Below are 144,179 nucleotides of genomic sequence, written 5' to 3' on the forward strand. Positions count from 1 at the left end.
AATGGTATTCAGTATTATGATTTACCTGTGCTGTTTGGAAATAAGCAACAATGTAACCTGCAGCTGTGATTACCTCTTCAAGCATTAACAGAAGGCTGGTGAACAGCTATAGAATAGATTTACAGATGTAAATACAACATATTCAGGGGCAACCAGCATTATAACTTATTTTTTTATTTTACTTACCTCTTGTGCATGGCATGATGGGTAGCACTGTTGCCTCATAGCTCTTAAGATCTAGGTTCAAATCCCCATTTGGTTACTGTGTGTGTCACATCTACACATTCTTCCCATACCTGTCTAAGCTTTCTTATACATTTCACACAAGATATTTTATTTAGTGATGTCATAACCCTCAAAGTGATTCAGTGTTATTTTTCTTGGTGTTTTTGATTACTTACTATTTTATAATATTTTATTAACCACTGCAACTCCAAATTGTTCAAAGCTGACATGGTGGTTGCCAATTATGTGTCTCACAGGGAGTGATGTTCAATGTCTCTAGTATTGCAGCATGTTGCAATTACCATCCACATTTTTGGATTTCTAAACAATCCTAGGTCAACTTATGTTTTATTTACCTTTATGCTTTTTAATTTCTGACTTCCATGCAGGAAAACATTATGTTGACTGTAATTATTGTCTTGGTTGTGGTGTATGATACAGTATTTCTACCTACCATTAAAGATCTCATCCAGACTTTTGATGATTCTTTTTGCTCAATCCTTTTGTGCCCTGGCTAACTGACACTTGACCATTACAGAGCATCGATCTAGCTTTTCATTAAAGAACCTGTTTATATCAAATCATAAATGCACATATCAATTAAAGATACAATCATTCAAACTCTATTCATATTTATTTGCACAGGGTAGGTAGGGTACTGTGCTGTAATCTGTACTGAAATATTAATTTATAACAGTGGACACTCTGACAGGTAAAGGAGTTTTCTGAGAGTCATATTAAAGCAGCTGAAAGAATTGAAAGCCTCAACTCTGATTTGCCATTTGTTGACAAGAGTATGAAAACCTCCAATTTATAAAGGGTGTTATTTAAAAGCTTTAAAGTCTGACACACCTTCAAACACCCATGCCCAGAATGAGTCACTTAACACTCTATAAGCAGTAGGAACTAAAACAGGAGCTGTTTGAACTCTGTCAATTGTGCTTCCATGGGTAGTATAAAGTGGCTCTGATGTTCCATTCTCTAGCATAGATAATGTCTTGTTGTTTCCCTAGATTAAGTTCATCAACTCTTCTTAATATTTAAGGTAGCCATTAAAGCACCTTTCTAAAGTGGCTTTTTCGCACCAAAGAGTCAGTCCCAATTTCAGTGTCTTCTTTTTCTACAAGTTTCTAAAAATGTTATATGTGCTTTTGCAATATTGGAATTACACTAATATAATGAAGTATTCTTGCAAATTGTTCCATATGGAACCCTCTTTCCTCATCCATTTTCTGTTTATGGTATCCAGGTCAGGATCACAGAAGGATGGTGCTTGTCCCCGGTAACCACATAACGCATGACCCTGAATTTGATTGGGTAACTTTCAGAATTAATGGATGAATGCAAATATGGATTTATATAATTTTATATATTCACCCTCAATTGTGGGGCTGCACAGTGGTGCTGCTGCCACACAGTAAGGAAACTAGGGTTTGCATCCTGGGTCCTCCATGTGAGGAGTTTGTATTTTTGGTTCACCGACAAAAGCGCGATAGACATATGAGCCCCGACAAAACCGCGACGGACAAATGAGCGCCGACAAACCCGCTAACTGGTTTTCGACAAAATCGCGCCGACAAAATCGCGAGAGAGGCCAAGAGAGTGGGACGCGTACGTGCGCATTATGTACACATTATGTAGGTTATAACTGTTATAACTGCTGATGGCATGCCGCGAACAAATAACTCAGTCGAGGGTTGGCATAACGCGTCGTATACAAAGCGGAATTACCAGCAGTCAGGCAGCCAGCAAGTCTAAATACGCTCAACTATCAAGACGTCTTGCTGCAATTCTTCCTACAAATGCAGGGCGTGATCTTAAGGACTATCTCCGTGCCGTGCTGATGGCATGCCGCGTCTCATAATATTGACTTCTAAAATAAACTTTATTATATATGCTTTAAACTAGTAATTCGGCGCGATTTTGACGCCGCGTTTTGATCGGCGCTATCATATTATCATATGTCTATCGCGCAAATGTCGGGTCACAGTATTTTCTCCCAATGTCTGCACTGGCTTCCTCTTGGTGCTCCTGTTTTCTCTCACCGTCCAAAGACATGCAGGTTAGGTAAATTGGTGATGCTAAATTGACCTGTGTGTGTGTGTGTGTGTGTGTGTTCACCCTGTGGTAGGGTTTGTCCTTGCTTGCGAGCTGGGCTAGGCGCCAGCAACTCCTGAAAACCTGATCTGGATTAAGTGGGTTAGAAATTACATGACATGACCCTCAGCTGTGCAATTTCATATTATTAGAATTCATGCTTATTAGAATATATTAAGCATATCATCAAGAGAGTGTACAAAAGGAATCATGAAGGCTAATAGGATATTAGGTTCCATATCACCATGTGTGAAGAACAAGTCAAGAAAGGTTACACTTAAGTTATATTATACACTAATAATGCCTCATTTGGAATACTATATACAGTTTTATTGTCCATGTTACAAAATTGACAAAGTAGTACAGGAGGTCTAGTGTAGAGTGACTAGATGGACAAACTTGTTGAGCCATGATTCACCCAGCTTGTGCCAGTGCTGGGTGAATCAAAGCTCTCAAATGAAAACGTCATTAACAAATATTTGGACATGAACTCAGTATATGCAGGCTTTAAAAGAAAAATATCCAAATAATAAAAAAGACTTTATAACCAACACTCCATACTCCAGGTTATTGATCCACCCCTTGCACCTCCACCACATAATTTGCTATATATTGCCTCTGATTCCTGTATGTCTTAAACTTTTCCTCTAATGATAACACACGGTGGGTTGTCTAAAGCACAGGAATAAAAATCGATTTTAAAATATATGATTAATTTTCTCTCCTTGTGGATTACTAGCTACAAATATGCAAACTATATCATAGACCTTTTTACATCCATATATATGTATATATATGTGTGTGTGTGTGTGTGCGTGTGTATGTGTGTTTTGGAATATGTATTGATCAATTAGGAATATATTAAGTTAAATGGCACAATCTAAATTCAATGTATTCTGAATTTACCTATCCTTTGCTTTCACTTACATTACTCAAAAGTGACTGCACAAACAATATATGTAAAATATATATCCCATTGACTTAATATTTATAATGAACTCCACGTATATTACTTTTGACTTAAGCACAGCGTTGACTTGATATATATCGCATTTAGATTTATGCATTCAGAATTGACTCTTGAAACATTACAGTGGCTATGTATATTTAAAACGAAATCCATATGTTTAAAATTTGATTTAATATTTTCATATATTTATTCCATATATTGTATACAGTTTTGACTCCATACGTTACATTATATGTGAAACAAAATATACATGTTGTACAGTAATACATACAGTATCCCAGGCATATCTCAGTTGCACCCTTAATAAACAGTAAAAGACTTTTGGCTCATCAGCTGTGGTGTATGAACAGAAGGCGCATTAAAGCAGATTCGTGTTTATTCTAGCAGAGGAGTTCACGGAGCAATGGGATTTATTAAAGCTGTTGCTGTAATTATTTGTTTTGTCTATGAAAAAAAAAAACAACTATCATAAAATTAAAATTTAAGAGCTCCGTAGTAGACCTTGATGCAGTAATGTAAAGGCAAACCAGTTGGCAACCTAAACTGTTCTTTCTCATCAAGTATTTAAGAAAGTAAACTTTCTAGTTTATTTCCCTTACTAGTAATGCATATAACACCCTTCGTCACGTCATTCTCTTTTCATTTTAAAGCGCCTTGACCAGAAATGTCGGCAGGTGCTGATGTCAGTGAAACAGATTCCTTCGAGATACGTAACGCAGATTGCTCTCCCAGTCCTTGTGATGTGTGGTTTAAGCGCCTGCAGTCTCGTTGCTAGGAGACAGGGCCAGGCGCGGGTGCGGTCTCGCGACCAGGTGAGCTCGCCGGGCGTACCCGAGTGCAGGTGGGCGGGACTGTTTACCTCACCTGTGCTGGGCGCGGAAGGAGGAGGAAACCGCAATGCTCGCCTAGCACTTTTCCTTCAGTAGTGCACCTGCTTCGACTTTGACACCTGCTCTTTATTGTACCTAGCAATGTGCCATGGGATCTGCAGGCATCTTTTATTAGCGTGACAGATCTGTGTGTGTGTTTTAATTATTTTTGTTATCTTGGCGATATGATTGAGTAAATACAGCGTATTTTGACGGGATTGCTTTGCTTGTCAGAAGGAAGCAGTGAAAAATGAAAAAAGGAACATTGAGTCGGATTCTGGGTCGAAAAGAAAACAATCCATCCTTATATAAAACGAAGCCTGTTGGATCCAAACTCGAGATCAGCGGTCCGACTAGAATCGATGTCCCCGATCTGGGTGAGTGAAGTCTGTCGGTCGCGGCCACGTCAAAGGGAATGGGTATGGGAAAGGGGACTTTTTAAATGAGGTTTGGGCTGTGTCTACATTTAAGTAAAGAACAATACAAGCGAAATAAAAACAAATACATAAATAAATAGATAATAAACACAGAAGATATTCGGTACCTAATAAGGGAAGAAATCTGGCCCCTGTCACTTCGTTGCCCGTGCTGTTAAAACAGTTCCAAGTGAGAGATCAGACAGCTTTCATGTAAAATGAAAACTTCAGACATATCACTGCATAACAAAATCGCTAAAGTTACGTAATGCCTCTTCTCCCTGTAAACGAGACTGCACAGATTAAGTGTAAATAAATGTCCGATCCTCTAACCTATTACTATCAGAATTGTATTGGTTTATCAGCAAATCTAACTTAAATATTTAAAAATCACGTCTGTAAACGCCGTGCTAACTCTGCCTCATAGCAGCAGAAATCCTGAGGATCTTGCGCGGCTTCCAAATGTATGAGTGGAGTTTCCTTCCACATCCTAAAGACCTGTTTTTTGGTGGTGAATTTAAATTGGCCAAGTATCTGTTTGACAGTCCCAGAACTGGTTCCTGCATTGCTCCAATTTGTGTCTAGATACGCTTGGGCCCACCAAGTGGGTATGAAATTTCAAAGATCATCTTATACACTAGAACGTAAATAGAGTATAACACTCAAATTATCATGGTCTTATGGTAAAATAAATATGTGAGGGAAATTAAATAAAATCGGTGTTCTCGGATAATAGAATTGCTTAACATATGATATTTAGAATTATTATTTGTCAGTTTTGTCAATATAGTATCATAAAATTCAATATAATTACGTATGAATATTAAAACCTGACATATATCGCTAATAAACGATACATACATTAACCGAGTATCTGTTTTATGTAAAAAGTAAATTCGACATCCTAAATAAGGAAAACCAGCAATCCGTCACTCGTTGTATAAGAATTAAAATCTGCTCTCATAAACTCTTATGTCATCAGTCATCTCTGTATTTATTAAATTAAGACTTAACAATGTGATACCTCTCAACCTAATGGCACAGTTTTGCCAGATATTGGAGACAAAAAAGGAAAACTGACACACCAACAGACTGAACCCACTAGATTTCCATCATTAAAGACTGAAATTCCTCTCAATCACAGCCGCAAAACACGATAAATAAAACTGGGTGCGACTCTCTCAACAGACTAGATTTAAATAAATACACACAAAAAAAAAAAAAAACTGGACCGAGCTCTTTCTGTTACACAAAGACCCGAGATCTTTTAGCTCTTCCGCCTATTTTAACTTTAACAGCCACCTTTAACCATCAGCCTTGCCGACATTCCTCAGTTTAGTGCGCTGTTTGTCTGGTGTGTCTGTAAATTGAACGCTGATCAGTATCAACTTACTGGACATTAAATCCAGCAGAGACTGGCTGTAATGCAGGCGAGCAGCAGTATTGTAAAGTACCGATATAACAAAGCATGTTAAAGCCTTACCATTAAATCTTGCCTTACGTGTGTGCCGTGTTATTTTCGATCTTCGAGATTATGCGTTATCAACGGCAAAAAAATTATCCACGTTGATTATATTGCAAAAGTGAAAAATGATCTACCTAGCCAACGTGTTATATCAAAGAAGGTTATCAAAATACTTCAGAACTGGCTTGTTTCAAATGCTATTTTCCCTTCATGTCTATTCTATGTGTCACGTGGAAAAGATGAGTGGTAGCATCATTTCATGAGAGACAACTATATGTATCATATGGGGAGTTATCAGTTTGCATTGCTCAGAGCTACGCTTGTCCTTGGCAGGTGAAGCATGTAAGAATGAAAAGACGGGTTGCTGAATAACATCAGCAATCTCACTGGATTTGAAAAAAGCCACCCCATCATAAAACATTATTATTCGCTTTGATATTTCATAGGCCTACTGTATTTAAGGTGTGATATAATATTATAATAATAGTCTCATGCACCCATTATCAGTGGCAAAGCTAATGGCAAATATATGCCAGATATTGGAGATAAAAGTGAAAGGAAATTTATAGTAATTTCTTTTGAGTTGTTACAATAATAAGCAAAAAGATGTCCAGGTTTAAGAATGTAAAATAAAAGAGGGTATGGACTTCAGGCAGAAAGTAGCTCTGGGATAAGTGCCAAACTACAGCAGGGGGTGCTAAATCAGCCACACTCATGCAGAGCCGGACCAACCTAACTATCTTTGGGGATGTGCAAGAAGACCTAGGATGATGGATCCTTGAAGCAGCAGGACTAATCACTGCACCACTGTGCTTTCAGCTATCAGTATAACTTACAACACTATTACTACTATTCACATTCTCACTCTATTCATGTAGATTTACGAAGGGAACCCCAGTTTTCTTTTAATATCCTAGGCAGTGGCATTTCTGGCAAACAAAATTTTCGAGTGGTCATAACAGAATTTCTTTTTATATACTGTACGCTCACATGTCAAACATTAACATTATCTCACTTAAAAATATCTGACCATTTTTGGCTTTAGCAAGATGCACAAGTTCACACATCATTCTTGTTTCAGAAAATCAATCAAAAAATGGGATGCTTTGGAGCCTGGTCTGTCTCAGTTTGATGGAGATCATTGTGATACCTTCTGTTATCGCAATCATTTAAAAATACAGCAGGATAGATTTAAATGTTATGTACACTGAGAGCCTCACAACTAAATAATGGTTCTTTAATGGCACTTTATTGGCTTCCTCATAGATTCACAAAGAAACATTTAATTCTGGTAAATATTCTTTACATATAAAACTTGATCTTTGAGCCCTGAAAAGGTTCTGAATATGTCCAATTAACAGAAAACTTTAATGTATGGTAGGCAACTTAGCAGGATGCAACAGATCAAGAAAACCTCAACTTCCCCTGTGTGATTGAATATACAACAAAAGTCCTTTTACAATGATTTCACAAATCTGTTATTATCTATTCATGGTTATTTATGGAAACTGTTACAGATCTAAATAAATAAAGACTGTTTCTGAAATCCATGTGTATGGTTCTTATGGGACCCAAAAATGGTTCTGCTGTGGCATTGCTCTGAAAATCCACTCTGTTGCCTTTATTTTTAAGAGTGCCCCCACTGCTTAGGAAAATATATTGGCTATGAACTGCCTAAGTTGAAACTGCAACAGTTCAGGTTAGAATAGAATGGCTTGAAGGTGAAAAGGGATAAGCTACAATAACTGGGACAGTATAGGCATACTACAAACACTGAACAACTCAGACTCAAGACGCTGAGGATCGGCAGTGCTAACCACCAACCTGAGAGGTGTTTGCTGGACAATGTGTGACCAGCAAGCAAATGAAGAAACAATTTTCTACATTCCTGTTTTTGTAAAGCTTTCTTGAATGGCTGTTTTGAAATTTATTGCCTTTAGGCTGCTGTCCTCAGTGGTGGATGAAGAACAAAATTCAACTTAGCCCCATTTTGTTCAATATAATATGTACTTGATGCAATGGTCATATTGATCTGATTCCTTTCCTTTTCTTTTATTCTCTAATTGCCAAGGCTACCTTTAAGTAAATAAGCAAATGGTACTGGACTTTTCATAACTCTTTGTTGACTTGTGCTGCAAAGCCTTGACTGAGATATCTGCAACCAGAAGTGCAATTGAAAAACACAACAACTGAAGGCAATCATTTTAATGTTCCAAGCTCGATTGTTAAACTGAAAAGTTCAAGTTGGACATGTGCACATACACACTCAAGAGTATACAGAACACCGCAGGGCCAATTCTTCCAGCTCCCCACCCAGAAACAGGCATGCGGCCTGCAGCATGAATGCAATTTCACTTACTGCAATAAGCAATATTTTTCTAGATAACATCTTATATCGAGCATATAAAATAAAAAATCTAAAACAAATCACAAAACATCCTTTCAGTATGGAGAATAAGAGGTTGTAGCCCAATAAGCTCCATTGCTGTCTTGGGAAATTCAGTTGCCCAAATGCAGACACACCCAAGGGTGATCCTAATGCAGAAATGCCACAGATTCTATTGCTTTTGATGCTGATGTCATGTGTAAATTTTTCTTAGAGTTAACATATGTATGCAACTGTGCAACAAACTGCACTGGTGTGCCATTCAAGTCAGGGTTCTACTAAATGCTTCCTATTGCAGTGATTGGTTTTGTTTCCACCATACCTTGTTTTAAAGTAAGCAGTTTTAAATATTCTTATTCTCACTATTATTACTTGTTTCATACATGTGTCAACAAACATGGACTAGAACCAGGGCACACTCACACAAATAGCACATTTCTTTGCACAGTGACAAGATAGGGGACAACAAGCAGTCTACAGGCTGTGGATCAACTGGTAGGAATCGAATTGCAATGGAAGTCCTAAAAGGCGGAAATAACGCTGACTGTATTCCTTTACCTCATCATCATTACCAATGTTATTTTTATTTGAATTATTATGAATATTACATATCCATCCATCCATTTTCCAACCTGTGAATCCGAACACAGGGTCACAGGGGTCTGCTGGAGCCAATCCCAGCCAACACAGGGCGCAAGGCAGGAACCAATCCTGGGCAGGGTGCCAACCCACCCCAGGAATATTACATATGTATTTACTAAAGTGGTAATATTTTTATTATTAATTTTATTGTAATCATTCCATACAAATCGATCGATATTTACAAAAAATAGGATTGAGAACAAGTCGACCCCCACCCCTGAGAGAGAGCATGGCCAACGGGGTAAAACTTAAGGCTTGTAAACATACCTAAATTGATGAGTTTGATAGGCCAATAGAGATGAATGGAGATGAAAAAGAAATGCGGAAATAATTGCTTCCTCGGTGCTTTAAGACCTAACTTATTCTAAGATATTATTGATTAGATCCAGCCATGTTTTGAAAAAAATCTGTACAGATCCTCTAATTGAGTATTTGATTTTTTCCAGTTTTCAAATAGTATAACACATCGGTTTCCCACTGACTTTTATTTGGTGTGTATTTCTCCTGTAGTGTTCGCCTCAGCCAAAGACTCTTCGTTCTATCCCGACGAACACATTTTGATAGACACCCGTAGCAGCAGAATTTTTCCACCTGAATGCATCGCCACAGCAGCAGACCTGATTGTTTTTATGAACAGTTAAATGAAACTTGACAATCCAGTAGCTCAATCGCGGCCTTGTTTACTCCGTGAGCTCGCGGAGAATGGAGGCCTGTTCTTTCAGGTTTGTCATGGCTTGCCATTTGCATTGTGTGACAAATACCTTTGTTTGCACACTCTGCGCTCAATTGTTCAGCGATCTTATCAGCTTAGGTGTTTGCATTCTTAAAAGTGTGCTCAAATATTGTTTCGCAACAACTCTTTTTGTAGGTCGACCCCTTCTATCCGTTCCCTGTTTCGCAGCACGACCCACCCCACCTATTTTTATTAAGATTGATTTTTTTTTCTAAATTAACCTGTCAGTTGCTGGTGAGCTTCATTTGCCTTTCTGGTTTTGGCAGCTTGATGCTTGGTTTGTTTAACATAAAGAAGAACAGAGCAGTCCATCGTTCGAACGGGTCAAGCGGATTTGTGGAACTGAGTGCCATTTCCTTCCATGGCACCGATCTGACACCCATATTGTCTCCCTTCATTTCGATCACTTTGACAGCTTATCAGCACAGATATGAGGCTTAGTATTATCTCGCCTTAATTAAATCAAGCGGCCATGTTTATCTTCAAAGCTCAAAGGAAGGTTTATTATACAGTCATTCACCTCCACGTGTGCTATATAAATATTTAAACAGGATCTACAACGTGGCTGGCTGCAATACCGAAGACAGAAGTCCACTACGATAAACATGACTTCAAACCTCGACAGTACACGGCGTTATACTATATACACGGTCGCGTTGTGTGTGCAATATGCCTGCACAGTTGATATACACAAGGGCAGACGAACATGCTTATTAATCATGCTTGCTGTGAAAGGCGCTACATGAAGATGGTTTGTGTTCTAAGTATGTTAAAGTAGTGTAATTCAGATCATCGTTATATTGAGACTGCCCTGTGAATAATATGCCTGCTTTGAAAGACACACTATAAATGGTAGCCCTGGTAGCATCTTATAATAGTAAAATGAACACAGTAAATAAAACTGAATTGCCTTATATACTGTTTTGTCATAATGCATGTGATGAAAAGGCATTCTTATGCATGAATATATTGCTGTATTAAACCTTTATAATAGTGCTTACAATAAAAGGCACTATATAAAATACATTACAATGTGAAATACTTTACAGTAGTGCTTAACATGAAATTAGACATTAGAATTTAGCAAATGAATGTCAACCCATTTCTAGGTAAGGCACTCTTTAAAGATGGACTGTCTCATAAAATGGTTTAGCATATTTCTAGTTGTGATAGGTGTGGACGTCGAATGACTGGAGGGGTCCAAATAAAGAGTTGAGGTGCCAACTGGATAACCCCATTTAATGTAGGCAATCCAAATAAACAAAAAATACTTTGAAAGGAAATAAGCATGCAATGGTGCAACTTAAAACTGTCAGAAACAATTAGACTTTCTGTGGTAGCTCTGAAGAGTAGATCTGTTTAGGGGATCTTTCCTGCGTTAGGCTTGGGTCCAAAACTGACACCATCCTTCTGGAGATGACTGATTTTATACATCTCCAGCTAGAAGGGGCGGGTCTTCTCTGGGTGGAATCAGTTGCCCTCATTGGGCTTCTTCTTACAGCTTTGGAGGGAGGAGACAATACTGTTAGTGACAGTGCCCCCTCTCATTCCGGGATGGTATTGTCTACCTGAGTAGAGACTGTAAGGTGATCCTCAGACTCCCATGCATGACAAAAGCAACATATAAAGACAGACTGCCTTAAAAAATGATTTAGGATAATGCTTCCTATTAAAGGTATTATATAAAATAACTTACTATATAGTTGGGTTCAGTGTGTGGTGGTTGCAGCAAGGCGTTATCAGCGCATGTTTCCAACCTCTCTCCTCTCTTTCTCTCTTAGTCTCAAAGGTGCTGTATTATATGAACTGCCTTATGAAATTAAAAGGAGTGTCTTATGAAATGATCTGAGGAATTTCTTTCTATGAATAACACTATATTAGCAGGCATTGCCTTATAAAATAATTAATTATATTGTTTGCTATGGAAGGAGCTAAAAAGGATGGACTAACCTATAAAATTATCTCCAGAATTGCTTGTCATGAAAGCCTGATTATTAAGAGAAGTGAATTGTGATGGTGCATTGTAATTAAGGCACTATAAGAAGATGGGCTGACTTATAAAAATGATTTGTGATTTGGGAATGCTGTCAAATTAGGTGCACTGCCTTATGAAATGGTTTGACATATTTCTTGCTATAAAAGGCACTAAATAAGGAGGAATGGCTTTATAAAATAACTTATATAGTATTGTTTGCTATAAAAGAGACTAAGTAAGATGGACTACCCTATAAAATGATCTTAGATATTGCTTAGAAAAGATCTGTTAATGATAACTGTCTACTGAAAAATAATGTTTTGGGTGATGCTTACTAGGGAAGGCAACACATAAAGTCTTTGACTAATCTGTAAAATGATTTGATACCACATGATACAATAGACTATTCAATTCAATTTGATCTTACATAATATTTATCTTAGAGCACAGGCTCGGAGAGCACATACAGGTTTATAATGAACAACAAAAACAGAAAAAATATAGTAAGATAATTTCTATATAAAATTAAAATGAACACCTCTCTGTGCAGTGGAGCTTTGGTGCAGTGGATAGAGGATAATGTTGCCCTCTCACAAATGATTGTCATTGCTTTAATTTTCGAGTGGTCTACAAGTTTTCCCTTTTCTCATAAGGGTTTTTTTTTTTTCCCCAAAGACACACTCTTAGGTTAAAAGGGCAAATCAGAACTGCCACAAGGTGTGTCGTCAATAGACTGGCATCATATGGGACTTCCAAGCCATGTTCTAAAAGTTGTCAGATGAAGAAACAATCCAAATGTTTATAAACTGTTTACAATGGATTTATGTTCTCTATGAAGGAAGCTATATAAAATAAAACTGACCAATCGAAGGATATCAATATCATATTGATATCTCTATCAATAGAGATCATTATTTAGAGCTTGCAGAAGGATACCCAAACTTAAATAATGGCATCTGTTGCTTCACCAGCTCTAAAGACACAAACAACAGGCCTACCACCTGAATTTTTCATGCTCATGGGATAAGAAGTTTGATGAGTGTAGACTGTTAGCTTCTTAACTGCATAGGGTATTCATGTCAGAAATGGTCTGCTACATTATTAGTTTTGTGTCTGTGGAATACTTCCTGAAAGTCTATTTTTTTTTACTTTCCCAGGCCTTCATGACCTAGACATTGATTTTTTTATGAAAGTGTAGTAACAGGGAACAGCTAGAAAGGAATACTAATGCTGTCATAATATACATCATCACTGTGCTAGATTCACTGCACTGGTGACCAGCTGATTTCAGAATCTTTTCCTCAACAAACTCTTGGAGTTGACATTTTATATGCTCTTAGTCCCACGTTAGGCCGTCAAAGACAGATGGCAGAATAACTGTGTCGTAATTGACCAGAGGATGGGTAGGTGCTAGGGTATAAACTCCAAGGAAGCAGATTTCATTGCCGAACTGACTTGCATTATTACCCGGACCATATCTAATAATAATAATAATAATACATTTCATTTATAGAGAATGTTTCCCATTCTCAAAGCTTTTCACCGAAATTCATGATAAACAACAAGAAAAAAGCAGAAAAATTTCAAATACACACAATTAGATACAAAATAATATCAGCAGAAACATTAAATAAAAATAAATACAGGAAACAAAAATAAGATACAATAAACTGGAATATTATACAAAAATTCAGATACTGCAATAAAAAAAATGCAAATCATACTGAGCAACTGGTCAGAGAGGTAAACTGAAAGAAGGGACCGAATGTCAGGGTAAGTTAAATGCCTCCCTGAACAAGAGAGTTTTAAGCTGATTTTTAAAAAGAATGATTCAGTTTTGGGAGTCTGTTTTCCACGATGAGCTGAAGGTTCATTCGCCCATAGAGCACAAGATAGTTTGGGGCACAATGAGATTGCCAGAATCGGTGGACCTTAGAGGGCACAGGACCACTGTGATGGAGGAGGTTACTGATATTGTCTGGTGCAAGGCCATTTTAATTTTTATTGATTAGTAATTGAATGTTATACTCAATTCTGTAAGACACAGGGAGCCCGTGAAGGAAGGAAGTACAGGATGGGTGTTATTTGCTCTCTGCTATGGGTCTGTGTGTGAAATCTTGCACCAGAGTTCTGAACCAATAAGAGCTGTGATAACAGATTAGAAGGGACACCTACCGTTAGAAAGTTACAGTAATTGATGTGGGATGCAAAAGAGCATTGAAAAGTTTCTTAGGATCAGAAAAGGAAAGGAATGAGTGAATGCAGGATATATTATGGAATTCGAAATAAGAAAGCTTCTTAATGTGGTTTATATAGGTAGAATGAAAACGTGGGGAATTAAAAATGGCACCAAGTTTCCTTGCAGAAGAACAAGAGAAAGAGAGATTGGGAACATGCACTGATAGAGCGCATTGCTGCACTCACCATGCAACAAACCACCTCAGGATCCCAAATTAGGACCCCAGCACAGCAGTGTAACAGGTGACACTTGAGCACCACACTAGCTTGAATGGAAAGGAGCAGTGTGAGGTTTTTTCTTTTTGTTTTAGTGGCTGGAGTGCCAATCCTGCCACCAACCCCTGAGTTTTCCATGCAAGTTATTGGATCTGCTTGCAGGTTAACATCAAATCCAGAACAGAGCAATAGCAGGTTAAAGGCCTTGATCAAGGGCCCAACAGAGTGGAATCACTACTGGTGGTCTGATGGTATTTAAATATCATGATATTTACTGAAAAGGAACTCATTTTCCTAAGATGAGCTTTAGTACCAATTAGCAGGAATGTGGTTTTGTTACAATTTAATTGTAAGAGTTCCATATTTCATCCTGGTTTTAATTTCATTGAGGCAAATTGTGTGCTCAGCAAACACAAATGAACTTTTGCTTTTAACACTGAAATAGATATTTGTATCGTCCGCATATGAATGATAGCCTTGTCTAAAGCTCCAAAGCTATGAATAATATGGCCAAGGAGAATCATATAGATATAGATCAGCTGATGATGGAGAACAGAGCCTTGAGGAACTCCTTGTGTGACCGTCACTGAGCTGGACCTGCTGTTACAAGACTGACAAACTCTTGCCTAAAATTCAGGTATGACTTAAAAAAACTGTCAGGCAGTGACAGAAATGCCCAAAATGATCTCCATTATGGACAGTAGGATATCGTGGCTGACAGTATCAAATGCAGCACTAATGTCTAACAGAATTAATATACTGATCTACAAAGAGTTTGCTGTGATAAGCAAATCATCAACTGTGCTATTCTGTGTTCTGAAACTAGACCGAGACCTGTCAGTGAATTGCAGGCAGTAAACATTCTATGTTAAGGTGTAAAATGCATTGGGAATGTCTCTAGATCTATCTCTTTGATCAATGCAAAAAGTGTGAATATATATATATATATATATATATATATATATATATACAGTACAGGCCAAAAGTTTGGACACACCTCCTCATTCAATGTGTTTTCTTTATTTTCATGACCATTTACATTTGTAGATTCTCACTGAAGGCATCAAAACTATGAATGAACACATGTGGAGTTATGTACTTAACAAAAAAAGGTGAAATAACTGAAAACATGTTTTATATTCTACTTTCTTCAAAATAACCACTCTTTGCTCTGATTACTGCTTTGCACACTCTTGGCATTCTCTCGATGAGCTTCAACAGGTAGTCACCTGAAATGGTTTAATGAAAATAAAGAAAACACATTGAATGAGGAGGTGTGTCCAAACTTTTGGCCTGTACTGTATATATATATATATATATACAAACATTATAAATAACAGTGGGTGGCATGGTGGCGCAGTGGTAGTGCTGCTGCCTCGCAGTTAGGAGATCTGGGTTCGCTCCCCAGGTCCTCCCTGCGTGGAGTTTGCATGTTCTCCCCGTGTCTGCATGGGTTTCCTCCGGGTGCTCTGGTTTCCTTCCACAGTCTAAACACATACAGTTTAGGTGCACTGGCCATCCTAAATTGTTCCTAGTGGGTGCTTGGTGTGTGTGTGTGTGTGCCCTGCAGTGGGCTGGAGCCCTGCCGGGGGTTTGTTCCTGCCTTGTGCCCTGTGTTGGCTGGGATTGGCTTTAGCAGACCCCCGTGACCCCTGTGTTAGGATACAGTGGGTTGGAAAATGACTGACTGATGACTGAAATAACAGCGATCACAACATGATAAATTTGAGATCTTATCTGAAAACACACAAATGTTTCCCAAAACAAAGACTTATAATTTGACGAAAGCTTACATGGGGCTGAGGAAGTACCTAGAAAACACAGAATGGGAAAGAAAAACTCAGTAACTATAAATGAAAGATGGTGTCACTTCAGAGACGATCTGATCTAGGCTCAAATTAGGTATATTTAAGGAACCTCAGGAACACAAAAGGAGAAATCATTGAAAGTGAGAAGTAAATAGCAAATTAACTAAACAACTACTTGTCAAGGAAGAAACAAATTCAATTCACCATGCAGCAATAAAAACAAACTCCGAGTTCATATGTTTTAAAATGGAAGAGTTGGATGTGCTTCAAGCCCTCATAGCAATGAAGACTAATAAAACCCCTTGACCAGATGAGATTTTACCAATTGTATTGAAAAAAATGAAAGACGTTCTCTATGGACCCTTATTAGGAATATTTGAGCAGTCACTTGAGAAAGGAGAAGTATCCAAGGATAGGAAAGTTTCAAAAATGATTCCAATCTTCAAGAAGGGAGACCAAATGGATCTTGGTAATTGCAGACAAATAAGTCTTACTTCTGTGCCATGTAAAATTATGGAAACTGTTATAAGAAATAAAGTAGAAAATTGCCTGAATGAAAATGATATACTAAATTGAAACCAGCAAGGGTTTATGAGAGGAAGATCTTGCCAAACCAATCTTTCAGAATTTTTGAACAGGCAACTGCAACAATTGACAAAAGTAAAGCATACTACATAATTTACTCAGATTTTCAAAAAGCCTTTGATACAGCTTAAGGATGAGTCATATACTCCTGGATACCAGTGGAAATTAAAGGGAAGCACATTGAAGACTGAAGGACTTCTTTACACAAAAAGTTGAGGGACTCTGGTACAAACTGCCAAGACATGTAGTCAGACAAGAAGAATTTGGATGAGATATTGGGACAGCTTAGCTATTAGCTAAACAAACAGGCTTAATGGACTGAATAGTCTCCTTTTGTTTGACAAATTTCTTATGTTCTCATGTTGTCAATGCAAAAAAGCTATAAAATAAAACCAAAAGTTTTTTGTTTGTTTTTTCGAATCTCAAAATCCGACAACGTCAAATTACAATGTTATTTGTACATAAGCTATGGCACACTTGGCTTGCAGAGACTGTTTATTATCTTTGAAACTCAGCGTCTGTCTGCTAAAGTTCCCACCTCTCCTCTGGGGCATTCCAAAAAGCAGTTCAAATTAATCATTTTTTGTTTGGTCTACCAGCCCTCCTTTCATTCTTAAATAAAAAAGTCAAATGGTTTGGACCACTTAGATTTACTTATGTTGTTATTTTATGAATAGTGTTTCATTGAGTCCTTTAATGACCTCTTGGGCTCAGCCATCAGCAGTGTGCCTGTTTGCGGAGGGAGTGTCAACGTTATTGAGAGATTCACTTACCTTGGCAGTGGCATTCATGTTTTTTGTGACTCTTCCTATGAAGTCAGTAGACGGATTGGGAGAATATAGGAGGTCATGAGGTCGCTGGAAAGGGGTGTGTGATGCTCCCGATATCTATGCAAAAGGACGAAGGTCCAAGTCTTTAGATTCCTGGTGCTTCCTGTCTTGCTAAATGGTTGTGAAACATGGACGCTATCCAGTGACCTGAGGCAAAGACTGGACTCCTTTGGCATTGTGTCTCTCCGGAAAATCCTTGGGAACCATTGGTTTGACTTTGTGTCGAATGAGCGGTTGCTCATGGAGTCCCGAATGAGGCACATTATCTGCATTGTGAAGGAGCGTCAGACAAGGAGCCATGTGGCGCGTTTCCCCGAGGGTGATCCGGCTCATAAGATCCTCATTGTTGGGAACCTGAGTGGCAGGACCAGACCAAGGGGTTGACCACGTAATACCTGGCTGCGGCAGATAGAGGGTCATTTCTGGAGAGTGGGACTGGACCGCGTGTCTGCCTGGGGGGTTGCCAACCGGGATCCCGAGTTGTTTTGTCGTATAGTGGGTGCAGCAACACACTGTACCAGTGCATGCTCTCCAACTTGACTTGTTTCATTGAGTATATTTAATTTAAGGTAGATAGTAAAAAGAATACATTTAGAGGTGTTGAATTCAACTAGCCTTTAATTATATAGCATCTTTCTATAGCAAAGACCTTTACAAGGTGCTTTACATGTATATAGTTATTAAATAACTGGAGCACAAGCAGGTTAAATGGCTTTCTCAGGCTCACACAGGGAGTACAAGGCTAGTCTGCCTGGGGTTTAAAGTCAAGTGCTTTGCCCACTAGGCCAGACTCCATGCATAAGTCAGCAGTGGCTATAGCAAAATCTGGTCAAAAGGACCCGTTAGTTATCTGGGTGTATGTGTTGCAATCATTTTTATCATTTCTGGGTCAGGGATGTAAAACTGATGCCATCCTAAAGTTAAGTGACAGTTGGACACATTGGATTGGTTTCTAGACATGCAGTATCTTCATGGACATAGTGAAGAGTAGACACCATTCCAAACAAGTCAGTCCATGTGTGTCAGTTTGAGGCTGAAGAATGGGTCACCAGAAGGCTGGGCATCTTCTTTTATTCTCTGTGAAGGGTACATTTTTTATGATCTGCATTGGACAATTTCTGAAGAAAAAGGAAAGACTTAACTGAACACTGGCTGCCCCTCAATATCCTCATTTTCTGCAGTGACACACCCAGTGACAAATGAATGCTGCTGGTTTGTCTTGCTTGACCAGACGACACTTGTGCGTATTGCCTGGGCCTCCTCCCCACAAGCACCATCAGACTTATTTGTGCTCTAGGCGTTCGGTCAGATTTACTTGTGCTTCAGGAAAAAACAAGGGCAGCAGCTAATTACGCATTGGCAGCTTTGATGTTTTTTGCAGTGAGGTGCTGCAGTAGGTAGTGGTGTCCTCATTTTAAGTCCTAACTGTTATGTTTCAGCCAGGGTTTGTGTATGGTCCTTTGTTCTCATTTCTCTTGTTTTTCAATTATTATTTTTATGGTATTATCTTGGATAATGGATGGATGGATGGATGGATGGATGGTATTATCTACTTTACATGGAAATGGAAACCCTCAGCACCATTTTGGGCCTGTGCAGGCTTTGAATCCTGTCTTTTGAGTTGAATCCAGTCTTTCTGGAGTGTTTCTGAGGCAGACAAATGATGTCCTAATTAGAGTTTTTGTTAAGATTTTTGACACCTGTTCACTCTTTTCGTCATTTTGTGTTGCTGAATATCACAACACTAACCTAGTCGTTGTCCTAATGGAATTTGAATGTTCTTCTCATGTCTATCTGGGTTTTTGCTGGGTGCTCCTGTTCTGCACCCACATCCCACAGAAATACACTTGTTTAAATGACAGCTATAAATTAGACACCCGTGGTGGACTGGTGTCCAGTCCAGGGTGGGTTTTCCAATTTTATACCTAACATTGTGGGATTAAGAAGGTAGGATAAACTGGTGGATGCACTCAGAAAATTAATTGACCATTTGCAGTGTGTACAACAAATTCGTTCACAAAAATAATCTGTGACAGGTTACCTTGCTACCAAGGGTATTTGCCAAAGACAGAAGGCATAGGAATGAAACATGACAGGAGCAGGGTCACTAGAGTCTGTATTTTAAATGAAAAACCCACACAGTTGTATGGAGAACACCTGCAAATTCATTTACCCCTGCCAGTGGGCATTGAGCTGACAGGGCATCAAAGGATGTGGATTCTTGTCGTTAATTAAACCCGTTCTTTAATTCCATGGCTTGTTGCTGCTCTCATTATGCAATGGCATATATTTCTGAAATTGTTGATTTTCTTTTTTCTAAGAGCACTGTTAAAATGTTTTGGGGACCTGAGCAGATCAACATCCTTGAGACCTTCGTTTTTCTTTATTTTCAGATATTGTATGATGGACACACTTTGTTGGTCATGTTTTGGCTCATTTTGTATCTCATTATTGTTTGGCAACTAATTAAGGAAAAAGAAACAATTAAGGGGTCTAATTCTTCGAGAGCAAGTTGATTAAAATGAATTCAAAAGAAGTTAATTAGGAGCAAAAACAGGTCACTAATTAAGAAAAAGGGTTAGAATGAAAACCTGCAGCCACTGGGGCCCTTCAGGACTGGAGTTGGGGACCCCTGCGTTAGACCCTTTAAGTCCATTTTACAGACACGGAAGGACTGAGTCAATGGGAGCAGCACTGGGTGCAACACAAGAACCAGTCCTTGACAGATCCTACTTATGCACACACCCACACTTGACATTAGTGAAATTGGCACTTAACCTACAATGCTTGTTTTTGGGAATGTGGGAGTAAACAGAAGTGCCCAATGAAAAACAATGCAAACACTGGTTGAACGTGCAAAACTCTCTGCATGGATTCAAGAGTGAAAGTATGCGTTTGCCAAAAAAAAGCAAAAACAGACTTATAAAATCTGGTGTATGCACATTCTATACAATTTAACCTTTATAAATCACAATCATCTTGAAAATGTGTGTGTGTGAACACACCTCGAATCACACCCACTTCCCTGAAACATCATATATTAATATGGACTATGCTAATCAACCTCATACATATGCAATCACCTACATTTGAGGAGTCCTATGGTGTGCTCCATAAATGAGCATGGCAAGAACATATGTGACCTTGTAACGCCTCTCCACTGTGCTCTGGGGTCTGAGAAAGGCATAAGACACCAGTGTCTGAGACGATAGCCACTATTGCCTGGCACTTATAATAACAACAACAACAACAACATTTGTTTATATAGCACATTTTCATACAAACAGTAGCTCAAAGTGCTTTACATAATGAAGAATAGAAAAATAAAAGACACAGTAAGTAAATAAAATAAGTCAACATTAATTAACAGAGAATAAGAGTAAGGTCCAATGGCCAGGGTGGACAGAAAAAACAAAAAACAAAAAAACTTCAGACAGCTGGAGAAAAAAATAAAATCTGTAGGGATTCCAGACCATTAGACTGCCCAGTCCCCTCTGGGCAATCGTGACATGATTGCTGTTACAATGAATAGTACACGACATAAAAACCTGAGGGTTCAGCCAGTTACCTTACCAACATGCTAGCGTTCATGTACAGCACCATCAGCAAGTTCCTGTCAACACTAATTTTCCTCAAAATAAATGAATCATGGGTCATCCCAAGTCACAAAGCCATGACTTTGTCAGTCTCATCTTGGTATTACAGATGACTTGTGCATTTATTTAATGTCACTTATTGCAGCTAACAAAAGCAGCTTCATTCCTGCTATGTTACTTTATTGCAGTGTGAGTGCAGTAAATTACCTTTATTTTTTTATCAAAACTGGACACTGCTTCAAATTACCTTGTTATGTCAGTCTATACACCCACACCATACACAACTGAATGTAGCACCTCATCAGTTGGTCAATGGCCTCCAGCATGGCAGTCATGATTGATTGAAGCTTGGCTGAGATATTGCTGATCTGTCAGCCAGTTCCCTGAGAAGTGACAACAGGTTTGCTGATGTAAACTAATGTAAAACCAAAAATGTTCTTCAATGCAAATACACACCAACTACAATAGAGTCTGTACATCCTACTCATCACTTTTGAGGTTTCAGATGTTTGTCATGTCAATGCACATTATAATAACTGCTTGGTGATATGAATTATGCATACAAGTTGCTGTCACAAGTTGGTGTGCTTGCATTTCCCTACTTGATCAAGGATGGCATCATTTCCTGTTTTCGCCAAAACGTTACATGCATATGGGTCCGAGTGGGTGTAAATATACATAAGTTCTCCTGTTGAGCTTTCCATTACTGACAGTGTGTGACTATGAGCAAGTCGCTTCACCTGCCTGTACTCCAATTAGAAAAACAACAGAATTGTAACCAATATTAAGTCACCTTGGATAAAATAAGTAAATAAATAACTAAATAAGCTTTTGTTTCTGAATCAGGGCTTCTGAGTGGAAAGTTGCATACACATGTTTTGGGTCTCTTTTTTTGCATATGCAAATTTTATAAATCTGACTGCAGGCCTGGGATTTAAACAAGACTAGTACTGGCACACAGTGCCATCCAATGGCAACAGCAGCAGCAATTTAATAAGAGTAGGTGGAATACGGTATGTGATATTTTGTTACAAGTATGTGTGTGGTCTACAGTGTCGAGTACCCAGGATGCATTTACCATGCTAACTTTTTTAACATGACTCTTATGATCTGAAAAGTATTGTCTCTTTCTGAGACTGGGCAAGCACAGCACTAGGCACCTTTTAAGTAATTGCATTAATAGTATAGCAGTGCTAAGGAGCATTCCTGTTGGATTTGGAAATTATGGTGGAATCATCTCCTGCACTGAAGAAGGGCAACTGGAGTTTACTGGACAATAGTGACATTAGCTTAAGTCAGTAGGTAGAATCCCTTGTTTTCTTTCTTTGCGTGAGAGCTTATCAGCACATTAACTGTAGGCAAAGGTCCCAATGGGGACTCTCCTGTAGTGGAAACATCAGGTTAGGTGGCCCTTGGCTGCTGTCCCTAAGAAACGTATCAACAGCAAGCTGGGTACTAGTCTGCAATAATGGTAGCTTTTCAACTTTATTGACTTTCAGTTATACTACTGCTTCTTCCTCATCTAATCAGTGGATTTATTCTTCAGGGGTCAGATGCTTGGACAGCTTCCAAACTTCCACAGTCTGCTAGGATCAGGAGGCCGGTACAGTCTGGATCCTGAGTAGCACATTGCCAGTCAGCGCACAGAGCTGCGTGCTCCAATAGTTTAAGTGAACTCACCAGTGATTCATGGAATTATGGGTAAAAAAAATGCAAACCTCTGCCATACTTACTGATTCAACCACAAGATTGGAGAACAGTCCATAACTGTCTCATATAGGAATGGTTGTCCAGCAATGGGGCTACACTCAGAGGTGTTGGCCAACATCAACCAGAAGTGGGACAACATGAGAAATTATGAACCTCTTCTGTGCATCTCAGCTACAGCTATTTGACACAACTGGCAATCCAGATTTTATGAAATTGGCATTGTGTCATGTTATTACATTATAAGTAATGGACAGAAAATGTGGTTTAAGAATTCTGCTGAACACCAGCCTTTCCCATTATTCCTTCTAGCACTTAACTCTGTCTTAATTTTAATACTAAAGACTTTTCTTTTTCACTTTCAGATAAAGTGTTGGGCTATGGGTCAGTCCCCGATACTGGAACTGCCAAGGTGCGAGCCAGGCCGACTGTCAAACTGTCACCTAATTTTCCTCCTACGGTGAGTGACGCTATTTTTCTCAACCTTTTTGCTGAAAATTTGTAATAGAAATGGACATTAACGCTTCACACTAAAGAGAACAACAATGAAAACACCAAGGGAAGTGATGCTCTGATACTGGACGCTCAGTGTGTCTTTTTTTTTCTTCCTGAGGACTATGTGGTCATTTGTTATTACAAATATTACAAAACTTCCACATGTGAATGGTACCCTAGATATAAAGTGATGGTAGGGTGGCCAAATTGCTAAGAGGCTGGCTGGGAGGACAGGAGGCAGAATTAGCCCCTTAAAATGTGAAAGAGAAAAAGGAGACAGACACACAATAGGGATAGCCACTCTTTGAACTGGGGACACTTTATGGTGGTAGAATTGAGAACATCTTGGAATTGGGAAAGATGGTTAATCACATGATGTTCACCATTTCCAACTAGTGGGGTCACAGCTACTGTAATTCTGCTGTCATGACTCATATCACTGACCCAACTAAATCACACAACATTCTTCTTTATGAAACTGTGTGAATGCCAGTGTTGCTTAAAGTCAGAAGTACGACATATACAAGTCAGTGTTTTGTCTGGCTTTCAATAAGCAGCCCACTGATCTCGCATGGGCTATGGGGTATGGGGTTCTTTCAACCATTCATTATCTTAACCCACTTATTCCAGTTTCAGAGTTGGGTGAACCTGGAGCATAACCAAAAACTGTTGGGCACAAGGGATCATAGGGTACATTTTCTCTTACTTGGCCAATGTCACAAGAAAAGTGAAAATGTATTTCTTTGGGATACAAGAAACAAAATCTGGGAAAATGATCCCAGATGGACATAGGCACAACCAGCAAACTCCACACCGAGAATTATGAGGCACATAATTCAAACTATGTGTTACCTATTTCTACCAATATACTTGATGTCACAGGCAGTGGAAGAGACTTAAAAGATCTAGTAAAAGATGAACACATATTGGAGACTATAGAACTCCTATAAGTGTCTGCATAGGTAGAAGAAGATGAATGGAGAGAAGCAGGCCTTACTTGCATAGTGACAGCTAAAGATGTCATGAGGGGATTCTTGGGAAAGCTTTCTGAGGAAGGCCTTAGATCTTTCTAAGTTTGCTTGTGATGCCAGAAATACTTTCAGGTTATGTTTAAAGCCCACCACTTGCTTGTGATTCTTTTAGAATGTCATTTGAGGAAAGGGGTCAGCGAGCATAAAGGCAGCAGGAGAAGAAAATAAGATGAAAAGTGGCACAGTGAATAAGCTGGAGGGGGTGGTACTTAGATGAAGCACATACAGTGGGGGCAAATGGACAAAGAAGACCAGCAAGGACCTGACCATTAACGTTTTGGGGATTTTGACTTGGGCTAGGTCTAGGGCATTTACTATTAGGTGTTTCTGTTGGGCAGATCTTTCTAGAAGGTGTCTGAGGAGAAGCAAGAACCCACCAGAAGTATCCAAATGCCTAAATGACTTGCTTTTCTGCAAGTTCACGGATGTCTGGAAAGATAAGGACACATGCCATCAGAAGACACATTCATTCATACAGCCACACTCCCTCACACAGAGGCAATTTAGAGTTGCCATCAATCAATCAATCAATCAATCAGTGGGTCTTTTATATAAGGGCATTGATAGAGCATATCTTCAGAAGGCATTATACTATTTAAGCAGAAGTACGGTTCAGAGGAACCACATAAGTGATGATATTAATGAGAAAATAATTAAATTACAAGTAAATAAATTTAGGCGGTACATATAAGTGAAAATAAACTATGTGGGAGTTGGCAAGACAGTAGAATAAAATATATACAGATTTCAATTACAGAATAAAGTTACAGGTAAAGGTTCTTAAAATACAGTATAAGAAAGAAAAGGTGAGAAAATGCTATTTGATCAAAACCACTAGAGGATCTTCAACTTGAACTTGAGCAGATGTGTGGCTAAAAAAGTACGGTGCCAACAGCTGTATAAGAAGTCTTTAAACTAGTGAGAAGGCTGGCATCAGTAGTGCTGAGGTGTCTGGCAGGGTAGATTGAAAAAAAACAATGATGATTGTCCTTCACAAGGCCACATTGAAGTTCTGTAAGGCAATCAATATGACAAGGGAAGAAGGTCCAACATTTGGATCAAAGCAGCAGTGCTCTTATTTTGTCTTTATATTAAATTAGCAGGGGTACCTGGTGCTGCCCGAAGTGATAGGGAGAAAAATTTTGGCCCTAAACCAAAATATCACTAAGTAAACCCACCTTGGAAATCAACTTTACATACCCGTGTCATGTCCCAAAAATATCTTCTAGGGGCACTTCAACATCACTGTGTGTTCCAACCTGGTTTAAAGCTCAGAGATCTGAGCAGCTCCATCTGTGGCTAGGTGTTTGACTTGCTGACAAACAGGCCCAAGTCAGTCAGGACTGGCAACATGAGCTCCTCCACACTGTTCACTAAACTGGTGTTCTGTATGGCTGCTGTCTCAGCCCACTGCTATACTGTCTATTCTCCATTGACTATGTAGGTAAGCATGAGGGCAACAGCATCATCAAGTTTACAGATGACACCACTGGGATTGGCCTTATCAGCAATGATAACGGAGCTGCCTACAGGAGTGAGGTAAAAGACCTGACAGTATGGTGCCATGACAACAGCCTCCTCCTGAAAGTCAACAAAACAAAGCAGGTCATTGTTGACTTCAGGAAGAACAAACACAGTCATGCTCCACTCCATATCAGCAGTTCCCCTGTCCAGACAGTTAGCACCTTCTGGTTCCTGGGTGTATAGATCACCAATTGCCTTTCATGGTCTATCAATACCTCCTGCATCTTCAAAAAGGCTTAGCAAAGGCATTTTGTCCTGAAGAGGTTAAAGAGCTTTGGGTTAGGGACCAAAATACTGGTGAATTTCTATCGCTGCACTATTGAAAGTATCCTGACATGATGATTCATGGAGTGGTTAGGTAACCTGACTTCCAATGATTCATCCTTCTCCAAAGGACTGTACAGTATGTACTGCTGGTGCAATCTTTATCTCTGTATAGTTCTGTTCTGTACTATATATTGTACATTAGGCCATTCTTCTGCTCTTTATTTATTTAATTTTCGAATTTATACATCATCATACTGTCTGTATATGCTTCCCTGTCAGCAAATGTGGCACAAGATTTTCACCATACTCTGACAGTGTATTTGGCAATAAAGATCTAATCCAATCTAATCTAATAAAGTGCAAGTGTGGTCAGATTTTGGAACAAAGTATAATGGTGTTCCATAGGGAATCTGCGAAAAATTTGGAGGAGGTGCAGTAGGTTTAAGGTATGGATTTGTACACCAAACAAGTACACACACATTCTGCTTTATTTATAAATTAGCGGAAGTACCCAGCATTGCCTGGGAATGTATAACCGGTGAATTTCCCAAATGAAAGAAACAGAACATAGAAATAGAACAAACAGTTTTCTGATTCACATTTTATTGTAAGTTCTTCCACTCTGGATTCTGTCTGCTGTGGCGTTTGAGACAACTTTGAAATAGACTTTGTTCTGGTATCTGAAGTGGATGTTCCAATTCTACGTCTTTTTTTCAGTGGCATGGGTATATTAGCGAAAAACAGGACAATTATAATGTGTTACATGGTATTACGTGCGGAATAAGCACCACAGTCAGATGAATTTACTTTATTTACAAGATATCGGAAAGCATTTGTAAGGAGTGTCTGTGTTGAACCGTGCTGCCATCTAACGAAAGTTAGCAACGGTAACTACAGAGAGAAGAGACATAAAACCAGCGAGTCTCTGTTCAAATGTGCTTGCATATAATGGACGTTGGCGAATGAAATACAGCACTATCAGTGCGTGTGGGAGTGTGAGCCACGGAAACGCAGGTGTTTCAGCCGGTCACACGCACTGGGTCGTTCACATTTTACATCCATACGGCAGTTCCCCTTCACCGGATCAAAGGAGTCGGCCTTCTCATACTTGGACACTTCCGCCATCTCTTGGCAATTTAAAGAAACATGGGTAAAGAGCAACGCACAGAGACCAAAGCTGCTGCTAGATGTCGCTGCGGTGAACGTCTGTTGCAACGTGCGGCCATCTTGTTGATAATAAGTACAGGGACGTGTGCCGAACGTTGTGTTGATGAAAAGGTGCCCTGTGGTTCACCACAAACATTTTTCCCAACCAAACATACCCCATGACCTTCTCCTGGTCACAAAGGAGCCCCATTCCCAGTTTGGTGCCGATCGGACGCCCGGTGCAGATTTGTGTGGCGGACAAACAAACATACATACACACATACATATATCGATCGACTCTGCTTTATATATTAGATATGGCATCATGGGACAGTGCTGAGCACTGCTCTTTCAAGCATCGTGGGTTCAAATCCCATGAAATATTTTCCATGTTCTCCCTGTGTCTGTGTGTGGGTGTTTCCTCCGACAAACCCAAAGACATGAAAGCACTTCTAATTTAGCCATGTAAATGTGTGTGCATATATGTGTGTGTGTGTGTATGTGTGTGTGTGTGGACTGGCACCATCTACAGTTTTGTTTCCTGCCTTGCACTCAGTGCCACTGTTATAGGTTTTGTCACACTTTTTGACCCTCAATTAAATTACAGTACCCAGGTTTGAGAATATTATATATGCATATTTACATTTTTATTTATACTCTGTATATATTTTTCTAATGTTAGTCCTCTGATGATACAGTTTTCTTTGAGTCCTTGTTTTGAGCAACTGGCTATCTAATCTGTCAGTGTGCAGCCCTGATTGCCATGAAAATCCTCTGGTTGCCAATCTACACTTGTTACCATGGCAGATCATTGTTATGTGGCATTAGAAAAAGGATGTATTGTTTATCAGGGCACCAGAGAATGATGACATGTTGAGTTCTGGTTAAACATGCAAATAAGACCTTCACTGTACTGTAATCTCCACATGTAACAATACTTATTACTAACAACGTCTCTGTGCTTCTGGCAACCAACCCTGTATCAAGTGGAGTTAAAGGCTGTACATCCATTAAACTTGTTGACAATAAAACAGGGTTGTAAATGAATGGTGGCACAATGCTTACTGTTGCTGCCACACAGATGCAGGAAATCAAAGCCTCATTTGCTTAAAATCAGCAAATTTCTCCAGATACTGTATATCATTTTCCTTCACACATCCCAAGGATGTGCAGTGTAGTTTACCTCACTAAATGACTTCAAATTGTAGGGTGTGTTCAACTTAACAAGTGATGTTACTGGATCATGAAGCCTTGATGATGTCAGAATGCACAATTAATATCGCAAATGACCCTCTAATGACTTTTCAGCACATATCATGAGCATGCTGCATTCTGAAAACCCATTAACATGATGTCTAATGGCACTGGTGCCCGAACAAAGGCTTTCCAGGTAAAGCAAGTTCTCCTTGGCCCTTTTATTTTTGTTGTTCACTTCTGCTGTGGTATGACAAAAGTGAGACATCAGACAGACAAACTTTCTTTCTGTTTGTGTGATCCAAAACACACACTTTCCTGCATTCCTCCTGGCTGCAATGTGTGCATTGTACTTCCGAGTGACTACACTTTGGTAGTCAACTTCTAGCAGCACTACTCAGATTAACTCCAAATCCCAGCAGCCGCAGTAGTACTGCTTGGGTTGCTGAGGACACTGCAGGGCACACACACACACACACACACACACGGGACAATTTAGAATTGCCAATGCACCTAACCTGCATGTCTTTGGACTGTGGGAGGAAACCCACGTAGACACGGGGAGAACATGCAAACTCCACGCAGGGAACCCCGGTCTCCTAACTGTGAGGCGACTGTGCTACCCATTGCGCCACCTTGCCGCCCTTTGTTTAATATGCTCTTTATTATCAATTCATTTGGGCAGTTGTTTTACGTGCCTCTGTATATGAGACAAGTCAAGGCTGGATGTGTTTCCAAAGTCACTATAATAAAATAAACACATCGCTGCTTCCAGATGGTGTGAATGTGAGTATCTTTGCTACCACTAAAAGCTCTTGTATACACATGAGCCCATCCTTATAACTTGACTTTGTCAGAGTAAGTCGGAGGCCAGTCTGACTGAGTCGCTGAATCTAACTAAGATTGTGTACTGTGAAAGGGGCTTAAGATGATGATGTATGGGTGTATGCCACAAAGAATTGGCATTCCAAACTGGTGTGACTTGTTTGGGGCAAACACCCAGATACAACCAATCCACACAGTCACAGGTTCAAAGAAAGAAGTTTTTATTCAAGCAAAAAAACTTCTACAGGTTTTTATCACCTGATAGATCAGTCATAATTCCATTTTGTTTCTTTCCTTTCCTTTTCCAATTCCACTCTTCTCCGAGCAAAACTTGTCCACCTCTGTGGATGAGACGGAGTGGCTGCTTTTCAAGCCAAACCCTGGAGGGCTTCTAGTGCAGCAGCATTGCCATCTGGAAGCAATTCCGGGTCTGGTGGAACTTCTCCATAAGTGGGGAGCCTTCTCCCAGCAGCATCCCCTAGTTGCACCTGAGAACCCCAACAGGGCTGCCATTCAATACTACAACACCCATGCAGCCCTGTGGGTGTCCAAACAGGAGCCATAACAGGGGGACACTACCACCCAGTGTAATGGGGGAAGAGAAAGCCTTGGGAGGCAGTCGCCCTATGTCATTCCCTCGTAATGGTCTACTGATTAAGAAAGATTTCACTAATCAACTTGGTCAGGACGCCCATCCATCCATATCCTTCCTTTATCATTGCTTCCTGGCCAGGTAATGAAGCAGCCACCATGGCCGGGGGTAATAATAATAATAATAATAATTCATTACATTTATATAGTACCAGTCAACCTGTGTCTTCTATGACACTGACTGGTTCCTTCCTTGAGTGCAATGCTACCAAGACAGGCCAAAGCATCTGACACCCTTAAATTGGATTAATTGAAATTAGAAAATGGAAGAAAGGATTTTGCACACAATCATCTAAGTTATAGGTCTGGGGTTCACAACACCCAATGCACCCAAAGCATTCAGTAATATTCTATAGACAATTAAAAAAAGAGTTAATAATGGCATTAAATTACTGACAAATGGCAAAACTGTGAATAAACAAAGCTTTAGTTAAACTTTTGTCATAAAGCAGCAAGTAACTAATAGAAAATGAAAGATTTCAAAACCTGATTTTTTTAAAAACTGCATATTTATTGTGGTGGTATTGAGCTTTTTAGTTAATGCTCTCTATCTAGTTTAAAAATAAATTTAAATGCACATTATTTCATGTAGACAATCGCCAGGGGAATTTCTACAACACATATTCACTATTTATAAGACATAATGACAATAGAATTCTGCTTTACGACAGCAGCCTATCTTAAAATGTATTTCTGCCGTTCTGCTCAAGTCAGAATATATACAGCGTCTTTCCATAGTGAACATCATTCAAAGATTATTTATCCATATGGGAAAGTCTCATGTTGGTGTAGCACAGACAGATGAAGTGAATTGTTTAAAGTCACACTGTGAATCAACAGGGGGGATCAACCCCCCCTTTATAGTCCTATATGTTCGTCATTGGCTCACACTGCCTGCTCAACATCAGACAGCAGACATACCCACTCAATATCTTTTAATAGTGATGGGCTTAAAGTGCTAGCATGCAAGGTGTCTCCACAATTACCAACTATCCCTACATTGCATCTGAACACACTGACAGTCTCTAAAGCAGCACAGTCCCTTGTGAAGAGGTTCAGATCATTTCTCTTATTGCTGCTTACCTCTCCTATTACCACAGACAAGTGACACAAGTAGTAATATTTGCCTTGCATAGCAGCTTGTCAGCAGTTTTAAAGGGCCTCCAAACAAAAGATGATAAGTGTTTTGAGTCAAATTAGAAAAGAAACAAAGGCCAGCACTCAATAAAATTACATCATCTACATAGATAACTAGGCAAGATGGAGAATGGAGAGAAGCAGCTGAAACTGATTAACAACCCCCTCTGCTACTTAATTGACCAGATCGATATCCCGGAAGTTTCATTGACTTGATGCTGTACTCTAATTAAAAAGTCTTTATAATACAGTATATATATATATATATATATATATATATATATATATATATATATATATAAATCCTGCAATAAGAGGAGACATTTTGGAAAATTTTTTCAAGTCCCGCGAGATGAGACTTTGGCAATGAGAGTTTTTCAAGTCACGCCCTCCTCTCAACCATTCAACCACGCAAACAGTAATCATACCTCGCATTCGTGCGAATGCTTTTGACAGACAGTTTCTGCTCTCTCAGCTCTTATAAATTTTAAGTTCCCAATTAAAGAAGAAGTATTATGCCCAAATTTTATTGAAGAATTTCATCACAAAGGGTTATCAACTGAAGATATGAGTACACGGACAATCCTACCACTGAGAAACAATGAAATAAAACGATTTAACATGAAAATGTTCGATCGGTTACATGGTAAATTGGTTAAATGCATATCGATAGACTATGCTGAAACAGTTGGTGGTGATTGGGCGGAATATCAATATCCCAAAGAATATCTAAATATGTTAACATCATACAGTCTTCCACCACCCAAATTATTGTTGAAAGAAGGATGTACCCAAGAAAGGTAATGTAGTACATCTCCCATGCATAACATTAGAAATGCCATTCATATTAAAACATTAACAGTTTTCCTTTAGACAATTAACAAATCACAGAGACAAACGTTCAAAAAAGTCGGTTTATTTATTACAGAGAAAGAAATGAAATTCACTCATGGACTGTTATACGTTGAGTTGTCACGATGTAAGTCCAAACAAAGAATCAAAATTCAATGCAATATTGACGAAAATTTAATTCCAAATATTGTTTTTACTGAAATTTTACAGTATAAGTGTAAGTTTAAAAAGTATTTGCATGTTAATTTCAAAGACAAACAGAACAAAATCGTATTATGGAACGAATAACTCTAACGCAACATGAAACATAATTTATTTTAAAATTATTGCGTTTTACTCTTTTTAAATATAGTTAATTACTTGCTGTAATGTAAAATAGTTATATAATGCATATGTAAAAATTCCCATGAAAATAAAAATCTGTTTAAATTTTACATCCACATCCCCATATGTGAGCGACAGAACTGCAAAGAGGCTAGCGTGTGTGTGTGTGTGTGTGTGTGTGTATATATATATACTGTATATATATATATATATATATATATACAGTATATATATATAGTCAAATGTGATATTTATGGAGTCCAATGCAATATATGTCAAGTTTGAAATAAATTGGTTACAAATTGAGTATATGGTTAATTGATGAACCCAACAATTCACTGGCATCCCACTTAGGGTTGATTTCTGCTTTGCTCCCAGTGATGAATGTGGCCCCCACAACCCTGTATGGGTAAAAGTGAGATGAAAAGTGGAATGCCCAGCACTGAAACCTCTTGAAGCTTCTCCAGGGAGATGTGACCTCTAAAGGGTAAACCAGGAATTTCTTGTTACCACACACACAATGGGGTGAGGTGCTAAAATTATATTTGAAACATCCCACCTCCATGCTGCATAAAGTCCGGATGAGAATAAAAAATAATGTATCTCTGGATTTTTAGATGTTTATGTTACATGAAATAATTGAAGTGATTTTCCTCTGCCCTTCTCTTACCATTCAGTTCTTCAAATGTAAAAACTGAGAAGTGGTTTGTTCATAAAATCAATTCAAGCAGATTAGAAAAATATATGCCCTAAAACCAGCTTTTAAACTGTGTCATCTATTAAGACAGGAACAGGTCATTTAGCTCAGCATACCTTACTAATCGCTTTTTATCTAGTGTTTAATGAGTGCCAAGTCAAGGTCCAAAGGGTGACACCTCATTCTGCACTACTTGGTAAAAGGTTTGTTAAATTTATCTCTATTCACACTTGTGTCACAACTATACTTCTGAATTATTTACGGACAACACATTTAAGAGTCACAGATTTATCCATCCAATTTCTGTACCCATATAATCCAATGAAATTGTTGGGGGTGGGATGGAGTTTAGGATCAAGCCAAGTGTGCTGTATCATGGGACCAGAACAAGCATATAAAGGGTGACACATGAACCTCTTATGTATCCAAAATTTGGACAGAAGCAGTTGGCATGCAAATCTATTTATGGCTAAAAGACTTCCCTGTATATGGATTTGCTTTTTGATTTTTCCCTGCATTTAGAATTTGATGATACATAAGTTTGAATTCTTTGGCCACAGCAGAAAATCCCGAATCCCTTTTGATCTCCTGATTACGTTCCTAAAACATTTCATTATCTCATTCAGAGTCAATACAGACACATATTGAAAATGTGGTCATTGCTTTGCTTATTTACTTTTGTCTTTGTTATCAATAATTAATAATGTGTGAAACCTCCCTTACTTTACTGTGAAAATGAAGAGAGGAAGCATTAATTTTTATTAGAGTTTGCACAGTCTGTTCCTATGACAATGCGTGTTAGTAAACTTGCAAAGTCTCTGCTTCAGGGTGCCCTATGATTGACTGGAACCATGTCCAGGGTCCTTATGTGCCTTGCACCCATGGCTTCCAGGATAGTCTATGACTCTCCCCCATGACCCTGAAACTATACTAAAGAGTTTGGAATATGGGTGGGTGGGTCTCAACCTTTTTTCTGATTCTTGACTACACACAGTTTCTGTTGAATTTCTGTCTGCATATGGAACCCTGACTGTCTGAATAGATATTACCATTCACTTTGCTAACAGAAAATATTCTGTTTTCTCCTAGGATTCAGATGTACCTCTTGGTCATGCAGTCCCTTTGCCAACTGTTCCTGGGTTTCAGATGGGACCTGGCACTGGAGTAGCGGGTAAGACCAACTATGAATAAATTACCTGCCAGAAACATTTGTAGATCCCAGGCCTGTCATTGTTTTATGTGTGTAAGCCCCAAATCAGCACTTCGGGAACAGCATAGGGATAATCCTTATGTGTCTTAGTGATGAGTGTCCTCTGTGTCTTTGCTTCAGCAGTCCAGCAGGCCCAACACCATGCCAGCCATATGAACAATCAGGCTCTGCATAAACTTGTAAACCGATCAGGCCTATTGTTTAAGTAACAAGGGAATAAGTTGGCGACCTGCTCTCCAACGTTCACAGAGAGGTGCTGAAAACATTTCCTCTGTAGACAGTCACTTAACTTGTCTGGCAACATCAAGGAACAAAACATAAGGAAGTTTTTCAGGCTATTGCTTACAGCATTTTCTGGGCATTGCATACATTAAGCATAGATGAAGAACTCTTTCTTTTGTCCAGTACACTTTATTATAATTCTTCATTTTAAATCAAAAAGTGGCTGTCTGTAGCTAAGACATAAAAAACCAAAGCTCATCTTGAAGAACGTGTTTAAAAAATTATAATTGCAATGTGCCCTAGTTCACCTTCTGAATTTGGACACACTACCTTCCTGGCAAAGGCATCATGAAAATAATTATGTAGTAAGTGGTAGCGCCTTCCCTTAAAAGGCAGCCAGAAGCCATTGCCATAGGTTGATTTCTTTGAATGGAACTCTAAATTGTTCAATACAGTGAGATGAAAAGTGCAACTTGACGACCCCTCAATAGCCAAGTAGTAAGTGTTATGAATTTCTCCTCTGCATTTCTGTCTTCTTCTTCTTCTATTTCAGTTCAGCACGTGATTAATTGTAGACTAAGAAGGAATGATCAAAAATAGGGGACAGCGTCAGCAGCAATAAACCAGGTCAAGTAACAATTCAGGAAACATGGAACAAGCCTGACTGGTTTAGTGCGTGCCTAACGTACCATAGTTGGTTGTCATGGTGAACTTTCAAGATTCATGCATTTTTTTCCAATCATTACATACAGTTTTGATTATAAAGGTGTGAACAGGTGGCTAGCAGCATTTAGAAATACATCCTGACAGCAGAGGTGACCTAGAAACGGAAATGAAAAAAGTCCAGTAATTATACGCCTAAAGTCTAAAATGCAAACTGCACTGATGGGTAGAAAATCTGAAGTGTAACAAACAGCAGTTTTAATGGTCTGACTGTACCAATATACATAAGTATAAACGGCAGACATTGCTCATGGCAAAAAGACTGAAGGTCAAACAAAGAAACAGCTTTTATTTTATGTGTCACCTTTCGGTAGGGAAGCAAATCCCACGGCAGTATACCTTACAGATCCACAGTACATTTACTTTTTTTTACAATTTGCACACATGCTGGTTTAAGTGACTTGCTCAGGCTCACATAGTGGATTGGAGGAACCGACCTAGCAGACAATGTGGGGCAAAAGAATTAAAGGCAGACAGAATGGATGAGAGTGAATTTGAAAGAAATTGATTAAGTCAGAGTGGTCTAAAACATTTTTAAATTCCAAAATTCTGTTGTCACAAATAATCACACCAGACATCATAAAGGTTTGGGGCAGCCACCCGTGTAATGTATCCTGGCTGCAAATATAGTACATTTTCAAAGAGTTGTTCACAAGACTGAGTCCATAGCAGAACTTATTACAGGAGACAAAGGTGGAGGCTTTAAAGGCCCGTATAGGAAGTGACGTCACCAAAGGGGCCGGAACCTTGCACGATTTCCCAGGAAAGGTCTGTAGGGAACTGAGAAAGACAGTAAGTGCACTCCTTCGTCCCCTGGTTGGATGTTTTAATACAATTACTCACGCCCTTTAGCTGCCTCCTACTTGCACGTGTGTGACACTGTATGGGCTCATGAGCCAACAATAAAAATGACAAACAATACTGATTGGATATAATATTGACAGATAGGCAGTGATGTTGGATGGAAGAAATAAGGCTTATCCAAAAAACTAGGACAAATAGGAATAATGTAACTGTGAGATTTAATCAACGGGAGCTGATACAAAAACAATTCAAAAATTATGTGCTGTATGGGTCATTGTGAAAAACAGAGATTGTGAAATCAGCAATCAAAACTTTCTTCTTCTTCCTTTTCATCTTTTCCAACTTCTGTGTAGAGCTGATGTGCCTGATCAGCCTTCTGCAGAAAGTCGGTCCTAAACCTCTTCGCCAGTCAACCTTTTCCTTCAGATTTTCTTTTACTTTTTCCATCCACCTCCTCTTCCTTCCTCTTCCCCTGTACTTCCACTCCCATCACTCTTTTGCCCACGTATTCATTGCCTCTCCTCATCACAAGTCTGTGCCACTTCAACCTACTTTCCTGTACTTTCTTAAATATCTCTTCTATTTTTGTTGCACCTCTCATGGTCTCATTTCCTATTCTGCCTTTTTTGAAACTCTACACATCCATCTCCACATTCTAATTTCTGCCACATCTATTTCTTCTCCTGCACTCCCCTTACTGTCCATGTTTCAGCTCCATACAACATTGCTGGTCTTACAACTGTCTGAAAAGCCTTACCTTTAACCTTTGTCTTAATTCTTTAATCTCACATTACTCCTAATAATTTTTTTCCAATTTATCTATCCACATTGCACTCATCTCTGCATCTAACTTTCCATCTTGGGCTACATATTTAAATGTATCCACTCTTTTCAACAGCTCTCTCTGCCTGCTAGCTTCTGAACCCTGATCATCACTAAACCTCATAAATATTCTGTCTTCTTCCTATTTATCTTCAACCCTTTATCTTCCAAAGCCCTTCTCCATTCTTCCAACATCCTCTCCACCTCCTCTTTTCTGGTGCTACGCAACACAATTTCATCTGCAAAAAGCAGTCTTTTATTCCACAGCTCAACTCATCCATAACCAGATCAAAGAAGTAAGGACTTAAAGAAGATCCCTAGTGCAGACCTACTCTAACTGATATCTTGTCTGTTACCACGACACCACTTTTTAGTCCAAGTCCTCACTCCCCCATACATATCCTGGACATTCCTGACAAACTTCTCTGGTACGCCTTTCTCTCTCATATTCCTCCAAACCTCCTGATGTGGTGTCATAAGCCTTCTCCAAATCAATAAATACCATATGCAAATCTTTCTGTTTTACTTGATGCTTCTCTATGAGCTGTCTCAATGCAAAGACTTCATGAGTTGCTCCTCTTCTTGGCAAAAAACAAAACTGCTCCTTTCCTATGGTGATCTCTTCCCTAAGACTTCTCTTTATAACGCTTTCTTAAATTTTGATTGTGTGTGACATCAGTTTTATCCTTCTGTAGTTTCCACAATACTGAATATCTCTCTTCTTCTTTACAATCACGCTGTTTCTCCACTCCTCTGGTATTCATAGATCTTCTGCAATAGATCCCATAACACATCTACTTCTCCTTCTCCTAAACTCTTTTACACTTCTGCTGGTATTTCATCTGGTCCTGTTGCCTTTCCATTTTTCAATCTTTTCAGTGCCTCCTTTTACTTCCTTCTTCCTTATTCTTGGTACTAGGCAATCAAAAATCAAACACCAAAAAATGTACATCAAAAACAGAGAGCAAGAGGTCTTGCCCATAACAACAGTGTCTTTAAAATATTCACAATTTTTATACAAGTAATACTAACTTGAATGGGGTGAATACTTATTATTTATTTGGTGCTTTATTTTTGTAATTAGTTTATACCACTTTGTAGAGATCTATTTTCACTTTGATATTAAAGAGTTCTTTTCCATTGATCGTTGTTGAAAAAACTGAATTAAAGTGACAGTGGTAAAATGCTGTGTGATAATAAAATTTGAACCTTTACAAGGGGTGTATACTTTTCAGTGTTTTGCAAGTTCACACCTCACAAGAACTGGCTCAAAGTTCAGTTCCCTCAGATTAAAATGAATAAATTCACGTTCATAGTTCACCATTTCAATTTTGAACTAGTTCATGTTCAGTTCATTTTGTATTTTTTAAGGAGTGAGAATAAATGGCCAAGAGTTTACTTTTTTCAATTTTGCTTGCCTTATATTAGGGTATTACAGTGTTCTGGAATAAAATGCAATAATTATGAAGAATTTTTAATTTAAATACACTTTATTGAGTTATACCCAACAACAAACATGTATAACCATATACTGTATGCTAATATCCTCCCGGTCAAAAAGAAATTAAATAGATGCAAGTATACATATAAATTACTGCTCTATTTCCAACTGTATGACACAAATGGTGAGTGTGGAACCAGCATGTAGGTGAATTAACCTATTACGCTGCCGGTCAAAATTTGCATCACATATTGCATGTCCAGTGGGGAAACATATAAAGTAGCCTTGCGAAGTGCAACATTTTCCTTAAAGCAAAAGCAGAGCTTCACCGCATGCTCATTTCAGCGAGGGTGCAGCTTAAGCACAAGCAGGCAGACACAGACAGTGCCTATTTGATTTTACGTTATTTTTTCTGAATTCAAATAAATGGCAAAAAATTCGTACAAAATAAATATTTGTAAAAATCCACTATTTGTGCTTATCCGAATACCGCATTCAGATTCGGCTCCAACCCTACATTACAGGATAAGGCAAATCATTTAAACTGGACCTAAACCAGATCCAGAATGTCACATTAAACTGAACTCACTCACGTTCAAGTTCTTCATTTGCAAATACGTTATGTTAAGTTCATCGTTCTTAATAAACGTGCTGTTTTGAACTGGTTCATGCACGACACTGACACTTTTTATAGTCAATATAAATATTTTTTTTTTCCCTAGCTACACTTAATAAAACCTCTCTGAGGAAAAAAGCAAAAAGTGTGGAGGTGGAGAGAGAGAGAAATTCCAATTAGGTCAAACTTAATTAAACCAATGGCACCCATAGGCAGACTTGGTGCAAATATTGAAGAGCAGACAGTACCTATGAGGCAAAAACACAAGTGGTAGGCAATACAGACTGAATAATAGGTAAAAGGGCAAAGGATACAAAAAGACAAATGTACAAACATAAAAAAGTCAGTATAGACATACGGGACTCATTGAACGAAAAACTGAAAGGTGAACTGTGCAGATGACCTAAAAATCTACAGTGGTGTGAAAAACTATTTGCCCCCTTCCTGATTTCTTATTCTTTTACATGTTTGTCACACAAAATGTTTCTGATCATCAAACACATTTAACCATTAGTCAAATATAACACAAGTAAACACAAAATGCAGTTTTTAAATGATGGTTTTATTATTTAGGGAGAAAAAAAAATCCAAACCTACATGGCCCTGTGTGAAAAAGTAATTGCCCCCTGAACCTAATAACTGGTTGGGCCACCCTTAGCAGCAATAACTGCAATCAAGCATTTGCGATAACTTGCAATGAGTCTTTTACAGCGCTCTGGAGGAATTTTGGCCCACTCATCTTTGCAGAATTGTTGTAATTCAGCTTTATTTGAGGGTTTTCTAGCATGAACCGCCTTTTTAAGGTCATGCCATAGCATCTCAATTGGATTCAGGTCAGGACTTTGACTAGGCCACTCCAAAGTCTTCATTTTGTTTTTCTTCAGCCATTCAGAGGTGGATTTGCTGGTGTGTTTTAGGTCATTGTCCTGTTGCAGCACCCAAGATCGCTTCAGCTTGAGTTGATGAACAGATGGCCGGACATTCTCCTTTAGGATTTTTTGGTAGACAGTAGAATTCATGGTTCCATCTATCACAGCAAGCCTTCCAGGTCCTGAAGCAGCAAAACAACCCCAGACCATCACACTACCACCACCATATTTTACTGTTGGTATGATGTTCTTTTTCTGAAATGCTGTGTTCCTTTTACACCTGATGTAACGGGACATTTGCCTTCCAAAAAGTTCAACTTTTGTCTCATCAGTCCACAGGGTATTTTCCCAAAAGTCTTTGCAATCATTGAGATGTTTCTTAGCAAAATTGAGACGAGCCCTAATGTTCTTTTTGCTTAACAGTGGTTTGCGTCTTGGAAATCTGCCATGCAGGCCGTTTTGCCCAGTCTCTTTCTTATGGTGGAGTCGTGAACACTGACCTTAATTGAGGCAAGTGAGGCCTGCAGTTCTTAAGACGTTGTCCTGGGGTCTTTTGTGACCTCTCGGATGAGTCGTCTCTGTGCTTTTGGGGTAATTTTGGTCGGCCGGCCACTCCTGGGAAGGTTCACCACTGTTCCATGTTTTTGCCATTTGTGGATAATGGCTCTCACTGTGGTTCGCTGGAGTCCCAAAGCTTTAGAAATGGCTTTATAACCTTTACCAGACTGATAGATCTCAATTACTTCTGTTCTCATTTGTTCCTGAATTTCTTTGGATCTTGGCATGATGTCTAGCTTTTGAGGTGCTTTTGGTCTACTTCTCTGTGTCAGGCAGCTCCTATTTAAGTGATTTCTTGATTGAAACAGGTGTGGCAGTAATCAGGCCTGGGGGTGGCTACGGAAATTGAACTCAGGTGTGATACACCACAGTTAGGTTATCTTTTAACAAGGGGGCAATTACTTTTTCACACAGGGCCATGTAGGTTTGGATTTTTTCTCCCTAAATAATAAAAACCATCATTTAAAAACTGCATTTTGTGTTTACTTGTGTTATATTTGACTAATGGTTAAATGTGTTTGATGATCAGAAACATTTTGTGTGACAAACATGCAAAAGAATAAGAAATCAGGAAGGGGGCAAATAGTTTTTCACACCACTGTAAGTAGACCTCAAGAGTAGACAGGACAGCATAGCAATATGCCAGAGTTTTCAAAGGCACACAGAACTCATTGAACAAAAAACTAAAATTCAGACAGCCCAGAATTCGGCTTGCTTTAATAGAGCAAAGAGTGAAGAACACAAATGGAGAGTGTCAATTCCTCATTGACTGAAAACCTCACAATCAGACTGTAATGTTCTGCACATCACTAAATACTGTGTGACCATGAGCAAGTCAAAAGAAATGTAATCAATTATATCATAAATGCTGTAAGTCGCCTTGGAAAAAGGCATTAGCCAAATAAATAAATGTAAACATGCATGCAAACATTAAAGGAGAGACCGCACTCTTGAGGCTAAAACTGTAAAAGACATACAGTAATGAGTGAGCAAAATCCAACAAGACAGACAGTAAATATGAACCAAAATTTAAATTGAATCAGTATAATCACAATCTACAGGGATGACAGAACTAGCAGGCTTATGGTCTAATGGGTAGATTGTATTTATGTAAAAGGAAAAAGGGTTAAAGGTAATTTCCATGATGAAAAGGAATAAAGTTAAAAGGTGTAGCACTTCAGCTGTATAGACTTCATCTATGTGTGAAAATGAAAAGGAAAGAGCAGGTTGCATACTGTATGTGAGAAGGGAAGGAGAAAACAAAGTTAGGGCAGAAGTAGAAATTATGAGAGTAAGTAAAAAGAAGCTACCATTCGAGAAGATGAAGGCAGAGATTAAAAAGTTAGTCAGTCATTAAAACCTGGAGAAATACTTGATCCCAGGTGGGAACAAGCTTAGAGTCTTCTGATTTTTTTTTTTAAAAAGTGTCTTTGTGGCCCTGGGAGAGAACATAAACAGGAAGGTCACTGTAGCTATGATCAAGGGATGTGAACTATTTATTCCACAGTTGGCTTTTTAAGGTGTTTGATTTCAATGGACTGAATGTGTTCTCTGAAATGGTCTGTTAAACCTGCTCTGCCCACAAGGTTTCTTACAAGAAATGCAGCAAATAAGACTTTCAGATTGGCCCATTGTTTAATATTCAATTTACCAGAGGGAGCAGATACAAGGGTATTGTTAGCGATTCATTTGCAAGTGACATAACGGCTCCTGTTACAGCTAAAAGTGCCTGGTAGGAAATGTGGCTGTACTCTGTGAAGTTTGCATAGGTTAGGTAATTGAAGAAAGGAGATCAAAGGAGGGTTAATAAAGAAAGGCTCCCATGGAAGATCAGTCTGAACAATGTGGAAATTTTGTTTAATAAACTGTGGGAGAGATAGAGTGTCAGACTGGAAAGGAGGACCAACAGGATGCAGGTCTGATTATTGGGGATCCTCTTAAAGTCGATGTTATGAAGTCTACTCCTGGCTAGATTGTGGGCTCTGTCCACAATATGAGAAGGTTATCCTTTATCATTGAAGAAGCTCCTTAATTGTACTCATGTATTCACATCTGAGGAGCAAACAAAGTTCATGGCCCAAAAGTCCAATGTGCAAACAGTACTCATGGGCAAAGTGTAGATACTGCTGATGAAAATAAAGACTAAAGAGAGACCTGGCAGTATCAATCCGAAAAAGGGTGCATTGGCAGACACAATACCAATGGGTGAAGGGTATACACCTGTATTCCCATGGTAGTCCTAGGGGTATCAGTTTAATTCTTCATGGCACAGAATGGCAGGAGGGAACAGGTGGCTAAGAATAAAACACAGGATTAAAATAATTTGACCCTTTATAAAATACACACACATATATATATATGTGTGTATATATATATTTTAATTTATTGTATATGTGGAGAATATTGTTTTAAGTTAAGTTACCCCTTAGTGTTGTAAGTGCTGTGTCCCAAAAGCAGCTAATGAGGATGCAAACAGTGAAGCAGGATCGTATCCCGCTTATGGTTTTCCCAGGATTCTGCTCCTGTTCTCTGCTTTACATTGCTATGCTGACATGCTTCATTATTCTTTGTTGATTATTTTTGGTAATTTTGCAATAGTAATAGTTTTTCTCTGTTACTGATTAATTTCTTAATGGTTTTCAGACATGTGATTGAAGTATATGTCAGCTCTGCAAATGTTCTTTGTTCTGTGTCCAGCCATAGCATTGCAAGTAATGGCTGCCTTCTTTTTTGGCTCATTTTTGGGATTTTGACGTTTACTTACTGTATATGTTTTTTCTAACTATTCTTAGAATAATGAATTTTAAATTCAATTCAGTTATGGAGTGGTTTTATTTGATTTTGGGTTGGCCGTTTGGATATACTGTACCTTATTTTGATTTATTTTTTTGTGACTGCTTTTATTCTTGTGTTTGAAATTTTGTTAATAAATGTATAAATATCAATGAACACTGGTTAGTTATTTTGAAACAGGAGTTCTTTTGGCCTCTCTCTCTCAATTCTTAGGTTTTTGAACTTTAAAAGCTTTAACCCAATTGTTTGGCCTGTGCTGGCTGAACATCTGCTATTTGAGTTTAGGTGTTAAGGCTCTGGTTTGGGTTAGACCTCACTGAAATGTCATGGCCTGTGTTTTCTGAGGTTTTGTAACAGACAAATGTCCAAAACTGAAATACAGGATTTACTCCTCAGTGCTCCTGAGAGACCTACAAACAAAAAAATTAGCTTAAACACGAGAAGCAGGCTTTCCAACCTACACATCAAAAATGAGTCAAGCTGGAAAATCTCAAGAGATAGAGGAAGACCATATTAAAGCATTGGCCCTTGGTTTCTCATAATAATAATAATAATAATAATAATAATAATAATAATAAATCCAAAAACTAAAAAAAATATGATTCAAAAAGATCAAAACTATTTAAAAAATATTCCTTAAGACTGCATTCCAAAAAAACAATCAAATCCAAATCCTAAAATAAGAGCAACAATTCCAAAAATCAGATGAATCGAAAAGATGATCTTACAATGTCTAAAGGGAATCCAAGAACATGAACTGAGCAAACACACGTGGGAAAGTCAAATGCCTCAGCACTGAACTAAGGACCCCACACCCTTGGGCTGAACCTACTGTATATAAGACAAGAAGCATGCAATGCTCCACAGCAAAGGCGGAGGCTGACCGAGAAAGAGAGAGAGAGAGGTCTGCTGATGTCATAATTGAAAGTTCACTGCTCAAAGTGTTCAGAGACAGATGAATTGATAGAGCTCTCCATTTACCTCACCCTGCAGAGTTCACTTCTGGGCCCAATGTTGCAGGTCCGAGACTCAACACAGCACAAATATTTTCAACTGATACAATCACAGACACAGTAACTAACAGAATTAACATAAATTATAAAGAAAATAATAAAGACAATGTTAAATAAAGAATTATACAAAACCAAAAGTAAGAAAACCAAAATATGTTCAATTACAAAAACCAAAAATAATTTAAGAAAAAAATAATAACATCTAAAAAGAAAAGACAAGAAAAAAAATAAAGCTAAGAAGAGTCATAACTAATAGTAGTTCTAGTTTTTTTTCTCGGTCTCAGTAGGAAAAAATACTATGAAAGGGAATGACTACCAACTCAAAGCTAATATTGACCTCTTCTTATGGATGGATAGATAGATTAGATAGATTAATAGATAGATATGAAAGTCACTATACAATAGAAAGATACATATGAAAGGCTCTATATTATAGATAGATAGATAGATAGATAGATAGATAGATACTTTATTAATCCCAAGGGGAAATTCACATACTCCAGCAGCAGCATACTGATAAAGAACAATATTAAATTAAAGAGTGATAACAATGAAGGTATAACAGACAGACAATAATTTTGTATAATGTTAACGTTTACCCCCCAGGGTGGAATTGAAGAGTCGCATAGTGTGGGGGAGGAACGATCTCCTCAGTCTGTCAGTGAAGCAGGACGGTGACAGCAGTCTGTCACTGAAGCTGCTCCTCTGTCTGGAGATGATCCTGTTCAGTGGATGCAGTAGATTTTCAATTATTGACAGGAGTCTGCTCAATGCCCGTCGCTCCACCACGGATGTCAAACTGTTCAGCTCTGTGTTTACAATAGAGCCTGCCTTCCTCACCAGTTTGTCCAGGCGTGAGGCATCCCTCTTCTTTATGCTGCCTCCCCAGCACACTACCGCGTAGAAGAGGGCACTCGCCACAACCGTCTGGTAGAACATCTGCAGCATCTTATTGCAGATGTTGAAGGACACCAGCCTTCTAAGGAAGTATAGTCGGCTCTGTCCTTTCTTACACAGAGCATCAGTATATACAGTCCAGTCCAATTTATCATCCAGCTGCACTCCCAGGTATTTATAGGACTGCACCCTCTGCACACAGTCACCTCTGATGATACAAATACCAGAACAGACATCAATGTAAAACTTGAGTAGAAATCTTATTTAACAAAACTTAGCAATGATGTGCATACCATTAAAAATGAAGGCAAACAGCTAATGCCAAGAATGCTAATTCATGCCTCTTATGTACAAGCATGCTAATCTCATGGGTTCTGGACTTGATTTTTGAACAAAGAACTATATGTATGCGGACAACTCTTTGAAAAGTTTGTAGTGAATAGCAGTGAAATCCACTGCTGAAAAGGCTCTCCACAGGGTTTCTTCCTAAACACCTGCCTCCAGTTTACCTCCAGTTCATGCAGTCAAAATAGCTGGGGTGCAACTGAAAAAGGATGTGAAGCAAAATAAAAAAAAGAAGTTGAACAAAATACTTGAAACTGAAAGAAAATGAAAAGGTATAATTGTTGCAATCAGTTTAAGGAGCTCTGTTATCTGAAATTAAGTGAAGCTTAAAGATGAACTTGTTCTGTATATCTTTCTGTCACTTTGACTATTGCTCCATTTAGTTGTATAGCAACAGTCTTTAGAGAGGTCCTGCGGTCTGAATATACTTCTATGCTACATGATAAAGCACTGGACTATATTCTGTTTTGGCACACTTGGCATTTACAATTAGACGGTAATGTTAACTTACCTTAGTTATTTGTGTAGACTGTGTAACTTCATCTGTGGTCTGTGGCAAAGGTAGAGCACATGAACTGTTTCCATTGCGCTGCCTACCAAAATCTGCTTCTTCCGTGTCTCTTCATTATTAATAGCAAACAGACTTTGCTTAAAGGAAATTCTTTTAACCTTCATTTTACTTAGGGTGACAGCACATTGTTTAGTAGTTGTTATTTTTCCATTAAAATAGCGGCCATTTCTTTGTTCATCACATTGACACCAAATGTAATTTTTTAACTGAGGACGACAATGACCACATACACCTGGAGGCAGTGAATACTTCACTTCTTGAATACTAAAGTATATAATCTGGCTTCTCAGAAAGAGTTTTCTCTTGTAACATGTTATGTTTGCTTTTAACACATGTAATGTGTTCTCCAGACACATGAGACAAGTTTATTTGTTTCACAGGGGTCTTTCTGGTTGGACGACACTGCGCAGAGCACCAGCGTGCTTTGTTGTTTAAATGACCGTCCCTACTTTGAACTCCACCTACATGAGATGTTGTGTTGGTTTAGAAATGTGAAACTCAGTGAACTGTCTAATTCCTCCCACTCCTGATTAGGCAGAATTCAGTCTCCAAATGTTTATATTAGATATCTGGCTCTGCGAGACTAGAAGCATTCAGTATGGCATATGAGATCTCAAATATAAAAAATACAAATTGAAAATGTATATAATCTGCTTCAATTCCCCTTCACATGATTTTTATAAATATTTCCAACCATTTTTATCCTTCAGCAATTTATTTCTTTAGTATTTATTTTGCTTTTAATGGTGTGACAATTACGTTATTTTACCACCATTTTGTATGTTGTTCCTGTAGCCATTTTATGTTTATCTAGTCTGGCAGCAGCCATGTAGTTTGCTCAGGGATCATATCATGTAGCATCATTGGTCCTGGTCTATTTGGTGTGCAGAAGGATAATTCAAAAACATTTTCTTTTATGTGCTTTTAAGATCTTATTTTGGTTAGGGAATTCCTTTTTGTTAGGTCTGGCTTTTTGACTTTCACTTTACCTTTTTTGATCAAAGAATTTGCCCTTTTTGTACTGATGTGTTAGTTTGTCCTTTTGGGAATGACATTTGCCTGTCATTTTGACACTTTTTCCACCTGTTATAGTGCTAGGTTGTTGTACCGTGTTAGCCATTATGAATGTAGAGAAAAGCCAAGCAAAATGACACCTTTTATTGGCTAACTAAAAAGATTACAATATGCAAGCTTTCGAGGCAGAAGAAGGGGCCTGAGTTGCCTCGAAAGCTTGCATATTGTAATCTTTTTAGTTAGCCAATAAAAGGTGTCATTTTGCTTGGCTTTTCTCTACATCCACCTGTTATAGAACACTAAAACAATCTAGTTGAGAACAGGCCATTCAACCCAACAAAGCTCACCAGTCCTATCAGCTTAATTGTTCTAAAATAACATCAAGTCTAGTTTTGAAAGTCCGTAAAGTCCTACTGTAAACCACACTACTTGGTAGCCTATCCCATATGTGAATGGTTCTCTGTGTAAAGAAAAACTTTGCGTGAAATTTACTCTTAAGTTTGCAACAGTGTCCCCGAGTTCAGGGTTGGCTCTAACTTTCTGCCCAATGCTCTCTGGATGGGTTTTGGCAAGTTGATTAATAGTGTTCTGCTATACTTAATAAATTGTCCCACCATCAATGTTTGTTCTTTCAATATTTTTCAGGAAATGGAGTGAATTTCAACAACAACACAAATGGGAATCTCATAACAAATGGTTTTCCAGATGATACAGAAGAAGAAATTTTCATCCCACCCCCTCCGGACATGGCTCCCCCTCCTCCACCTTCATTCCCTCCACCTCCACCACCACCCTCATCCAGTTTCCTGAATTCACCTTTAATATCCACTCCCAGCTCTCAGGTTGATATCCCTCACCCAGGAATGCCTCCACCTCCTCCTCCACCAACACCCCCTTCAGAAATGTACAGTTTCAAAGATCCAGAAATACCTTCATACATATCAGAAGAATCTTCATCTCTTGTTCCAGTGCAACGTCCAAAATATGCCCCACCACCTCCACCTCCATCTTCACTCCCAAAACAGAATTCCAGTCCCTTCCCAAGTACCATTAATACAACACAGCCACCATCTTCTTCCAAAGTCCCCAAGGTCCCACCACCTAAACCTCTCAGATACTCTTCTATTTCCCAATTGGATGTTGTCTCCCTACAACCAGACCCACCACAAGATTTTCAAAGCCCAATGCCATCAAGCTTCAAACCCCAAAATACTGCCAAACTCTACAGGGCTGAATCAGACACCACACCATCAAAAGGGACTGTTGGCGACAAAAAGGTCAAACCATTGATTTTAATGCATGGATCGGCTTCTGAAGACCAGTCAAGACAAGTTAATGGGTATCCTCCTCCATCGTCTGTAAGGAGAAACAGTTCTGGCATGCAACCGGGAAATGATCTTACTTCAAATGGGATGCCAACCACAACAATAAAGCTCTCTGAAACTAAACGCCATACTAATGAAGACTCTTTTACTTCTGCTATTGCACTTGCTGCCAAAAAGCGTCAGGAGAAAATCCAAGTAGCTCAGCTGCCAGATAACAATCAAGAAAGATCTCTAACAAAACCAGTGGAAACACCCCAAGTCCCGGTATTTAACTCCCCTGCCAAACCAGAGCCCTTGGCTCCAAGTTTCAAACCACTGAAAGAAACTTCCTATGCTATAGAAGAACTTGTCCCATCACCGTCAGTCCCGAAAGATAACACCGTCTCCCCACTTGCAATGCTATTTGCTGCTAAACAGAGATCCAGAAACGGCTCTCTCTCCAGACAGAACAGCAATAGTAGTAACAACAGTGCCAGCTCTCTCTCATTCTCAACAACTATGACAAGCTCAAGTATGACAATTCAGCAAAGTGAGCAGAACCCCAACTCCTTCATCATTAGTCCTAAGGCAAACAAAGACAATAAAGACACAGTTGCACCAGCATTCAGTCCTGGACCTATGGCAGACCCGAAACCCACACTGGCAGCGCCCAGTACTGCTTATGTACCATCTCCCGTTACATCATTAAGCCAAACCAAAGAAAGATCCAAACCAGATGTAAAAAGTACAGATAAATCATCCATGAGCCTGTTGGACCAGATCCTTCTGCAAAGATCTGCTTTCATAAATTTGCCAGACCCTGAAGCAGCTCAAATTCCAGAGCCTCCCATGGATCTTGACAGTGTGTGCAGAGACAGTGAAAGTGGGGAACTAAATTGCATGTTTATTCCACCTCCACCTGAATTTGCCAATTATCCCACAGAGGAGAGCAGCACCACTGAGGAGATGGCATCACCTACACTGGACTTTAATGCCCCTTTAATTGAAACAGAGAATAAATATACAGTCCCTATGGACACTGACATCATGTCCAATGCCTTTGCCAAAACCAGAGGTCCTCCAACACCAAGCACTGCACCTCCAGCAATAAAGATGGCACCTAAACTACCAAGGACTCCAACTGACTTCAAGCCAAAGATTAAAGCAAAGCCACAAATCACAACTCAGTTGTCTTCTGAAAACAAGTTTGGTTCTACGGGAGGTCAAGTTACCCTCCAAAGTATATTGCAGAAGAAAATGATGGAAGTGGATTTAAAGACAAACTTTAAACCTGTGGAGGACTCTAGCAGTGATGCTTGGGCAAACCCTGAGCCCAAGATATCTAAAAACATCCCTTCAAAAGTTGTCATTCCATCACAAATACCAAGTAAGCCAGCCGAGGAAAATGTTCAACCAGCAGTAGCCAAGGACTTAGTCCTGAATGAGCTGAAAACGAAAGTAAAGTCGAACAACATCGGCGAGGTTCCTAAAAGGTAAGATTATGAATTGGTGTCACGTTACACAAGACAACATAGTTTCCTTATGCTAGAATTTCAAGTAAATGGCATTGAAAGGAATGGTTGCATTTCTGCTTTTCAAATTCTTAACTTATGTACATAATTAGGGCCTTGCATTACCTCAAGTTGTGCAACTGGGTTGGGTATCACAAGACTGTAAAATGTATAAAAATATAGAGATGCCTGGGTGTGCTCAACCTCATACATAGCTTTAGATTAACAGTATTCTATGCTATCTTACAGAGAATCTAGTTAGAGTGATGGAATTGAAGTTAGCATCTGCTTTAAAACTCCAGAAGACTTCTAGCACAAGCACTTTCTGGTTGGATTTTGCTTCTTCCCTCTGTATCTGCAAAGATCTGCCGAAATGTTGTTGAGAGATGAGGAAATTGTGAAACTGAATTGAGGGCTCTGCTTTTTTCCCCCACTTCCCAAACACCAATATATTGGGTTAATAAAATCACATTTTCCAACCTGTTCAATCCTATTCAGGATCGCAGAGAACAGAAGCATCACCAGACACATAGTAGGCATGTGCCCTAGATAGGGGTTTCGAGTCCATTGTAATCAGTGACAGACCTGGTTCTTTTGGTGCCATAGATAAGTTCACACAAGGTGACTCTACCTTTCATGGATACAAATACTGTGATCACTGTGCCATTACCATCTGGTTTATTGCAACACATTATTTCAGAACCAAAACAATCCCAAAATGCAGTAATATGTTTCTCCTATGATACAGTGATCTCTGCATTCAATCATAAAATAAATACTGACTTGTTTATAACACCTACAACCTGAGTCTAAAACCCGAACATTGTTCTGTTTTTCTGTTATAAACGTTGTCTCTGCATTCATTTTGGTTATTTTAAGATGTCATTATACAAAGCAAACTTTCACGTGAATCAGGCAACACAGGGACCCAGTCTTAAATTAGAGTTAAATTAGTTACCTGCCGGTAGACATCAAAGTGAAAACAAATCAATCTACTTTTTTTCAAGATGGAGAATAGAAATCCACTAACCTTTAGAGATTAGCTTTTTTAATAAACGACTGTTATGAATTGTTTTTAGATTTAACTTTTTTCTCATTCTTCTTTGACTTTATCTTGTTGCTTTACATATGCAGTAATTATAGTTCATTTGGATTTCAGATTCAATTTCTCATACAGTTATGCTTGAAAGTTTGTGAACCCTTTAGAATTTTCTATATTTCTGCATAAATATGACCTAAAACATCATCAGATTTTCACTCAAGTCCTAAAAGTAAAGAGAAACCATTTAAACAAATGAGACAAAAACATTATACTTGGTCATTTATTTATTAAAGTGATTGAATATTACATATTTGTGAGTGGCAAAAGTATGTGAACCTTTGCTTTCAGTATCTGGTGTGACCCCCCTTTGCAACAATAACTGCAACTAAGCGTTTCCGGTAACTTTTGATCATTCCTGCACACTGGCTTGGAGGAATTTTAGCCCATTCCTCCGTACAGAACAGCTTCAACTCTGGGATGTTGGTGGGTTTCCTCACATTAACTGCTCACTTCAGGTCCTTCCACAACATTTTGATTGGATTAAGGTTAGGACTTTGACTTGGCCATTCCAAAACATTAACTTTATTCTTCTTTAACCATTCTTTGGTAGAACGACTTGTGTGTTCTCTTGAGATTCAGTTTATGGACAGATGTCCTGACATTTTCCTTTAGAATTCTCTGATATAATTCAGAATTCATTGTTCCATCAATGAAGGCAAGCCGTCCTGGCCCAGATACAGCAAAACAGGTCCAAACCATGATACTACCACCACCATGTTTCACTGATGGGATGAGGTTCTTATGCTGGAATGCAGTGTTTTCCTTTCTCCAATCATAATGCTTTTCATTTAATCCAAAAAGTTCTATTTTGGTCTCATCCGTCCACAATACATTCTTCCAATAGCCTTCTGGTTTGTCCATGTGATCTTTAGCAAACTGCAGATGAGCAGCAATGTTTATTTGGAGAGCAGTGGCTTTCTCCTTGCAACCCTGCCATGCACACCATTGTTGTTCAGTGTTCTCCTGATGGTAGACTAATGAACATGAACATTAGCCAATTTGAGAGAGGCCTTCAGTTGCTTAGAAGTTACCCTGGGGTCCTTTGTGACCTCGCCGACTATTACACGCCTTGGTCTTGGAGTGATCTTTGTTGGTCGACCACTCCTGGGGAGGGTAACAATAGTCTTGATTTTCCTCCATTTGTACACAATCTGTCTGACTGTGGATTGTTGGAGTCCAAACTCTTTACAGATGGTTTTGTAACCTTTTCCAGCCTTATGAGCATCAACAACTCTTTTTCTAAGGTCCTCAGAAATCTCCTTTGTTCGTGCCATGATACACTTCCACAAACATGTGTTATGAAGAGCAGACTTTGATAGATCCCTGTTCTTTAAATAGCACAGGGTGCCCATTCACACCTGATTGTCATCCCATTGATTGAAAACACCCGACTCTAATTTCACCTTCAAACTAACTGCTAATCCTAGAGGTTCACATACTTTTGCCACTCACAAATATGTAATATTCGATCATTATTATCAATAAATAAATGACCAAGTATAATATTTTTGTCTCATTTGTTTAACTGGTTTCTCTTTATCAACTTTTAGGATTTGAGTGAAAATCTGATGATGTTTTAGGTCATATTTATGCAGAAATATAGAAAATTCTAAAGGGTTCACAAACTTTCAAGCACCAATGTATTTATTTTTAGTTTCAAATATATTTGGAAGTAGTTGAAATAAAATCACACATTTTTCAATGAAATTTTGTTACTTTCCTTGGACACCACATTTTTGTGTAGGTTCTTTGCATGTTGTTATTAGTATGGTTTCCACTGTGCGATAAGTGGAAATCTCAGCCTTTAATGTTATTTGGACAGCTATGTAGAGGCTAGTGGGCTTGTTGTGTGATTTCCTTTATTTGTGAATTCCTAGTAAAAGAACAAGGGGTTCGACTTTCAATTTTGATTTGGAGTTCTGTTTTTGGTTTTAATGACAGTGTGTTTTAATCTGCTGGTACTGAACATTCTGTTTCATAGGGTTGTCTCTCTGGTATGGTGTGTTTTCTTTATTAAGTAAAACATTGTTCTGTTGTAGAACAACAGCATTTTAAGAGAAAATTCAGCTGTGTTATATACAGTACTAGCAAAATACCCGCGCTTCGCAGCAGTGAAGTACTGCCTTAAAATTTTTATTAAGAAGAAAATTAAACCTTTTTAAACTGAGGGAAAATATACCAATAATTATTTGTTAAGGATCTCTTTATATACCACATTGTGAGTTCGGCCCTCCAGTTGTAACATGACCAAGCTGTGCGCTGAGCTTACTCTTGAGCATGCAACGTACAGTTGGCCATGTGAACAGTAATCTTGTTTCAAATCTCACAGCTTGGATTGCTGCTGTCATAATCGATTTGAGTTTCATGGTTTGTTTCAATTACGACAGTATTTGTAGGACTTGTGTTGAAAAGACATTCGTCATCTGTCAACCGGTTTCATCGATAACTTGACATCCAGCTTTTGAGAGTTTAAACATTCATAAACATCAAAGTGTCCACTACTGAAATCGTCACCTGTCAATCTAAGATGTTTAAGAGGCATTGGCGGTTGTCGAAAGGTGTAAAATATCTGTCCATTTCGGTACAGTTGAAAGAGACAACCGAACAATTCACTGGCAGCCATCAACTCACATGCAGATGCATAGGTGAAGAGCTTAAGCATTTCACTCTTCTAGTGCTCCTGTGTAGAATAATTCAGTCCAAACCTTGAACCTGTCCCAGTCATTCAATACATAAGACACAATTTTCCTCCGGATATCAAGAGTGAGCCTGATATGGCCGTGCAATATGTACCAAAGAGAATGGAAAAGGTAGGTGCCATCTCTGGGCATGGAAACCACTCGGTAAGTGACAGTTCTTTGATCGATGGTGATCACCTCGATAGACATGTTAATGGGGGTACGGTTGGAATGATAAAGGAAATGGGTACCTGAACAATGTAAAGTAAGTCTAAAATACCTACACAATAACTATAATTGTAATAAATGAAGAATAAAGCAGCGGAGAAGCCGTTGATTAAATAAAATGGCTGTAGTTATCAGCAGGGAGACGTGAATCCCGTGCCGAAGCAAGGAAGGGAATGTAGAGACTGGAGTGACGAACAGCCTTATATAGGCAGGCAGCCAAAAACGTGGGAGGCATTGGGATGGGGACCCAACGCCGCCTCACACGGTGACCGAGCTGCAGGCTATGGACGTATATATGTACGTAAGTAGGATTCAGCTAGTGTTGGGAACCCACGTACCAAATTTCTTGAAGATGGGCCTATAAGTAACAAAGACCGTTGAAAAGTTCAATATGGTGGCTGACAGTGGCACCATACCACCGAAATAAGTACCAAATTTCAGCCTTCTACCTACACGGGAAGTTGGAGAATTAGTGACGTTGGAAAGTTCAATATGGCAGCTGACAGTGGAGTCATACCACCGAAATAAGTACGTACATTGGTTTCGGTTAGCGTAGGGAAGCCGCCTACCAAATTTCGTGAAGATGGGGCCATGAATAAAAAAGCATGGCGGACGTTGTTGACCATTACGCGTAGAATTTTGAAATGAAACCTGCTTAACTTTTGTAAGTAAGCTGTAAGGAATAAGCCTGCCAAATTTCAGCCTTCTACTTACACGGGAAGTTGGAGAATTAGTGATGAGTGAGTGAGTGAGTGAGGGCTTTGTCTTTTATTAGTATAGATGATAGGATATATGACATTACATAATCGTAACTAGCTACTGATCATATACTAATCTAAAATCTAACAAACATTCTTACAATAAGATTGTAACGTAACATACTTTTATTTCTGGACCAGTTTTTCTCGACATCCCTTCTTTGTTTTTTGTCAGATGGCTGTTAACCTTTTCATAACTGATTATAAGAATGTGCCCCCTTGACCATTTAGGTATTTGCCTATACTGGAACCACCTCCGATTGCAGTGCCCACTCTCCCACAGCTCTTCACATAGACTGTTTGGAATGGTCAATTACCTAACACACACATCTTTCAGAACGTGTAAGGAAAACTGAAGTACCTGGAAGAAAAAGACACAGACATGGTGAGAATAGACAACATAGGCAAAGACTGGGTGAAAGATTTGAATACGGGAATTTGCCTAATTTGGAGTGTGTGGTGTGATTGACTGCCATATTGCTTATGGTATATATGTCTGTTATGCCTCATGCTCCAGTGATAGGGTCTAACTCCCAGTGATGCTGTAGTTTAATTACATGTTTAGGGCCACAAAGACATAGATACTGTATGTTACTAATTTTAATTGCTTAGGCAATACTCAAGTTAAATGTGGGGCACAGTAAACCAGGCTTTTACTATTCTTCTTCTCAGGATTAAGTTCATCCATCTGTTTTGAGCAAGCATAGGAGGAATTGGATGGTTCAGTGATATAGTAGTTCAGTGATGTAGTTAGCAATGCAGCATCAAATCTCCAAAGTCCCAGGTTCTGAAGCTTTTACTCTATGAAAGTCATGGTGACCCTAATTCCTCAAAGCTCCAAAAGACAGGGATTGGATCCTTGCCTTGACGATGTCTTTATGAAATCTGAACATATCCTTTTCTTCTGCCTGAACATTTTCCTTATATATCTCAGATGTGAATCACTGGAAACGGCACTGGCCATGTGTAAGTGAGTGTGTCTTCCAAGAACTGGTGGCCATGTTAAGTTTTGGTTCCTGCTTTAGGTTCGGATGCTGTATGACCCTGAATTGGGTTAAGTGGGTTAGACAATGGGTGGATATAAAAAAGAAGGTGAAGGGAAGTACAGCAATGTGCTGGTTAACACTGCTGCCTCTCAGTTTTGCGGGCTTATGTTCATCCTCTGTTTCAGGCACTGATTGTCTAGTGTTTTGCAGATTTTCTTTGTGTTCATATGGGGTTTTCCTATGTAATGTAGTTTCCTGCAAAATCACACATGCATGGATGTTAGGCAAACAGAGTCTTAAAATAGATTGAGTGGAAGTGACTGTGCATAAAAGTGCCTGTAATGGACTGGCATCTGGTCTAGCACAGGTTCCTCATTTAAGTCTCATACTGAGAAGGCATTTCTCAGCTAAGATTGATGTTGTAAAGAAATTTGTGTGTGTGGGGCTCAGAAAATGGATGGATAAACATAAAAATATAGGTAGATTTTAATAATGCCAACACTCTCTAAATGGGAAATATCTCTACAATGAATTATCTGAAAATTTGATATCTTATCTAAACTGAACAAAAGAGGTAGTTTGTCTAAGAAGAATTGACAAAACGTGCTTTAATTTTTTTCTGAAGTTTGGCAAAAGAAAAACAAAATCTAGGAATAATAGGAAAAATGACACATGAATATCACAATAGGTAAGTTCACTCTTCTGCCAAATTTGGATGTCAAGGTTGGCCAGTTTGACTATCTCAGAGGTTAAAATTTATCACTAATAAACTTAACTCTCTTAGAAAGAGATACTATCTGTGAAAACTAATGAATCAAGAAAATTGCATTGGTAACTTTTAAAGACTGAAGGCAGTGTTTCATTTTGCACAACTCTTGCCAGCACATCTGCTCTCCTGATCTATTTTCTGATATCGTATCTGCTTTTGACAAAATCCTGTGTCACGTCCTGGCTAATTTCTATTGCATTCTAAGGCTGCTCCTCCCTTTCTCGATTTTCTGGTTCAACCGTATTCCTTGTCTATATCTATTCTTGTCCATTTGATGAACTAATCTCTTATCTTTATTGCATAATAATTCACGTTTCTCAAAAGTTGTGAAAACAAAATAATAATTACAACCAGCCTAAGCTGAATAATTTAACAAACATGCACATCCATCCAGCCATGTATTCTCAAACCCATTTAACTCAGTCCAGGTTGGAGATTGGATTAAATGGGTTTATGCCCATTCTGGCCATTCTGACAGTCTCCAACAAAGAACCACTTAGTGTTTTTGATAATCAACAAGTCCAGGCTGGCAGATTGAAGGGTTTTGTAGTAACTAAATGATCAAATAAAACTTTATGTAGTGCGGGACTGAGTTATACAAAAAAATTATAGGCCAGCAATAGTTAAAGTAAATAGCCTTGCACCAAATCTAACTTTTTAATTATTCTGTCAGAGACCACAGTAAGAAGTATATGGCACAGGTCCAATGATGATAAGATAAAAAAGAGAACTGAATTTTCAATATCAGATAAAGACCTGCAATGAGATAAAACACAAAGAAAATATTTTAGTGATATTTTAACATGTAGAAGAGAGAAAAGTAACGAGCCAAAACCTTAAGCTGATTTAGGCTTCATTGATAGAAAAAAATGACGTTTCCACCATTTTGCAGCTATAGGTGTGCTCCAAACAGAGATTGCTTCAGTTATTTCATAATTGATCTGCACAGTGCTTGAATGGAAAATAGTAGGCCTGATTTCAAACGGGCATTAATAAGAAGGGCCAGGAGATAACCTGAGGGAAACACTAAAAAGAGTAGTCAACATCTTGTAGTGGGCTCATTAACAAAAAGCCAAAAAATAAGGCAAAGCCAAAACCAAAACAGACCAAAAAAAAAACAAAACAAAAATCAAATAAGGAGTAAATTCCACAGTCAAAGCAAGAAAAGAAACACACGTAGTAATTTAAAGATATGAATCCTAATACTGGTCTTAGTTAGTAGTAGTTTGAGTATCTTGAGATCTTCTTCACGAGTTATGGAAAAAGGGAACGTGAGATTGACAGCAGGAGCTATTTTGTTGGCACTATATTCGTCCATGAGGGTGAAGTGGAAGGTGAATCTGAAGATGAAACTCCAAGTTTAGCAGTCAATCAACATCTCTGTCTGCACCTATGGTCATCAGTTGTGTGTAATGAAAGAATGAGATTGTGAGTATAATATAGTATAGGTAAGGAAGAAATGAGTTTTCTTTTCAGGGTGGTTGGGCTAATAAACTGTGATATGGTGAGACACTCAATAATTCGGGAGACCCTCAGAGTAGATCAAAAAATCAAACCGATCAAATAAAAGCATTCAAGGTGGTTTGGGCGTGTCATAAATACCCATCAGGGAAGTTTGGACTAACCAGCTTGGCCTGCTGCAACTGTAACCCTCAACAAAAACACCTGTCTCAGAAAATGAGACGAGATGAGATACTTAGATGGTGACTAAACATGATTTACCCAAAATATCCTTGCCCAGAAACCACAATATGTAATAGTTAATTTAGTTTATTAGATTAAATAAAGACTTCAACAACAATCAACACATTCAAAAAACTTCTCTGAAGAAACACATTTTAAAAATGTCTTACAGATCCAATAAAATTATAAGCAAAGAGTGCAAAATAACAAACTATGTACTCAAATTACAAATAAGCATGCAAATTATCTTGTAAATAGGAAAAAAAGGGTGTGAGACTTCCAAACGGCTCCACAGTGCAGGCCAGGACCAGTCAAATAAGGTTGCCCAAATTCAGGCATCCAACAAATACTACCTTTAGGCTTTGGCATGAAGCAGGTTAAAAATGGAGAGCTGGCTTTGAAAGCGTAAAAAGTAACGAAAGTCCCAAAATCCCTTACAAGGGAGAGGGTGACCATAAACCTCTGACTTGTGGAGGCAAACTCAAACAAAGAATCTTTATAAATGGAGAGGTTATTTTAAAAAATTAGGAAAGAGAAAAATATAGAGAAAAGCCACAAAAAATACAAAAGAGGATTTGACAAAAAACCAATCCGCAGCAGGCAAATCCCAATACACTAACCTTTATCAAATTTACTAAACAAAGCTCAGAACAAATCCAAAAAGATCTAAGAAATATCAATACTTACGATAATTCTGAATAACTTTCAATAACAACATGAAGGAAGCCAAATCATCCTCCAGACATATATAAACTTAAAGATACAGTACATAAATACAGGTTAAATCCAGTTATAGCGAAAACTGAAGTAATGAAATTTTCAGAATAATGAATTCCTTTAGTGGGCCTGGACAAACATTCATAGAATATCATGTTAAATGAATCTCATTTTAATGAAATGTAAATATCTGTACAATGTACATTTTTTGACCAACAATGGCCATTGAAGATAATAATGTGATGCAAAAAGTACTTAAAGCTGCTCTTACACTTTCCGTGCCGAGCCCCAGAAACCCTGCAACAGGTTGTCTCAAAGAGAGAGACCGACTATTGTGAAATTTCCGGTCTAGGGCAGTCTCGCGAGTGTGTAGGTGTAACATCATACACATAGCCAGATTCTGAATCAGTGTTCCATCAAGTGTCCGCATGGGTAGTTGTGTTGTGAACAGATACTGTATTGTTAAGAGTTTCATAGCGCTTCTCAAAGTTTTCTTTGAGATGAACAAAGAAAAAGTGAGAAACTGCATCAGTTTACACCAGAAGAAAAATGAGCAATTTTGGAAAAATTTAATTCTGCAATGAAGAAAAATGACATGGCAAAAGCATTTTGGAATCTTGTTTTCATTCTTCATTTTCATACCTGTATTTCTATTAAAAAAAAGTTACATCTAACGTCTCACTTTCAAATTAAGTATGTTTTAAAGTTTAAGAAACGCTGTTTTTTTATACAAGTATTGTGAAGCTTAGTTAACAGAGTTACATTGAGAGACAGGAGGGTGAGTCTTGTTTTTCAAGGAAAATACTTTATTACTGTATAGAGAAGGCAGGTACAGTCTCAAGTCTTCACTCAAAATGGGAGCTGTTAGGAGCCATGGCACAGGCAATCGACCTGCTTTAGCTCCCATCTTCAGATTAGAAGAGCGCCAGCAGCTTGGAGCCACCGTTGTAGCAAGCGCAGTCTGGAGAAGAGAGATCAGGAGAGTGTGAGGAAGAGCATATCAAAGCCCACTGTTAAATGTTAAACACTGTGCGACAAGCATGGTATGCTGTGACCCTGATCCTGCAGAGGACAACCAATTGCTTTGCACTTGGTTTACTGTTTAACAGACACAGAATAGCAGCTACAGAGCTGTCCTAGCGTGACTGCCTTTAGACATGGTGAATCACATGGCGTATTTTCTCCATATTCATTCCAACGAAATTTCATTGCTCATTTTTTGTTGGTTTTGTTGTTTCTGGCATTGGATTGTCTGTATTTTTGATTATTTTTTTCTTCATATTTAAGAATTTCGGGTGCTCCGGTTTCCTCCCACAGTCCAATGCAGGTTGGGTGCATTGGCGGTCCTAAATTGTCCGTAGTGTGTGCTTGGTGTGTGGGTATGTGTGCCCTGCGGTGGGCCGGTGCCCTGTCTGGGGTTTGTTCCCTGCCTTGCGCCCTGTGTTGGCTGGGATTGGCTCCAGCAGACCCCCATGACCATATAGCTAGGATATAGCGGGTTGGATAATGGATGGATGGATGGATTGATTCTGAATTTTGATTTGGACTTTGTTTACTGTGGATTACTTTTTAGGCAACTCCATCGTGCCTCTTTTTTGAGCTTTTCTTTGTATTTTTGATATTCCTATAATAAATCTCTGATGTAGAAGAATTCTTTGTTGCCCTTTTTGTGCACAGGTTGATGGTGACATCCTCCTTGTAGAAGCTTTTGCTTTATTTTGAAATATTTATAGTTGTTTTGTCAGCTCTTGGTTTTTGCACCTGCTCCAGCTGAAGCCAGCAGCCTCTGCTGGGTAATCCAAGTGAAATTCTGGCCTGCTCCCTAGCTTAATTGGAGTTTCTCTGGAGGAAATGCCAATTCATAACAAGACAGATAAGACAGGAAATAAATAAAGTGTGAAAATAACCAAAATAAGTCTGAAAATCCATGAGAAAAACCAGTGAGCAAAGCAGAAGAAACACAAATGACTATTTGAAGATTAACTAAGGAAAGGAAACACAAAAAAGGATCTGAACAGCAGCAAGAAATAGCTAATAGACAGACAGACAGACACTTTATTAATCCCAAGGGGAAATTCACATAATCCAGCAGCAGCATACTGATACAAAAAACGATATTAAATTAAAGAGTAATAAAAAAAATAAAAAAAAAATAAAAACAGACAATAACTTTGAATAATGTTAACGTTTACCTAGGGTGGAATTGAAGAGTTGCACTGCTTGTAAATCTAATCTATATCTATATAATCCATTTCTAATCTAAACTAATGCTTCAGCAAGGAACTGTGGCCTACAGTTGGTTCAACTAGGGCACTTCAGGTCACACTTGTAGTTGAAGAAGTGATTGGAACAGAATTACAGAAAACACACACACCAATAAAAAATGACAAAAACTAAGACATGATCTTAACACTATACATTACGGGTTACATGACTGACAACCACCATGGCAAATGACAACAATATGGGGGCACCCATGTCGAATAAGCAACAAAATGGCAGCACTCAATTCAAAGTACAGTCACAGGATGACTAACAATCAGAGCAATTTGCAAAAAAAAAAAAAAGAGTGGCATCTAAATTTTAGCTTAAATAAGACTGTTTTAAATTAAATTTAAGTGATTTGGCATCATACACTCTTTCCTTTTGGTCAGGGAGGATTAAATCTGAATGTCAACACAGAAATGCCTCCTTTTGACAAAACGCGTTGTCTTGATCATCTGGTTCAAAGGGATGGTTTAAAACAAAAATGTCTTTAAAAGAACTGGACATAAGTTAGGAATGAACTCCAGCTCAGCATGCCGGTATGTTACAGGAACACACTTGCAAACATTTGCTCCGACAGGGTTAATTTAGAACTGACAGCTTAACAGCAACTTTTTTGTAGGATGTTGGAATAAAAATGGAGAAAATTGGAGAAAAATAGAGACTTGGAGCATGCCTGTAAACTCCACATAGATTGTGGTCAGGCGGAGAGAAGGCCAGGATGAACATTATGACACCACGATGACCCTTCTGTTAAACAAAAAATAAGCACATCACACTTTAGATAATTATCACTTTCTCCAGAAGCACAATGGATTAGAAATACAGCGATTGAGAGAGCCATTATGTTAAAAAAAGCATTAAGTGCTCAGTGATGCTAAAGATTAGACAACATCAGCTATGAGATGAATAGCAACAAAGCCACCTCCACACTTAATTCTGACAGCATACTCAAAAATAAATAGAGCCAAGAGAAGCAGACTGGTTTAGCAAGTCAAAATCATGAGACTGGTGCCAGGTTTCAGACAGATAATCTGTTCAGTAATCAAAGTATTGAGGATCATATCCTTATTACAGATTAAATGCATCACAACCATTACAATTAGAAATATATACATTGCTACAATTTAGAATTCTACTTGGACCAATGAATGAATGTGAACAACTAGTATGTATATCTTGGTTTGCAATGTACCTTCTGTTGCTGTAGTTCAGGGGTCCTGAGTCAGAGTCATACAGTGGCTGCAGGTTTTTGTTCTAACCCGGTTGCTTAATTAGAAAGCAATTCTTGCCAATAATTTTAATTTTGTGGCTTGTTACTGCTTTAACTCTGCTATGTCAGGTAATTCGCATATCCTGGATTTTCTTCCCCTTTCTAAGGATATCATCCAAATGATTTGAAGGCTAAAATGGATGAGTAATTCTCAGTCCTTCACTTTTTTCTCTTCACTTTCCTTCCAAATATTTAATTAAACCTAATAGTGCATGATAAATACGTATGAGTGTAAATGGTAACAAGCTAAATGGAGAAATGCTGGTCTTTTTTGTAATTTGCATGTTATTGCTAATAACCAAGAATACAGCTGTTTAAGACTAAAGTAAGCAAAAAGGGTTCAAAATCTTAACAAGTGAGTCAACTAAAGAGAAGCAGAAGTGTTACTTGAGCAATAAGTACTTCTTATTAAGCAATTGGGTTGGAGCAAAAACCTGCAGCCACTGTGAGCCTTCAGGACCATGACTGAGGACCCCTGCTCTAGTTGGTCAACTTCATTCTTTTACTTAAGTGTTCCATAATATGATCCTTTGTCCAAGTTCACGTCTAATAAGAAGTTTCTAACTCAGGAAATTCTTTGAAAATTAATGCTCAGATTACTTTGTAAGTTGCCATGAGTAAATGGATGATTGCAACAGATGGAGGCAAAGCAGCTAATGTCAGTCAAAACTGGCTGAAGAAGACACAATTTGGAAAATATAATTATCAAAGCAAATGTCAGGTGTTAAATGAGACAGAATAGGCAGAAAGAGAAAAGAAAGACAGCAGATAGAGAAAGTAGAATAGCAGACAAGCCAAGAGGCAAGTCAGCCTCACTTAATGAGAGGAAGTTAAGTTCATTAATGTGGTTACGGTTACATTTAACGCACTTATATTTGGGAGAATGGTGTTCCCTTATCCTTAAATTCATGTGACTCAGAGCAAATTGTTTTTAAGAGATTATATATAAGCTATTGGTAGTGTTCATATATATATATATATATATATATATATATATATATATATATATATATATATATATATATATATATATATATATTATATTTATTTATTATATACACACAAGGTGTGATCCAAAAGTTCCTGGAATGCATTTATTCTGCAGCCAGAATGGTTTGGTTATATCATTCGCCGCTAGATAGCAGTTCAAGTTGTCCTTTGGAGCTGTTATCACGCGTTATAATGTCAGCGCAGTTGTTTTTCAAGGAGCAGTTCTTGTTTAAACTTTGGTTGTGTCTGTGAAGGGTTGTTCGTGAAAATGAATGATTTAAAAGACCCAAAAAAGCTCGACAAGTTCACAGCAACACCAAGTAAATGCTCATTTGCTTCTTTGATGTAAAGGATGTCATCTACAAGGAATTTGTGCCACAAGGACAGATGGTGAATGGAGCATTCTACAGGGATGTTCTAAGGCGTTTGCGAAATCGAATTCGCCGAACACGTCCTCAGATGTGGGCTGAGAAGTCATTTCTTTTGCATCACGACAATGCACCAGCTCACACATCTCTGATTGTGCACGAATTTTTGGCTTCTACAAAGTTTACTGCCGTTCCCCACCCTCCGTACTCCTCTGATTTAGCGCCGTCTGATTTTTTTTTTATTTCCCAAGATGAAAATGAGGCTCAAGGGACGCAGATTTGAGACATGGAGGAGATCCAAGAGGTAACAACCAATGTCTTGAACACACTGACAAAAAACAACTTCCAGAAATGCCTCGAAAGGTTGAAATCTCGCTGGGATTGGTGTATCAACTCAGCGGGTGACTATTTTGAAGGAACTGTTCACCATTGTTATTTGGTGTGTATGCTTTTAAATAAATGTATTCCGGAAACTTTTGGATCGCACCTCATGTATATATAATAAAAGGAAATCCTGAGACAAGACTTTTTGAAAGAGATAATTTCAAGTCGCACGAGATAAAACTTTGGCCATAAGATTTTTTTCAAGTCCCGTCCTCCTTATTCAACCACACACATGGCCCTCTCCCCTCTCATTCGTGTGAATGCTTTTCTCAGACACAGTTCCTGCTCTCTCAGTTCTTATAGATTTTTACATTTTCCTCAGTTTAAGTTCCCAATAAAAGAAGACTTATTATGTCCAAATCTTATTGAAGAATTTCATCCCGAAGGGTTATCATGAAGAAATGAGTACAAGGGCAATTCTAGCACCGCGAAACAATGAAGTCGAATGAATTAACGCGAAAATTGTCGATCGGTTACAGGGCAAATTGATTAAATGCATATCAATAGACTATGCTGAAACAGTTGATGGTGATCGTGCGGAAGATGAAAACATCACCTTACAATATTCCAAAGAATATCTACAACCGTTAACAGTGTATGGTCTTCCACCGCCCGAATTACTTTTGAAAGAAGGATGTATCTAAGAAAGGTAATTTAGTATATCTTCAGGGGATAACTTTAGACAACAAAGGAGATCTTGATTTGCCATTAATATTAAAACGTTTACAGTTTCCTGTTAGAACAGCTTTTGCAAATAAAACAAATCACAGAGACAAACATTAGAAAAAATCAATTTATTTATTAGAAAGAAAGTAAATTCACTCACGGGCAGTTATACGTTGCGTTGTCACGACGTAAGTCCAAACACAGAATCAAAATTCAATGCGATATTGATGAAAATTAAATTTAAAAAATTGTTTTGACTGAAGTTTTACAGTAAAAGTGTAAGTTTAAAAAGTATTTGCGTGTTAATTTCAAGTCCAAACAGAACGAAATTTTATAACGCAACGAATACCTCTAATCTAACATGAAACATAACTTACTTTCAAATTATTATGTTTTACTATTTTTAATATGGTTAATTACTCGCTGTAAAGTAAAATAGTTAGTTCTAATATGCATAGGTAACAACGAGTGGCTGAACCTCAAAGAGGCTAGCGCATAGCGCCGGCCCAGGGAGTTTGGTGAGTGAAGCAAACAGTATATATACTGCTCAAAAACATTAAAAGAACACTTCCCTCAATAGTGCCCCCTTCCAGCATCCAGGGCTGCACTTCAGGACTCCAATTCCCATGAACCCCTGTGGGTGTCCAAGCAGGGATGCCACCAGGAGACCACTGCCATATATTTTATATATATATATATATATATTTTATATATATATATATATATATATATATATATATATATATATATATATATATATATATATATATATATACTAATAAAAGGCAAAGCCCTCACTCACTCACTGACTCACTCACTGACTCATCACTAATTCTCCAACTTCCCGTGTGGGTGGAAGGCTGAAATTTGGCAGGTTGATTCCTTACAGCTTCCTTACAAAAGTTGGACAGGTTTTATATCGAAATTCTACGCGTAATGGTCATAACTGGAAGCAGTTTTCTCCATTTACTGTAATGGAGATGAGCTTCAACGCCGTGGGGCGGAGTTTCGTGTGACATCATCACGCCTCCCACGTAATCACGCAGTACATAGAAAACCAGGAAGACCTCAAAAAGCGCTCAAGAAAACATGCATTATATAATTGAGAAGGCAGCGAAACAATAAGAAGCGAGTTCTGCTACTTGAAACAAAGCACGATGTAAACCTACACTTTAAATTAAGTTCATAGACAGGCTGCGCTGGCGTTTGTAATTTAGTGCCTGCCCATATAAGGCCATCCGTCAGCGGCAATCCAATAGCAAACTGCCACGGGTAAATATTCACGGGTGAAGGACTGTGCTTATGGAGAGGAAGATGAGATGGTCAGGGTGGTGTTTGACACAAACTCAGCGAAACTGCCAGAGAAAGTTTTAAGTGCCAGGACTAAGGTAACATTAAATAAAGCTATGGACATAGCGAGATGGCACCAGCACAGCTGGGAACCTTCGATGCAAGTACACGAGTGGCTCACGTGAACTGATGCAGTGCACAGATAAAAGCAACAGTTCCAAAGAGCTGAACAAAACCGAATTACACAATTGAAAAGGCAGCAAAAATATGAAGCGTCTGATAAGCATATTCATAAATGCAGCTACTGTGGAAACAAAGCACACGGTGGAAAAAGTCAATGTCCGCTAAAGGAAGACAGCGTAAAAAAAACCCGTGCATGCAGTTTGTCACATCACAGATAAAAAGGAAGACGAGCTGTTTATTGATGCAGTAAGGAACTAATCGATGAATGAAACCTCTTATCTTTACAGCGATTGACAAACACGGAATGTAACTTGAACACATCGTACAAATACGAGCCTGATTGAAAGAAATAATGATAATCAAATCCTTGATGACAGCAACATTCAATAACACTCACAAAACAATTACTGTATATTGACAATCATGTTACGTTATTTTTAAAATGTTCCCTTTTCTTTTCATAACTTCTACTTCTCCACTGCGATACACGGGTATATATATAAATGTATATCTATAGCCCGATCTACAATACATACTTTAGCATAGACAAGCGGTGGCGCAATTGTAGAGTCTTAAGCCTCTAACGCCGACATTCGAGGTTCGATTCGAGAGGGATGTACTGACTATGTACGCGCTACCGATTCATTTTACCTTCCCATCTCCTTGGTTTGGGACGTATGAAAAATATTAGGTTAACGCAGAATCATGTTACGTTATTTTTAAAATTTTCCCTTTCTTAGCACAAGCACAGTTGAGAAGCTTCGATGCATGTACTCCATAACGCGTTAAAAATAACGCATTTAATCACACTTTCAATTCCAAGCAAGCGGGAACTTTTGTCAATGCATGATTTCCTGGTACATCCATTACACTGATGCACACATCACAGCTACAAAAATGTTAGAGTCGGAATAAAGCGCGTTCCTACGACTGATCATTTCGACTACCAGCGAAGCCTTGATAAAAGCATGGTTTTGTGCACACTGAAAAGCAAGCAAAATTAGATGCATTACAGAAAGCGGACTTTGTGGCTCTTACTGGGGATCATTGGACTTCCGTGACCGTTAGTAATTCTAAATACATCTAATTACAAAATGTTCAATGATCACACTGTTTTAGCCTAATGTACAAAATAATTTTGGCTAATGTTACTCAGAGTTTAAAGAGTAAGCTGGTCAAATTACCTTTTATGTTTCTGACTTATTTTTTAAGAAGAAAAACTGCACTTTATGGTGAAATTTTGGTTATTATTATTTAAAGACAATACTATTCTGAAAATGTACTTAAAGTACTTAAACTACCACTTTATTTTTAAGTCTGCCCAATTTTAACCAGGGATGATATTTTTGTTTCTGTTTTGAATTCAAATGCAGTTTAAAAGCTTTTTTTTCAGAAATTAAAACAGCTTCAGTTTACAATATTCATGTCCATGTCTATTATTTGATTCTGTAAGCCCACTAAAACCGTTTTAAATAAAAAAAAAACATTTGCGATTTGGGGCAAATTCGTGTCGATTACATACGATTAATCAAGATTAATTCTTACACAGCCTCTAATTAATTGGATTAATTTTTTAATCGAGTCCCACCTAATATATATATGTAGATTTGTATATATATGTGTATATACAGTATATATGTAGATATGTATATGTTGTATATACAGTATGTATATATGTGTGTGTGTATATATACAGTATGTGTATATATATGTATATGTATATATATGTATGTGTGTATATGTATATATATATATATATATATATATATATATATATATGCCAGCAACACTCATGACAATTACAAAACAATTACATTGTCAATCATGTTACGTTATTATTAAAATGTTTCCTTTTCTTTTTACTTCTCGCTGCCAATCGCAGCTATTTTGATATATATATATATATATATATATATATATATATATATATATATATATATATATATATATATATATATATATATAAATAGATAGATATGACAACAACACTCATATCAATGACAAAACAATTACATTAACAATCATCTTACGTTATTTTTAAAATGTTTGCTTTTCTTTTCATAACTTCTTTAACACACTACTTCTCCGCTGCGAAGCGGGTATTCTGCTAGTATATATATATATATATATATATATATGTGTGTGTGTGTGTTACACATTGTACAATAACATCATGTTAAAGCAATATTATCAGATTCTGTTTACTTTAATTAATTTAAAAGGAACTAATACAATAAACACATTTGCAAAGCTGTAAAACTTAGTGAAGAGATTCCAAGTGCTTAATGTCTAAGATTAACATTGTAGTGTACACCTTAGATAAAAAATTTATGCACTTTGCAGAAATGAACCAGGAAATGAATTGAATACAAAGGAGCTGGCAAAAGTCATAGTCAAAGAAATCAGGCTGGGTTCATAAAAAGAAAGGCAAATTATCTAGCAGCCAAAAAAAAAATGAAGTTACAAAATCTATAGTCAAAAGACAACGGCATTACATTACATTTTCTTATTTGTCTGACACCTTTATCAAAGGCGACTTACAACATTTATGATACAATTGGTTACATTTCTTTTGGTTTTCCAATTGGAGCTCAGGCAGGACAAGTGACTTGCTCAGGATCACACAGTGTCAGTAGCGAGATTTGAACAAACAATCTTAAGGTTTGAAGTTCAAAGCCTTAACCACTACACCACACTGCCTAACAGCAGATGTTGAAGATCAAAATGAACTAAAAGCAATGCCTAACCCAAAATAAAATGAGGTTTGAAACATGCAAAGAGGCTGCAGCTGCAGGAAGCCAACTTAAACAGACATTACCTGTCACTTGACCGGCAAGCAGCCCAGCAACAAAAAACAACATGACCTTCAACTTGAAAAACGAGAACAAAAAATATACACAATTCATAATGGTAATGCAACAATGGCATTGTTATACATTTAAAAATAAATAAAAACAACAAAAAATATTAATAAGCAAAAAAATTATATTCTACTCTAGAAGACAAGAAAAAAAGTTAGAATATTTCATTTACATGTTAGCTTGTAAAGGTAGAATCTTCCATGATCTATTTAACTGTGTGTTTTACTCTATATATGGACAACTAAGTAAAGCCTAAGTGTTTCTATCAATTTAACATAACATAAACGTACTCAAATGGCACTTACGTAAGTATCAGTTCAACAGTCACATACCCAAGAAGCTTAATCTAAAGTTGTCTAGAAAGGCACAAAATACTTACCGTAAGTCCAAAATCTTCTAAAGAGATAGACACAGAGTGAACAAACCTGACAAAAATGTACAAAAGGGATTAAGCACATGAATAATAGCATATAAGTGGCTATGGCAGCAGGTGTGTTAAGTAGCCATCACCATGAGAGGACTAATCCTAATGATGGCCATGTTCCTGCAAAATCAGGGCAACACAAATATGGATAAATCAGTTTAAAATAACAAACTGACAACAAATCGTCATGAGGGCAACAGTTATGGAGTAAAGTGAAAAACCAAAAATAAACAGAGCATTACAAGGCTTTAGTCGTAATAGCATGTTACAGGGTTTGTTAACAGTGATAGCTCATGGCTCTAGAGGTCAGTCTTTGATCCTCAACATCCAATGATTACTCAACACAAGGTTTTTACAGCAGTATACAGCTGATGGGTTTCATGATGATACAGTTAAATGAAAAAAAATCTATATAAATATAAATACTAACTGTGCCACCAGTTTAAGACTGGTTGAAATCTAAGTCATAAACAAACACTTTAGCGCTAACGTTTGCAGTGCATCATGCAATGCATATGTCTCTGTTATAAGCCATTTGGTATGGGATTCATAAAAGCAGTGTTAATGTTTTATTAATAAAAATATCTGTGATGCGCCATCTGTTGGAATGACAAATGAAATGCATTTTATTACCAAAAATGCTTGTGATGCGCCAACATTTCAAATAACAGAGAAATAGCAACTGGATGGACATATACACTGACATTTATCTATTTATTAAAGTGGATTCTGTCAAACTATGAAACCAAATAAAATGAAGTGTTGGGGCACCTCCGTGGTGAGGACTCCATTTAATTGAAAGAAAAGTAAAAATAAATAGTTGAAATACTGAAGGGGTTAAATGGCTTCACCCACGTGGCACATCATATCAGAGTTCTGCAGTGCACAAAGCAGAAGCACCATCTCTTGTCCAAAAATGACTAGCTTCTTCTGGTGATCAGTCAGTTTACATTGTATAGGTTCTAGAAGCGGTGGGACTTCGGTTGGCTTCCAAGCACTCTAGAACTTTGGAGGACAGGGAAGAATGCATTAGCAACTGTTCCCCTTCTTGGTGTAGAATTGGACTGCTTGCCTCAGGTCTTCCTTCAGGTTAACAGCTTCAGAACTGGCTGCCTTGAAAGTGACTCTACTTCATTCGGCCCTTGAGCAAGGCCCTTAACCTGCAGTTATCCTGAGTACGACGTTAACCTGCATCCAGCCCTGCAAGTGGGTCCTCCAACTTGCAGGAAGAACTTGGGGGTTGGTGGTGGGATTGGCCCTCCAGACACTGTAAAAAAAAAAAAAACTCACATTGTTCCATTCCAGCTAGTGTTGTGCTGAGGTGTCACCTATTGCACGGCTGCACTCAGGTCCTAATCTGAGGTCACGAGGTGGTTCTTAACGTTTTGGGTGCTGCAACATTCCTGTATTAGTGCGTGCTCTGAACCTGCCCTGACCTCATTATGTGGGTTAGAAAATGAAGATTTCTGAATCACAGTTGAGTTCACAAGGAGATATGAGCAGTGACCGAGGTAAAGGGTGCAAAGGATGAACTCCTTGTGCATAGAGTGTCCCCCTAGGCAGAGTTCCACATTATTTGGGGATCTAATAATGCATGAACAGATGGATGGATAGATAAAGCATCAATACTGCATTCCATGAAATGGAAGAGGGGACAACAGTGGAGCCACAAACAGTGCGGTATTATTCAGTCAACCACATGTCTTGTAAATCTCCACATTAAATCTGTGGTTTATAGGTTTACAGGGTCAATACTGTCACAGGGACAAGGCACAGTATAATTCTTACTTGCAGTTGCTAATTAACGTACCTCCAACACTCCACTTGTTAATACTGCAGATGGCACACTGCATAGAGCTAGGATGTGTGAAACAACATGAAGTCACCATGTAGGAACAGTTATGGACATAGCCTGTTTACAATTCTACTTTCACTAACGACCCTCCTGAATTCCATGATTTCCTGCATTCCCAGACTCCATTTGTGCTGTTAAGATGGCTTCTATTAGGATTTGGTACCTCTGAAAAACTTCACCAGGGCTCAAATTATGTTTGCTAAAAAGATACTGCTTTTCTTCTTAGTACTTTAACTTAAGTGAATTCATTTTAAAATTACCTGCAGGGTAAAAACTAATTACTCCTTCGTGGGAACTTTCCACACTTGTGCTGCTTGAGAAGGACAAAGTAAGATGGCTGAAACATGGGCGCAGTGAGTACTGCCATTAGCACGTGTTCAACTCAGTTCAGCTTAGTTTTGTAAAGCTCCCTTCAGTGAGTGCAGGTTCAGAGCATTGTAACAAGTGCATAGATAATCATTTGTAATGTTCATAAATGCTGTTAATTATAGAATGAGTTCACATAAAGACACTGGTTTATTTAAACAGATAGGAAAACAAAGTAGTTTTAAACTAGTTATCATAAATGAAGCCTACTAATACCTGTCCTTTAATTACTTTGAATTTAAACTATCCCAACATGCAGCTGCTTTCCTTGATAAAGGTTAAGGGTGACAATATGATTATGGCATAGGTGGGGGGCATACGGTAAACAGTCTGACTGCTAAATTTGAATGTGGTGGCCAGCAGTTGTTCAGGAGAACCTGGTTTAGCTCCTGGCGCTGGTTGTGGAAGCTTTATGTTTATGAAGGTTTTCTCCCAAAAATATATTAAGGTAAGCACCTCTAATCTGTCATGTGAATTTGTAACCTGCAAGGGGTTGATGTGCTATCAAGATCCTAACACTTGCTCAATAGCTCCAACAGCCTCTTAGGGTTCATAAAATGCATGGATGAATAAACCAAGCTCTGCTTTTATATCCAAGATGCCAAGCTCTGCTTTTATATCCTCCTCTAGGAAATGACACCAATGATTTCCCATTATTTTTTTTTGGTTATTAGTCAGTTTGCTGGACTTAAAGCCTGAAGTAGTCCTCAGAAAGTCTGAAAGTAGCCTACTATGATTGGCAAGTACTGAGAATGGATGGATCAGTGGTTTGTGCCAGATCTTTTAGTATGTCAGGCTCACTTGTACTCTTTTTTCATTTTTGTTTCAAAACCAATCCCGTCCATTATCTTGACTCCAGCAAGACATGCAAGTTACAATAATTGGCACCTTTAAATGGTCTTATGAGAATGCCCTACAATAGCTTTGCGACTTTTCCTGGTTGGTTCCCAGCTTGAAAAGGTTTCAAATAATGGAATTTAGTTTCTTTTAAAAATGACCAGCAACAAGCTTGTGTGTCCTGAACAGGAGCTGCTTTTGTACTCGCATTCAAACCATTTTGCTCCCAGTCTGGCAGCTTTTTTAATAATGGACACAGTGGCTGAAATATATGTGAAAAGGCTGGAAAAGAAAAAGACCATCGATTATTAAGTACCGTAGACAGGTAAAACAAACTACAGTATTTTGTCTTTAACATTATCGGTTTCTGAACCCACTTAGGGAAGTGTAGAAATGGGTCATCCCAGGGCACCCTCATGCACACACCCACATGCTCCCAGCATGTCATTTTAGTGTTGCCAGTTGGCTCAGTTTCTCATTAAATTAAGAAATGAGGAAACAGCAAACTGCTGCCCTAGTATGAGGGAGTGTGTTGTGTGTACGAGTGTGCCCTCAGGTGAGCTGGCAACCCAGTCAGGTTTCTGCTTTGTAAACACAGCTCTAAAGAAACAAGTATCCATGCAATCCCTTTTAGGAAAGTGCCCATGCCCACTCCTGCAACAATTGGCACAAGGTGGAAACTTAGATGGACAACCAGTCCATCACAGGGCACACTTATTGTATGTACAATATAAACTCATACTTACATGATGAAATGAATTATAGAGGCATGTCTTTTGGTTGTGGAGGAAAAACAAACTTCAGCAAAAGGAGAACATTGAAATGCAGCACAAGACTCTAGAGATATGAAAAAGCATCTCTAAAACCACTGCACCACCTCAAACAAAGATAACACATTTGTATGTGGATTAGTTCAGTTAGATTCAGGAAACAGGTCCTGAATGTGTGTAGAACCCATACGTGTAGCCAGTTGGAGGTGCCAGGACTGAGTTTGGGGACTGCTATTGGCATCTGGCACTACTAGTAACATTATTGTTACATGTTCAGAATACTGTGAAAACACAAATGTATTATAATCCAGATCTCCATTTTATAAAATAGAAAAACAAACAACCAGCTTACCTGATGTACTCCTTATACCACTAAACCACCATGCCCTAATTTTTACTGATCCTGAGACAAAGATCAGAAGCACAGCTGATAAGGTGGTCTCCTCTGAAGTGCTGCTTCTGCCACAAACCTGTCCTGGTAGGAGAGAAGAGATGATAAGGTGAGACACGTAACCTGGACAATCATGTAAAGATGAGGGCACAGGTTTAAGGGGTAGTTGAGCACCTTCTGGGACAGGAAAGACCTGTACTATAACAGTTAAGTATCTGTCCAGGGATCAGTTCAATCAAGAGCTCATATCCCAAGACTGCCTGGTCAGTTCATGTTTCTTTAAGTTATTGTACAAACCTGAGCGAGTCACTTGATCTTGCTGTGCTCCATTTGAAAAAGAAATATTTGCCCTGGTAAAATACTTTATCATGATTGGTATTATTTAAAATAAGGTTGCTTGTTGCCAAGGCAAAAGCTTCAGAATCACATCTTTAATATGGGTTTGATGGTCTAGACGTCATCATTTCAAGTTAATGTAATGAGTGTAGACTCACCTCCGTTACTGTCACACAAATAAACAAAACTGCTGCTACGAATGTACTGTTACAGCAGAAACAAAGAATGTGCATGTAGGGCGAGGCTGGCATTTAAGGCATGGAGCTACACTTCCCGATGACACTCCCTGGGGGAACAGCATTCATGAAAACCTCACAAGCAGATGACATGTATCCTGTTGAGAATCTGACAGCTCATCTGAAGGTACAAAAAAGCTTCCTCCATCATGTTTGGAGGACTGTGCCACGGATGGATAATAAGGGGCCTGACATCTGGGAATAATGCAGTCCTCTTAACCATTAAAATCCTGTATAAGGTACGGACAATAATTTACAACAGTGGCAAAACCTGAAACACATTAGCTGAATATCTTCATGGTGTGACAGCGTCGTTAGACTGCCATCTACAGGCCTCACATTCAAACTGCCAAAGTAGCCATTCAAATGCTGTCTCTACAGCCTCATTCATACGGGCAGGCTAACCAATGTTTAGGCATTGTATATAGGCAGGAAATTCCTGTAAATTTCCAGGCCAATGTCATTTCGGATTCAAAAGTGAAAGTCAAGATTCTTGATGCTCAATCTAGCAGTTCTGTGGAATATGGGATTGCATGAACAATTTCAAGCTCATAATGGCAACATGTGGTACGATATACTGATGTTAATGCAACTGATCCAATTATCTGAGCTTTAGGTCTTCTTGAATAGAACATGTACAGAATTTCAACTTTGCTTACTTTACTGCTCTATAAAACTTATCTGAAAGGTGGGAGGTTGCTGAAAATAATGGGGTTACTGTCTATTTGAGCCAAGAAGAAATTTATTCTGCTATTTTCTTGGAGCCATAAAAAGCAAAGACAAATTATAAAGAGAGACGAAAGCATCGGGTCAAAGTTTGATTTCACGATGAGAAAAATATATTCATCAGAGAAAAAATGAGAAATGCAACAATGAACCACTATATAATTTGGCCAATGCACCACAAAGAGATTTTACACAAGTTTCAGTTTTGTTTTCCCCTACCTGGGACTGTCATGGATCGAAGCCATTAATCAAACAATAGGTTACCTTGGGAAGCATCCATTAAAATTCTAGGGCAGTGTTGTCATTACTCACAACAAATAGCCAATGTGGTGTGAAGTTTCCAAAAATGCCATTAAAGCAGGCAACCCAGAATCCAAAAGGCAGTCTAGCTTCTACACCGGGCTAAAATGTGCTTAACTCTCCAAGTTCAAAAATATACTCTGAAATGTCCCAAAATATACTCAAAATGTCCAACTAGAGAGGGGAATCACAGTCAACCCCTGTCTTGTATACAGCAAAGCAAAAGAAATCTTTATAACAATGATGGATTAATTTGAAGAAAATAAAAAGAGAAAAAAAAAAAAAATAGAAAACAGGGGCAAAAATTAATATAAAGGACTTACCTTTAACAGTGATGAATGGGTGGCCTTGCTTTTTACAGGTCCATGTATAATTGGAAAGCACATGTCAATTTTCTAATAGAGAAAGTCAATACTAAATCCTTAAGGCAGATGTGATATCAACCCATTAGAACAATGTGCAAAATACAAGGGGGTACTTGGGATCTGGGACCCACCAATTAACCTTTTTGGAACCCTCTGAAAGACTAAAAATTAAAACTATGGTGGAGTCCCTCAAAAGGATTTTTAATAAAGTGTTATGAATGGAATGCACTTCTATGGTGACGAGGATGTGAGGCCTCCTAAAAGCTTCAAATGCCAGGACTGGCCTTTCCAGCCTGCCTAGAATTGGCCTCATCCCAGGCTTGTAAAGTTCCAAATAACCCCTTTAAGATCTTTGCCATTAACCCAGAGTGTGACTTGGGCTTGGGAATTATATGCTAATACAGAGAGGTCTGAGTCAGAGTGGAAGTGAGTGCAATGATGCCATTGTTAAACCAGAATAACTCCCTGCACAGTATTCTGCTGTCATCTAGTGGTTGAAATAATATTATGCTGCAAAAAAACCTGAATATTTCTATGCATTTTTGCCACTTCATGGTAAGTCTATGGTAACTCATCAATATATATGAGTAGGATAGAGACTTCTACCAAAAACACAATGGCAAATGAAACGCCTTAAAACCAGTTTTAGAACCAAATGAAACTGAACCATTGCTCGAACTGACCAATGGTTATGATAATGTGAATTAGTTGTCAGTCGTTGACATGGATAGTGAGATGGATGTATACGGCACTATATGACTGAACCACTGTGATAAGCCTGGTGACTTCAGTCATATGTCGCTTCACTGTGATGTGACAATAGCTGTGTGGGAAAAAATGCAAAATGGTTGCGTTCAAGTGCAAGGACAAGGACAAGAAAGAAGTTTGCACCTAAGCACTGCTCGCAGTGCAGCAATCGTCAATGTTCACATCAGAGGAAATGTGGTAGCCTTCAATGACACAAGAGGCACGTCAATTGTGCAGATCAGGTACTGCTATTCTACCATCACATGTGCTAGCAACAAAAAAAAAAATAAGTCTGCAAAGAAACACACTTCTACTGTCCTGATTGCAACGTCAGGCTGTATGTTAATGACCATCTCAAAACATATCACATGAAGGACATGCACTAAATCTGCATCAGTAAAACAGTGGACACTAAACATTGCTTTCCTACTGTATTTATGCTGGCGTTTTTGTATTTACCCGTTTCTGTTGCATGTAACATTTTTGTTGAAAAAAATTCAATGTTTTTGACTTGATTTTCCAAGGATAAACATAATGCAAGGAGGCTACAGTTCCAAACTGTACAAAACACACAAAATTGCGCTTCTAGGGAAAGGAACCAAACTAACTTTTCTTAGGAATGAAAATCCCAAAACAGAATCTTTACAAATAAGGATATTTATTTCTATGACTGCAAGATGCACAAAAGTTTGCAAAAATGCAAAAAAAAGGCAAAAAAATTCCACAAAACAAGCAAGAATTCAGAAACCCGTAAAAGCAATACTTACAAAGGAAATGCATTCAACGAAACAGCAATGAACAACTGAAGGATCTACTCAATGTTTCAGAATAAAAAGGCAGAGGGCGGTCCTTCAGCAGTGACATCAGCGTGTCCCCGCCTCCTGGGGGTTCCATCCACAAAGTACAAAACACATTGGAGAAAAACACGTTGCACAAAGATACTAAATAATAAGCAACCATGATAATAAATAATAACTTAATAAAACAATTACAATAAACATCTAAAAAGTAATATTTTACAATAAAAAAAGGAAAATCGACAGATGTAAGGGAACACCTCTTCAATGAAATAAGACATTATGGTGTTACAAATCACTTACCATTACTGAGTTATGTGGCAGTTGGCAGACAGCTCTTCACAAGCAGCACGAGAAGGCAACGGCCAACTGAGAGCGTGTCACAGCGTGGATTCATGACCTTTGACAAGCCATGAGAGAATTTGAGCTAGAAGATCGTGATTTGTAAAGTAAGAGCATAAAGAGAAGGTTCATGTAGATAGATAGATTTACTTGCTCCAAAAGGGAAATTAAAACTTTGCAGAAGCTCAAAAACAATAAAAAAATGATAAAAATCACAAAAACACACCTATGAACCTCTGGCTTCGATAATAAGAGAGCTGTTGCTCTCAATAACATGCCTGTAAATGGAAGTAAGATCTATAGCGAATAACATTTGGTAATGTGGCTGTTATTGCTTGTCTTTGTTATGATATTCAGGAGTCCAACTCTAAAATGGCTTCCACATAAAAACTATCCCTCAGTACTCAAATGAATAGGCTGAGCCATAAATTCCACTCAAGAACAGGCTTTGTAACCTGCACACCAAAGAAAAGGGCCAAATACTTAAAAATTGCATAAATGGGAGAGGGGAACCATGAAACTCCGGCTCCAAAGAAGCTAAAGAACAATAATCTTTATTTAACAAAAACTCAGAAATAATCCAAACAAAGACAAAAACAAAAGTGTGAAATCCAAAGAACAAAGCAAAAAATTCAAAACACCAAAGAAAGAAAGGCAAAACGATCAAAAGGCTTACACCAGCAGAGAATCAAAAGGGCATCAAGATCATAAATTGCAGCTAATACTGGAGGAATACATCCGTAACATATCCTGTTTTCACTCATTTCTCTCCTTTTCTAAATGCTGAGAAACTTGTCCATGTTTTTATCACATCTTGCATTGATTATTGTAACTCTCTACTGGCAGGTGCCACTTCTAATCTTATATTACAGCTCAGGTTGATTTAAAACTCTGCTGCAAGAGTTCTTACACGAACCAGCAACAGCGAACACATAACACCCATCCTGCTTCATCTTCACTGGCTCCCTGTGTCTTACAGGATTGAATAAAAAAAATTCTATTAGCAGCCAACAAAGCTTTAAATTGCCTCACACTTGACTACATCACTGACATTCTACACCACTATGCTCCTGTTTGCCCACTAAGGACCTCTGATTCTGGCAGTCTTGTACCCCATACTAACCTGCACTCTATGGGTGACAGAGCCTTCAGCTTTTTAGCACCTGTACTGCAGAATGACCTCCCAAAATTAATGAGATCAGCTGACTCCATTCATCTCTCCATTATAAAAAAAAAAAAAAATTCCTGAAGAGAAACAGTAGGGTGACAATACGTGATCTTATAAGATCATGGAAGACACTTAAAAGACCCGCGAAGCTAAAGAGATTGGCCATGAAGCGTCTCGCGGGGACCTTAAACATGAGACTTTGTGCCAAGAGATTGACCCAGGACCGTCTCGCGAGAACGTAGAACATGAGATTCTCGCAAGAAACGCCCCATTTACAAATAAATAAGAGCAAGGGCAGCCAGCAACACACTTAGTCGTGTTTTGGCTTTGAGCACACACAGATCCAGGACTCTCAGTGCATATGAAGTGTATAAGGACAATACGTTATAAATGAAACGTAGACGACTAAGCGAAGAAGAAAGCAGCACGGAGAAAACAGACTTAAAAGCATTGGAGAGACAAAAAAGAAAAAGAATAATCTAGGTGCAAATGCAGAAAATAAGGAAAGTAATTATCAGCCCGGAACAAGTGGAACTGAAAAAAAGCACGTCCAATCCGGACGTTGGCGCTATACACATACAGAGCAAGTTAGAGATTATGAAAGCAGTTGAATTCGAAAGGCTCAAAAAAAAAAGTTGGCGTGATACATATGTGGAGAAAGTTAAAGAATATGAAAGTAGGAAAAGTACAAAGTATAAAAAAAAGAAAGTAAAGATTGCAGGAGCGCAAATACACGGAAATTATTACTTGAAAAAGGGAAAGTAATCACCATGGACCAGGTGTCATTGAAACAAAAGCAGGATAAAGAGAGGTCAGAAATAAAAGACAGAGTAGAAAACAAAGTAAAACGGCATAAAGAGGTTAAAAAATAAGGGGGCCAAACACATTCACAGCAGGTTAAAGATAATGAAAACTGGAATTCAAAAGACTCGTAGAAACACATGCAGAGTAAGATACAGAATATGAAAGCAGAAAAAAACGACAGTGTCAAAACAAAGAAAGTAAACATTGCAATAGCTCAAAGAAAGAGAAATTATTACTCGGACAAATAACGAAAAGGCGAATAGAGATTGAATATAAGGACATATAAGATATGTCAGAAGTATAGTCCAGATGTTCAGTATAATGTGTGTGTGTTATATCACAAATGATGTTATTGCTAGGCTTTTCTTTTAGTATTGAATTTAATATTTTACTCTGGTTTATTGTCTTTTATTCTACTTAATGCTTTTGTATATCTGTATCTGTTTTAGAGTTCTATTTATGAAACATTTGTATCCAATGTTACATATACTTAGTTTCTTTATTAGACTCTGTGTAGCACCTTGAGCATGGAAAAAGCACTATATGAATAAACTGTATTAAGTACATTTGTCTCATGAAAATAAATAAGGTGTTGTAGCTTTTGTTGACAGATTGGGCATCCATGTATGGTGTGCCTGGTTTCCTTCAGATATGCATATCCTAACTCATACCATTCACAATAGTTAATTTATTGCATATTTCATAATAGACAACTTTAGTTTTCAGTGTTCAGCCAACACCAGAGTTGTCATGGGACCTGAAAATTACTATGGGGTGCACAAGAGGGCACATATTAACGTTCACACTCACTAACACTAATCTGGTTTAATATCACCAGTCACAAATGTTGCATGATCTTTGGACTGTGGAAGCAAATGGAATTGAACATGAAAAAAATCAAGGGATGGTCTGGAACTAAACCAGGGTCCAAACCTAATGCTGCCCATTGCATTTATCCCTGTCATTAGCTGATGTTGAGTTTTTGGGACCAAATGTTAATAGTCTAGTTTCTGTGCATTATACAGTTATAAGCATGTTTAACAGTTTATTTTTTTTTATTCCTAGCCCTGTTTCAACTAATAAACCAAAGCAGGCGTATGGCATGTCCTTTACAGTGAGACCTGGAACGAAAAAGCCCATCACCCTCATCCATCAACAGCAAAACTGAGGAGGTGATGTGCTGCCAGTGCTAGAATGAGACAGATGAGCAGCATACACTGCAGTCACAAAACAGGAGAGACTTGAAAAAGCTGGGGAAGAGAAGGAAAAAAACAAAACACAAACACCGAATATGTGTAAATGTGCTGTAAATCATGAAGTCATAAGGTCTGGAAATTTTGAGGTTGCTGTCAGTAACTGTCAATGATGGCCAGGAGAGCTTGTCTCACTATTATCAAAAAGTGCTTCCTTTTAAATATAATATATAGGTCCTGCCTTTTTTCTGATGACTTTTGTGTCATTTTGAGATGCACATAGGATTTTTTTCTTTTGTGAAAGCACATAGACATTTATGTGCTCAGAAATATTATATATAGAATCAGAGGATTCAGAACGGTGTTAAAAAGCAATGACTCTGGAATACAGAAGAAGTGTATTGTGATATTGTGAATGCCATGTGAGAATACACATTCCAGACACAAAACATATGCAAGTAATGTGTTATATATGTGTTTTATATATATGGACATACGTACAAACCTAAGGATATACTCTAGTAAATAGGGTTTTAATAGGGGTTAATGCAGAACCATGTACATGGAAAGTAAGTTGTCTCTTTATAGATATTATTTAACATTCAATAATTATAAAACATATTTAAAGGAATAAAAAGTTAATTTTTAGGTCAAAAATGTTTGAATGAAGTGTCTCTTTATGCAAGTCAGCTATTAAACTAATCTTTTACTAGCAACTTCTAATGTAATCAACATCCCAAACCACCGCCAATTCTGAGTGCTAAATGGTTTGTTTGCCTTTTATAATCTAAACCATTACTTGAAGATCAAGACAACAATGCCTAGGAAGCTTTGTTTCCAATAAACTCCAAGTGTGTGCAGTGAAAGTGAATGTGCGGCAATAGCTTTAATGGTGATGAATCCTGTCCTAGAATAAAAACGCAACTCCATCATCAACAATGTGTGTGTGTACACATGGCATTGTGACCAGCAGGGAAAACTCTTTACTTGGTTCACCCAAAGAGAACATGCAGCACATCACACAGCTCCACCCCACATCTGACAAAATATCTTTTGCATTAAAAAAACGCTACAAAAAAAAAAAAAAAAAAAAAGAGTCCATGTTGGATTAGCCGAAAACAAACTCGCAACCTGCAACACCTCTGGGCTCCAGAGAACACAGTCAACTGTTACTGGTCAGCTTCCTCTTTTCTTCAGGCTTCTCTTTGGCGTGATGTCCTGAACAGGGCCACAGATCTATTCCTGAAGATTTCGGAGACTTATTAATAGAGGAAAAAAACCCACGATTAATTCTATTGAATGCTGGCTGCCTAAGAGAGTGTTGCTCACCATTTGATGGACATGTTGCCACATTAGTTGCAACAGTGTGAAGTGAATGCATTCTCCCTCTTTTCTAATCCCTGCACTGAGTGTGTGAATGCAAGCAGAGACCTGGCCTGAAATTTTTAAGAGCCACATAAAACTCTAGTGTGGCAGGATGTAAACAATAAGAACTACCTTAGATTCTCTTTGCTTTTCTGGAATTTTCCATCTTAAATTATTGTTACATAACCACACCCTTACATGTATGTTCATGTTAATTGATTTAAAAATGCTGTATTTAACTGAAAATTTACCAAAATGTATTGAGTTTCTAACTGTTAGAATACATTTTCTGTATATGGGGACTTTTGTTAAAATCTTAAAATACGGGCACTCGAACAGTAAAAGACAAGCAATCCAAAGAACAACAGACTCAGATGAAGTACTTCTACTTACAATGCACAATTTCACAAAAAGCACTTGGGTCTCATGTGGACAGTGGTTCTTCTCACTCACATAAGAGAAAACTGGCACAGCTACTTAATTTTTCATCCTTCTATTTCCTTAATTTAAATCAAAGAACATTTTTTTGGCTATTTAAATGAAACACAAATTCATTATTGTATCCATATTAATACTCAAATTACACACTTAAAAGTCTCCAACACTTGCCATAGGCTACTTCATAAAAGTTGACATGCAAACTTGTAACAAAACTGCCATCGTAATTTTAAATTTGCATTGAGTGTTTTTCACCCAGCAACTGCTAAGTATAATTATAATATTCTCATCTCAAATAAATATGCAAGTATAAGCATTCAAGTCTAGAAAACATGCTCATAATAATTAAAAAGAAAAAAAAAATTCACACACAGAAAATTCAAAACAAAGTTTTTATTTTTCATATAACTGATGCTTTGGTAAATTTACTGTCGTGCTGTATCGATGGAAGAACCATGTGCTCTGTGCTCCAATGCTATAAATCATTATTGAAATAGCAAGTCAGCACTGGGGATACAAAAAAAATGTCAACTTGTACAGCATTAGATTCACTGTCTATGGAATCTTACTTTGATGCTGCATGATATACAACTCTGCTGTATTTTTCTTCACTTTAAACAAATCTGAATTGATATGCAATAACGTAAAGGAATCTATTCTTGTGTTTGTGGAGAAGTTCCAGAAGGTCTTGTGTCTTCTAAGTTTTCACTCCCACTGTGTACTGCATGGTGCAGAACCTGGTGATCCCAGCTTACTGTCGTGAGAATAGACTGGTTGACAGGAGACCAGGATGCACCACGAACAAAATCTTGATGTGTTCTGTCTCTGAAACTGAAATAGCAAATGTGTGAAATATCCATAATACAGAGGCAGACATATACTGTAGTGTCATGAAATTTCACCTTTAGGACACATTTTATTGATGTGAAATATCACACTAACCAGACAATAGAAACAATCAAACCCACAGCAAATAATCTTAATTCATATAATCATGTTTTAAATATAGCACTTTGATAAAACAGTGCTGCATCCACATCTTGTTTATGTCTTGTGCCTAAAGCTGTGCCCAAAGCTGCTTGAAGAGGTTCTGGCTCTGAATTGAATTAATCTGGTTTGTGAAGGTTATTGTATTTTATATGAATTTAAAAACCAAGTATACTTTTTCCAGTTTATTATAATACACAACAAGCCAGAAAAGAACTATAAAAGGATAAGTTCTGTATTGTTCAAGTTGAAGTTATTTCTTCACATGGATGTGGGCAAGATACATTTTTAAATCTGTAGAAAAAATATATATATATATATATATATATATATATATATATATATATATATATATATATATACACACACCATGTTTGTGATGAAATAACTTTGACTTGAGAAATACTCACTAGATGTTAAATATCTATGCCTAAAATAGAATAATAGTTACTTTCTACTTACACTTCCTGCAGTTTAGAATCTAAAACGACAACTGAGCAATCATCACTAATGGAAGCCAGAAGAGGGGAGCTGTTAATTAAAAACAAAACAAAAAAATAAAAAATAAAATAAATTTGCTACATAGAATAAACACAATTTGGTATGTTTTATACTTTACTTAAATGTATTTTAAAGACAACAGTTTATAACCTTTTGTTTATAAAAATTGATACACATTTTAAATGCTAAATGCAATCGCGATACATGATCAGAAAAACAAAACCTGTTATATAGGAGCTCTAAGAACAACACAAACCAACTTACCTGTGCAGTGAATAGATTAGACCCTGGACTGAGCGAGTATGAGCTTCCACCATTTCAAAAGCTTCTGGATTTTGAAATTCCTTCAGAGCAACTGTGCCAATTTCATTTCCTGCAGGAAGAGAGGTAAATTTAATTTTTTAAAGCAGAAATGTGCTATGAAAAGGACTATGGGCACCATCTGAATTCATTACAGTAATCAGAATGAGGAAGAAACCCCAGATTCATGAATACACTTACAAAAGCTGCACAAACAGCATTGTCCTGGGGAAGAAAACACCTTTAATGCTTCTTTAGTAAATAAAATTAGCGGATACTACAAACCTGGTATTAAAATTAATTACAAACAGAGGACCAAAATTCCCTGAGGTCATAATCAAATAACTGTAATTTAGTTGTTTATTTTCACTTTTAATTTTTTTTATTTTATTAAAAATAAAGATTCTCCTACATGTTTACATACTTGATCACACCACTATCATTGTTCTTCAAATGCTCCATGAATATTCCTTCATATTTTGAAACTTTCCCTCCGTTTCCTCTTTTGGTCTTCTGTTTCTAATTCTTTTCTTGATCATCTTTATTGATATTCTGTTCTTACCCCAAATCCTTATTCTCCTACATCTGCTTTCTCTGTTCTACTTTCATGGAGCATGGAAAAAGCACTATATAAACAAAATATATTATTATTTTTCTTCAGGAGAGGATCTAATATTCAGGCTACATTAATGCTAACAGTGACCTCTTCGTTTGACAACTGGATACAACTTGGCCTCTTCACATTATGAACCCCCACCCCCCCGCCAATAAAAAAGCACGTCAATAATTTCTTCAAATAAAAGGTAGGTATGTGGCACTCAGCTAGTGGGTGACATGGTAGGCTTGATTTCTTTCTTGACCTTTACTTTGACTTTTTACTTCTGGCCCAGCAGTGGGTTGCTGGACCCTCTTCTGCAAGCTCAGAATCCGCCTATATTTATCTCTCACTATAAAATCGTCACAGGGTGGGGTCAGGACATGTAGGGAGAGTTTGCCTTTTTACTTTGACTCACATTAAAATGATCTGAATTGTTTATTACTGCTTTGTATTTGTTATACCAGTAACAATTTAACCACAAACAGTGGCAAGAACGAGTACAACTTACAAAAACCTTTACCATCAATCTGAAGCTGTCTCTGAAAAAACCATAAAATTACTTATTAGAAAACAAGGCAGCTGCATTTTCTTCTCACAACTGAATGCACAGCCACAGCATTGTCTGTCTTGCCAATCTGTTTACACACAGCAATGCTTGTGTTATTGTCATTTCCTTCTAATCAAGAATACTGCACCCTGGTTTATCCAGAAATACATTAATTTACCTAAATAAATCCTGAAACTACATTTGTACTAAAAATAGTTCATAAGAATAACGGATATGCTCTGGGTCCTGGCAACTCTGCACTGTCAGAGTATTTATTACCAGTATCTGTGGTGTCACAAAAGTATTGCCAGAAATATATTAGCTAGCTGTTTTTCTTACCATATGCAAAAAGATTACTTTTTTGTGGATGCCATGCCAGTGAGGTAGGAGAACAATTAGAAGGGCCAGTGTCTGGGGGGAGAAAGGAAAACATTTAAGAAATGTAAAATAAATAAATAAATAAAAATAGATAAGCAAGGTTGTTTATTTTGACATCCTGTAGGTTTATATAAAAGAATAATACTTGACATCAGTCTCACGTGGTAAAGAAAACATTACTATGAATTGGCTAAAAGTGGTTTTCAGTGAAACAAATCAAATTAAACACTGCCTCCTACCCATCTCTCAAGTTTTATTTTGTCTTTCTGAATCTTGTGAAATGGTTAGTAACAGTCACAAGAAATTATAAAGAAACCACTTCTATAGAAAACAAAGCTAAACATTATCCCTAAGTTAAATATCAACAAATAGCAAGTATGATTCACATACCAATTCGTAAGGCTGGTTTAGGCTTTCTTCTGTCCCACAGAAGTAATCTGGAATCCTACAAGAAAAACATTTAGTCATTATAGCAATGGTCGATCTGTCAATTCTCATTCTATGTTACATACTATCATATGTTCCTTCTTCAACTGTCAGTACACAAACAAACAAAAAATAAAATTACCTGCCCACAAGACAAAAACAGTGATTCATCAGAGGGATGTGAAGTCACACATGTTACAGCTCTTGAATGAGCTGGGGGCAAAAAAGAAAAGATATTTAAAAACATAAATGATTAATCAATAAGAAATAAAACTGACTAAAATCAGGAAAAGGTGTTAGCACCTACCAGCATAACTGTTTATTACTGTTTCTTGTGTTAGATCCCAAACTTTAACACTAAAAAGTAAAAATAACAACCTTGCTATAAATATTTTGTATTTTAAATTGATAAGAAGCACATATATGCACAGTTTTTGGAAAAAAAGTAAAAGCCAAAGCACAATTCAGGGACAGGAAATGCTCAAAATGGCACAAGTAGCATTAGTGTTTTGTCATCTCCTCTAAAGAACATAAGGCCTTAATCAGGGTTATTGATGAGTATCTTAAAATCTCACACTCCTATTTGAAGGAAACAAGCAGATAAGGACACCAGCTCAAGGTCACAGGAGGACTAGTAATCACAGGGTTTCCTGGAGACACAAGGGGACGAGGGAACTTGCTCATGTTTACATTGTGCTAGTGGCTGCATTCATATTTGGACCTTCTGGTATCACAATTAACTGTTTATAAGAATGGAGCAAAATGTACAAATGCAACCCAATAATTTGACAAAGGAAAAAATGGAGAACACCCAGCATTATCATAAAAAAGCAGCACCCAATTGCTATCTGTTTATCCACTAAATTATTTTTGCACCTGTTTTATGGATTTAATAAAACACGATTCATACTACAGACTGAAGTTAAAGAGTTCCATAACAAAATGAAATATACAAAAATCACATTTCTTGTGAGGAGAGGAGACGTTAATATTTTTATTTCTAACTTTAACTGAAAGACACTTAAGACATTTGAATATTTGATTTCTCTGATAGTTAAGTAGACTTAACTATCTCATCAACATCAACTATAAAAATTAAGTTACTGTAGATTAAAATAACACATATTTGCTATCTAATTTTCAAAAGAAAAATCAAAAGATGCATTCAAATAAAAATATAGGCCGTATTTTTTATTTATATTATGTATTGAGACAAAATAGTGAGTTCTGGGGTAAATCCTATACTAAGGAAGACAACAGCACAGTAAAGTGTAAAAGGTAATTCATTGCACAAAACAAGGTATGCAAGGGAGAAGCTATTGTCTTGTCATCTTAAGCAGATTTCAGTCTTCTGGGATGTGTACTTTTATTTTTTATAATTAATGTACAGGGGGAGCCAAAATATGTTAATATTTGAATGGTGGAAACAATTTATTCACAAAACATACTTTGTATGTGCAAGATGATTTACAGGAATGTCTCAACCTGTTCACCATCATGTTCAACACAACTACCATATGTGCCACATAAATTGTCCACAAAAATTGTATACAGTGAACCCACGTTTATCACGGTTAATCCGTTCCAGACTCTACCGTGATAAATGAATTTCCGCGAAGCAGGATTCTTTATTTATAAATCGAATATTTTCGCAGTTAGAGGACAGAAAACCTGTTTACGACCTTCTAAATACGTTTAACATTATTAGAGCCCTCTAGACAAGAAATAACACCCTTTAGTCACCATTACACTCATATTACCCAATATATTAGACAAAATAAGAGAAAATAAGACATATTAGACTTTACTAATATCATATTACTAGGCTCATCCGCCTTTTAAGGCGACCGACTTTTATCCTCAATTTGTATGCGCTCCATGTGTACATCAGGCATGTAAGTGTAGGGAATGAGAACATCAAAGTACCCATTCATAACATCTCCCGAAAAGTTTTTTTATCCCCTCGAGTGCCTGTCCAAAGTCGTACAATGTCAGCCCGAATCTGTACCGCTAAAGGCAGAGTTTCATGCACTAAATAAGCTATAGATGAGAATAAGCAAGCACCATCTCCCCCGATATTTACTACGTGGTGAGGCATTTGTACTCTATCAACATTAATTATTTCCAGAGACATAATTTTGTCTATTTTTCCAGCGCATCGCGCACAAAAGCAAGGGAACGATGGGAGCACCAGAACTCTGCTCACATCACGTCTCTTCGTACCACAAGCCGCAAGTAGCAAGTCTGTGATAAGCGGAATACCGCTATGCTTTGCACTCACGGGATGGAAGGACAATCCTGACCGCTTTTATATAGTAGATTACTGTACTGTACATTTAATTACACACACACACAGTTTTTACACACAACCACTAACTTATGAAGGCACGACCTCAGTAGGAGAGTCTTCAGGTGGTGCAGTATCTTCAGCAGGTGCATCGTTAACCTCTTCCACCGAAGGAGTACTAGGAGTAGGCAGTGGGTGTCTGGGTGCACGGCTGAAGAACATCTTGATAGGCTGTCTTTTCATATGCGTGAGGAGGCTTTTGTAGGGTATTGCCATCTTTGATCATATCCAAGAGTTTCACCTTCTCCTGTATAGTAAGCATCTTCCTCCGGAGCTTAGTTTTATTGTCAGAAGGCTTAGAAAAAGTAGCACATTTAGGAGCCATCGTGGGGCTTAGATAAAAGTTCTCAGAAAGCGCATGCGCAGTGACATAAGCGTGTATGAGAAAAAAATCGCGATAGAGTTAAGCCGCAAAAGTCGAAGCGTGATATAGCGAGGGATCACTGTACAAGTATATACATAGCAGTACCATTAGTGTTAACATAATTTTGACTCAACCAGTATTAATTTAATTATTTATTTCTGATTCACCATAGTGTTGTTTTTGCTCAAATTAAAGTTTGGGCTCAATCTCAATATTAAAAAGCTGTCAAAAGCTGTTTTTTATTTTATGCATGATGTACTAGTACCCCATCTAATTAAAAGGTATATTAATAAGCTTATAATAGCATCATTCATTAATTTACCCCAGCACCCACTACACGACGAACCACCTTGATTGGGATAAAACTGTCAAAATATATCAGAAGCATTTACCTCTATTAAAAGCTCACAGAGGAGACAGAAATTAGATAGCATTTCATAACTGCAGGGTCTGCATGAACAAGAGGATAATGTGTTGCATAATATGCATACTACCTACTGTCACCTTCTTATTATGTATATTAGAAAAATATATTAATTCATACTCTCAGAAAAAATAAAATGGCTAAAATAGAATGGAAATTGGCACAAAAGATTGAAGCCAAGTATGCAAAAAATTAGGTTTGCATGTCACTTCCATTCACATCTGCCATTAGAAGACTGTGCAACAGGCTTATCATAAAATAAACCAACCGAGGTTTAATTAAGGTGATAACAGATTGGTTGGAATGCCACAACTGAATAATAAGGATGCTTTTGCCATATATTTGTCAGTCATATGAACCTGATAAAGCCCAAATGAAGCTAACTGGTCAGCTGAATGAAAGTCTTTTATTAAACTGGCACTATATATTTGTAAGAGAGATAACAGATGTCACATTAGACATGGTAATCATCTCTGTTAAGAAGGAACTAGAAGATGGCTATGTTACAAAATTGGCAAACTAAATTGAAAAATGCTACAAGATGATACATGCCTATGCAAGAGCCTGTGCAACTTTTTTTTAAACATATTTTAAATGGGTGCTAACGAGGCTGTTGAAATGGAGTGGACAGTATACAAACTATACAAGGTCTATACTCTTATTAGAAAGGCTCATGATTGTCATGAGATGTTGGCTGAGAGAAGCTGAAGAGCTACTCACCTCCTGGGAATTGAAAATCTGGGTATTTCCCCTTGAAGTTATGAAACTTTCCTAAAAGTAACCCTTTCATGGGCACTAGACTAGCAGAAAGGTTATAGAGCACAGGCCAGAGGCAGTTGAAAAACTTAGTAGGAAAAGATTATGGGGTCTTGCTGCAGGTTTTAGCAGTACTGTGTTTTAGGCTTGTGTGTGAAAGGCATGGCTGGTTCTTTATCTGTGCTGTGGGACTAGGGTAGCAAGGAAGCTCTGATTTGGTGTTTTTAACCCCATAAGATGATCTGGGCATTGATCCAGAAATATATCCAGGCAGGATATAATATTCTGTAAGAAGATCTAAATAAAAAAAAGACTTTATGACCCATCACCTACCAAACCCCACCTTACTAATCCACCTTCCACACTTATAACCTCCCCCTCCATCCCCACCCTTCACCAGCCTTTGATTCCTGTATGTCTAATCATTTTCCTCTGATGATGACACCTGGCAGGTTGTCGAAAGCTTTGGAATAAAAAACTATTTTAAGATATGTGACTCATTCTCTCCCTTTGTGGATCTCTTGCTACAAATATGCAAACCATATCACAGACCTTTACTTCCATATGACACACACAGTCACAGAATAATGTTTCCAAAACCACACCTTAAAGAACACTAGGAAGAAAAAGAATGTGACTTCCAAAGTTTTGGTATTAATTAATTCCTTCTGAAACTAATAAATGTGAAGTACTTTGGACATTTACTCTTACCTCTAAGATTTTCTTAATCACGCAAGTAACAGAATCTGCTTTAAAGCCAATCCGCATAGAAAACTAATCAATGTAAATGTTTAAGTTACTAAAAAATGACATTTTCAGAGTGTAACTAAAGAACTTAGAACTGACCTGCAATCTAAGCTGCCACTGACAGCATGTGTCCCACCAAATATGGGACTTACTTGTGTCACAATATCATCGTGTTCATATTTGCAGAACTTGCTGACAATCAAGGCTTCATCTTCAGCCAACTCCCAGAGCTCCACTGCACCTGCACAATTGAAAAGTTAAGAGGAAAAAATACAATTGATGATAGACTGTACATTTTAGGACTGAAATTGCTCTTAATTCAACAAACTCAAACCACAATAAAGCAAAAAATACATAAAGAGAGGTAGTTTGTATAGAAGATCATGTAATGAAAGTGAAACAGATCTATGTATGCAATCTCCATTACAAACTTAATTTATCTAGGTTTTTTTCTGTAATATGAATTGTAACGCTTTACAGTGAGGAGACCCAAACTGTTCACTTACTGTTCTACAGTTAATTTAAAACATGTCAACAAGGACTATTAATAGAACAAAAATATGACCATATATAAACAGATTTTAAATAGCTTCACTGGTTTCCAAATAAGTTTAGAGCTACATTTACAATCTTCCTCTTCACACAAAGTTGAATAGGGTTTAACAGGCACATTTCCACACAGAATCTCACAGAGTCAATGGTACAAGTTGCGAATTTAAGATGCCAGCCACGTTCTGCACATTTTATTTTGTTTGATATTTAAATTTTACATGGATATATTTACCATTTTTGCCCATCAATCTACACTCAATAACCCATAAGATAAAGTGAAAACATGTTTTCAGAAAGGTATGTGAATTTATTAAAAATCAAAAACGTCATTCATATAAACAGTCAGACCCTAAAATTAGTAATTTGTAGACACCCCCTCAGCAGCAATTACAGCTTGGAGTCTTTTTGGTAAGTCTCTACAAGATCTACACACCTGGATTTGGCCAGTTTATCCCATTCTTCCTGGAATATCCTCTCAGACTGTTAGACTGAATGGGAAGTGTCTGTAAACTGTCATCTTCAGATCTCTTCACAGATATTCTATGGGATTTAACTTTGGGATTTGGCTGGGCCACTCAAAGGCCAGTTAGAGACTTGTCTCAAAGCCACTCCAGTGTTGCCTTGGCTGTATGCTTCAGGTTACTGTTGTGCTATATAGGATGAACTGCCATCTCAGCCCAAGGTCATGTGCATTCTGAAGCAGGTTTTCTTTAAGTACTGTTGGGTATTTGACTGCATTCCTTCAATTCTGACCAGTCTACCTGTCTCTGCCAATGATAAGCTCCTCCAAAGCTTGATGCTGTTCACCACCACGCTTCAGCACAGAGATAGTATCGGACAGGTGGTGAGTAGTGCCTGGTTTCCACCAGACAAGGTGCTTTGGGTTCTACACAAAGAGCTCAATTTTTGTCTCATCAGACCAGAGAATCATTTTTTCATGTTCTCTGCATCCTTTAAACTGCCATATGCCTTTTACTGAAGCTTTTGTCTACACAAGGAGTCTCCAACTACAGTACTAGAATGCTAATATGGCTACAAGATGTTATTGTACTCAAGAGTTAATAGAGCAAAAGAGTTAATTAGCAGCAAAAATTGGTCACTAATTAAGAATAGGGTTATAATGAAAACCTGCAACCACAGTAGTGCTCCAGTACTGGAGTTGGGATTCCTTGGTCTAACCACTCTACCAAAAACACCTTATTGATGGGATTGCTGTTGAGATGGTTCTCCCATCTCAGCATGGGGCTTCTGAGCTCTGTTAAGAGTGAGCACTGGGATTTTTATCACCTCCTTCACCGTAGTCCTTCTTACCTAGTTCCTGAGTTTAGCGGGACAGCAAATTCTAAGAAGAGTCCTGGTGATTCCAAACTTCCTCCATTTCACAATCAAAGAGGCTACTGTGCTTCAACTAACTAACAACTAAACAAAACTTTAAAAATGGTTTTATACTGTTGCTCTGATGTATGCCTCACCACAACTTTAGAGTAGAGGTGTGGACTTCATTGATTTGTTTTTTGTCCTAAATTGCAGTGTGAATTATGGGACCTTATAGACAAAGGTATATGCCTTTCTAAATTATGTCCAATCAATCCAAATAGCCACCGGAGAACTCCAATCAAGTTATGGATATATCTCAACAAAATGGACATAACTCAAGGGTAATTAAAGAAAACAGGATGCATCTTAGAATAATTTGCAGTGCAACAGCAAAGGGTAAGAATATGAATGTGTATGAAAGATTCTTTCTTCTTTCTACAAACCTTTCTGAACACTTTGTTTTACTTTGTCATTATGGGTTATTGAATGTAGACAAATAGAAAAAAATGACAAATATATACATTTAAAATTAAATCTACAACACAAAGTGTGCAAAAAGTGAAGGGGTCTGAATACTTTTTGAATCCATTGTATGTGTATGTATATATGTCAATATATCAAGCTGGGAAATACATTTTTAATGGTAAATGTCTGCCCTACCTGACCACAATTCTGTGACATTTTTATAAACAATAACGTTTTGCAAAATGCAGAAAACATTTACCTATCAGTTTAATAAGTTCTGTCTTATTTAGTCTGGCCAATAGCAAAAAAAAACATAACTGATATATTGGTCCAATCAAAAGAAAATGTTTCATAAAAGGTTGGATGAAATGTGAGCACATATCAATATGGAAAGGGTCGGAGTAATTCCCAACATAATACTACATCAGCATCATAGTGGCACTTTAAGACCATTCCTAAGGGCAAGTTAGCTAGCTAAATGAACCTAATCATAAGCCAGACATTAACAATCATTTACTCTAAATAGTAGGGTTGTCAGATCAATCACTATTCAAATATAATTGAAATTTATTGACAAAAGGTCATATTTGAAGGCAAAGGCTAATATTCAACTGACAAAGGAAGGTGGTTTATTTTACCTGCACTAATTTTGGCATTGTGTTACTGCAGATACACTATGCAAAACTGCAGTACTTTACAAATGTTTTTGCACTTCACTTCCACTTCTGCCTTTCAGTTACCTCAAATGTTTTTCTTGTTATATTCATCAGTAAAAACTTACCTCTCCACAATGTAGTTTTTGATTTTTCTCCAGTCCCACTATTCTGCACTTTGATCTACAAGCAGTTTTTCTAAATGCGCTTTAGGTACTCTAAAAGAATGATTTTGCCTCTGATTCTATCTCATTCACACTTAAACCCGAGAACTGTGACTGTTGTTTAATGCTAGGACCTTCTTATTAGAGTAAATGGAAAATCATAATTCTGATTTTCCTTTTATTACAATGCTTTAAAGACCCCACTTTAAAGAGCTTCAGCAGTCAACAAGCTGTGCTTCCCACAATTAATCTGTGTCTTACATGGCTACCTTCTTGACGCAGAATACGTTAAATTCAGAATGCTGTGATATAAACGGTACCCTGCCTCTACCCAGTTTTTGGCAGTTTTATTGCTGATTTAATTTCAATACAGGTTAAAAGTGGCAATAACAAAAGGTGCTTTGCCTTGAAAAAGTGATGGGACTTTTCCATTTTATTACACTAAACCATGCAAACATCTTCAATACTAAGCACGATTCCAGCAACTCTACACTGAAATGTGAACCCTATTAATTTTGCAAAGCAATTTAATTATGTTTTAGAGGCACGTTGCAAATTTATAGCAGCACTGGTGTTTTTTTAATAAAACTAAGGTGTTTTATTAACAAGCAATTCTATTTCAAGCTAATTAAACTTCCATTTTCAATGGTTAGTAGAATGGCTCATTTAATCATTATGGACTCTTGTGCCGGCTGTGATGGATTGTTTTTCCCATTCCCAGTAGCCAGCTGTATAGCAGAGGAGTCAGTTTTACCATTGACAGTATTTACAGTTTCAGTCAGGCAAATTTGAAAGAGGGAAAACACTAAAAATACATAAACACATCACATCAAAGCAAGTTTTAAATTTTAATTTTTTAAATTTAAAAAAGCATTCAAAATATCACATCAAATCAGAAAGAGGACTGCAACAGTAAATGAGCAAACTTAAAAACATCTGTCCATTTGAATTTCCTTCATGAACAGAACTTTAACCAGGTGGCTGATTTCTATCCACAACCTGTATCACCAGAAATATCCGCCTTTACCACATTACCTCCAGGTATATTGCTACTGTGACATTTGCCATGCAAAAGTTAATTACCTCTTTTTAATAAATGTAGATGTTTTAAATAGGCAAATAACTACAAGAAGCAATGGTTATGCCTTTAAAAAGTATCTCACCACAGAAATTATAAATATGTATAATTTAAATTCTATATTAAATTTCATATTTAATGTTCTATTTGAAATATATAGAAATAAGCTCAACCATAAATGTAAAAGTGTGAGTCCACATGGAAAGAAACTTGTACAGATAGTATGAAGGAAGCTTTGGATATGCACAGACAACAGACTGAGTTAAGCTTTTATATTAAGGAAATGCAGTTTGGATTATTATGGTTTTTAATAAACGTTCTTTATTCCACCGTATCATCAGACAGTTAAGTAACAAGAAAAGCACAGAAATTAAAAGGTATGGCCACAGCTAGTGTCTACAATAATTGCAGACATGGGGCCTCCTTTATAAAGGCTTGCATTGATTCTAGCAAGGAAATATGTGCAAAAAAAAAAAAATAATAAAATAAGTATGCCAAAAAAATAAAATCAGATTGACAAAGTCTAGTGTGTGCACCATTCTACACAACTGACTTTTTCTAAATCACAAACACCATTGTAAATTTGCATTAATGAATACACCTCTGTGTAATAAACTTCATACACATGCAATCACGATGCTGAAGACATTCACTGCCTGGTAGAGGAGTCTTCCTCCTAATGTATTGAGGCACCATTTGTTGAATAAAGAGTGATTTATCTTTGTCCTGCTGCCATAAATATTATAAGGAGGCATATAAAATTGAATGACTGCTACATCACTCTCACTTCCTTTTTCATTTAATTAGGCTGTTTTCTAGTTAAATTCTTGTTCTATTAATTGCTTAAAAAAGAAATTTAAAAACAATTTAAAAATCAAGACCCAACACTTATGGTAAAGTGTCCTAAACATAAGAAATTGTTTCACTTGCATTCACAACTGTGTGCTTATTGTCAAGTGGCTGCTTTAACAGGAGACAAAGTGAAAGGAGAAAGAAAAAAAGGCTTTTTTAATATTACATACTAGCCAACCCGCGGCGTATCATACGCCGCATATTCAGGCCGGTTTTTTAATGATTTTTAAGCACAGGGAGAAAATTAACATTTGAAAAATCGGTAATGTAATAAATCAGCAAGAAAAGCAACATTGTAATAATGCACGGAACGAACCAACACACAATCGTCCTTGTGGCGCTCAGGGTGGAACGGGAGGAGAGGAGAAGGACGTCCACTCTGCTCCCTCCGTCATGCTAGTCTGCTGATTATTTTTTTATTATAATATAGGTAAACGTTTGTAAACTTTTTTTTTTTCTTCAGCTGAATAACTATCTCCGCGAGCCCCCAGCTCCAGAAATAACTGCACCCTCCATTATTGGAAAAGCAATGCAGCCATTTCCCAACCTTGGCCAACGCAGTGATCAAGTATCTATCAGAACCTTGTACCAGTGTAGACAGTGAATGCTTTTTTTCAGCTGTGTCAAATATAGTAAATGAAAAGAGAAACAGGCTTGCTGGTGAAAAAGCAGAAATGCTTCTTTTTGTTAAGAAAAACCTACCATTTGTACTTTTAAAGAAGCCAACTTAAGCCCAAGGTCACTGGCCTCATTGTACCTTTTATTTTAGTTTTACTTAAAGTAATATGTTTGATTATAGCACAAAAAATACATTCATTTTTTTTCTTAATATACCCAATGCCATGTTATGTAATGGCATGGTGTCTTGATTTGCTCAAGTTACTCAGAATGTGTATGTTAAGCAGATTTTTGTACATGACCTGGAGTATTTTTTCTATAGAGATGAGCCATATCGTGCTCTTTTTTCCCCCCGCATAAAGTACTGGCTGCATATATAGTAAAGAAGAGCATAAAATTCAGCAAGTTAATAAAAAGTTAATCTCTGTTTCACATGCTACTGTCGTTTCTTTGATAACGCATAATATATTTTCAGCATACCTAAAACATTCATACCTGAATTTAAAAAAAAAAAACAATATATCAGACATCGGTTTCTGGTATTGGGAAAGATGGACAAAAACATATTGGTATCGCCCAGAATTTCCATATCGGTGCATCACTAGTTTCTCCTGTTTGTATTAAATTAATTACGGTTTGCTTCTGTACAAAAAAAAAAAAGTTGTTAGCACATAAAAAAGAAAGTAAATGTTAAGGGACTGCGTGCACACACTATCAAAACAAAATCAAAAAAGTGCAAGTGGAAAGCTGTGTTTGAAATAAGTGAATTATTAAAAAGGTTTTAAACTTCTGTCAGAAAAACTACTACTAGGTCGATCAAATGACTTTTTCCCCCAAAGTAGAACATGTGTTATTTTTGATTTTTTACTTAAAAACAGTGCATGTGTATTTAATTCAAACCAATGACAGTGAATGCAAGCTCAGTGATATGTTAAAAATGATCCTTCTAGCCAGCATTACTCACCAGAATCAGATGCAATAAGAATGCTTCGTTCGGACACCCAATTTGCATCTGCTACACCAGCTTCAGTTTGAACTCCTGCACAACAGTAGCCCTCATTGGGTGCAAGCTGGGGATCCTTAAACACCCAAATTGAGCCCACCCAGCAACGGCCAGTTAAGCTTGATGCCCCAAGTAAAAGTGCTCCATCTGCAAACAAACCACAAATGAATCTTTAAACAGACTTTTCACATCCACACTGAAAGGGCACTTTATTTTTACATATTCCGATAAGACTAATGACATCTAAGAAAATTAAATAATAATAATAAGTAGTGGTAAAAAAGTCTTTGAAGAAGAAGAAGAAGAATTAGACATGTATCTGCCTTTGAAACAGGAAAACTGCTAAATCAGTCCAAAATTAGAAAATTGCTTGCAGATATGGCAAGCAAAGTTGTGAAACAAGTCAAGCCACTACAACTGTTGTCTAAAAAAATGATGACGGGTACCGAAGTCAGTCAAAAGCCAAATAAGCTCATCAAATAGAGACAAACTGCAAACATTATTAGGCAGCATTGTATACAGTTTGATATGGTAATAGACTTCTTTTCAAGAACAAATGCTTGAAATTACACCTTTAAGTTAACAATTTATATATAAGTATGTTTTAATAGTTAATAAGGTTAAGTCGATCATTTAAGATAACACAAACTTTAACCCCTGAGAAAAAGCTAGGAACCTATTTTAAAATGATTGCACTTACCTTCAGCTTCAAGCTGAAGAATAACCAATAGCATAGTCCCAAGCAAAATGCCACACTAAAAAAAGTATTTTTTGCTCCTTTAGTAATTGCTAATTACATTTGTGCCCATATATTTATATACAAATGTGTGTAGAAGTGTGCACACTAAAACACATTTATACATACTTATAGTATAATCTTTGGTATCTTTCAACACAATCACCTGGACCTGGAATCAGGTTGTTGAGTGCTAATTTTTGGACAGATCCTACTGTGTGTCCTGGTGTTCAAGAGTTGTTAAGGGCACACCAGGCAAGTAAGGGAGTGCCCGAAGGATCGGTAATGGGCCCTCTTCCACTTCTCTCTGTACATCTCTTCACCAAGCCCTGTCATCCAGTGTTATGCTGATGATACACGATTATAACCAACTATAAACTTATTTCCTCCAGAGGACCATACAATATCAGCTAGAATCTCTGCATATCTCACAGATATTGCATCCTGGATGAAGGAACACCATTTACAGCTGAACCTGGATAACACAGACCTTCTTGTTATCAATACAAGCACCACATTTCAGTCCAGCTTTGTTCATTATCACTAGCCCTTGCCACTTTGGTACACAACCTTGGGGTGGTGATTCATGACCAGCTGTTCTTCAAAGACTATTGTCTACGGTTTCTTGGTCTTGCAGATTCACTCTATATAACATATGCAAGATCAGACCATATCTGACAAAGTTACAACGCACAATTACTGGTCTTGGCTCCGGTTTGTCATGGCTGGACTATTGCAACTCTCTGCTGGCAGGAGCACCAGCATGTGTCACCAAGCTGCTGCAGATGATTCAAAATGCAGCTGCATTTCTGGTGTTTAACCAGCCAAGGCAGCCACACAGGTCTCCCCGCTCTTCTGATCACTACACTGATTTCCTGTAGTGGAATGTATTAAGTTCATATCCTTAATGCCTGCCTGCACCTCTATATTGGGAGACACTTATGAGGTCCCACTCAGATCTGCTAATGAATGACATCTGATGATGCCACATCTGCATGGTACCAAATCCAAACCTGACTCTTTTCATGTGTAGCTGGCTGATGGAAGAAGCTGCCTACCTCCATTCAAAATTCTGACTCCGGCAATATGTTCAAGAAGCATTTAAAAACTCCAGTTTGGTGAATTTTTGTCATATTGACAGCTTTTAGGTTTTGTAAATATGGGAACTGTAACGATCTTATATTTTGTTTTACATGTTTCACTAGAGTAAATTAATTTTGGAACCCTTGTTCTGTAACACTTGTTCCCCAACAGTCTCCAGACTGATGTTATTCAATTATGCTGACCTCTTTTGTAAGTTGCTTTGAATAAAAGCATTTCCTAAACAAATGTAAATGTATTAGACACAAGCAAACATGTTTTAAAACCTTCATTAACTTTCATAGTTTATTAGCAAAACAAAAATAAGAAGCACTTCTATATTTTGTAAGAATAATCTTGAGCTCATGTTACTAGAGTTCTGGAGTTTAAAGCACAAGCATGCTAAATTTCACAACACCATTGATTGACTCACTGTGCAACTTAGCAAGTCACCACATCATAGTCACCTGCACAACTTAACAAGTCACCATACATCTGCTCTTACAAAAATAACCGAAAACTGGGGAGAAACTGTATAAAGTACTTTGCACAAGCTTTGTTTTGAGATACTGTGTTTATTTCCTTTGTCAAAACACCTGTACTATCTGACAAGTATTATACAACTACTAGCCAACCTGCAGTGTAGCATACGCCGCATAATTATTTATTAATGGTTGAACACTTCCTAAAAGACACAGTTGTCCAAATCGGGGGGGGGGAGGGGGTCGAGGATACGACTGTGAGTGAATGAAAAGATGGAACTCTGGAGAAAGCAACATACAATTGTTCATGGCTGAAAACTGGTTTTGGCAGATACAGGCATATCTTTTTGAAAGTTTGGCCCTGTGCCTTATTGATAGTCATTACAAAGGCCAATCTAAAAGGAAATTGTCTGCGTGTAAAAGTAAAAGGCAAATTTGAATCTGATGGGGTCAGGGAAATCCAGGGAATAAGGACAGTTTGTGAGGTACCAGCTGCAATAGTTTTACACTCGTAGCTGGAAGTATTTGGGACATCACCACCATAAACTCCGGAAGTATTCATGTAGTCAGTGTATTGTTGGGCAGACTGTATGACTATGCTTCCGTGACTAAGAACAACGGACAGAATGTCGCCGAAGTTATCCCAATGTTGGCGAACAAAAATTACAGCCATGTTGCGAAGTTCGAGAGCAGCAGTTTCGATGACATTTTTCCAGAAATATCCGACTGATAGAAACAAACAGTTACCTGATGCAGGAATTTGTATAACATTGAAAGAAGTGTTGTTTCCATGAAACACATGTGAAGCATTGGTCATGTTAGGAAAATGAACCGTCAACGTGGCTCAGAGGTGCATGTGGACTGTAGCACAGACCAAAGCGACTGAGGATGTGTTTGGCGAGGTGTTGGGGGCGGGCACATGAGCAGGCAGTGCGCATGCCTCGACAGCGAGGGTGGACGCGGAAAGAGGGTTAGAGTTGGCAGGCAGGGCTCTGTCGTGCGTTCCCCATGGTTGGGCGACTTGGTCGATTATATATATAGAAAAGAACAATGAAAAGTCAACGTGGCTCAGAGGTGCATATGGACTGTGGCAGAGACGGTGAAGTGTTGCGTGCGGGCACATGAGCAGGCAGTGCGCTTACCTCCAGAGCAAGGGTGGACGCGGGAGGAGAGTTAGAGTTGGTGGGCGGGGCTCTGTCATGCGTATCCCATGGTCTTAAGAGTTAGTGGGCGGGGCTCTAAAGGTGGGGGGGTGGCTCTGTGAGTTGGCGGGCATGGCTCTGTCGTGCATACCCCATGGTTTGCCGACTTAGTCAATTATATAGATATTTTTTAAACATGGGGCAAAATTCGGCTAATTTGGGTTTTATATACAAAACAATTATATGCTTACTTGCAAAGTGAAAAGTGACATTGCACTTCCTGATGCTTAATGCACAATATGTTTCTTTTACTATTCATATCATACAGTACTGCTAAGTACAAAATAACATGATCAGATGAAATCTCTAAAGGCATATGAGCACTCTTAATCAAAATAAATTGTTACCTGATCTGATGCACATTTATTTTCTGAAACACCTAAAAAGATGCAGGACTAATAAGCAGTTCATCTTACTTTTTTGTCAAGGTTCCAACATTGTAACCTGGCTGACAGCATTACAGCGCTGTCGCATAAAACTGCCTCTTGAGATTCTATAATCCTTTGCACTGGTTTGTATTTACACAAACAAAATAAAAATCAGAAGACAGCTTACCATTAATCATACGTACGTTTTCAAAGTTTCACAGTAAATAATGTGTTAAAATGCAGGATTTGCAGACATGAAGTGCCACAAACAACTGGAGACCCCACGCACGAGTCAGCCACACATACATCTTACACTTTTCATCGCATAAAAGTATACAGCACACTATTATAAAGTGTTTGCGCTTACCTGCTAAATTGAACTACAATCTAAGTTTCAAAGTACAGTATGCCCTTTAACTATTGTACTAAGACCGTAAACAACAGTTATTCTGGTTTGATTAGGATTAGGAATAAGTACTGCACTATGAGTTTCAGTACAGTACGTTACTAAAATAAACATTTAAACACCTCTGTATATAACCTTGTTTTCGCATCTTTAACATGTGATACACCGTTTAACTAACAACCCTTTAATTCAGCAAATATTTCGTTCAGAAAATAATGATGTATATTCTTATAAAGTTTCAGTATAAAGAAACTATAAAAAGCAGGTTTATTCTATTCCTTAATCCCAAACATTGTCTCTTTTCGTCCTCATTCAGAGTTTTAGCCAACTGGACTGTAAGTACCTGCTCTATAGTGAGCCGCGTCCAAGTGCTTCTCCATGCAGGCCGGGGCGTTCGGAGGGATGTTCCAGCGATTCTCCTTAATCATATCAGCAATATTTTTCTTTAATACTGAGACAAATTGACGGCACGCGGCTTGAATGAGAGTCAGCAGCACTGTGCTGTGTTTGTGACACACGCCGTCTTCCTCTCAATCGCACGGACGCACAATTTTGCGCCACACTAATTCGAAGATTTAATCCCAGACTGCTACCACCAGGCCAAGCACGTTTTCATTGAACTGGCAATCGGTTGCTCTACAATTCGCACGCGCATACGCGGTGCCTCAAACTCTCCGCCAAGAGCCCGGAAGTGACGCATATCACACGCACGCGCTTCCGCGCAAACTGATAAGTACACGGTGTAGTATATTTCCAGTGGTATAAATCCAGTTATCGTGTCGGGTTACAACAGTGTATCATTTCAGATGAATCATAGGAGTAAAAGGACGGTATGTTTACATATATTAGAAGGTTAATATATATTACATATATTAGAAGATTATGTGTTACCCGTTTTTGTGGGACTACCATACGTCAGTTGACGCAACAAGGCAAATAGTAGGCATTGTTAAGTATGGTAACGTGTGTGCAAAATATGAGTCCATTTCGTGCTTCATTTGTATTTGTAACTTGGACTGATACATTTTTAGTACGTGGTAGTGTCATATTTGTACTAGTGTGTTCAGTAGGTTAATTAGTTGAAACAATTACTTTATTTTATATAGTGCCTTTAACAGTGATTAGAACATCAAAGCAGCTAACCAGAAGGTAAGAAGAAAGGAATCACGCAGTAATTAAACAGTATGTATGCAGTATGGATAGTCGACAAATTTGTTGTCTCTTAATAACATTACAAATAAGGGAGGAATAAATACGGGAAAATAAGTGACAGTGCTGCAAAAAATACGTTATTACGAGTATTTTTATTAAACCCAGCCTTGCACTGGCGCCCCACATGACCACGTACTCCGCTCACTTCTCGCTTTGCTGAACCACTACAGTATATACTGCAACATTGTGTATGAATGGTATGGCAATAAAGTCACTTGACATTGGCCTGAATGTTAAAACATTGAAGGCATTTTTATTCATTTTGGAAAAGTACAATACAGACTTGGCAGACCCAACTCGCTTTTCACTAGTACAATTGCATACAAACGTTTGGACACTGTTGATGTGCTTTTCACTAAATCTCAAAATTGAAAAAGAAGCTAGCATTGCATCGCTTTGTGTACATCTTAATGCATAATTCACATTGATTTGTTCAAATTATAACAAAATAAAAAAAACAGTGAAGTGACATGTACAAATGTTTAGGCAACCTAGCACTCAGTACTTAACATCTCCTTTTTTAGAAATCTCAGCTCTCAAACATTTCTTGTTACCTGGTGTGAGTCCATCTGTTCTTGAAGGATTTTTTAAACACTCTTCCTTCCAGAACTCTTAAAATTAGGAGCATTCCTAGATCTTTTTGCATGGGATGCAAGTTTGAGACATTCCCATAGATTTTCAGTAAACCTGGAAATCTAAAGCCAAAGGTGACATGGCACTACCTACCTTTCCGTTTTACTACTGGGCAGCAAATAAACAAACAATAAAATCTTGGAAAATGGGCAGAAATTCATGAATTCACACTGGCCTGGCTTGCAATGGGAAACAAATCCTATTCTAAAATCTTCCCTCAATGCCCTGGTTTGTGCTCCAGTTAATATTAACTGTCATCAGTTTACCAGCAATTCTGTCGCCCGTCAGTTAGTTAAAATATTGAACAAACGATACAGTTCAAGGTAAAGAGCACTTATGTGTTGCTTCAAAACTTACTGTATGTGATAAATTATCTTTTTCATCCTTCTCAGGCTTATTCAATGTTTAACGTATGGAAAATGATATGGATTAAGACATTTAGAGATCTTCATATAGTGCAGATCACATATTTGCATCTTATGAACAGTTACTCTCCAATTTTAACTTTCTAGCTATATGCTTTTTTCTTAAGCACAAATTAGAATTTTTGTTAAAAGTAACCTTACCTTTCTGCATTTCACACCTATATCAAATCACAGAGCCTATACTGGTTAGGCTTGATGAAGATGAATTGCCACGTTTAACAGAACTTGTAATCCAATTTGAGATCAAGGGGCCAGAGCCTATGGCAGTAGCATTAATTGCAAGGCAGGAAGCTTCTCTAGACAGATAGTCAGTACATTGCAGGACCCATACATGCACACGCTCACAAAGGTTTAATGCCTTATTTTAATATTTGGTAAATTTCGTTTATGGTGAAAAAGCATTCATGCTTCAGTGATCAATAAAATGTATGTTTTTCACTTGCAGAAGGACTCCACGTTTTAATAGTGAATGGAAAGACTTAAGGGAGTTATGCATTACTTTGCATGGCAGCAGAATAGTGGCAACTACACACTGGTAGAATTGTGCATTATCATTTGCCCCACTCATATTAGTACTGGCACCCGCCATCACCTATGCTGTCATGCTGCCCCTCTGCAGCTACTGTTAAGTCATGCATTAATCAGGTACTTCTTAAACATTCCCACTGGTACCTAATTTACATGATCTTAGGTCCTGCTATACTTAAAAGTTACTTAAAAGTTTGGATTTTTAACTAGAGACACACTTAAAGAGGCACCTCTACAGTCTTAATAATTCAATAATTGTGACCATAGAGCACCTGGAACCAGATTAAAAAAAACATACATTAAACACTTTTAATAGTTAACTAAAAGTAAAAATAAACAAAAAGACGAAATTTACAGTTATTTAAATAAAAATACAGCAGAATATTAACGTGTCACAAGAACGAGACATTGACAGATAAAGAGTTGGGGCAGCCACCCGTATATTGTGGTATCCTGGCTGCAAAAGTCGTTTTCTTTAAAATACAGAGCACTGAAGTGCACACAACCGAGTCCAAAACAAGACTAAAGAAACAAAGGAAAAGGGGCAGGTTTTAAAGGGGAGACAGGAAGTGAGGTCGATGGATCTGGCACGTGGTCTTCCACCATTGGCTCAGAGCGGAGGTGACATCAGAGGGACTGGAGCTGGTGTGGCCGACTTCCATTGGCTCAGTCCCGAAGTGATGTCAGGAGATCCAGGTGAAATCCCCGGGATGGTCTACAGGCAAGGGAGAAAAGAGTCAGTGCACTCTGCCACACCCCGCATGCCTCCAACTGCCTTCACTCAAGCCCTTTAGCTGCCTCCCATGCGCACGCAGTGTGACAAGGCCCCCTTAGCCCAGACCCGACGGGTCGGGCGACCTAACCGAGAGGTCGTGAACCCGAGAAAGAGCATCAGCGCTGCGTGGAGAGCCCGACGATGAACGAGCGAAAACTTGTACGGCTGCAGGTCAAGAAACCACCGGGTGACCCGCGGATTCACTCCTTGTGGAGGGCCATCCACTGTAGGGGTGCATGGTCCGTGACAAGGGTGAATTCCGCCCAACAGGTAGTACCTCAGCTGAGTAATCGCCATTTAATCGCCAGAGCCTCCCTCTCCACCGCAGCATACCTGGTCTCCCGTCCAACAGTTTCCGCTCAGGAACATGATGGGGTGCTCCACACCATCGACGCTTTGGCTCAGCACGGCGCCCAGGCCTGTGTCCGGCGTCCGCCTGGAGGATGAAAGGCAAAGAAAAGTTAGGTGCCATCAAAACAGGTGTGGACGTAAGGGCCTGCTTTAAGTCACAAATGCAGCCTGTTTTTCAGTCCATACCACAATGTTCGGGCCCTCTTCTTTGTTAAATCAGTCAAGGGCGCCGCTCTCCAAAACCGGGTACAAACCGGCGGTAGTACCCGCTAACCCGAAAGGCTTGGACCTGCCGCTTGGTTCATGGACGGGCCATTTCAGAATGGCATCAATTTTGGAGCACTGTGGCCTTACGGTACCCACCCACCAGGTAGCCTAAATATTTGGCCTCGCTTAATCCAAGAAGCATTTCTGGGATTAATCCGAGCCCGCCTCACCAAGTGTCCGTAATACCGCTTGGACATGCTGTAGGTGTTCCTTCCATGTGCTGGAATAGATGACCACGCCATCCAGGTAGGCAGCACTGTATGAGTTATGAGGTCAAGCACTTTGTCCACCAGACGCTGAAAGGTTGCTGGAGCCCCGTAACCCAAATGGAAGGACACGATACTGCCAGTGTCCGCTAGGGGTACTAAACGCGTTTTTCCTTCGGAGTCCGTTAAAGGAACCTGCCAGTACCTTTCGTCATGTCAAGTGTGGTCAGGTATTGAGCCTGTCCAAGCCTCTCGAGGAGGTCGCCCACGCGTGGCATTGGATAAGCATCAAATTGGGAGACTTGATTGCCGACGGAAGTCATTGCAGAACCTCCAACTTCCGTCAGGCTTACCGACGAGCACAATGGGGCTGGACCAGGGACTATAACTTTCCTCAATCACACCTAGCTCCAGCATGCGCTTGATCTCAAGCTCCACTTCAGCCTTTTTTGCCTCGGGAAGACGATACGGGCGTTCTCGGACAACAACCCCGGGCTCTGTCACGATGTTGTGCTCAATCAGAGAGGTCCTTCCGGGTTCTCACTGACTACCTCCCAACGGTCCGGATAACTGTTTCCAGCTCCTGCCGCTGTCTGGGACTTAAGTCCGTGCCGGTTAAGGTCGTGTGTGTGAGCGAAGAGTGAGCGGGCTGGCCGGAGGAGGGATCGGGTCCCTGTCCTTCCACGGTTTCAGCAGGTTCACATGATAAACCCGCTCCTTTGGCCGACGCATTGGGTTGACTCACCAAATAGTCACCAGTCCCTTCCTCTCCTTAACTTCAGAGGGGCCCTGCCAGTGGGCAAGCAATTTAGAGTGGGAGGTAGGCACTAGGACCATGACCCGATCTCCGGGCGGAACTCCCAAGAGACGCGCGCTGTTGTAGTACCGGCCTGTGCTGCTTGAGCCTCCTCCATGTGACTTTTAAGGACAGGCCGAATTTTTCCAAATCTATCGCAGAACTCGCGCGATATACTCCAGTATGTTTGTGGAGGGAAGAGCCTCTTCTTCCCAGCCTTCTTTCAAAATATCTAATATGCCCCGAGGTTGTCGCCCGTATAGTAGTTCAAAAGGGGAGAACCCCGTGGAGGCTTGTGGGACTTCCCGATAGGCAAAAAGGACGAGGGGGAGGAGCTGATCCCAGTTCCTTCCATCCTCGCTGACCACCTTACGCAGCATTTGCTTGAGAGTTTGATTAAACCTCTCTACTAATCCGCCGGTTTGAGGATGATACACCGAGGTCTTTAAATGCTTTATTTTCAGTAATCTGGCAGTCTCCTTGAACGCTTCCGAGGTGAAGGGGTCCCCTGGTCTGTCAAGACTTCTTTGGGGATCCCCACGCCAATACCCCTAGTAATTCCCCGCGATGGCTTTAGAGGTAGCTGAGCGCAACGGAACAGCTTCGGGTATCGTAGCGTAATCCACGAGGACTAAAATGTACTTGTGTCCTCGGCTGAGGGCTCCAGGGTCCCACCAGGTCGACCCCATTCTGTGGAAGGGAACGCCAATCAGTGGAATAGGAATGAGAGGAGCACGGTCCCTCCTAGGAATTTGTCGCAGTTGACACTCCGGCAGGAAGCGCAAAGCACTAACCTCCTCATTAATTCCTGGCCAGTAGAAACGGAGCTTGATCCGCTCCAGAGTTTTTCGGTGCCCAGGTGGCCACCTAGGAGGTGGGCGGTGCTAGCTCACAGACCTGCCGCCGGAAGGTACGCTGCACTAGCAGCAGCCTCGCCTCCTGCCCGCCATGCATTGCTACACGGTAAAGGAGGTCATTATCTAGCACAAAGTAGGGGCCCTGTGGCATCGACTGATTAGTGCGCTGGCCATTGACAAGGACCACTGCATTTTTACAAACTTCAGGGAGTCATCATTCCATTGCTCCCTTCTAAAAGAAGCCGGCGCTTTTAAATTGGAACCGCAACACGGAGAGAGGGTCAGCGCCGACCTCAATGGGCGTGGTTTCTCCCGCCCGCCGCGGCGCTGGTGGATGACGGTTAGCCCGCGACGCCCGGAGTTGCCACGCCAGTCAGGGCGACTGCTTCGCTCTCTGCCGGCTGATTACACGGCGTGGAGGCAGCTTGAGACGGGTTATCTCCGCCCATAACGAGGCCCAAATTAACCCCGGAGTGGTATGTGTCTCACCGCTTTGATTTTAGACCAGTCCCGCCCTAGTATCACCGGGTGTGGAGGATCAGGTAGGACGCTACGGTGAGCTTACTTAACTGACCCTCCGTAACTGATGACACAAGCGGCGGACCTGTACCAGCGGATGTCTCCGTGGACACAGGTTATACCGGTCTTAAAATTTAGCCACTGTTGCGGTTGCACAAAGCGGCGGGCAACAATTGAAATGTTGCTGCCGGAGTCGAACAAACCTGTGGTCTTGTGTCCGCTGGACGCATCACCACGCCAGTATGTGGGACCGCCAACGGATTAGCCAGAGCACACCAACCCTCCTCACCCTCCACCTGCATTCCTCCTTGCCTCCAAGCGGTTTGCGCGCCTGCCCGCTGGACGCCAATACGGGCTCCGGATTGTACAGGGTGGGGCTAGGTCTTGGAACGCACCCGCTGAGTTTGACATGAGGACGGTTCTGCTCCCCAGAGTGTGAGGCCGCCTCTGCGTCTCCATAAGCTCTATGAGCTCAGACATGTTCTTGAACCGCCGCCCCAAACCGCTGGGTGAAGCCACGGGGAAGCGCTTCCAGGAGCAGATAGCAAGCTACCTGCTCTATTATTTGGTAGGGCGTGTTTTCAAATGGCCGTAGCCAATGCCCTACCATTGCCCATAAGGACCAGGCTTGTTTGTTGGTTGGCCGGTCAGGGTCCAACCTCCATTTTTATTTTATTCACCTGCCAGTCTGGGGCACCCCTAGGTGGTAAATGGGGCTTTGGTTTTCAGGGAGGCAGGCACTCTCCCCAAGAGAGCATACTGAGTCCCTTTGCCTCCCTCCAGGGCAGCCCATTCTGTGAGCCCCACCCGCACACCCCTGGCCACTCCAGATGGGCTAGTTATGAGTGCGGGAGCGGAGCCCGCACCGGTCACGCCAACCACGGGCACCCTCCCCGCCTGAATACTCGCCCCGCACGCCCCACCTGGGTATATTGCAGGTCCTGTCCCCTTCTCCTCCGGGACTTCTCCATCCTGCCGACTACGCCACTGTCACAAGAACGAGACATTGACAGATAAAGAGTTGGGGCAGCCACCCGTATATTGTGGTATCCTGGCTGCAAAAGTCGTTTTTCTTTAACAAAATACAGAGCACTGAAGTGCACACAACCGAGTCCAAAACAAGACTAAAGAAACAAAGGAAAAGGGGCAGGTTTTAAAGGGGAGACAGGAAGTGAGGTCGTATGGATCGCACGTGGTCTTCCACCATTGGCTCAGAGTCGGAGGTGACATCAGAGGGACTGGAGCTGGTGTGGCCGACTTCCATTGGCTCAGTCCCGAAGTGATGTCAGGAGATCCAGGTGAAATCCCCGGGATGGTCTACAGGCAAGGGAGAAAAGAGTCAGTGCACTCTGCCACACCCCGCATGCCTCCAACTGCCTTCACTCAAGCCCTTTAGCTGCCTCCCATGCGCACGTGTGTGACAAAATAAACTACGAAATCTAAAGATATAAGAATAATGGAAAATTCTACAGTAGAACACTTTCTAAAAAGAATAAACTTTTGTACAGAAACCTAAAGCCACAAGACAAATTAAAAAGGCAGCTAAAGCAATGACCCTAGTTTTTGCAAAATTGCTTTATAGTCTAGCACTCCTTATCATAATGTCAAAGCCTAAACAGAGTTAAAAGCAGAATAGGAAACTTTATGAATAAAAACACCGGAAAGGAGGGGTTTTGAGTGGAGCCAATGCCAGTCCATGACACCACTAATAGATTTAAAACATTACTGACAGATAATAGGACAGAGATTAATTATTATGTATGTAATTTACTCAATTTATATTCATAATATAAGAAATACCTTCCAACAATTGTCAGCTTGGTATGATCGAACATTTATGCACTTCTTTATGTTTGTAAATGGTCTGCTGTTATCAGACTGGTCTAAGAGAAATTGCCAGACAAAAAGCAATTCAAGCTTAGACTCCATTAATATTTTTCAGTAAATCTGTACAAATCTTGCCCAGAACAGGGATACTGGAGCCAGGCTGGGGGTGATATCTGCCAGTTTGTTACCAGGGTAGCCCAGAAAAAGCAATGTAGGTTAAGGTTGGGTTAAGGGCAATGTCAGTCAGCTAGCAGCACATGTGCAATATATTTGCACAGGTACAGCAAGAGCTAGGAAGAGGATAGTGACTTTTGTAGTTTTAACTATCATTTCATTTATAAGGACAAAGGGTTGAGCATGTACATTATGCTAAAAGTCCTGCTTAGATGTAGCCAGAGCAATGCCTGTATGCACAGCATTGGTTATGAAAGAGGACTTCTAGATTAGGAGTGATCCCAGTGTTAAATTGGACTTTAACCAGAATCTTAAGAATGTGTTAATATTTATATTGTTTAGCCTTTTTTAAAGATAACTATAAAAGATGGTGGCAAGCACTGGAAGATATCCAAACTTTGGATCTAGTCAAAGGAAGGACCTTACAAATGATTAGCACTTTAGCAGTTCTAAAAACAAAAAAATAATTAGGTTTTAGCTTGGTTAACTTCAAGTTTTGAGTAATGCCTTGGTTTTGGTGTTATTGTGACTCTGCTTTGACCTGTGCCTGTTTTATGATGATTCATTTAAAATTTTCACTGAAAAACCAAATTCTAATTATGGCTGTTGATCTTATTTTCAGGTCCATTACATTACATACATAACACATGGGAGAAATGACAAATAGGTGTGGGAATGCATATAAAGCACTGAATGAATGTTGGTGGATAAAAGATTTGCCTTATTGCAATTTCAGATTTAAAAGAGCGGAACTTTGTTGGAGTGTATACTCCTAACAACTATTTAGGTGACTGAGTCTTTTGGGGTTTACTGGAATTTGACAGAGAGGTACTGGCAGGCCAAGATAGTGACAGTGAACAAACTGAAGAGTTAGGTGTGGGAGTAGTACATTGAAGAGATGTGGAATGAACTTTAAATGGGTTAAAAGAGGCTATGGCAAAACATTCGATAACTCAGGAAAAATATTTTTTTCAAAGTATTTCTAATGGAAAGCCAGTAGTCAGACTTTGGATTCAAGAGGAGCAAAGTTGATTCACTGAGAGTGAAATGGTAGAAGATCTCTTTATTGAAGCAGGGATATTTCAGTTTGATAATTCTTTAAGTGTGTATTTTTGTATTTTGACCATAGTATCTTGCATAAGGTGTTGCCCCAACACAGTATTGATTTTCAAGGTTGGGAATGTGTAACATTTGGTTGTATTTGCAGAAAAATGTCTGAACTCTTGCTATTACAACAGATTCTCGTAAGATGAAACTAAGGCTACATCAAGAGTAAGTTTTGTTGTGATTTTAATGGGCAGAACTTAGCAACAGCCATCCGCAGTCGAGGAGAAAACAGTTTACCAAATTATGGGGGTTTAAGTATCATGGAAGATTTTTGTGCAAGTAAGACATGCTGCTAAGTGACATCCCTAAATTAACTTAGTATGACTGATATATTTTGTTATGTATGTGTATTAGACAGTCATTTAGCACTTTGTTATGGCTTGTCTTACCTCAGTTACTAATGAGATCTATTACAGTGTTCTGTGGCAGAGAATGTGAAAATGTGTGAATGACAGCTTAATGCAAAACAATACAAAACATGTTATTTGCTGCTGCTGCCCTCAAGAGGGAGCCATTGTTTCACAGGAACATCTGTTCTAAAATTTTTGTCCCCTCCATTCTAAGCAACAAACTCAGTGAAGCTTGCACAAACATTAACCAAGGACATTCTGTGTATCAGAGAAAAAAAAAAGAAAACAGACTCATTTTTTATATAGCCATTTATACTTGCTGAAGGTGCTAAGAGTCCTTTACTTTTGTGTATAAGGTCACTTTGCTTCATGTTCATGTTTGGTGGGTGAGTATATATATATATACAGTATGTGTGTTTCAGACAAAGACACACTTTTCCTTGCTTTAGCACTCTGCTTCACAGTCTAAAATTTCAAATCAAACAATTCAGATGTGATTAAAGTGCATTTTACAGACTTTAATTTAAAAATGTATTTGCATACATTTTCTGCACCATGTATAAATAACAACAATTTATACATGGTCCCTCATACTTATCTCGGCAGCAACATTCATGTCTCTGGCGACTCTTCCTATGAAGTCAGTAGACGGATTGGGAGAGCATGAGGAGGTCATGAGATAGCTGGAAAGGGGTGTGTGGCGTTCCCAATATTTTTGCAAAAGGATGAAAGTCCAAATCTTTAGAGTCCTGGTGCTTCCTGTTTTGCTCTATGTTTGCAAGACATGGACACTATCTAGTGATCTGAGACAAAGACTGGACTCTTTCTGTACCATGTGTCTTCGGAGAATCCTTGGGTACTGTTGATTTGACTTTGTGTCCAATGAGCGGTTGCTCACAGAGTCACAAATGAAGCACATTACCTGCATTGTGAGGGAGCTTTACTTATTGCACAATGGCCTTGTGGCACAATTCCACAAGGGTGATTCGGCTCACAGGATCCTCATTGTTGAGGACCTGAGCAGCTGGACCAGGCCAAGTGGACACCTGGCTGCAGCAGATAGATGGTCATTTCTTGGGGTGGGGGTTACTGGACCGCATGTCTGCCTTTGGGGTTGCCAACCAGGATCCCGAGTTGTTTTGTTGTGTGGTGGGTGTGGCAACATGCTGTACCAGAGCATGCTCCACAACATGGTGTGACCTGACACCCTATTTCTGGACAGCATAATCTTTGTGAATGTTGTGTTAGATAGATAGGCATCCTTGACAGGATGGCAGTTTGTTTTCTGTCCAGAAATGAAAGGATATGTGGTGTTTACTTCCCAAAGTCACATTCTCCCTTCATACATGGTGGCAGCATCGCACTGGTGGGACACCCATTAGAATATCCACAGGGCAGGCTAGGAATTGCAGTCCCATGAGACAGCCCTACTGACTGGGGGACCTGCAGGGGATCATTACAACCTCTTTAAAAGATTTCCACATAACCCAAATGTGCATCCAGTGTGCAATGCTATGTCACCAGGAGTACTCCCAGGTCTGGTATAAAACAAACCGAGTTTCCTGCAAGGACAGTCAGAGTTGGGAGGAGTGTGGAGGAGACTTCCAGGGAGGTGCAGAAGGAGGGAAGAGATTTATTTTTTGTGTTGTATTAATGCAGAAGGTACTATAAAGAAAGAAAATGTTGTGTTTGTACCCAGGACTCTTTTGTGTAGTTTCGTCCTGGGGCTTAAGGCGCTACTGCACCCCCTGGTGGTCACCATATATATACACATACATATTGTGGTAAGCAATACCACTCCAGGTCACCAGTGGGCACAATCACTAACGTTTTTGTCTCTTGTCACATCAACAGCTCCGAGAAGACTCCCACTGAGGGTTACTGGCTCCATTATTGGAAGCCACTTCATCTTGTCATACCAGTATGGTGGAAAACATGCCAGTCTGAACTGTGAAGAAGCTAGCAGTACCCCACCACTGTCTCCTGGCTCCTCATACAGGGCTGACTATGGGTGGTGATGCTGCCACAACCTCCATATGCTGTGATACAAGGTCATGACTGGTCACAAAGTTAAAGCGACTGGAATCAGCCACACCTGAATAACAAGACGAGCCTCACCATGAATGAGGATTCCTTGCCCGAAGGTGAACCCTAGCCATGCAAAAGAGCAGGTGCCATACAGCACAGTGTGATGGACTAGGGCATTGGAAGCAACACTGTGTCATCTCACAATGAGGCCACTCCTAACCCCTGACCCAACACCATTCTCGGTGACCATGTCTGACCCCAAACACTCATTGCAGTGTTGGTTTCATTCACTTCTCGCCTCCTATTAGTCTGAGCAGTGGAATGACTAACTCACCAGTTAGTCCATGCCATCACTGCCCCACTTTGTGTTGAATAATGATCTGCTGTATTGTGTCACGAAAGCACAGGGAAAGACGCAGAGCCAATTCCTAGTTCCATGTTCTTACTGATTTGAGATTTGTGACCTGGCTCACACAAACATACTGGGTGCCCACTAAGGGACTAAAAAATCCCTGAAAAGGATCACTGCACACTTGATCTGACAAGTACGGTCCCACTACAGGTCCTGTCCAGAGTATCAGTTAACCCAAATTCCCTGCCAGGGCTATGCACCTCTGTTATCCCTGCCTATCATCGACCTACCCTTTAAACAAATTGGTGCGGACATCGTCGGTCCCTTGGCCAGGGGACACAAATATATTCTTGTTCTTGTGGATTATGCAACCGGATATTCAAAGGCTATGGCCTTAAGGGTGACTAATTCGAAAACCATTGCCCAGGAACTGGTAGAGTTCTTTGCAAGGATGGGTATCTTCAAAGAAGCCCTAACAGGTCAGGGACACCCTTCACCTTTTCCACCTTTAAAGAGGTTGGTAAGTTACATCATGCACCTCAAAATGTCTGTTTACCATGCACAGACTGATGGCCTGGTTGAGTGCTTCAACCATAATTTCAAGCAGATGCCAAAGAAGGTGGTGTGGATGGACAGGAGAGACTGGGACCAGCACCTACCCCTCATTTTATCTGCCTTATGGAAGTCCCACAGGTTTCAACAGGCTTCTCGCCATTTGAGGTCTTCTACAAAAGACAGTCCCTTCTTCAGTTCAATCTAATCTTAGAAGCTTGGGAGGAGGAAGCAACACTCTTTTCCCAGAATATTACAGAGTACATCGTGGACTTGCACAATCAGTCCAAGCAACAAGAACATGCACAAGTACAGTGCATCCAGAAAGTATTCACAGCGCATCACTTTTTCCACATTTCTTTATGTTACAGCCTTATTCCAAAATGAATTAAATTCATTTTTTCCCTCAAAATTCTACACACAACACCCCATAATGACAACGTGAAAAAGTTTACTTGAGGTTTTTGCAAATTTATTAAAAATAAAAAAAATTGAGAAAGCACATGTACATAAGTATTCACAACCTTTGCCACGACGCTCCAAATTGAGCTCAGGTGCATCCTGTTTCCCCTGATCATCCTTGAGATGTTTCTGCAGCTTAATTGGAGTCCACCTGTGGTAAATTCAGTTGATTGGACATGATTTGGAAAGGCACACACCTGTCTATATAAGGTCCCACAGTTGACAGTTCATGTCAGAGCACAAACCAAACATGAAGTCGAAGGAATTGTCTGTAGACCTTTGAGACAGGAATATCTTGAGGCACAAATCTGGGGACGGTTACAGAAAAAGCTCTGCTGCTTTGAAGGTCCCAATGAGCACAGTGGCCTCCATCATCCATAAGTGGAAGAAGTTCGAAACCACCAGCACTCTTCCTAGAGATGGCCGGCCATATAAACTGAGCAATCGGGGGAGAAGGGCCTTAGTCAGGGAGGTGACCAAGAACCTGATGGTCACTCTGTCAGAGCTCCACAGGTCCTCTGTGGAGAGAGGAGAATCTTCCAGGAGGACAACCATCTCTGCAGCAATCCACCAATCAGGTCTGTATGGTAGAGTGGCCAGACGGAAGACACTCCTTAGTAAAATGCACATGGCAGCCCGCCTGGAGTTTGCCAAAAGCCACCTGAAGGACTCTCAGACCATGAGAAACAAAATTCTCTGGTCTGATGAGACAAAGATTGAACTCTTTGGTGTGAATGCCAGGCATCACATTTGGAGGAAACCAGGCACCGCTCATCACCAGGCCAATACCATCTCTACAGTGAAGCATGGTGGTGGTAGCATCATGCTGTGGGGATGTTTTTCAGAGGCAGGAACTGGGAGACTATTCAGGATAAAGGGAAAGATGACTGCAGCAATGTACAGAGACAACCTGGATGAAAACCTGCTCCAGAGCGCTTTTGACCTCAGACTGGGGCGACAGTTCATCTTTCAGCAGGACAACGACCCTAAGCACACAGCCAAGATATCAAAGGAGTGGCTTCAGGACAACTCTGTGAATGTCCTTGAGTGGCCCAGCCAGAGCCCAGACTTGAATCCGATTGAACATCTCTGGAGAGATCTTAAAATGGCTGTGCACCGAAGCTTCCCATCCAACCTGATGGAGCTTGAGAGGTGCTGCAAAGAGGGATGGGCGAAACTGGCCAAGGATAGGTGTGCCAAGCTTGTGGCATCATATTCAAAAAGACTTGAGGCTGTAATTGCTGCCAAAGGTGCATCGACAAAGTATTGAGCAAAGGCTGTGAATACTTATGTACATGTGATTTCTCAGTTTTTTATTTTTAATAAATTTGCAAAAACCTTAAGTAAACTTTTTTCACGTTGTCATTATGGGGTGTTGTGTATAGAATTCTGAGGAAAAAAATGAATTTAATCCATTTTGGAATAAGGCTGTAGCATAACAAAATGTGGAAAAAGTGATGCGCTGCGAATACTTTCCGGATGCACTGTATATAACCAACTTTATAAATTCTGCCTGTTGGACGGGGTTATGGTCCCCATCCCCATACCAAAATCTAGGTTACGTGCCCATTGGCCTGTATTTTTGTTTTTATTTTAATACCACGTTTTATCCTGGACTGCTCTTTTTTAATAGGGTATAAGCCTTCTTGGTTTCATTTAAATTTTTCTTTCACTTTTGAGGTTTGCATGTAGTGTCAAAGGAGTATTTTGATTATTGGGATTACTATTGTGTTTTTTTTCTTCATTTTCACCACACATATATTTGTACTAAACATTTATTTTTAACTGCCTTTTCATTTACTCTGCCTTGGCCACCTCTGGTCTTGGCCAGTCCTGAACTACAAGAAGTGCATCTGTTCCTACTGGTGGCCAGTGACAGCTTCCTTTTACAGAAGTTCTCTCTTCTGTTTTTTGTTTTTGTTTTTCTTTTTTATGATTATGAGCCAATTTTTTAAACATAATATAGGCATTAACACTAAAATTTAATTTTGAGTTCTACCTTGTTACTGTTAATCTTAAATATGAATTTTTAAATTGATATGCTGCTGTCATCACAGACGCAGACCCAAGCAGTCGCCCCATATCAATATATTGGATCAAAGAGGCTCAGAAGAATCTGATGGCTACCTACATCTATAACATTTGAGAATGTAACACTCTAAGAACCTAAAGTGGGATATGTTAAATGTTCCCATACTCTTCTGGTAGCACTGTTATCACTGATGCCTGTCACACCTTATTACAGTAGCGAGGATAAAATGAAGCTGGACAGTACTCAGAACTGGACTAGCTCCACAAATGTAAACTGTTCTAACACTTTTAAAATAAGTTGGATGAACTTTTACTTGTCATGGCAAATCACAATGAGTTTAGGTACTGTGACATTTGGTTGTTGCGGAGAACCAGTTTAGACTAATTATTTCAGATGCTGTTTTATTGCTGGACAGTTTTCAACTGATACAATCAGATGAAATATAAAACGTAGAAGGCAAACTGGACATGAGCGAATGAGCAATGGTGAAAAAGTGAGCATGTTCCATTAAAGCTAAAATGTATTATCCAATCATTGAAATACTGACTGAATTTGTCCATGTTACTGTCTTGGAGATGTCACAATGTCCTGATTTATTTTTATTAATTCAGGAACAGAAATGAGTCACTCTATACTGACATTCTAATGAATGAATCATGCTGATACTGGAATGCCCTAGAAACCCTAGAATGACCATGTCTTACTTCCACCAACAAACCTGTGATTGACAGCAGTAGCTCTGTTATTCTTATTCAAGTTCTTTTGTGTGTTTGAGGGGTTGTTGTTTGTTATTGTTAGACATATATAAATGAAAGACCTGTGTGTGTGTATGGAGCAGTCCACTCTCCTCATGCTCAACCACAGCCACTAGATGGCGCATCCATACTCTTTTAAATTTTTTTGGTGCTTGCAAGCACATCACTTCTCACTGCGAAAGATTTGCATGCAACAACGATGTCATGCTAATGACACAGATGAAGAGACACAATGTCAAAATTAAGCAAACACAGCAGCTCAGCAACATGCAAATGGACACCTCAGCAACAGATGGCAAGGCTTGAAGTTTTCACTAAAGACATTGTCTATCTGGAGGTATTTTCTCGAGACAAAGATTAATAGGACTCATATGCCAGTGATACGGCTAAGATATGGTATTACCAGTGTCTTTTTATGAAAGCCAGTGGGGCAGCAAGCACAGGTGGGTCCATGTCCTAGGTCCATATAACTGGGATAATTCTTAAGAGTTACCTGACTCCTCTCCAAGTTCATGAATATAGGATTATATTATATATTATATATTTTTCCGGTTTCTTTGTGCCACCACCACCTACTCAAAGCATTATGATGCACCAACATTGATGGACTGAAAGCCAGAAGTCTACGTGACCATCATCATCAGGTCCTTCCATGAAAACCCTAAATACAAAGAGGACTGTTTGACTTATGTTAGGTAGATTGCCCAGAGGGGACTGGGCGGTCTCTTGGTCTGGAACCCCTACAGATTTTACTTTTTTCTCCAGCCTTTGGAGTTTTTTTTTGTTTTTTCTGTCCACCCTGGCCATCGGACCCTACTCTTATTCTGTGTTAATTAATGTTGACTTATGTTTATCTTTTATTGTGTCTTCTATTTTTCTATTCATTTTGTAAAGCACTTTGAGCTACATTTTTTTGTATGAATATGTGCTATATAAATAAATGTTGATTGATTGATTGAAAACAGTTATGGAATCTTTGGGTTGTTTTTTTTGTCCTGACGCAGCTAGTATTTATATATATATACAGGATGGTCCAGATCTAATTATGCAATTATGAAAAGACGAACATATTGCACCCGCTGACAACCGTCTCCTCACCATTTTGGAATGTAGGGCAGGTGCTGCCATCTATCGGCAACAAAATAAATTTTTTGTGAATTCGCTATGTAATTATCTTAAGTTATAGCGTAATAAAAATTGCATAATTACATCTGGACCACCCTATATATATATATATATATACAGTATATATATATATATATATATATATATATATATACTGTATAGTGAGATTTTTGAGACTCTTGCAACCCCCCAATAGGCACTCAATAACCCCCCAACTGTGATGTGCACTGAAACAGGCAGGAATTCATTGTCCAATTCCTGAAAATTATGTTTGCCAGTTTACTTGTTGAATCGTCTTTATAAGCGATTACAGCCTGGAGTTTTCTTGTATCTGAAGCAACAAGTTTGCCCACCTGGTTTTGGATTTGCTGCCATTCTTCTCTGCAGATCCTCTCACGCTCTATCAAGGTTGGAGGCAGAGTGTCAGTGGACAGCAGTCTTTAGGTGCCCTCAGAGATGTTCGATTGGTTTCAAGTTTGGGCTCTGGTTGTGCCACTCGTGGTAGATGGACCCCCATTAACTACTGCAAAAACATCATTAGTATTCTTGTGAAAACTACCCAAGTTTGAAGGCAACTATCAGCATTCCTCCTATGTCTTTCCTTGGTATAATTGTCTCAACTATGTTTCCCGGTGCTTCCTGCCTTGACTGCATTTGATTGAGCAACCAAAGAATAACTGACTAATCACACCAAAGCCAAACCAACCTATCAGATTGCTTGGAGGGACTGGAAACACACACACACGTACGTCTACACAGATTAAGATTTTATTAAATAGGTGGACTTGCATGGTCATAATTTTATGTCAGTCAAATTGAATTGTTGTGTCTTACTGTGTATTCACCATATTTTGTGTATTCAAGTAAGTAAAAGATGTGAAGTGTAATCATTTCATTATATTCATACAAGCACTGTGAGTCTGTACACCGTGAAGAAACCTCATAAAAATGAATTGAAATAAACTTATATGCAAGGCCATGTATTTTATAATCTTTAATTAACCTAACAAATCTTTGACATTTGGAAGGAATCTTAAGTATCTGGAAAAACACGAACAGCAAACTATATACAAACAGTACCCCAGCTGGAAATCAAACCAAGGTTTGAGGAACTGTGAGGCAGAAGTGCTACTTCTTTCTAAACTAGTTTTACTTTTTACAGAGGTGTTTTTAAAATATCTACCTAATTGCTAGTTATTTAGTGAACTGTTTAATAAATAACTGAATTTTGCACAAATAGTACTGTAGGAAATTAATCCTGAGGCTGCTATGTAAAAAAACAAACATGTATAAGCTGGGTACATGAAATGTCACAGTTGATGGTAAGATAAGTGTATTGTGGATGGGACTAGTAAGGGGTCAGCATTAGTTCTTCTATTTAGGTACTGAAGAGAGATTTAGCTATAAGCTTGTGCACTGGTGTCTGATGTGACATAAAATAAGATACCCACTCTACAATATTCTTAATCCTTCGGGTTGCCAGGGACCAATACCTGGTGTATCACAGAATAAACAGTGATCCAATATTATAACATAACTTAACTATAGCTGCATTTTCCCAAAATTACCAAAGTTCAGCAGCTCTAGTATGCAAAATGCCATTCTGGCAAAAGTTTGACATGTTGAAATGATTCCACAGACAAAATATCTTTGTTATAAAAAGTTTTAGTAAAATTTCAAAGTAAAATAGTGCGCACAAAAATAGAAAAAAAATTGATATAGCAAAGAAAAAGAGTTCTTGTTTAAGAAAAGTTCTGTTTAAAGCTTAAAAATCTTGTTTCATTTCTTTGAGTTTGCTTATACAGTTGAACCATTTTACTAAACATTCAGAAAAATGTATGCTTATCCCATTTTCATATTGTAAATAAGTCTTTCAGTCCCTGCTAGCAATTGCACCTGTTCTAAACAATAACAGACTCAATTAACACACTGTATGTTAATTATAGCAAGAAAGTTATCACTTATTAACGTACAGAGGGTAAAAGGCTATACCATTGTCTATGACTATGACTAAGCAAACACTAATAACTTAACTAATTTAACTTAAAGCATTAATTTTCTAAGATTGGCTCTTACAATAACATAACATAGCATAACATAACATTCTCAACCAGTTTAATCCAATTAATGACAGGCACATAAAAATTACATCATGTGGTTGTGGGGTCAAATCCCACCACTGACACTGTGTGACCCTGAGCAAGTCCTGTCACCCATCTGTGCTCCAATTGGCTAGGTCACCGTTTCACAGGAATATGCTTCCTTCCAATGGATGTCAGTATGACGTGACTTGACCGTGTTGCGGGAAGTAAAAGTGTCTCTACCTCTCAGAAGGGTCTCTTTGTCTCTCTTCAGAGGATCATGTCTCGTCGCAAGATTTTTTTTTATAATAGAGAGACATTTTGTTAATCTTAAAGATCACATTGCAGTATATAAAACACAATCTGTTAAAGGCTCACCCTCACTCAGCTTTTGTGGAGCTATGTGAACAAATGCTACGTTCCATTTACCTCAGAAGTTGAATGTTGGAGCTGTGAATGATATCGTACCTGAGATGACCTTGTTCCTGTAAAACATTTGGAAACCACATATAGATGCATCCAAGAAAACCATTGCTGTGCTTATTCCATTGGAATAAATAGCAGTTGATAACAACTCATTACACAGTATTTTGTGTATTCAAATCTTTTAACAACATGTCCACAGATAGAAGTTAGACAGTACTGTGTGTACAAATAATTTAATGAGGCACAAATAGACAGAACTGCTAATAAACAGTATAATACTACAGCTTTCATTAAAGTTCGCAGTGTATGTCACCATTTTTGACTGACGTAATAATATGAAGTCAGACAAACTCAATCTTGACATACCAGCCCAGAGTTTCCTAGTTGGAAATCTGACTTAAGGTGGCATTCCAGCTGAAAAATTGTGACTAGCAACTCAAAAATTCCAACTTTCCACTACTGATGGAATGCAGCAAGAGCTTCCTCACATATATTAAAGTGTCAAAAACAGACCAGAGGCATATGCACGGGCGGAGTTATGGAGTTTGAGTTAAAATTTTTCTAATAAAGCAAAATAAGTCAATATACAAGTAATGGAGTACAGTAAATCACAATGAATTTATCATTACATAATCTTATACCACCTGCTGTTACATTGTTCAAAGCTAATGAATAATTAACAGTATCTGAAAAAGAGTTAGATTTTCCCACACCAGACTACATTTTTGGCTCACGAGTGTTCCATTTGCCAATAGAGATGTCACGAAATGCTTTACAGTGAAAAGCATGCCAAAATGACCAACAATACAAGCAACAGTTTACTTTTGCAAAACAAGGATCAGTTTTTTTTTTTTTTAAATAAACTAGGGGGCTTTGCCCCCTGCTTGCTTCGCTCGCCAACCCTGCGCTAGCCACTTTGCAGTTCCGCCGCTCGCATATGGGGATGTGGATGTACAATTTAAACAGATTTTTATTTTCATGGGAATTGTTATATATGTATAATAGAACTATTTTACATTACAGCGAGTAATTAGCCATATTAAAAATAATAATACCTAATAATTTGAAAGTAAATTATGTTTCATGTTGCGTTAGAGTTATTTGTTGCATTATACGATTTTGTTCTGTTTGGATTTGAAATGAACACGCAAATACTTTTTAAACTTAAACTTTTACTGTAAAACTTTAGTAAAAACTATTTTTTTAGTCAAATTTTCATCAATATTACATTGAATTTTGATTCTGTTGGACTTTCATCATGACAATGCAACTTATAACTGCCCATGATTGAATTTCGTTTCTTTCTCTCTATTAAATAAAATGACTTTTTCGAATGTTTGTCCCTTGTTATTTGTCTTTGCAAAAGCTATTCTAATGGGAAACTGTTAACGTTTTAATACAAATGGTATATCAAGATCTCCTTTGTTGTCTAATGTTATCCATGGAAGATGTACTACATTACCTTTCTAGGATGCATCCTTCTTTCTACAGTAATTTGTGCGGTGGAAGACCGAATAGTGTTAATGATTGTAGATATTCTTTGGAAAATATTGTAAGCTGTCACCACCAACTGTTTCAGCATAGTCTATTGATACGCATTTAACCATAATGCCCCGTAACCAATCCACATTTGTGGCGTTAATTCGTTTGACTTCATTGTGTCTCGGTACTAGGATTGCCCGTGCACTCATTTTTTCTGTTGATAACCCTTCATGATGAAATTCTTCAATAAGATTTGGAAATAATACATCTTCTTTAATTGGGAACTTAAAGTGAGGAAAACGTAAACATTTATAAGAGCTGAGAGAGCAGGAACTGTGTCTGTCAAAAGCATTCACACGAATGAGAGGTGAGATTACTGTGTGTGTGGTTGAAAGGAGGGCGTGAGTTTAAAAAATCTCATGGCCAAAGTCTTGTCTCGCGGGACTAGAAATTATCTCTTCAAAAAGTCTTGTCTCGTCATGAAAAGGACTGCATCCTGTTTGAACATTTAGCAGATGGAGAAATTGCATATTGCTGTTACAAGAAAACCTTGAGTTTTATTCCAGGGCAGAGAGGGTGTGTAGAAAGGCAAACAAGTAATACAAAAATATTATATTTTTGAGGTTATCCCTCTCCTGTAAGTGTGTGTGCGTGCGTTCATGCGTGCAGTGAGCCACCAACTTCGACTTGCTTAGCTCTTCTGAAGTTTCATGCTGTTGTATGGTAAATGTTCAAAATTTAAATAATTGAAAATTCATGAATATTCATTGTCATGGTGCTTAATGTGAAAGGTGTTATATAATATAAAGGCTGTTAGTTAATTCTATGTTTTCTAATTAATCAACTTTTATATATACAGTAATATAGTGGTCTTCATGTCATCATCCAGGTTAATGTTGTTGTGCATTCCTAACTTAGTGAATTAATTGTTTCAAGTTTGCCAGTCCAACCTCTAAACTTTAAATGAAGGTGCTGTCAAGAAACGATTTGCAGGGTGTTTGTTATCAGGAGTACTTTGCAGCTGAAATGAACAAAAAAAAAAAGACTGTGGTCCTTTGTTAAATTCACAGTTATGGCACAATGGTGCTATCAAGCAGTGTTGTTCATTAAACTGATTGCCTTTCCCCAAGCATTGTGTAAACATTGACCTTTATTCACCTACTTCTCTTATCAAAGTGACCTGCCTTCACTCACAACAGCAAACACTTTCCCAGCAGCACACTCTCTGCACATTGGACCTTGGAGGACACATTGGCTAGTCTATTGCCAGCACCTCACCTTTGTCCTGCTTTTAAGTCTAGAAGTGGGTTTTGGAGGAGGAAAATATTATAAATTCAAGGCAGAGACAAGCCACATTGCATTTCACTTCCACAGTATTCTGCTGCAGGTGATTCCCTCCTCTGTCCCTTTTCATGCAACACCAAAATATTCTGAGAGGTAGCACATGCAGGGCACATCAGAGGCATGTCAGAAGAATTTTGCTAACAATGGGACTGGGCTGAAGTCATAACTCATTATGTCACCTCTCTTCCAACTGCCACCTCACTCCACCATTAGTTGATTTAATAAAAGTACCCATATTATATTTAATGCTGTTTTACCTGCTACATTCATTAAAGCAGACAATGCAGAGTGAAAATAGGCACAGGTTTAAATCTCATCAGAATGCACTGTTCATTTCAATAATCACGGTCACCTTTTTTACAGACAGAAAGAGAAATCTTGAAAGACACTATGTAATGAAGAGCTGTCAAAGTGCAGTGGTCATCCTGTAATGTAAATTTTGATGCCACCATTATGGATTGGGGTCTAAACAAGGAGATGCCAATGTAGTAACTGAGCTGGCTGGAGAACTGGAATAAAAAAATCAAGTCATGGCGGTCTTACATGGCTTTACACTAATGCTATTGCAATAACACATTTGATCAGATAGGTGGGGTTTCATCAATAAATTGAATAGGCTGATTGGTTGTCCTGCATTAATAAAAGTAGATAAAGATTGATTGATTGATTCTTCTGATGCATGTGAATAAAAAATATTGCAAGTTTGAGCCAGTAGCAAAGGGATTCAGAAAGCATACGGGAATTCATAGCTGAGAGGGAATCCCAAACACAAACACAAATGATAAAGTCTGTTAAGTAGAAAGGTGTTAAGCCTTGCTAACAGACTTTTCATAAACAGTGTCACACACAAACACAAGGGAGGCAGCTAACAGGCTTGAATAACTGAAATTGCCCACCAGACCAGGGGTTGGCACTGTCATCTATACTTATTCCTTTTTTCCCTCTGCAGACAAAGAGAAGGAACCTCCCACTGAGGAAGTCACTTCCAGTTCTGGTTCCCTTGGACCCACCTCTTCCTGTCACTCCTCTGTTTAACTGATATCTTTGCACTATTTATTCATTTCATTCATGAGTTCCATCTGTCTTCGTCTTCTTCTTTCTGTTGCTCCCGTTAGGGGTCGCCACAGTGGATATCTTTTTCCATATCCTCCTGTCCTCTTCATCTTGCTCTGTTACACCCATCACCTGAATGTCCTCTCTCACCACATCCGTAAACTTCCTCATAGGCCTTCCTCTTTTCCTGTTAGCTGGCAGCTCTATACTTAGCATCCTTCTTCCAATATACCCAACATTTCTTCTCTGCATATGTCCAAACCAATGCAATCTCGCTTCTCTGTCTTTGTCTCCAAACCGTCCAACCTTTGTTGACTCTTTAATGTACTCTTTCCTAATCCTAGCTATCCTCATCACACCTAATGCAAATCTCAACATCTTCAACTCTGCCACCTCCCTCTCCGCCTACTGTCTTTTTGTCAGTGCCACTGTCTCCAAAGCAGCTCTGACTTGCTCAGGCATTAACTCTGCAGGACCTCTGAAGGTGTCCAGTGGTATCTGGCACCTGGGTGTTAGCACCAGATCCTCTAATTTCTGTAAGTTGTGAGGTGGAGCCAATCTGACTTAATATTCCAGCACATCCCTTAAGTGCTCAATTGGACTGAAATGTAGGGAATTTGGAGGCCACAGCAACAACTTGAACTCTTTATCATGTTCTTCAAACCATTCCTAAACAATTCATGCAGTATTCTAGAATGTATTATCTTTCTGAAAGATGACACTTCAATCAGCACATACTGTTGCCATGAAAGGGTGCACCTACTCTTCAACGATGTTAAGTTTGATTTTATGCATCAAATTAATATCCACATGGATTGCCAGAAACTGGGTTTCACAACAGGACATTGCCAAAGCATCATACGTCTACCACTGGTTTGTATTCCACCCTCAATGAATCCTGGTGCCATCTCTTCCCCAGATAAATGATGCACATGTACCCAGCTATCTACATGATGCAGCAGAAAATGGGATTCTTTGGACCAGGTGACCTTCTTCCATTGATCCAAGGTCCAGTTCTGACATTTGTTTGACTATAGTATGTATTTTCAATGGTGGACTGACGTTAGTTTGGCCACTCGGACATTCCTCTGGCCAGACAGCCCCATACTACCATCACTAAAATTATCTGCAATTTGTGCCACAGAATTGTTTGCACCAGATGGCATGGCTTTTGTTGACCTCTCACATCGATGAGTCTAAGTCACCCTATCGACGGTTGTGTTTTTTCTGCATTGGGCCAGGGCACCCCACAGGCCTTGTCATTTTGGAAATGCTCTGAACCAGTTGTCTGGTCATACTTATCAAATTCACTCAGGTTTTACGTCAGCCCATATCTGCTGCATTCAACACATTGACTATGAGTACCTAATGTCAGCTTACCTTGTCATCTGCTGTTGTTAGTCAACATCATTTGCTTCATATGGGAATAATGATTTGTCTCATCAGTGTACTGTATGTTAGTACTTTTCAGCAGCTTTAAGATGCATGTCTGCTATGTAAACTCAGGGCTGTGTTTCTTAAGAACACTACTCCATGTACACCAAAAGCAGAAGTGATGATACATCATCTAGAATACGTATTCCATACCAATGTGTAAGATGACATCTGAATGCTGCCTGTTAAATGGCTGCCTGGCTCATACAGCACTTTCCTCATATAAACCTTGGTGTTCAGTACTTAAACGTATTGTATAAGACTTCTCAAACTTTAATCTTTTCAGCTGCTTTGTAAAGCACTTTGAAACTGGGTATACTTTATTGTAAAGCTGAATTTGTTACACAGGAAATTTATTTCTGAATTTAAACAATATATACTACTGAAAGGAGCTATATCAAAGAAAAAAAATCATCAACTAATTTAATTCTATCCTTCATATTTGTGGTGTCTGGTGTTTTCCAGCACATCAAGCTCGTCAAAGGCAGTGAAATACTATTTTTTAATTTGTTTACTTATGCTTTCCTCAACTTAAGTACCCTCCAGTCTGTGTAGTGGGAGTTTCATTTACCCACAGATGGAGAGTTCCAAGTTAAACTGAGCTAAAGGTTGAAACCTTATGAAAGCCCCTTAGATGGAGTGGTTGGCAGATCTAGTTTACAGGGAAGAGTTGAATCACTAGAGGCTTAAGGGTGACCACGATGCAGTAAGTCATTGTCATCCTGTTGTAGTAACCGCTTCATTACAGCAATATGTCATCATTTGATATACTTACAGAAAATAAATGTTCGTATTATTAAAAAAATGACATTTTAAAATATATCTGTGCCAGTTAAGGAAAAAAGAATCAATTCAGTGGTCAGAGTCTCAAGAAAAGTCAATTAAAATAAAGGGAAATAGTTAAATAAGAAGTAAAAACTGGTTACTAATCATGAAAAGAGTCAGAATGAAAACCTGCAGCCACAGTAGCTCTCCACGACTGGAGCTGGAGACCCCTGGTCTAGGTGCTTTTATGGTTTCCTCGCCTCCTTACCTAATCTTATATTGAAGACTGCTAAGGATTGTTTTGGATCTGAATTTTACCCCACTTTGTCATATTGTTTTGGGGAAAGGGTAATTTTGGCCACTAGGTATTTGATTTAGTATTTTATGTAGAAAAATCTACAGGCATTTGAGCCCAAGGCTCTGTTTTGGAGGTTTAAACCTTTTTTTGCATTTGTGAATTTTTGTTTTGTTTCTTTTTTTGGAGAACCAAAGAAATTACATCAATAAGTTTCCACATTACACCCATGGTTTACCCAACACCATCAGTGCAACCCTGTAAACCAGGCTATGATTAAGAAGTCTTCTATCCATTCATTTCCTAGCCTGCTTATCTACCGAGAGTGGCAGTAAGTCGGCGTCTATCCAGGTATCACTGTGTGTAAGGTGGGAAGAAGGCCTGGACATTGTGCTAGTCCATTGTAGGACTCACTCACACTGGAACAGTTAACCTAACAAGCATATTGCAAGAAAATAAGAAATGCTCAAGAAACGTTTATTAAAAGTAATACTGCTATGGGAAGAGTCATATGTCATTTCAAGGCTAATAGCAAAATGAGATTAATATGAATGATTTCTAACCACTAATACTAGAGCAGAACCCAGATCTCTTGATCAGAAATGGGACCTGTCTGTTCCACATGATTTGCACCAGGGAAAACTGCAGCAGTTTTGCTTTTTAGTGCTATCTCTTGGCTCCATTTCTCTTGTTTCTTTAGTTTCAAAGTGTGCTATTAATAGTCTGAAACAAAGCCAAGTCAAAACATTGAATCAACAAGGGAGGCATGCTTTTGACCTTGTTGCTGTAATAAAGTAAATCTCAGATTGGAATACACAGATCCGGTGAATAAATAAAAAAGAACAAATCACTGTTCTGTTGTTAAACTTCATGATAAACGACATGCAAAAATAAAGACATAGCTATTTGTCAAGCAGGGGGTGTGGTGGCAGTGGGACATTACCTTTACAAAACATTTCTACTCTGTTTTCATACAAGAGAAGAGGATAAGGTGCAAAAACAACATCTTGTCAATCACTTTACTCTTATTTGAAACATATAGTCAGAAGCAAAATATTTTGTCAAATATACAGTGGTTTGAATTTAATTCATTTCAGGAGGCTGTTTGAAGACAAAATCAATTTTCTCCATTAGAAATAATAGAAAGTGAATTAATCTGTTTCCAGAATCTAAACAATATCCATTTTGATAAATTTACACAGCAAATACGCATATTTTAAAGTAAAATAACACAATTAAATGGCTTAAATAATATATTTAAACATGAAAACAAATAAAGTACATAAATACTGTATAATAAATTGATGCTCTTCCTTTCAGCTCTTTGTTTGTCCTTTTGTGTATGTATTCCTGTTTGTCATAATGACGTTCTGCTGGGAAAATAACATCTACAGTTGGCACAATCTCCGAAAAAGGGGACTATGTGGCAAGTGGACTGTTACAGCTGAGTTTCTCCTCTTCCATGACATAGCCAGGCGTCAGGGCTCCCCATGGATTACTCATCACCACAGGTAGGAGACGGAGGTGGTGCAGGAACAGGAGGCAGAAGCAGGGCTACAAGGTGGCCACACAAACTATCTCTTCCTAGTATTTTTCTCATCAATGCACAATTCCTCACAAATACGATACACGAATTGAAGCTACAGGTTGTAGTGAATAAGATTCCAGATACAGCTATCGAGTTAGCAGGTTGGACAGGACACCAGCAGGACAGGGTTAGAGAAAAAGGATGACAATTATTCCTGTACGTCAACAATAGCTGGTGTACTAACACTACGACTGTACACAAAAGATGATGTTTATGCTCCTTGCGTAAACGTCATCTTTTACTGCATTTTTTTTGCTGAGTGTAGAAGCATTGTTCAAACTCCGGATCATATGTTTATCGAATTTAACGTTTGAATTCTGGAACATTCGAAGTTAGAATTGTTCAAAGTAAGAAGCACCACTGTAATTTTATATATAATAAATGTGGTAATAATGTTACCATTTTGTTTGAACAATGTGAACAAACACATGTACGGACGGGCATCCTGGCTGGGATTGGTTCCATTCCCTTAACTGGCCAGGTGCCCAATATGACTGAACAATGGAAGGAGTCACAGGCTCAGAAATATATTCCTCCCCAAACCAATAGATGGCAACATCCTTGGGCTTTAGGACCAATTCCCATAACTGCAAGACATTATGGGATCTGTAATGCCATGAGGCATCCCTGCAGGGGTCCATGAGTGCCACCCGAGAGGTTTTCTGATTGACCTGGAAGTACTTCCATCAGACTCCAAGCACTCCCAGGTCCAAGATAAAAGCAGCCGCTTCAGCTCACTGAAATTAAGTCAGAGTTGGGAGGAAGGGGGCAACACTTGTGGGAGGAAGAGGAGTCTGGAGAGGAATTTAAATGAGAAGAAACAACAGAGAGGATGCAGTGTCCCTTGTGTAATTCCTTCCTTATAAAGAGGTATTTGGAAGAATAATCTTTTATTTGAACCTGTGAATGTGTTCATGTCAGTTGTGTCTGCGGTTTGGGGCTCTGTGGCGACCCATAGCTTCCACAACCAGACATATTCATTATGCATCTGTTTCATGTGTTTTATTTGAAAGAAATTAAATAAAACACAATACACCATTTGATTTCCTGTCACATTATATGGTAGCTACCAGAAGAAAGTAATCAGTAGTGCTGAAAATCTAATTAGCTCTGTACATGACCATGAGCAACTGCAAAACAGATTTGTGCTAGCCTGCCTGGTTCGAAAGTTATTGAGGATATGAATAGGTATATATTTTTTTGATGTTCCATAATATAAAGATAAAAAACCCTTGGTATTTATTTTACCTCTGTTCATAATCCCAGCCATTGATCAAAGCAAAAATGATATTAAAATTCGCAAGAACTGAATCTGTTTAACAAATGTGTGTTTCTGGCTTCATTACAATGCACCTCTTAATGAGAGGCTTCTGATCAGCCATGCTTGCGATTAGGTGAATTATTTCAGCTCATCAGCTGTCAGAGTCAGATGTAAACAGCTTTACCTGCTTTACTTTTCAAGTGCATTGTAAAAGATGTGTAATCCTTGCATTCGTTAGTTCAAATGAGCCAAAAGCATTCTTTTCATAACCTGCTTACTCTGCCTGACAGTTATAGGAGTCCAAACCAGCAGCATCACGGTCAAGACAGGAACTGCTCAGAACAAGAAAGCATTAGTCCATTACAGGATATGAAAATAAATGTTCACACCAGTTGATTTTAGAGACACCAATTAACTTAACACATTTTTGATATGTAGGAGGAAAATTAAGGCACACAAGGAGAATGCACAAAGTCCAGAAACACAGTGAACAGGCTTGAAATAGATCCCTGGTCTAGCAGGGCTACTAGCCATTGTAGCACCCTGTGTAACTCCTTGTGTTTTCCTGAGAATCATGTTGAATTTAACAGTGGAGAATAAACCCAAATAATTTTCTTCAGCATGAAATTTGATGACTTTCCCTGCAATGACCCTAATACTGCAAGCAACAACAATTGCTTTTCAAAATACTGTTATGAATGCTGTACACAGTCTAGGTACAAAGATTGTTTTGGGGTAATTTTTTGACCTGGCAGGTACAAAAACAATTTACAGGCAAATTAAAACATTAGTAAATGACTTATAGCAAATAAAAATCATAATAAACAACCTGAGTCAAATTCCTCTTCATATTTCTTGTGATAATCACCTATGAATAGTTTACATGCCTAGCTTCATACAGAGTTCCAGTATTTTATTCTCCACATACACACGGAGAGAAGAAGAAAGAATGTGTGTATATTCTTGAACAGCTTTCTCATGAATATATGGCATTTCTTATCCCACAACTCCCACACCAGACTATGCATTTTGTGGGAAGACCTAATTTTCCAGTGAGCAGCACACACCTTCTGTACATTCGGAATCATAATGTCCTTATACAGAATACAGTGAGTAACAGAATTTCACAAGCGACATTTCACATAATGTATCAAATTGCAAATGTTTCTTGCTGGAGAGGTAATGGGGGCCCTAATGCTATAAAAGATGTTGCACATATTAGTACCCCACTTTGCTAAAGGCATGAGTGCATGACACAATGCCCCACAGGTCTTTGGCCTGTAGTATATTTAAAAACTAGCAGGGATGCCTGGCTGTCACTGGGGTTGGAAAAAAGTGAAACAGTTTCCATTTATTATTTGACAATTAATTTACTATTTGAATATTGTCCAAAAGTCAAACTGCCATTATTAACAAATAACAGATTATAGCTGCCATGAGTCATTTAGAGTGCCTTATGATACACAACGTTTTTAGTTTCGCCATTAAGAGCAAAAACATATAAATTCTTTCCTGATCCTACTGTGGAACAGGCAATGTATAGTTGACAATGTGAAAAGAACGGTTCTTTGAGGTAAACTCCAGTACTGTGACTTTAAGTGATTGTCCTTGTGCTTTATGTATGGACATCGCAAATGCAAGATGTACTAGAAATTGAAGTAGTTTGAATTCAAAAGGGTGTTCACTGAAAATCATAGGTATATGCGGAATGAAGACATCCTCTCCCTTTCCAGTTCTGGTTAGAACAGTAACCTTGATTACATGTGGACGACATGACAGTGTTGCTATATTTTTCACAAACTTAATTGGAATTTACTGTTTAAGGGTTTTCCTTACTTTTTTAAATCAAGTTCACTGATTTAAATTGTCTTGTATTAATTACCAAAACTGTAGCTTTTGGATATTTACTCTTCCTCTCACTTGGTGATAGCATTGTAACAAACATCTGGATAGACAAACTTTTTTGCTTATTTATTAGACGGCAGTAATAATAAAAATAATCACAACACTAAAACAATAGTGACAACAACAGCAACAACAACAATAATAATAATAATAATAATAATAATAATAATAATCACATCAAAAAAATCTGTTACTGTGTTCTGTAGTACAAATGAGTAAAGTGCATTAATTAAGAACAGTCCCCCTAACCGTAAAAACCAGAAAAAAAAAAAACAGTTATTCACCATTTTCTTAATGCATGGTAGGTCATTTATTTCACATAGAATAAAATTCACTTAAGGGATTTCTAAAAGGGATGTGATGAAGGTGGGTCATTTTTGACTCTAAGGATAAGGGGAAAAATACAAAATATTAAGTCATCACAAGGGTTAATACTCCCATTCTTCACAGCCTTAATGGCTGCATTGGCTGCAAGTGGCAAACCAACTCTGGATGTGACACCAGTCTATCACAGGACACACACTCTCACTTGCACCAGGACAATTTAGAGTTGTTGATTAATCTAATTTACATATCTTTGGAATATACAGTAGGTTTATCGGGTCATTATTGAAAAGACACACAATGCCTGACCAAATTTAGCAAGAAACCCTGCTCCATCACAGGGCACACTAAAAACTATTCTGGAAAAGAGGATGATGGCAAAATTGGATGCCAATATGAAAAACCCCCTCCATCCCCTCCAGGAGGTGCTCTCTTAGAGCGCTTTTAGCCACAGGCTTATTCTTACATGGAGTGCTAAGAACCACCACTGGGGGTCTTTTCTGCCCACTGCTATGAGGTAATGCAATGCTTCCTTCTGACAGCCCAAACTAAATGCTTATAGTCCTTGGAACATTTTGCAGTTTATGCTCAATATAGATTTATTTATTTGTCTAACTATTGACTGAATAATTATTTGTGTTATGAGTGTGCATCTTAATTGTTTATATTTCTGTTGCTGTATACATCACCATGTACAGTGGGTACGGAAAGTATTCAGACCCCCTTCAATTTTTCACTCTTTGTTATATTGCAGCCATTTGCTAAAATCATTTAAAAAAATTTTTCCCTCATTAATGTACACACAGCACCCCATATTGACAGACAAAAAAAGAATTTTTAAAATTGTTGCAGATTTATTAAAAAAGAAAAACTGAAATATCACATGGTCCAAAGTATTCAGACCCTTTGCTGTGACACTCATATATTTAACTCAGGTGCTTTCCATTTCTTCTGATCATCCTTGAGATCACCTTCATTTGAGTCCAGTTGTGTTTGATTACACTGATTGGACTTGATTAGAAAAGCCACACACCTGTCTATATAAGACCTCACAGCTCACAATGCATGTCAGAGCAAATGAGAATCATGAGGTCAAAGGAACTGCCTGAAGAGCTCAGAGACAGAATTGTGGCAAGGCACGGATCTGGCCAAGGTTACAAAAAACTTTCTGCTGCACTAAAGGTTCCCAAGAGCACAGTGGCCTCCATAATCCTTAAATGGAAGACGTTTGGGACGACCAGAACCCTTCCTAGAGCTGGCCGTCCGGCCAAGCTGAGCTACCGGGGGAGAAGAGCCTTGGTGAGAGAGGTAAAGAAGAACCCAAAGATCACTTTGGCTGAGCTCCAGAGATGCAGTCAGGAGATGGGAGAAAGTTGTAGAAAGTCAACCATCACTGCAGCCCTCCACCAGTCAGGGCTTTATGGCAGAGTGGCCTGTCGGAAGCCTCTCCTCAGTGCAAGACACATGACAGCCTGCATGGAGTTTGCTAAAAGACACCTGAAGGATTCTCTGGTCTGATGAGACCAAGATAGACTTTTTGGTCTTAATTCTAAGCGGTATGTGTGGAGACAACCAGGCACTGCTCATCACTTGTCCAATACAGTCCCCACAGTGAAGCATGGCGGTGGCAGCATCTTGCTGTGGGGGGTTTTTCAGCTGCAGGGACAGGACGACTGGTTGCAATCGAGGGAAAGATGAATGCGGCCAAGTACAGGGATATCCTGGACAAAAACCTTCTCCAGAGTGCTAAGGACCTCAGACTGGGCCGAAGGTTTACCTTCCAACAAGACAATGACCCTAAGCACACAGCTAAAATTACGAAGCAGTGGCTTCACAAAAACTCTGTGACTGTTCTTGAATGGCCTAGCCAGAGCCCTGACTTAAACCCAACTGAGCATCTCTGGAGAGACCTAAAAATGGCTGTCCACCAATGTTTACCATCCAACCTGACAGAACTGGAGAGGATCTGCAAGGAGGAATGGCAGAGGATCCCCAAATCCAGGTGTGAAAAACTTGTTACATCTTTCCCAAGAAGACTCATGGCTATATTAGCTCAAAAGGGTGCTTCTACTAAATACTGAGCAAAGGGTCTGAATACTTAGGACCATGTGATATTTCAGTTTTTCTTTCTTAATAAATCTGCAACAATTTCAAAAATTCTTTTTTGTCTGTCAATATGGGGTGCTGTGTGTACATTAATGAGGGAAAAAATTAATTTAAATGATTTTAGCAAATGGCTGCAATATAACAAGGAGTGAAAAATTGAAAGGGGTCTGAATACTTTCCGTACCCACTGTATGTCATGTCATATGTTATGTCAAAACTTTAATGTTCCTTAATTTAAACAATTATAATGTCTACCTGCTCATTAATGCTAATACAAGGAAATGCAGAATACCCAGAGAAAAAACATATGAAGACACATAGAAAACCTGCAAACTCCATAAAGACAGTGATCATATGTTTCTACAATAAATATGAATATACTTTTTCCCAAATTTTTGCCTTTTGCTATATTTTTACTCTGCTGAATGTTCTGCATCAGTCCAAAAGAATAATAGACCCTGTACCCTTTACTACATTTTGCTACTAATAGGACTTTTTTCTTCTTTCCCCTCTTGTTATTTGGCCATGTTACAATTCTTATGTCAAAGGGAAGTTATACTAGAATTACATCTTTATTAAAATATTGAGATTGATGTTGTTCTGCCAACGCTGTAAGAGGTGCCTACAAAATACAATAGTAGAGGAATGGGAAATTAATAATTCTCAAAAGCCAAAGCAAAGGTTACAACTGGGAGTCAGGATTATCAACTAGTTATATTGCAATGCCAAAATGAAAGTCAGAGGGAAAGGCAAGGTCAAAATGCCAAAAAGAAACACGATAAGCAAAAGGGTTATAACCTTTTTGAATAGTTACAAATTTGGATACATGGCTGTATCTCCATCATGTTGGAGACATCATCAGCATTAGCAACTCGACTGCACGTGATGACCAAAATGGCTGTGTCCATCTAACAAAATGGTGTTGTGGGAGAATAATACAATAGGGCAAAGAATACCAATGTTGTGAAAATGAGTTTACCTTTATTTAAAGAAAATAATACTTTCTGGATTCTCATGTTTACAACTCACAGAGGTTGATAGCAGTTTTGAAAGACAAAGAAACAGGAAGAAAGCACAGAATGGTCTGAATTCAAGCAGGAGTCATAACTGGGAAAATTGTACTTAAACAAACAAAGCTCAGGACATGAAGCCTAAATTGTGGTCAAAGATCAGCTCGGTAACTCATCAACCAAAAATAAATTGATTTGTAGTCAAAGGTCAAAAGTTACCATAACCTGTAAATATAAAACTAATAATAAGAAGTGATGCTCGGTTTTTTCATTTTGAGAATCCTATCTGGGATGGCCAGAAAATGCTTGATATTGATCCATTGCATCACGATGTCATGTGTTGTACACTCCTGATCATCTAGCCTGGAAATGGCAACCACTAACAAAGCCTTCCAAAAAATATCAGAACTGATAATGAAAACAAACCAGCACCACAGGAGAAGGTGAGCTATTAGCAATGTTAAAAACACAAAATAACCATTGCTAATGAATTCCTTTCCCTTCAAAACTCCATAAACAATAATCATGTAGTTTTTTAAATACAAGGAAACACTTGAAAAACATACAATTGCAAGTCTGATCTAGACATCGTGAGTTCAAACCTAAGAGAAATCAAAACTCTCTATATGGAAACATTTATTTCTGTCTGAAAAAATGTAAGAGAACAGATATCACAACAGATGTCTGGTTTACTGTTGTATACATGTGTTTAAATGTTTAAAACTATTAGGGTTTGCTGTTACTGTATTATGATGGTAAACGTATTTACAGTAAATGGCCTAAGGCTTAAATGTCCAGCAACTATGCAGTATCATACTGACTAGATAAACAAAATGGCAGTGCACTTTCAAACAAACACATAAACTGCCAGTGTGCATAAAAATGGAATCACAAAAAGTGATGTGATAATGTCAGCAAAATAATGTTCAAATATAACAAATCATACTTAAAAAAAAAATGCAAATGGAACATAAAATAATAAATGCTATCCGTCACAAACCTTAAAATAAAATATCGACTAACTTTAGAAAAAAGCTGCAACAAGAGGAAGGATCTGTTGACCTTGTATACATATAAGGCAGACCAAGACTCTTTATAACAACAAATATTTATTTCACAAAAGAACTCTTCTAGACAAAAAGCTCCAAGGAATGCAAAAGGTCACAACAGAAGTTTCTTGAAATAGTCAAACCTCCATCCATCCATTTTCTTCCACTTATCCGAGGTCGGGTCGCGGGGGCAGCAGCTTAAGCAGAGAGGCCCAGACTTCCCTCTCCCCGGCCACTTCTTCCAGCTCTTCCGGGAGAATCCCAAGGTGTTCCCAGGCCAGCCGGGAGACATAGTCCCTCCAGCGTGTCCTGGGTCTTCCCCGGGGCCTCCTCCCGGTTGGACGTGCCCGGAACACCTCACCAGGGAGGCGTTCAGGAGGCATCCTGATCAGATTCCCGAGCCACCTCATCTGACTCCTCTCGATGCGGAGGAGCAGCGGCTCTACTCTGAGCCCCTCCCGGATGACTGAGCTTCTCACCTTATCTTTAAGGGAAAGCCCAGACACCCTGCGGAGGAAACTCATTTCAGCCGCTTGTATTCGCGATCTCGTTCTTTCGGTCACTACCCATAGCTCATGACCATAGGTGAGTGTAGGAAGGTTAATCGACTGGTAAATTGAGAGCTTTGCCTTACGGCTCAGCTCCTTTTTCACCACGACAGACCGATGCAGAGCCCGCATCACTGCGGATGCCGCACCGATCCGCCACCGCTCGGGTTCAGATCGGGGCCATTCCTCCCAATCACGCCCTTCCAGGTCTCACTGTCATTGCCCACGTGAGCATTGAAGTCTCCCAGCAAAACGAGGGAATCCCCAGAAGGTATGCCCTCTACCAACCCCTCCAGAGACTCCAAAAAGGGTGGATACTCCAAACTGCTGTTCGGCGCATACGCACAAACAACAGTCAGGACCCTTCCCCACCCGGCGGAGGGAGGCCACCCTCGCCCACGGGGTAAACCCCAATGCACAGGCTCCGAGTCGGGGGGCAATAAGTATGCCCACACCTGCTCTGCGCCTCTCACCGGGGGCAACTCCAGAGTGGTAGAGAGTCCAGCCCCTCTCAAGGAGATTGGTTCCAGAGTCCAAGCTGTGCGTCGAGGTGAGTCCGACTATATCTAGTCGGAACCTCTCGACTTCGCGCACTAGCTCAGGCTCCTTCCCCTTCAGAGAGGTGACATTCCACGTCCCAAGAGCCAGTTTCTGTAGCCGAGGATCAGACCGCCAAGGTCCCCGCCCTCGGCCACCACCCAACTCACATTGCACCCAACCTCCTTGGCCCCTCCCATAGGTGGTGAGCCCATGGGGAGGAGGACCCACGTTACCTCTTCGGGCTGTGCCCGCCGAGCCCAGGGGTGCAGCCCCGGCCACCAGGCGCTCGCCATCGAGCCCCACCTCCAGGCCTGGCTCCAGAGGGAGGCCCCGGTGACCCGCGCCCGGGCAAGGGAAAACGTTGTCCAGAGTTTTTATTTTTCATTGGAGGTTTATTGAACCGCTCTTTGTCTCATCCCTCACCCAGGACCAGTTTGCCTTGGGTGGCCCTACCAGGGGCATAAAGCCCCGGACAACATAGCTCCTAGGATCATTGGGACACGCAAACCCCTCCACCACGATAAGGTGACGGTTCAAGGAGGAGATAGTCAAACCTAATGCAAAAAAGTCCCAAAAACACAAGTCCAGGAAGAACTGTCAAAAATAGAGCATGAGGGTGCAAAATTCAGAAAATCCATAAAAGATGTTTTAAAAAAACAATAAATATCACTCACTGAAACCATCAAGCACATTTGAATGATCAGGAAGGGACTGCCTGCCTTCTCATCCTTTATAAGGCTGTGGGCAGTCCCTTCCAAGTGATAGACAGGTGGCCCCGCCTCTTAGGGCACCAGCTACAAAACACATGGAACATAATAGAAGGTACACAGACACATACAAACTAAATAATCAACAATAAATGACAAAAATTACATAATTCTACAAATAATCATGAGCCACAATATTAAAAAAAATAAAAGGGGAAACATTTTGAAACATGACACCATCAATATTCTATGAAGCTCTAAGGAATAAGATACTTTATGAGCTATTTCTATCAATAAAAATCCTTTAAAATAAGAGTGCTGCTGACTCATATTCCTGTTAAATAATGATGCTATGTTTTTGACAAAAAGTGATGTTTTGGTCTAGAAAATATTACCATTTCACATGATCTGCAAACATTTATATTCAATTTGAAATTTTGAATAGGCAATGCAAAAATGGGAAAGGAAACTGCAAGAACCTAGGCTACACACAAAACTATTAACAATTAATAAAGAACTCAAAATGTAAGAAACAAAATACAAAAAAAAGCAAAACAAATTATTTAATTTTCAAAAAATACAAAACAATCTAAGCTGAATACTAAATAGCAAGAAGGCCATTCAAAACTGAATAAATGTATGCCCTCAAACCAAAACTTAAAAACACAAAACAAGAACATAAAATCAAAATCCAAAAGACCAAGTTACTCACAAAAGGAAAAACATCCAAGAGAGATGAGCAACACTTGTTAATAAAGCTAAATCAACAGGTACCTTATGCGGGGTTTTCAAAAACAGATAATTATTGGAAAAGATGTCACAATCTTAGCATTTTTGAGAATTCTTAATAACATCTTCTGCATATTTGGTATTGTGTGCTTTGTTTTATTGTTCTGAAAATATTTTATTGCATGTTTGTGATATTTCTGTGCAATCATTTTTTCATTTGGAGTTGTGGTTTATCACCATTGTGTTTTTCCTGGTGGCCACTGCTGTTTTGTTGTTAGCAATGGTGTGTCACTGCTGCCACATAATCATCTAATACAATGACATGTGACATAATGACCACAGGACTATTTAAGATGGTGACATGCTACTCACTTAGTCTAATTTTTCTGGAAAAACAATAAATCTTTACAATTGCATTTTGTACAAATCCATTAAGAAGTTAACAACTTTAACTGTATTTTGACTTAATGACTTTTGGTTAGCAATTTTGTTTTTGGTGTTTTGATTTTGTTGAGCTTTTGAGCTTTGCTCATTTTTGGCCAAAGATTTTTGGCCTTCATTTTCTAGTCTTTGTCTTGGTTTTCATTTTTGCTTTTGTTTCTTCCAAGGCAGAACAAAGTGTATTAGAGTAAAATTGCAATTACTGTGCAAAAACATGAATAGAAGGGAATAGAGGTTTAATATTTAAAAATTTAATTTCTCCTGGAGCTGTCTCTTGTACTATGGATGCACCACAGCTAGCTCCAGTTGCCAGGGTACCCTTTCCACACTTTGGAGTGCATGGTACCCAGGTTTGTCTCCTGTTGGCAACTGGGTTTAAATAGCCACCCACTTCTCTGTGTATTTATCTAAGCTGTGAATAATGAAAAACTTTGCTCAACCTATTGCACATGTTTCTTGTTTTGTGATTTGATCTCTTGGGCTCCTGGGTGTTTTGTCCTTCTGACCTTGTTTTTCATCCTTCTCTTTTTTTCATTGTTTCTGCACTTATCGATCTCCCATTTTTGATACTTTTCTGTTTTGCATTAGTTTACCGACAGAGCATTGGGGGAAAAAAAACAAAAAACAAAAGGACCCAAAAACAAAAAACACTGAAATACAAAGCCTGACTCAACAGACAGAAATTTTTAGATGTATGCAATTCTCTTTTAATTGCTATTGGCTCTTCAGTGTCATGTGTACTTCATCATTTCCTGAATACTTTTATTAGTGGTTCTATGAATTAAACATTAGATCATTAGAACAATCTATACAAGAACAGACCATTCAGCCCAACAAAGCTTGCCAGTCATATCCACTTGATTCTTCCAAAAAAAAAAAAATTAAGTCTAGTTTTGAAAGTCCCTAAAGTTTTACTGTCTACCACACTACTTGGTAGCTTATTCCAAGTGTCTATGGTTCTATGTGTAACGAAAAACTTCCTGTTTTTGTGAAATTTACCCTTAACAGGTTTCCAACTGTGTCCTTATGTTCTTGATGAACTCATTTTAAAATAACAGTCCACTGTACTAATTCCCAACATAATTTTGAACACTTTAATCATGTCACCTCTTAATCTTTTTTTGTTTAAACTGAAAAGGCTCAGGTCTTTTAATCTTTCTTCATAACTCATCTCCTGTAGCCCTGGAATAAGCCTAGTCGCTCTTCACTGGAGTTTTTCCAGCTCTGCTATGTCCTTTTTGTAGCGTGGAGACCAAAACTGCACACAGTACTCTAGATGAGGCCTCACCAGTGCATTATAAAGGTTGAGAATAACCTCCACTCATCTATACTAATAAAAGGCAAAGCCCTCACTGACTGACTGACTGACTGACTGACTGACTCACTCACTCACTCACTCATCACTAATTCTCCAACTTCCCATGCAGGTAGAAGGCTGAAATATGGCAGGCTCATTCCTTACAGCTTACTTACAAAAGTTGGGCAGGTTTCATTTCGAAATTCTACACGTAACAGTCATAACAGTCAATAACGGTCGACAACATCCGCCATGTTGAACTTTCTTATTTATGGCCCCATCTTCACGAAATTTGGTAGGCGGCTTCCCTGCGCTAACCGAAACTGATGTACGTACTTTTTCCGATGGTATGACACCACTGTCGGCCGCCATATTGAAGTTTCCAACGTCACTAATTTTCCAACTTCCTGTGTAGGTAGAAGGCTGAAATTTGGCAGGCTCATTCCTTACAGCTTACTTACAAAAGTTAAGCAGGTTTCATTTCGAAATTCTTCGCGTAACGGTCATAACGGTCAACAACGTCCGCCATGTTAAACTTTCTTATTCATGGCCCCATCTTCACGAAATTTGGTAGGTGGCTTCCGTGCACTAACCGAAACCAATGTACGTACTTATTTCGGTGGTATGACGCCACTGTCAGCCGCCATATTGAACTTTCCAACGTCACTAATTCTCCAACTTCCCGTGTAGGTAGAAGGCTGAAATTTGGCAGGCTCATTCCTTACAGATTGCTTACAAATGTTAAGCAGGTTTCATTTAGAAATTCTATGTGTAATGGTCATAACGGTCGACAACGTCCGCCATGTTGAACTTTCTTCTTTATGGCCCCATCTTCACGAAATTTGGTAGGCGGCTTCCCTGCGCTAACCGAAACCAATGTACGTACTTATTTCGGTGGTATGATGCCACTGTCGGCCGCCATATTGAACTTTTCAACGGTCTTTGTTACTTATGGGCCCATCTTCAAGAAATTTGGTACGCGGATTCCCAACGCTAACTGAATCCTACTTACGTACATATATACGTCCATAGCCTGCAGCTCGATCACCGTGTGAGGCGGCGTTGGGTCCCCCATCCCAACGCCTCCCACGTTGTTGGCTGCCTGCCTACATAAGGCCGTCCGTCGCTCTAGTCTCTACATTCCCTTCCTTACTTCACCACGGGATTCACGTCTCCCTGCTGATAACTACAGCCTTTTTATTTAATCCATGGCTTCTCCGCTGTTTTATTGTTCATTTATTACGATTATAGTTATTGTGTAGGTATTTTAGACTTCACATTGTTCAGGTACCCATTTCCTTTATCATTCCAACCGTACACCCATTAACATGTCTATCGAGGTGATCACCATCGATCAAAGAACTGTCACTTACCGAGTAGTTTCCATGCCCGGAGATGGCACCTACCTTTTCCATTCTCTTTGTTACATATTGCATGGCCATATCAGGCTCACTCTTGATATCCGGAGGAACATTGTGTCTTATGTATTGAATGACTGGGACAGGTTCAAGGTGTGGACTGATGACGATAATTTTCTTCTTAGTAAAAATTTTAAGGCAGTACTTAGCCGCTACGAAGCACGGGTATTTTGCTAGTCATGCTATATAACCTAACATTCTGTTAACTTACTTGATAGCTTCTGAACACTGTCTGGAAGTTGTTAGTGTTGAGTCCACAATTTTCCAACTACCCATTGTGTATTCAAACCTATCATTTTTACTTCCTACTTGTAATACTTTACATTTACTGACATTAAATTTCATCTGCCACAAATATGGACAAGCCTGTATGCTGTCCAAGTCCATCTGTAATGATTCAACAGATTTTAGACTATCTGCCAATTCACCTATCTTGGTATCATCTGGAAACATAAACAGCTTGTTAGTTATGTTTCTATCCAAATCATTTATATATTTATTAAAAATAGCAGCGGCCCTTGCACTGACCCCTGTGGAACATCACTCTTAACATTGGCCAGTTCTGAAGAGGTTCCTTGCACTATCACCCTCTGCTTCCTGTGTCTGAGCCGATTCTGCTCCCATTTAACAACATCGCCCTGAACTCCCACTTCTTTTAGTTTGATGCCCAACCTTTCATGTGGCACCTTATCAAATGCTTTCTGAAAGTTAAGATAAATAATATCATAAGCTCCACTTTGATCATACACTTTTGTTACTTCCTCATAGAATTTCAGCATGTTAGTAAAACAAAACCTTCCTCTTCTGAACCCATGCTGACTGTTCAGAAAAGCTACTGTACTTGCCATGTGCTCCTCAATCTTATCCTTAATAATTCCTTCCATTAATTATCGTGTGATGCACGTTAAGTTTACTGGCCTACAGTTGCTTGGATCTGCCCAGTCACCCTTTTTATATAACGGGTTAATATTTGCCATTTTCCAGTCCTTTGGAATTTCCCCAGTGCACAGTGTTGTCCTAAAAATATGTGTTAAGGGTTTATATATGTACTTGCTAGCCTCCTATAGAACTCAAGGGTAAATATCATCTGGTTATGGAGATTTGTTTGATTTCAGCCTATTTAATCTATGCAGTACTTCTCTGTCTAAAATTTCTATATAACTCAGTACCTCCTTAGTAGTCCCATTTGCTGCTAGGAGGTTATCCACTTCCTCACTTGTGAAGACCTCAGAAAAAATGCATATTAGAGCATCTGCTATTTTACTGTCTGTATTATTTAATTTCCCTTAAATTGGTTTCATTTTTGCATTGTTTGAGACATTTCCCAAAATATTGTACTGTTACTTTGGGCTTTGCTTACTGTTATCATGGTGTTCCTATGTAAAGATAGCTGGGAGTGCCCCACACGTGATGTCTG

General features: G+C 38.7%; 3 protein-coding genes across 3 annotated transcripts in view; 1 reads left to right on the forward strand and 2 right to left on the reverse strand.

Annotated features, from left to right (window-relative positions):
• LOC120525909 (guanylyl cyclase-activating protein 1-like) overlaps positions 1-267 on the reverse strand; it is a 34,528-nt gene extending 34,261 nt beyond the window's left edge. The window contains exon 1 of the mRNA XM_039748591.1: positions 187-267. Coding sequence (XP_039604525.1) covers positions 187-197 — 11 coding nt within the window. The 5' untranslated portion in view covers positions 198-267. The remainder of the gene's footprint in view (positions 1-186) is intronic.
• A 3,930-nt stretch (positions 268-4,197) lies between these two features.
• On the forward strand, positions 4,198-81,568 carry LOC120525907 (flocculation protein FLO11). The gene is made up of 5 exons (XM_039748588.1): positions 4,198-4,538; positions 23,124-23,218; positions 33,991-34,072; positions 47,445-49,596; positions 80,345-81,568. The coding sequence occupies exons 1-5, from the start codon at positions 4,412-4,414 to the stop codon at positions 80,445-80,447; spliced, it is 2,559 nt and encodes an 852-aa protein (XP_039604522.1). The 5' UTR covers positions 4,198-4,411; the 3' UTR covers positions 80,448-81,568.
• A 1,085-nt stretch (positions 81,569-82,653) lies between these two features.
• wdr77 (WD repeat domain 77) lies at positions 82,654-102,318 on the reverse strand. The gene is made up of 10 exons (XM_039748589.1): positions 101,970-102,318; positions 97,314-97,499; positions 90,750-90,891; positions 86,320-86,369; positions 86,155-86,225; positions 85,977-86,031; positions 85,548-85,619; positions 84,028-84,136; positions 83,725-83,793; positions 82,654-83,106 (listed from the first exon to the last, which is right to left on the reverse strand). Exons 1-10 carry the CDS (start codon positions 102,052-102,054, stop codon positions 82,929-82,931), a joined length of 1,017 nt encoding a protein of 338 aa, XP_039604523.1. The 5' UTR covers positions 102,055-102,318; the 3' UTR covers positions 82,654-82,928.
• Positions 102,319-144,179: the final 41,861 nt, after the last annotated feature.

Source organism: Polypterus senegalus, chromosome 3 (assembly GCF_016835505.1).
Source record: "Polypterus senegalus isolate Bchr_013 chromosome 3, ASM1683550v1, whole genome shotgun sequence".
NCBI lineage: Eukaryota > Metazoa > Chordata > Cladistia > Polypteriformes > Polypteridae > Polypterus > Polypterus senegalus.

Excerpts from the sequence above, each read along its gene's own strand:
- LOC120525907 (XM_039748588.1), top strand. The coding sequence starts at position 4,412 with ATGAAAAAAGGAACATTGAGTCGGATTCTGGGTCGAAAAGAAAACAAT. Across the intron at positions 23,219-33,990 it reads CACCTAATTTTCCTCCTACG|GATTCAGATGTACCTCTTGG; the intron begins GTGAGTGACGCT and ends GTTTTCTCCTAG. Across the intron at positions 49,597-80,344 it reads ATCGGCGAGGTTCCTAAAAG|CCCTGTTTCAACTAATAAAC; the intron begins GTAAGATTATGA and ends TTTTATTCCTAG.
- wdr77 (XM_039748589.1), bottom strand. The coding sequence starts at position 102,054 with ATGATTAAGGAGAATCGCTGGAACATCCCTCCGAACGCCCCGGCCTGC. Across the intron at positions 86,370-90,749 it reads AGTGGCAGCTTAGATTGCAG|TGTTAAAGTTTGGGATCTAA; the intron begins GTCAGTTCTAAG and ends TTTACTTTTTAG. Across the intron at positions 83,107-83,724 it reads GATTCTAAACTGCAGGAAGT|TTTCAGAGACAGAACACATC; the intron begins GTAAGTAGAAAG and ends TTGCTATTTCAG.